The sequence below is a fragment of the Salmo salar genome, chromosome 14 (genome assembly GCF_965601325.2).
Source record: "Salmo salar chromosome 14, fSalSal1, whole genome shotgun sequence".
In the NCBI taxonomy this organism is placed as follows: Eukaryota; Metazoa; Chordata; class Actinopteri; order Salmoniformes; family Salmonidae; genus Salmo; species Salmo salar.
In genome coordinates this window covers 79,652,051-79,787,500 of record NC_138304.1, presented here as the reverse complement: position 1 = coordinate 79,787,500, position 135,450 = coordinate 79,652,051, and the positions used below count along the sequence as shown (strand labels likewise).

Genomic DNA, 135,450 nt, shown 5'->3' with positions numbered 1-135,450 from the left:
GGTAAATGTGTTCAGTGTTCAAATGCTGTGGCTATTAACTTTTGTGTAGAACGCACAATCTACTAACACATTCCAAGGGCTGTTTCCTGGAGATTCTCTATGAGCAACACATTAAAGCCAGTATGCTATGGATGCAACATTCCTATCTAGACTCTTAGTGTGCAGTCTTTTCCCAGGGGAGCAGAGTGAGCATCTGGAAGAAGTATACAGAGGGTTAAGTTAGGGAGGCGGCTGGAGCTTGTGATTTTCCTGGGTTTGGATGAGAGTTGGACGGCTTTTAATAGCAGCAGCTCAGAGGCTGGGTGGGGTCACAGGGTCTATGTGGCTCTGCAGAATGCTGCTGTACTGCTGTGGGAGAAGGACTCACATTCAGTACCCAGCAGAGTAAAGAGACTGGGATGGGGGAGAGGGGGAGGAAGAGAGGGAGATGGAAAGAGAGAGAGGGAGAGAGATTGAAGAGGGAGCAAAAGAGGGAGAGGGAAAAGGAACGTTAGAGGGAAAGATTCTTAGATTTACGGCTGTTTTGGGAAGGAGTTATTGAACTGTGTTTCTGTTTAAGGACCACCTATGGGTAGCTAATGGCTGATAGGTTGTGACAGAAATATGGAGAGAGAGAGCGCGAGAGAGAGCTGCGAGACCGTCAGAGACCTGTCCTCCTCTCCCTCACAGGAAATGCCACAGTCTTAGGGTGTTATAAACTTCTCCTCTTCGGTTGCGGCAGCAGAAGGAATAAAGTTGTTTGTGAATGTCGTTGTGAGACTCAGTTAATAAGCCATTGGAATTTAACAGCAGCGATATCAAACCTGTGCTGCGTCACACCGGGACAGAGAGAGAGAGAGAGAGAGAGAGAGAGAGAGAGAGAGAGAGAGAGAGAGAGAGAGAGAGAGAGAGAGAGAGAGAGAGAGAGAGAGAGAGAGAGAGAGAGAGTGGTCAGGCCAAACTTAAGTCAAAACACGATAATCTCTGCTCCATACCAAGGATTTCTCGTCTCTACGCTCCGCTCTGCTCCATGGCCGGAGAAGGAATACCAGAGCACCAGGAGGGCCCTGGGGTCCAGGGAGATAACCTGCCACTATTGCTGGTTGTTTAGGATTCAAACCTTATCAAAAAACCTAATTCATACTCTTCAGAGGGATAATGGACTTTAGTGTCTAGCTATTAAAATGATGTACACCGGTATATATCTCATTTGGCTGTATATATATTTCTAGTCATAGGCCTATGTTAAATGTGTATTATTGTTTCGTCACCATCTTTATTGCAAAAATAAATACAAGTATAAACATAACTCTAAGCTACATTATTTTGACAGAGGTAATGAACTGTCCATTGATCAGCACAGCAATTGATAAAACAGGACCATGTTTGAAACACAAGTGGTTCTGAGCTTATGTTAATATTACACAGGTAAGCTAACCGTTACAGAAATCAGGATTGCAGACAGGCTCTATCTATGTGAGGTACTGTGTTCAACACACCACCACCTGTTGTTATGTTGGGCACCTACTGACCAAAAAGGGATGTTATTATGATTTTTGTTTTAATGACATGTATTGCTAAAATAAAGGTTTAAGGAAATACAGGCATGCACCACATTACTGCAAGACAAAACAGCTCAATCAAGCCTGATGGTCTTGTAAGTATAAAAGCAAAGCTTGCTTTCATTTAATAAGATAGCATAATGGGATAATATGTTACTGTAGTGTGTGAAGAATCCAATACTTTACCTTTTCTTTTTAGGTTTCAGATCAATGCCTATTGTAACGAGTGTGCTGAGAGTCGGGAAGCAAGTTCAGGGAGTGAGTGTTTAATAAATAAACACAACATAATACAAAGTAAGAAACACGAACAACACACAGACATGACACTGGAACAGAAACAATGATGCCTGGGGAAGGAAGAAAGGGACTGACAGACATAGGGAAGGTAATCAGGGAAGTGATAGTGTCCAGGTGAGTGTAGCGGTGGTGACAGGTGTGCCATAACGAGCAGCCTGGTGACCTAGACGCCGGAGAGGGAGCACACGTGACAGTACCCCCTCCCCGACTAGCGGCTCCAGCCGCAGGACGCAGACCAAAACGACGATCCCGGGGATCAGGAGTGGACCGGTCACCTCTGCTGAGGTGCGGGAACCTGTCGCCGGCTGGGGCGCGGAAACCTAACAGACCGGCTGAGGCAGGGGAGCCTGGCGATATGGCTGAGGCATGAGAACCTGACAAGCCGGAGGAAGCAGGGGAGCCTGGCGATCTGGCTGAGGCATGAAAGCCTGATGAGCCGGTTGTAGCAGGGGAGCCTGGCGATATGGCTGAGGCATGAGAACCTGACAAGCCGGAGGAAGCAGGGGAGCCTGGCGATCTGGCTGAGGCATGAAAGCCTGATGAGCCGGTTGTAGCAGGGGAGCCTGGCGATATGGCTGAGGCATGAAAGCCTGATGAGCCGGTTGTAGCAGGGGAGCCTGGCGATATGGCTGAGGCATGAAAGCCTGATGAGCCGGTTGTAGCAGGGGAGCCTGGCGATATGGCTGAGGCATGAAAGCCTGATGAGCCGGTTGTAGCAGGGGAGCCTGGCGACCCTGACGCTTGCCTTAGGTGAGGCGTCGCATCTGAATTTGCATTTTCCTGTTTGCTTATGGCCTCATACACCTCATTGAGTGCGGACTTAGAGCCAGTATTGGTTTGTAGTGGTAAATAGACAGCTATGAAAAATATAGATTAAAACTCTCTTAATATTAGATTTCATGCACCAGCTGTTGTTTACAAATATACACAGACCGGAGGCAGCTGTTCTATCTTGCCGATGCAGCGTTAACCCCGCCAGCTGTATTTTATTCATGTCGTTGTTCAGCCATGGCTCGGTGAAACATAAGATATTTGTTTTTAATGTCCTATTGGTAGGATATTCGTGATCGTAGCTCATCTATTTTGTTATCCAATGATTGTACGTTGGCTAATAGGACTGATGGTAGAGGCAGATTACCCACTCGCCGTCGGATCCTTACAAGGCACCCCGACCTACTTCCCCGATATCTCTGTCTCTTTCTCCTACGATTGACAGGGATGTTGGCCTTGTCGGATGTCTGAAGTTAATCCTTCACGTCCAACTCATTAAAGAAATGGGAATTATTTTGCCTATAATTAATGGACAATTTTGTAGGGGTTGATATGTTTTTTGTTATTGAAAATATTTGGAAGTGGAAGTTACAATCTTTAGAAGCCTTATTGAAAATCAAATACACTACAAATTTGCATTTCCTGTACTGCAGGAAAATCCTCATCAACAAAAGACAGATCAAATTAAAATCCTACATCTGTATGTTGTTGATTCTGGATCGCTTCTATTGTTGATGGTTGACTCCCTCGAATCTAAATGAGAAAATTTGATAGAAAGGTTGCTGGTATAAACTGTCCATATATGGGATCTCTCCTGCTAGGGATGAACCTGCTCTGAACTGGGACCTGACATCATGTTGTCTGTAAACTTGGAACAGTGGACCAGCTAAAACAATCTGTAATAAATATATCTTGCTGGAATAAACATATCTTTCTTTTGGTCTCTTAACTATGGCATACTGCCTCTGTAATGGAGGTGGTTCTGAGCTAGGCTCACAGGATGAGTAACCTTTTCTGAGACCTGAAGACTTGCATTAGCTTCTTATTGTCCCTTGAATTTCTAAACAAACAGCTGGAGGCAGAGCTTTCTCCTATAGAACTCAATTTTTATGGAATGAACGGCCTATCCATGTGACAGACGCAGACTCGGTCTCGACCTTTAAGTTATTACTGAAGACTCCTCTCTTCAGTAGGTCCTATGATTGAGTGTAGTCTGGCCCAGGGGTGGGCCCCCCTTGCTGTCTCTGCCTGGACGGCTCCTCTCTCTCCACTGGGATTCTCTGCCTCTGACCCTATTATGGGGGCTGAGTCACTTGCTTATTAGTGCTCTTCCATGCTGTCCCTAAGAGTGGTGCGTCACTTGAGTGGGTTGAGTCACTGATATGATCTTCCTGTCCGGTTCTGCGGCTATGAAACCTGACCTGTTCGCCGAACATGCTACCTTGTCCCGGACCTGCTGTTTTCAACTCTCTCTCTCTCTCTACCACACCTGCTGTCTCAAACTCTGAATGCTCAGCTATGAAAAGCTGACTGACATTTACTCCTGATGTACTGACCTGTTGCACTCTCTATAACCATTGTGATTATTATTTGACCCTGCTGGTCATCTATGAACGTTTGAACATCTTGAAGAACAATCTGGCCTTAATGGCCATGTACTCTTATAATCTCTACCCGCCACAGCCAGAAGAGGACCGGTCACCCCTCAGAGCCTGGTTCTTCTATAGGTTTCTTCCTAGGTTTGTCCTAGCCACCATGCTTCTGCATCTGCATTGCTTGCGCTTCTGCATCTGCATTGCTTGCTGTTTGGGGTTTTAGGCTGGGTTTCTGTATAGCACTTTGTGACATCTGCTGATGTAAAAAGGGCTTTTTAAATACATTTGATTGATTGATTGATTGATTGATTGATTGATTGATTGATTGATTGATTGATTGATTGATTGATTGATTGATTGATTGATTGATTGATTGATTGATTGATTGATTGATTGATAGGTTTTAGCTCAGTGGGCTAACAGTCTTGTGGGTGTAAGAGACCACAAGGGTTTGAACCATGGTTGGTCACACCTTTCTCTAACCCACACACAGTCCTTCAGTTAGACTACCAACACAAAGAAAGGATGTGTGTAACTTCACTGTGACCCTTTTCACACTAAGACAGAGACAGAGACAGAGACAGAAACAGAGACAGAGGCAGAAACAGAGACAGACTAAGAGAGAGACAGAGGCAGAGACAGTGGCAGAGACAGAAACATAGGCAGAAACAGAGTCAGAGACAGAAACAGAGACAGACTAAGAGAGAGGCAGAGATAGAGGCAGAGACAGAAACAGAGGCAGAGACAGTGGCAGAGACAGAAACATAGGCAGAGACAGAGGCAGAGACAGAAACAGAAACAGAGACAGACTAAGAGAGAGGCAGAGACAGAGGCAGAGACAGAAACAGAGGCAGAGACAGTGGCAGAGACAGAAACATAGGCAGAAACAAAGACAGAGGCAGAGGCAGAAACAGAGACAGGGACAGAGACAGAGGCAGAGACAGAAACAGAGACAGAAACAGAGACAGTGGCAGAGACAGAAACATAGGCAGAGACAGAGGTAGAGAGAGAGGCAGAGGCAGAGACAGATGCAGAGACAGAGACAGTGACAGAGACAGAAACATAGGCAGAAACAGAGGCAGAAACGGAGGCAGAGGCAGAAACAGAAACAGAGACAGGGACAGAGGCAGAGGCAGAAACAGAGGCAGAGGCAGGATCAGAGGCAGAGGCAGAAACTGAGACAGAGGCAGAGACAGAAACAGAGACAGACTAAGAGAGAGGCAGAGACAGAGGCAGAGACAGAAACAGAGGCAGAGACAGTGGCAGAGACAGAAACATAGGCAGAAACAGAGACAGACGCAGAGGCAGAAACAGAGACAGAGGCAGAGACAGAGGCAGAGACAGAAACAGACGCAGAGGCAGAAAGAGAAACAGAGACAGAGGCAGAGGCAAGATCAGAGGCAGAGGCAGAAACAGAGACAGAGGCAGAAACAGAGACAGAGACAGAGGCAAGATCAGAGGCAGAAACAGAGACAGAGACAGCGGCAGAAACAGAGGCAGAGGCAGAGGCAGAGACAGAAACAGAAACAGAGACAGAGGCAGAGGCAAGATCAGAGGCAGAGACAGAGGTAGAAACAGAAACAGACAGAGGCAGGCAGAAACAGAAACAGAGGCAGAGACAGAAACAGAGACAGAAACAGAGACAGAGACAGAAACAGAGGCAGAGGCAGAGACAGAAACAGAAACAGAGACAGAGGCAGAGGCAAGATCAGAGGCAGAGACAGAGACAGAGGCAGGCAGAAACAGAAACAGAGGCAGAGACAGAAACAGAGACAGAAACAGAGACAGAGACAGAGACAGAGGCAGGCAGAAACAGAAACAGAGGCAGAGACAGAAACAGAGACAGAAACAGAGACAGAGACAGAGGCAGAGACAGAGACAGAGACAGAAACAGAGACAGAGGCAGGCAGAAACAGAAACAGAGGCAGAGACAGAAACAGAGACAGAAACAGAGACAGAGACAGAGACAGAGGCAGAGACAGAAACAGAGGAAGAAACAGAGACAGAGACAGAGGCAGAGCCTGTATGGTCCTACACCTACACCCTCAGCAGGAGAGGCCCTGATACATTATAGAGGACTATAATGACAAAAACAATCCAGTGGTTGTGTCTCAAATGGCACCCTATTCCATGGTCTATTCCATATGGCTCATAGGGCTCTGGTCAAAAGTAGAGCACTATATGGGAATAGGGTGCTATTTGGGACTCCCTGTGACTGGGGACTGGGGAGAGTATCATGGATCTAGTGTTGTACCGCTACCCACCCCGCCTACTGTGTGTCAGTTCCCAGGCTTCTCCTTTGTCCCCGTTCAGTCAGGAACAGGCTCCTTTATAACAGTCAGTCAGGGTTTCAATCAGGGTGCCACTGGAACAGGCTGCTTTACAAAGGCCACTGCTCATTGAACACCGCTAAACACAATACTATCCGTCCCCGGGATACAGTTACAAAACAAGATTTAGGCAGGGACCTGGGGTCATGATGCAAGGCAGCACTGCCAGAAGATGTGTTCCTTCTACCCTCGACCGGGGCACATTTTAAAAATTCCATTGGCGCTAAAGTGAAAAAACTGCCCACCTGGGGAACCAGGTGAGCTAAAATGAATGCACCCAATTTCTGAGAGGGAGTAATATTAGCTTAGCGTGTAGTTGCACCAGCCCTCGTCAGTCAGCTGGGGCCTTATTGGAGAAAGGGAGGCCTGTTCATCTCACATCAGACTCAGAGCAGGCTGGTTTATTTGTGAACAGGCCATTTAGCTCCAAAAGGATAGTCTCTGTTCTGAGGCGAGTGGAATTTAAGCATGTTGACGCTGGCACGGTGGTGCTCTCTTTTTGAATAGTTAAAGTTACAGATTTAGAACAAAAGGCAGAAAGCCAGGCTTGGGAGGACACTTTAGGTTTTCAGTAAAAGTTAGAGAGAGTATTATTGAATTACAAATATATATTAAGTACTTCTGTTTAATGCTGTGGTTAGAGTGGACCAGCTTTCAAAAAACCACTTACTATAAAACATTGAAAACCAAAGTAGCGTTGAAAAATAAAGCTCTATATTACAAATAATTTCGAAGTTAGTGGCTCTCAAGCCTCTCCTCGGGGACCCACAGACATTTCACAATTTTATTGTAGCCCTGAAAGGGTGAGAGGTTTGAGAACCACTGGTCTAAGTAACAAAAGGCTGAATAGAACCTGTAATATAGCCAAGCTGTTCAGAAATTAAAGCCTTTCAATAAGGGGACAATGCCGTACTGTTTGGCTGGCCCACTACAGATGGTCTAAAGATGTACAACAAACTATCAACTGCTACTCTGCTGATTTGCAACTTTTTAGGGTTAGGGTTAGGGTTAGAATTATGTTTAGCGAATAGTTTGCCGAAGAGTCTGTTGATAGTTTTTGAACATCTACTGTATACACCATCTGTAGAGGATTATAGGAATAAAGTGTTATCCTCGACATTGTCTTGATGTCTGACCCCAGTTGAAGGCCTTACTGGAACTAGACCATGTTTGTTTCTGCTCACGCCCATCACGTGTTTGTTTCTGCTCACATGGGATTCTGGTGAAATCAAATACAAAGCTGTTGAACTTGGCAGCTTCCACCAAGGGCTGTGGTGGTGGCTGGCCTATCAGAGCTCAGACCTGAGATCCAACATATAGTCTCTCACATACTTGTGATGCAAGTCAAATCAGATACAAAGCTATTTTACTTGGCACAGGTAAAGTACAGCACCAAGAGTGAAATGTGTATAAACCATACACATGGCAAAACCCCACGTCGCTATCGGAGAGGAGAGCTGGCTGAAGCATAATACAATGGACCTTGAGTAAAGGCAAAGAACGCATAAAAACACAATTGATATGTGTGATTTATGTGGTTCATTAGCAGTAATGGCCAGTTGGAGAGGGCCCAAAGCCCTGAAGAAAATACCTGCCTCTTACACACATGGTTCAGACAGGGTTGGGGAGTAACTGATTACATTACAAGTAATCAGTTACATGTAATCTGATTACTTTATAATAAATAAAAAAAACTGTGCCAGCAAAAATATGTAATTTCAAATTCTTTCAAAAAACTAGATGATTACACATTGACACCTTTCTGTTTTCTCAAATACATTCAATTTAGCAATAAAAAAAGTTTTAAAAAATTTCACCTGATCGAGTCTAACCACAGAGACCACTATGATGTGTTTGATTGATCCTTTTTGTCTTCTTCTAATGCCTCTTAAGCTGAAAGTAATCCAATAGCAGTGGTGTAAAGTACCGAAGTAAAAAAACTTAAAAAATATATATTTCAGTCATTTTTTGTGGTATCTGTAATTTACTTTACTATTTATATTTTTGACAACTTTTACTTTTACTTCACTACATTCCTAAAGAAAATTATATCATTTTTACTCCATACATTTTCCCTGACACCCAAAAGTACTTGTTACATTTTGAATGCTTAGCAGGACAGAATATTGTCTAATTCACAAACTTATCAATCCCTGGTCATCCTTACTGCCTCTGATCTGGCGGACTCACTAAACACATGCTTTGTTTGTAAATGATGTCTGAGTGTTGGAGCATGACCCTGGCTATCCGTAAATTTAAAAAACAAGAAAATGGTGCCATCTAATTTGCTTAATATAAGGAATTTGAAATTATTTATACTTTTACTTTTGACACAAGTATATTTTAGCTATTACATTTACTTTTGAACATTTTTAAAATACTTTTAGACTTTTACTCAAGTAGGATGTACTGGGTGACTTTCACTTTAATGTATCTTTACTTTTACTCAAGTATGACAATTGGATACTTTTTCCACCACTGTCCAAAAGTAACTGAAAGTAATCAGATTACCATACTGAGTTTGGGTAATCAAAAAGTTACGTTACTGATTACAATTTTGAATGGGTAACTGTAACGGATTACATTTAGAAAGTAACCTACCCAACCCTGTATTCAGATCAGTTAGCACCCTCACATAGGACAGGTTTAACAGGGTGTTAGGCTAGGGACAGAGACCTGCTCCAGCAGGTATATCTCACTGGTCATCCCCAAAGCCAACACCCCTTTGGCCGCCTTTCCTTCCAGTTCTCTGCTGCCAATGACTGGAACGAATTGCAAAAATTGTTATTGACTGTAGTTTTGTTTATCCCATGTGTAACTCTGTGTTGTTGTTTTTTGTTGCACTGCTTTGCTTTATCTTGGCCAGGTCGCAGTTGTAAATGAGAACTTGTTCTCAACTCGCCTACCTGGTTAAATAAAGGTCAAATAAATAAAAATAAAAATTGGTAACACTACGACTAATGGTCACGTATCAGCAGTATTTCAGAGATATTGTTTATTAAAGACAAAGAAAGGGAGTTGTGTCTATGTACTGTAGATTGAAGACGGAGGCCTTGTACTGTATGTGTGTGTCACGTCCTGGCCATAGAGAGGGTTTTATTCTCTATTTTGGTTAGGCCAGGGTGTGACTAGGGTGGGCATTCTATGTCCTTTTTTCTATGTTTTTGTATTTCTTTGTTTTGGCCTGGTATGGCTCTCAATCAGGGACAGCTGTACATCGTTGTCGCTGATTGGGAGCCATACTTAGGTAGCCTGTTTTCCTTTGGGTTTTGTGGGTGGTTATTTTCTGTTTCGTGAGTATTACCTGATAGAACTGTTTGGCTGTCGTTTTTTGTTATTTTGTTTAAGTGTTCACCAGAAATAAATACATGATGAGCACTATCCACGCTGCGCCTTGGTCTACTCTTTCAGACGGCCATTAGTGTGTTTATGAACATTTGTGAATTAATGCATTTATGTTGCTATCTACCAGGTCACTATGTTTTTCACACCATATTATCCAGTCGAACATGGTCACCATGTTACCAAAGAACCACTTGAGAGAACCTGTTTGTTTCCTTTTATTCCCAACAACCAGGGATAAGAGCTATTACTGGGGGCATAGCCAGCCCTATAGCCAATGAGAGGAGGTGTTACTGTTGGCATGGCTAGCCCTGCAGCCAATGGGAGTGCAGGACAGAGCTGTAATGGCTAAAGCAGGTGACCTGTAAGAGAATCACCATGATAACACATTAAAAGATGATTCAAAGGAGGGAAACAATTTAATATTTGTGGAACTGTCTGTGTCTGTCTCTCTTCCTGACCTCTTTGGGGTCTTTTTTTCCACTTAAACTCTAAAAACCCATATGAAATAACAGCGGTCAGTCAGATGGTACTAACCGATTGGGTCACACCACAGTGGTTTTAAAGTCAAATAAAATATGCAATGAGAAGGGTTGAGAGTAGAACATAGATTCACCCCGGTGTATGGCTTTTCACCACGCTATTTGACAGGGCCTTTTTTTGACCTAAGTGCACATAGGGGAAAGACTTGAATTTATGCCTATATGGCCTCTCTTGGAGTACTTTGGGGTGAATTTGAGAATGCTCTTGGGGATTCCTTACAAATATTTATTATTGATTTGATATATTTCCTCTGAGGAAGTGGAGTGGAGAGGAAAAGTAAGAGTAATGCTATACAGTGTGTGTGGAGACCCCAGGGAGAGGCTGCTGTATAGAGGGCCCCTACAGTCAGCACTATAACAGCCTTACTGTCACGGAGACCGGATACTCACACCAGCTCAGTGACAGATTAAGGAATGGACTAATGGAGTACCCAGACTGACTGGTGATTTGGGTCTGTTAGTGAAAGGGCTCAGCAACACTATCAAGTCAGCTATTAGGTGGCTATGGGAATCACTAAGAGGCCTCACTAACAAGAATGTGGAAATATAACAGAAGAACATATGTGACTTGTTTCAGGTAACTAGGCGTATGTCGCGCATCACTACTTCACAGGAACGCCATTTGAACGTAAACTTTTTTTTTAAATCAAAATGAGTTTTTTGACAGAAATTCCTTCCGGAACATGTGAACATACATGTGCCTTAATAACAAACTTGTATGCCATCTGTAAATATGAATACAATTGTTAAATTACGAGCCTAGTAGGTTTAGCCACGGAATAAAACAGCAAGCTTCCCGCCAGCCATGATTGGCTGAGATAATGAGTGGGCTAGTAATACCGAGAGATGAGCTTGGATTGGTCTGCCATGTAGCCTGCTTCTGTCTATAATATGAGCTGGTCAGTATGTGTATGTAATCCTTTCTAATGCGGCTTTTTTTTTTTTTATGTCACGTAGTACAACTGCATAAGTGTTGCTCTCCACTTTCTGGAGGACCGAGTATTGAAATCGGTGGAATTAGAGTATGATTGTAACGCTCGTCATTAGGGGGAGAAGTGGACCAATGCGCAGCGTGGTAAGTGTTCATGATAAGATCATTTATTTAAAGAAACACTCAAACAAGAATAACCCCCCCAAAAAAAACAATAGCGCACAGTTCTGTCAGGCTCAGATGCTAAACAGAAAACAACCTCCCACAAACACAGGTGGAAAACAGGCTGCCTAAGTATGATTCCCAATCAGAGACAACGATAGACAGCTGCCTCTGATTGGGAACCACACTCGGCCCAAAAACAAAGAAACAAAAAACATAGACTTCCCCACCAGAGTCACACCCTGACCTAACCAAACATAGAGAATAATAAGGATCTCTACGGTCAGGGCATGACAATGATAGCTAAGGAGATGGAGAAAATTCTGGCGTTTGATTGCAAATATGCAGACGGAGTCCAAAAGACAACACACAGAAGGCTGTTGTATAAAACACCTGTCTCCGGATTACATCTTCAAACTAAGAGCAACCATGGCATCCATGACAGAGAGGGAGAAGCGTCCATCCATGTATACGGGTAAGTATGGCTAGCTACATTTTCAGATATTACACATTTCTAATTTTGTCAGAAAGTCGTTTTGATTTCAAGTTAAAGTGTACTGTTAGCTAGCTAACGTTAGCTGGCTGGCTAATTAGCTAATGATCTGTGTAGTAATATTATTCGTATCTCAGAGCCATTTGCATTGCTAGTTATAGCCTACTGTTAGGTAGCTAACAATGAACGTGGTTGGTTAGCTACCTGCAGATTCACGCAGGGTAGTAATGTTATGAGTCGGGATGATGGTTCATTGTTTAGCTAGCTAGCTACATGTCTAAACAAAAGACTCTACTATGCAAGTAACTATATCAATACATTGTTTATGATGACACTGCAACAACTGTCGATAGACATAGCTGGTAAATTCGCTCCGGCTATCTACTCTGATTTCAGAGCACTCTCGTCTGAGTGTGCCAGAGAGCAGAACAATTGACAAATTTAGGAACACTCAACACCCTCTGAATATGGCCGGTGTCAGTAAACGTTAGCAAAAAAGCATAATTAAATTGTTGCCAGCAGCACAGTTGCAGTCACCAACGCTCTGGATAACATGAAAACTGCCTAACCAGCTCTGCTAGGGCGAGTAAAATGGTCAGAGTGAGCTGTTCTCTCATTTGTGTCTGGGAGTAGCTAGGAAACTAGCCAACGTTAGCCAGTTAGCTTGGGTGCTTGACTGCTGTTGTTAGGTCAGAACGCTCGCATCAACCCTACTCCTTGGCCAGAGTGTTGTGTGCACTCTGAACGCTCCGAGAGCGAAACGCTCTGAGTTCACGAACGCCCAGAGAACACTCTGGCATTAAAAAAGTAAATTTACGAACATAACTGTTGTATAAGCCAGCCTTAAGTCTTGAAATCTTTGGTTGTTTAGTGCATAACCTCACATGTGAATCCTTAACCTGTTAGGGCTAGGGGGCAGCATTTGCACGTCTGGATAAAAAAAATGTACCCGATTTAATCTGGTTACTAATCCTACCCAGTAACTAGAATATGCATATACTTATTATATATGGATAGAAAACACTCTAAAGTTTCTAAAACTGTTTGAATGGTGTCTGTGAGTATAACAGAACTCATTTGGCAGGCAAAACCCTGAGACATTTTCTGACAGGAAGTGGATACCTGATGTGTTGTATTACCTTTAAACCTATCCCATTGAAAAACACAGGGGCTGAGGAATATTTTGGCACTTCCTATTGCTTCCACTAGATGTCACCAGCCTTTACAAAGTGTTTTGAGTCTTCTGGAGGGAGATCTGACCGAACAAGAGCCATGGAACGATGATGTCCCATTAGACACCTGGCGCGCGAGTTCATGTTGGGTACCCTCGTTCCAATACGTTATAAAAGAGTATGCATTCGTCCACCTTGAATATTATTCATGTTCTGGTTAAAAAAGGCCCTAATGATTTATGCTATACAACGTTTGACATGTTTGAACGAACGTAAATATATTTTTTCCCCTCGTTCATGACGAGAAGTCCGGCTGGCTTAGATCATGTGCTAACAAGACGGAGATTTTTGGACATAAATGATGAGCTTTTTTGAACAAAACTACATTCGTTATGGACCTGTGATACCTGGAAGTGATATCTGATGAAGAGAATCAAAGGTAATGGATTATTTACATAGTATTTTCGATTTTAGATCTCCCCAACATGACGTCTAGTCTGTATCGCAACGCGTATTTTTCTGGGCGCAGTGCTCAGATTATTGCAAAGTGTGATTTCCCAGTAAGGTTATTTTTAAATCTGGCAAGTTGATTGCGTTCAAGAGATGTAAATCTATAATTCTTTAAATGACAATATAATATTTTACCAATGTTTTCTAATTTTAATTATTTAATTTGTGACGCTGACTTGACTGCCGGTTATTGGAGGGAAACGATTTCCTCAACATCAATGCCATAGTAAAACGCTGTTTTTGGATATAAATATGAACTTGATAGAACTAAAAATGCATGCATTGTCTAACATAATGTCCTAGGAGTGTCATCTGATGGAGATTGTAAAAGGTTAGTGCATCATTTTAGCTGGTTTTATGGTTTTGGTGACCCTGTCTTTGACTTGACAAATGTACTGTCCTAACATACTCTAAATTTATGCTTTCGCCGTAAAACCTTTTTGAAATCGTAAAACGTGGTTAGATTAAGGAGATGTTTATCTTTCAAATGGTGTAAAATAGTTGTATTTTTAAAAAATTGGAATTTTGACATTTATTTGGATTCAAATTTGCCGCTCTTGAAATGCACCTGCTGTTGATGGAGTGCACCACGGGTGGCACGCTAGCGTCCCACCTAGCCCATAGAGGTTAAAGAGATGGGTGGGGTTAAAGCTTAAGAGGGTGTGAACGATGCTGAATGGGTGTAGACAAAGAGCTCTCCAGTACGTACAAAAATATTCAAGGACCATTTTCTCAAAAGTGAGATTACAAGTTTATCAACTTTCAAAGCAGAATTACTTTTCCATTGTTCCTCAACTGTAGTGTATGATATACCATTTTCTAGCTCTGAGTCTCTACTTTTATCCAATTTAAAAAACACAATTTCAAATTTTGCTACATAAGACCTTATCGAGCTGGTCGGTCACATATTGAGTGCTATCTCAGTAGGAACATCTGGTTGAAATGACAACCAGCTTGGCCTGCTGAGATGTCTCTTTTTGAATGCTATAGTCTACTGTGGTGTGACTATCATGCATATCTAGAGTGGGTGTTTCAATGGGGCACTATGCATTTTGTATGTATTATGATCCCCAAGCCTGCAGCTACTATTCCTGGGGTCCAAACAGGTTTAAAACAGTTGCATTACAACAAAACACAACAACAGCCTATTAATAAAAATATACATCATACAGGACATTACATTATTACTCTAATATTACAGATTTACAATATAAAATACACAATACCACAACATTGCAGTGTGTGTGTGTGTGTTAGTGTTAGTGTTAGTGTTTGTGTGTGTGTGTGTGTGTGTGTGTGTGATTGTGTTTGTCTCTTCACAGTCCGTGTTGTGCCGCTAGGTGTTGTTTTATCTGTTTTTTAAATCAGATTTTACTGCTTGCTTCATTTACTTGATGTGGAAGAACGTTCCATGTAGTCATGGCTCTGTGTAGTACTGTGCATTTCACAGAGTCTGTTCTGGACTTACGGACTGTGAGGAGACCTCTGGTGGCATGTCTTGTGGGGTATGTTTGGGTGTCTGAGCTGTGTGTTAGCTGTTTGAACAGACAGTTTGATGCCTTCAACATGTCAATACCTCTCACAAAGACAAGTAGTGATGCAGTCAATCTCTCCTCTACTTTGAGCCAGGAGAGATTGACATACATGTGATTGGTATTAGCCCTCCGTGTACATGTAGCTCTCGTATCAGTATGGCAGATTTGAGCACTAACAAGTGGTTCAATTGGTAGATAGTGGCTGTACAGTAACATGCTATACATGACATCGGAGCTCTGGCTCTGCGCTTCACAGAGCTGTATGGGTTTTGACTGACAGCTTTTCTGAACTTGAGCACTGCGCGCAACACGACATTGCCACCATCCCTCCCGGTTATTGGGTAAATATTTGGTTGTCTGAGTGAGGGAAATGCTGTATATTTAAATGACTCAATGTATTTTAAAAGATGAGACATTGAGGATTATAATAAATTACGCTTTGACATCATACAAGCAAGCCAAACACCCGTTAGTTCAAATGTGCACTTCACATTTCCAAATCATAAAACTCATGCCATGTACAGTGTCAACATTTATGATCATCATGTTTGGTGTACAGTTATGACATGGTGTCATACCCTGGGTTGTTCTGAACAGTATGAGCCCATGTTTGTTTACGTGAAGAACAATTTGCCACGGCACACGCACCAGAATGCACTCATGAGTCCTTTCTTTGCACACTTTTTGGTGAAAGCATAAGATAGTATTTTATAACTTAGCTAGACATGTTGGCAATATAACAAGCTTTCAAATCATGCCCACCTGACCCAGATTGTGATTTATAATGGACCGTTTTTGGATTGAGTAAACAACAACAGTAATTGTGTGATGGTGGGGATGCAGTGTTGTGTTCCAAACAAAACAACTGCAAGTGTGCTTGCTCTAGTTCCTCAACAGCACAGCTAGGAGAGCTCAAAAAAGTACCTTATAGTTGAAGACTCTTCCTTGAGTCATAAAAGTGCATTGAAATTGCTTAGGAACTGTGCAGACTTTGGAGACACCAGTTAGTCCTCTCACAAACCCTTGTAATTTTGTTGGTTGGTTTTATGTTGCACCTACCCCGCATCTTCCAGGAATAGTCTTATCATGTTACTGAATGTATCCAGAGCATTTTCAGATTTCGTAATCAACAAATGCGGTGAAAGGTACAGAAAATGTAATATGCACATAAAATAAACAGTGTCATGTTTGGATTCAGTCTTGTATCATGTGAACTGGTGTGTACTCAGCTTTGGTCTAATAATTTCCAGTTATCTCCAAACTGTTCCCTTTCAATTGCAACCATGGTTATGCATATGCTTTTCATGCTTCCCTCCAAGCATGAAAGTTCAGAGTTTGTTGTTGGCATGTCATGCATAAGTTTGCTAATCTTACCAATGAAAAAGTAATTCAAGTATTTGGCAATGTCAGATGGTTTTGTGATGAATAAGCCATCTGATTGAATGAAGGAGGGTGCTGAGTTCACCTTTTTACCCCAAATTTCATTTAAGGTGTTACAAAGCTTTTTACTATGATCTTTTATGTCATTTATCTTCGTTTCATAGTACAGTTTCTCAAAATGTGTGGTTAGATGGTAGTTTTTACCTACTATTGAAGCCACTTTCAGCTACCCTCAGCACATAAAGCAGGTATGGTCTATATGACTGACTGACTACGTGGTGGAGGAAGTGTTTCTGAGATGTCTATGTAATACTTCCTCACATCGTTAGTAAGCCCCCTTCCCACATAGCGTATTACATCGTTTCACATGCCATACTTTATCCACACATTGGGACTCATTGTAGAGAGATCTGTCAACGTGCACACTTTTTTTGGTCCCCCCCTGTCACGACTTCCGCCGAAGTCGGCTCCTCTCCTTGTTCGGGCGGCATTCGGCGGTTGACGTCACCGGCTTTCTAGCCATCGCCGCTCCATGTTTCATTGATCCATTTGTTTTGTCTTGTTCCCTGCACACCTGGTTTACATTCCCCAATCACATTGCATGTATTTATTCCTCTGTTCCCCCTTATGTCTTTGTGTGATATTGTTTGTGTTACGTGTTATTTTGTGACGCGCCAGACTGGTGTTCTTATACTCAGTGTTGTTCACAAGGTATGTTTATTTGTTAAACATACATTTTGTGACTGTTTACACGTTTTTGCACTTTTGCCAATTGGCTGGAGGTTTTGACGCAGTTGCGTCCATCTGTTGGTTTCTCCTGCCTTAATAAAGTGTGTGCCTGTTCACAACCCTCTGCTCTCCTGCACCTGACTTCGCTACCAGTACGCACACCCTTGACACCCCCTCGTGCTCCCCTCATGCAAGGCTGACAGAACAGCCCCCTCAAGGTGCCAGGTGGGATGAATTACAGTAGCCCTGTGGGACAACTTTATATGAAACACCTCTGTGCCCTTTACTTGTTAAACTAAAAACCCCTATCCTCGTCAACCCAAACCCCTAAACCCCTCCACCTTGGCTTCTAGCTTCCCGCTAAGGTCAGGTATGGGGGGATGGGGGAAGGAGGGAAGAAGGGGGCTTGTGGGGGATACAGCAGGGGGACTGGTGGAATGGGGATGGAGATATGGGGGTATTTTTATTTAATTTAACCTTTATTTACTGATGAATGATCTTGAGACTGATTCCCTGACATGTCAATGTTTTTAATTTGCTGTTTTTGATTTTGTTATATTCTTTGTTAATTCTATGGTTTTTACTAGATTAATTGTAGTTTTTCATGTTGTTTGTCTGTAATTTTTGTAATGACTTGGCGCTGCCTATCTTGGCCAGGACGCTCTTGAAAAAGAGATTTTAAATCTCAATGAGCCCTTCCTGGTTAAATAAAGGTTAAATAAATAAAATAAATAAAACATTTAACTAGGCAAGTCAGTTAAGAACAAATTCTTATTTACAATGACGGCCTACCCCGGCTAAACCCTAACCTAGATGACACTGGGCCAATTGTGCGGCATTTGTGATACAGCCTGGATTCGAACCAGTGTCTGTAGTGACAGCTCTAGCACTGAAATACAGTGTCTTAGACCGCTGCGCCACTCGGGAGCCTGAGCCCACTCGGGCAACTGGGATGTAATTACAGAGGGAAAGCCCTGCGATGGAACATTAGGCAGGACAGGCAGTCAAGGATACAGCTACTGTATATGTTCCCTTTTATTTCATCAAAGAACTGTGTGTTTGCTGAGGAAGGGGCCAGGGGCTGAGGAAGGGGCCAGGAGCAAGGAGCTGAGGAAGGGGTAATTGGCTGAGGAAGGGGCTGGGAGCTGAGGAAGGGGCCATGGTCTGGGGCTGGAGGGGACTAGGGGGGCCGAGGAGGAGAGGGATAGGCAGGTAAAGTGGTTGTTACTCGGTAGGTATTACTGCCGTATTACCCTGATTCATCTGGAGCTCTGTTTGAAACATGTTGAGCAAGCTGGCCATCTGACGCGTGCTATCGCTCTAGTGACAAATGATTGGGAAGATTTTAACGCTAATTGGTGTCTATAAAGTATCATTAGCCAAATCAATAGCCTTGTGTTTGAAACTACTGCCAGTTTATTTTCCTTTCATTCATATCAAACACAAATCTGCTTTCAAATTCGCTAGACTGTATCCATGGGCTCCCGAGTGGCGCAGTGGTCTAAGGCACTGCATCTCAGTGCAAGAGGCGTCACTACAGTCCCTGGTTTGAATCCAGGCTGTATCATATCCGGCTGTGATTGGGCGCACAATTGGCCCAGCTTCGCCGGGGTAGGCTGTCATTTTAAATATGAATTTGTTCTAAACTGACTTGCCTGGTTAAATAAATCAAATCCATCTCTCAGTGTTGATGTGATAACAACTAATTAAAAGCAGAATCTATGATTTCACAGCCAAGTTCGGTGGACAATTTAAAAAATGCCTGTCTCCCTATTAAGACCCAAATATCAGACTGTGACCTGTCTGCGGAAAGGACTTAGGGATATTTTGTCATGACTACCACTTATCATCCTGCCATACTCTGAAGCTCTGGAGAGGTAATGTGTACATTGGAAAATTGTTTCTGCTTTGAGCGCTTAACCTTAAGGCAGGGTTAAGTGGGTCTTACTAATGTAATAAGAAAAGTAAAGTGAGTGAACAGTGAAGTCATTCAGCCATTCACCTTGCTCAAATTAGCTGTGAGATTGCCTTGACGTTTTTTCTGTCTTTCATAATGCATTTTTGTAACAAAATAGGGTTGAGTTTTGTATATCATCAAGCTAATATATTTTGTCCTTCAACAGTTGAACTGACAGGCTACAATCTCATGCAGTTAAACATCTTATTTTGACTTGAAAGCTGAAAACAGTATGATACTCCTTCACTTCACAGTTGAGTCTTAATCTGTTAATGGTTTGCAGACGTTCGTATCCCATCTCAGACAGGGGGACCAGGCATAGGATTGTGTTTTTGGAGCAAGAGGGGTGCATGTTGACTTTGGGCTGAAATGGGGTTTGTCTGTCAGGAAACTTTCCACAGATTTACACTGATTGGATTTTCCAAAATCTGAGCCAAATTCTGTTGGATTAATCCTGGTCCACTGAGGATCCTCCTCCCAGGTCTGTCGCCATCTCTGTTTCAATGCTTTGAAATGCATTCTTCCTTCCTTGTTTACTTGAGGTAAGCACAGATTTGAAGTCTACCACCCCATTAATTTCACTAATCCAGAAGGATAGCTCAGAAGGAATGATACCTATCTGAAGTATTAGAACTCTGCCTTTGTCTGGCTGCTCAGGGCCTCATGGTTGGGTTCTGGTGCAGAATGATCTGGCACAGCATGGCCTACCCTGTCATGCCTGGTGTTGAGCCTGCAGGAGCCTCTGGAACTCATCTTCCTTGATCCTCCTCAGCAACACTTTCCAAATCAAATCCAAGTTTATTGGCTGTGTACACAATTTAGAAGATGTTATTGCGGGTTCAGTGAAATGCTTATTTTACTAGCTTCTAACAATGCATTAAAATGTCAAACAAGAACACAAATAATCAGCAAATAATTTTTAAACATAACAAGAAATCAAGAAATGTCGGAATGAATCCAATTAACAACCCAAATAGCACTGCAACAGTAATCCAAATGCAATCTATACGTATATACACCGGATTAATTTACATATATGTACAGCAGTAGATATATTAGAGTGACCTACAGTTGACGTTGGAAGTTTACATACACTTAGGTTGGAGTCATTAAAACAAATTTTTCAACCACTCCACAAATTTCTTGTTAACAAACTATAGTTTTGGCAAGTCGGTTAGGACATCTACCTTATGCATGACACAGGTCATTTTTCCAACAATTGTTTTCAGACAGATTATTTCACTTATAATTCACTGTATCCAATTCCAGTGGGTCAGAAGTTTACATACACTCAGTTGACTGTGCCTTTAAACAGCTTGGAAAATTACAGAAAATTATGTCATGGCTTTAGAAGCTTCTGGTAGGCTAATTGACATAATTTGAGTCAATAGGAGGTGTACCTGTCGATGTATTTCAAGGCCTACCTTCAAACTCAGTGCCTCTTTGCTTGACATCATGAGAAAATCCCCCAACATTTGCCAAGACCTCAGAAAACAAAATTGTAGAACTCCACAAGTCTGGTTCATCCTTGGGAGAAATTTCCAAACGCCTGAAGGTACCACGTTCATCTGTACAAACAATAATACGCAAGTATAAACACCATGGGACCACGCAGCCGTCATACCGCTCAGGAAGGAGACGCGTTCTGTCTTGGGTGAAAAAAATACTACATTGTCTTACGTTGATGACTTTTTGCAAATCCAATCAGTGTTCCACCTTTATTCAATGTCATCACATTGAAATTATGTGGAAACAACGTTGACTCAACCAGTTTTTGCCCAGTGGGTTATGTCTCTGGAAGGAGATCCTCACCCTGAGCTTGTCTACTTTATTGTCCAGGGACTGAAAGTTAGAGAGAAATATACTCGGAAGCGGTGGATGGTTTGTTCACCACCTGAGTCTGACCAAAACCCCACTTCTCCTCCCTCTTCTCCGGGAAGTTCAAACAAAGGATCCAAGTCAGGGAAGTTTAATTTCTGGTTGGATTTCTGGTGAGTGAACACCGATCTAATATCCCAAAAAGTTATTTTCGGGTGTAGGTAATAATATTAGAAACATTCTGTCCAAATAATGTAATGTAACTCCCTGTCCAAGAAACCCCAGAACCCCCAGACTAACAGCTCACACATGACACTCATTAAACAACTCCAAGCATCAAGAAACACCCTGATCCTCTCAGTCTCCCAGGCTGCTTTGTTTCTCTCCTCTCTCCCTCTATCTCTCTCTTTCTCTCTCTCAATCCTTCACAGTGTATTTTATGGTTTCTACAAAGCCAGACATCTTACTTGTGTGACATCCAAGCCAGTATTTACTGAGGATACAGTAGGATCGAAGGACGGAAAGTCCTCAGTTGAGCTCCCCACCAGCAACCCAGCCTGCCCTTGACTCTGTGTCATTGGGTTGCAACCCTTTTCACAGTAGCTCTACAGTCAATAGTAGTAATCCTTAATAATATGGAGCCCCCTATAGACTCAGACAGACAGTGAGGGGACTTGGCACAGCGGACTAGGCAGTGGCCGAATCGTAAACATGGTGTCTTCAGTTGGCCAACTCTCAGTCCTGTCTATCAGTGCCTGCTCCTGGTGGTTTGACACGGCTACTGGTACCACCTCATCTCAGCTGAGTGTGAGGGGACTAGAGGCACCACACAACTGACCAGCTAACCCCTGGCACCAACACCGCTGGGCAGGAGACACAAAGCTAACCCCTGTCTCTGAGCAGTCTCTCTGCTGCTTCACAGGCACTGGGGGAGAACTGTCACCCCCAGTCAGAATACCAACAGTACCGCCGTCCTACTGCCGGGACTCAGCTCGGATTCTGAAGAAGCTCATCCATCAAATCTTCCATATAGTGTCATTGTGTTTCTTCATGCTTTTCTTCCACCTGACCATTCTCTCACTGCTGATGCTGATTGATCAACATACTGGAGTTCCTCCACTAATATACTGTAGTTAGAAAAATATTTATTGAGCACTATTGATAATTGTTAGCTTGTGGTGACAGTTTGAAATGTGTGAAAACACCCCCAGAACATTTGCTAAATAAGCCCCACTGTGTCTCAACTGTGTTCAAAGGTCATTTCCATCTGCTGTAAAATCTTCAGCATGGACCTTTCCAACCATAGGGAATGGAAGTGGAGGAGGTGGGGGTGGGGGACATCCCTCAGTTAAATCTCATGTCCAATTAGCCTAAGTGTTATGATAAACAGATGATCATGACTACGCACTAAATCTCAGGCTGTAGGCTATAATGTCCATATACGCACACTACTTACAACTAAGAAATGTATTGGGCAAGTATTCTGAGGAGTATAGCCTGCTAGTGGGGATATTGGAATAGGTTAGTGTAGTGTATAAGGGTCACAGAAGATCTGTGTAGTATGTCAGTGTTTGACGCACACTGTTCTGGTCTGCACGTCACATAGTTCGGTGTGACCCTGTCAAACCAAGACCATCGCTCAGCAGCCCAACCCTGACCACAGACCAACTCTGACCCTGCTACATACAAGAAAAAACATTCCATCGTCTAGGAAGCCAGACAGTATGAAAAAACCCACCGGACACTAATTTCAATATTTTATACATAGCCTCTACTTTACTTTAAAATGGATGATACATTGATGTGAGAGAGAAAGAAAAAGGAAAAAGGACAGACTTAATAAGTAGAGTTGACAGTTGGCTGGGAAAAGCCCCAGACAAGGCCTACATCACCACAGTGGCAAATTCCACCAGCTCCTGTCCCAGCCCCAGTCTGCTGTCTGCAGGGTAACACTGAACCTGGTGCGAGAGGGAACAGTCCTCTCCCTGTCCTCCTTCTATGTACTATTATCCTATCCCTGCAGTGATCTGCTACTGTGGCTCTTTTCGGACTGTTTACCGTTCATATCCATTCATCATTTGGGCCCAAGGGGCCATGGGATCTCAACACACACACATAGGCAGGTAAACATGCACTCACGCACGAACAAGAGACGGATGGATAGATGAAGAGAGAGAAAAAGAGAGAAATTGATGGAGAAACACAGGACACACTCTTACGTTTCCTCCCCTGATGGAAGCTGTGGACAGTCTGGGCACACAGGTTCACTTTATGGCCACTTACAGCTGTTTGTTCCGCTACTCCCCTCTCCTTCTCTCCACCCCTCCATCTCCACCTCTCCACTCAAGCTGTTAATACCCGTCTTCAATAGGGTCACGGTTACCCAGCAACATCCTCTGCCTGGCTGTATTCCTCCCAGCCAGCCTGTGTTCGTTCCATAACCAAGGATTCTAATAATGAGCGTGGATGGCTGGGTGAGCAACATTTGGGGCCAGAAAGTTTCCATTGACACTCACTGCCTGGGCCTTTGGACAGGAGGTATCGACATGGATAATATACTCACTGTTGGAGCCATTCTAACCCTATCAATGGCACTTAGAGCCTGTTGTTCTGTCTGTATCAGTGTTACAAAGAAAGAGAGAGACAGAGAGAGCGGGCGAGAAAGAGAGAAAGTGTTCGATAGCATATATGAACCCTTTACTGTATTGAACACTGCCCTAAAGGACCTTAAGGGCTGTATAAATGGCCTCTCGTTGGGCACAGACAACCACAGTGGCAGTCATGTTTGACTAGTCTAGCCATTTCTTAATCTGAGGTTTATCTCCTAAAATTCCTCTCATATTGAACACACACATTTACACACACACACACACAGATCGAGAGAGAACCATCCACACCCCAATAAACTAGTCTAGTTTATACAGGCGTGATACGGTCATTGGTTCCCAGGAAATCCTCAGATATTTTCCCCTCCTGTGGTTGAAGTCGGAACAGAATGTGTACTAACTCGCAGTTTTCCCAGTTTCCTAGAAACTTTCCCCGATCACACCCCTAATTAAGAAGGAACTTTCTGTGCTCCTAAATGCCGAAACGTGACCATAAAACAACCTCTGCTCAGAAAGAGAGAGGGAAATCTCCAGGAATCACAATCTCCGTCTGCATCCCAAATGGAACCCTATTTCCTATAAAGTGCACTACTTTTTTGCAATTCTTATGACCAGGACTACTTTTATTTACAGTGTCACAGACAGAGCTGGGAAAAGCAGAAAAAGGCTGAAAAGTGGAAAATGAAATTTAAAAAAAGAAATTTTATTTGTCAGAATGTTTGGCTTGATCATTGACCACAGCTGGATGGTAACATATGGGAGCTAAAGCTTCTAGATAACATATCATAACTCTACAGTCATATAGCAACAACCAGATATACAGCTATAACTCCTTACATTAGAGGCCCTGGGTATTTTGTTGACATACCGTGTATTCGGAAAGTATTCACTTTTTCCACATTTTGCTACGTTTTTTTCTTCATCAATCTACACATAATACCACATAATGACAAAGCGAAAACAGGTTTTTAGAAATGTAAATGTAAAAATAAAAAAAACTGAAATACCTTATTTACATAAGTATTCAGGCCCTTTGCTATGAAACTCGAAATTGAGTTCAGGTGCATCCTGTTTCCATTGATCATCCTTGAGATGTTTCTACAACTTGATTGGAATCCACCAGGGGTAAATTCAATTGATTAGACATGATTTACAAAGGCACACACCTGTCTATATATGGTCCCACAAAACCAAGCCAAGAGGTTGAAGGAATTGTCCGTAGAGCTCCGAGACAGGATTGTGTCGAGGCACAGATCTGGGGAAGGGTACCAACACATTTCTGCAGCATTGAAGGTCCCCAAGAACACAGTGGCCTCCATAATTCTTAAATGGAAGAAGTTTGGAACCACAAAGACTCTTCCTAGAGCTGGCCACCTGGCCAAACTGAGCAGTCGGGGGGAGAAGGGTCTTGGTCAGGGAGGTGGTCAAGAAACCGATGGCCACTCTGACAGAGCTCCAGAGTTCCTCTGTGGAGATGGGAGAACCTTCCAGAAGGACAACCATCTCTGCAGCACTCCACCAATCAGGCCTTTATGGTAGAGTGGCCAGACGGATGCAACTACTCAGTAAAAGGCACATGACAGTCCGCTTGGAGTTTTCTAAAAGACACCTAAAGGACTCTCAGACCATGAGAAACAAGATTCTCTGGTCTGATGAAACCAAGATTGAACTCTTTGGCCTGAATGCCAAGTATCATGTATGGAGGAAACCTGGCACTGTTATTCAGCGGTAGGGACTGGGAGACTAGTCAGGATAGAAGGAAAGATGAACAGATTAAAGTACAGAGAGATCCTTGATGAAAACCTGCTCCAGAGCGCTCAGGACCACAGACTGGGACAAAGGTTCACCTTCCAATAGGACAATGACCCTAAGCACACAGCCAAGACAAAGCAGAAGTGACTTCGGGACAAGTCTCTGAATGTCCTTGAGTGGCCCAGCCAGAGCCCAGACTTAATCCCAACATCTCTGGAGAGACCTGTAAATAGCTGTGCAGCGACGCTCCCCATCCAACCTGACAGAGCTTGAGAGGATCTGCAGAGAAGAACGGGAAAAACTCCCCAAATACAGGTGTAGCGTCATACCCAAGAAGACTCGAGGCTGTAATCGCTGCCAAAGGTGCTTCAACAAAGTACTGAGTTAAGGAGCTGAATACTTATGTTAATGTGATATTTCAATTTTTTTATTTTCAATACATTTGTTAAAATTTCTAAACACCGGTTTTTGTGTGTAGATTAATAAGGGGAAAACATATTTAATAAATGTTTGAATAAGGCTGTAAAATAACATAATGTGGAAAAAGTCAACGGGTCTGAATGCTTTCCAAATGCACTGTATATGAAAGAGAGAGCAAATATATGATGCATGTGGAGAAGAGAGGGCCCGGCCAATGTGTTGCAGACATAGACAAACATGTTGTGGTCTGTCTGTTACAGAACGATTATAGAGTCTATCAGACATGTTTTTCTGTCTGTACAATCTTAGAAAAAGGGCTCCAAAAGGGTTATTCGGCTGTCCCCATAGGATAACTCATTTTGGTTCCAGGTATAGCCCTTTGGGGTTCCATGTAGAACCCTCTGTAGAAAGGTCTATACCTGTAACCGAAAAGGATTCTAACTGGAATCAAAACGGTTCTACTTGCAACCAAAAAGGGTTCTCCTATTGGGACAACTGAAGAACCCTTTAAGGTTATAGATAGCACCTTTTTTCCTAAGAGTGTAGGGGAAGTGTCTGACTGACTGACTGACTGACTGACTGACTGACTGACTGACTGACTGACTGACTGACTGACTGACTGACTGACTGACTGACTGACTGACACACACACACACACACTCAGGTTGTTGGCCTTGCCTTCCCATGGCTAGCAGGTTGTGTTTTCCCTATGTGTCGTCTGTTGGGGGAATCAGATCAGTGTGAGTGTGATAACCAGACAGCTTGTCATTACCTAAGAGGCTGATCGCTGTGATGTAACAATACTGTATGCCATCGCTACGGCAACCTGGATCTAGCTGCTTACTGTGACCCTGGAAACCAGGCCTGACATAAGTGAGCTAATCACCTGCAAGCTGGTTCAGACGTCGGTCTCTCTATCTCTCTTCCATCTTTCTCTCCCTCTTACTCTCCATCTCTTTCTCTGTATCTCTCTCCCTCCATGTCCCAAACAGTTTACCAAGTGAAGTCTTACTCAAACATCTTTTACATTCCACCTATTCGATACATACTCTGCTCTTCAACCCCCCCCCCCACCCTTTCTCTTCACTGTCCATCCTACTACATAAACTTAATCTGTTGCCTGCAGACAGACAGAACATACACCATACATATCAGTTCCATAACCTCAGCAGCATTGATAACACTGTATATATAATGTTCATTGCTATTATGAGTTAACTATACTGAACAAAAATATAAACGTAACATGCAACAATTTAAACATTTTACTGAGTTACAGTTCATATGAGGAAATCAGTCAACTGAAATAAATTCATTAGGCCCTAATGTATGGATTTCACATGACTGGAATACAGATATGCATTTGTTGGTCACATACCTACCTAAAAAGGTAGGGGCATGGATTAGAAAACCAGTCAGTATCTGGTGTGACCACCATTTGCCTCATGCAGCATGACACATCTCCTTGATCAGGGTGTTGATTGTGGCTTGTGGTATGTTGTCCCACTAATTTTCAATTTCTGTGCAAAGTTGCTGAATATTGGCGGAAACTGGAACACGCTGTCATACACATCGATCCAGAGCATCCCAAACATGCTCAACGGGTGACATGTCTGGTGACTATGCAGGCCATGGAAGAACTGGGAAATCTTCAGCTTCCAGGAGATGTGGGGCCGAATTGTGTACAGATCCTTGTGGCAAGGGGGCGTGCATTAGCATGCTTAAACATGAGGTGATGGCAGCGGGTGAATGGCAAGACAATGGGCCTCAGGATCTCATCACGGTATCTCTGTGCATTCAAATTGCCATCAATAAAATGCAATTGTGTTCGTTGTCCGTAGCTTATGCCTTCCAAAATCATAACCCCACCACCACCATGGGACACTCTGTTCACAACATTGACATCAGCAAATCGCTCGCCCACACAACGCCATACTGCCGTCTGCTGGTACAGTTGAAACCGCGATTCGCCCGTGAAGAGTACACTTCTCCAGCGTGCCAGTGGCCACTGAAGGTGAGCATTTGCCCACTAAAGTCGGTTACGACGCGGAACTGCAGTCAGGTCAAAACCCTGGTGAGGACGATGAGCATGCCGATGAGCTTCCCTGAGACTGTTTCTGACAGTTTGTGCAGAAATTCTTTGGTTGTGCAAACCCACAATTTTATCAGCTGTCCAGGTGGCTGGTCTCAGACGATCTTGCAGGTGAAGAAGACGGATATGGAGGTCCTTTGGCACTGCCAAATTCTGCCAAAACGACATTGGAGGCAGCTTATGGTAGAGAAATTGACATTAAATGAACTGGCAAAAGCTCTGGTGGACATTCCTGCAGTCAGCATGCCAATTGCAAGCTCCCTCAAAATGTAAGACATCTGTGGCATTGTGTTGTGTGACAAAACTGCACATTTTATAGTGACCTTTTATTGTCCCCAGCACAAGGTACACCTGTGTAATGATCATGCTGTTTAATCAGCTTCTTGATATGCCACATCTGTCAGCTGGATGGATTATCTTGGCAAAGGAGAAATGCTATTTTATTTCAGCTCCTGAAACCAACACTTTATGTTGCATTTATATTTTTGTTCAGTATAGTACACTACTTTTTGACCAGGGTACATAGGAACCAGTGGGGGCTGCTGAGGTGAGGACGGCTCATAATAATAGCTGGAACGGAGTAAATGGAATGACATCAAACAAATGGAAACCATGTGTTTGATGTATTTGATACCATTCCCCAATGAAGGTGCCACCAACCTCCTGTGATAGGAACTCTGGTCAGAAGTAATGCACAGAACAGGGAACATAGTGTCATTGTGGACGCAACCCAGGTTATGAAAGTGATCCTAGATGATATTGATCTTGTCTTTAACTTCTACAGTTTCATCTACTAACTTCGTACTCCACAAGCAGAAAAAGGTATAAGAAACGGAACAGAGGTGAAAATGTGAGACGCACATGAACGCATGGACGCACACAGATGTGTCGGCATTCACACACGCAAACATGAACATACAGAGCGACTGCGGGCGAGAGACACACGCACAAAGAAGATAAGATAGCACAGAAGCAACACCTTTACCACTTACATGGTAAAACAGGAGAGTCAAATGTTATTTCATCTTTCTCTTACTGTACCTTGTGACCTGTCTTTCATAGGAGAGCAGACGTTGGAAGCCTCTCTTAACAGACAAACATGAAATCAGTCAACTACCCCCCACAGATAACATGCTCGCAGTCAAACCCCTTTCTTTACTGCCCTCCCTGGTACCAGACCACACAACCAACGTATGATAAATATTATCGAGAAAAAGTCCTGCTCTTGGTTTCCTGCTTTAATATAGACTGGATATAAAATCTCAGCTTCCATTTCGGTATTTACTGTAAACAAAAAGGGAAACTCTGTCAGAAAAGAGTAATGATTTTTGGAGCTGAATCAAGACATGGCAGGCATTACACGGTATTGAGATTTTCTGAAATACTATTGCTTTCACTGGCTTTCTTAGCTGTTATGAGTGTTAGGAGAGCTGCCAAGCTGAGACTACTGTTGGGCTAACCAGTAGGACAGGCAGCAAGGCATCGCAAACAGCTGAAATGACAACTGGACACTTTGGTATCGAACGCAGTTTGGGTTGTTCTGTGTCCTCTAATTGGGTAGTGTTATCTGACACGTCAAATAGTGGACACGGTACAACCCAAATGTCGTTTGATACTTTGGTCCTCATGGACGGGAGCTGACCCTCCTAGTCTACATGTGTATGACCACGACTAACTCTAACCTCCAGGTCTACATGTATAAGATTACTGTACAATTAAGATAGGCTAGTATAGACCCCTGCGGATCTGCACTATTTCCCCTCCATCAGATAGCAGGGACTGACTGGCTTGTCTCTTCATCTCCTTACTCCTCCATGCACCCTCTGGGACTTCCAGGAAGATTTTAACCCACTTCACCACAATTTGTTTCCAAGTTTTCACCGTAAAGCTCTAATTATTTTCATTTCTGAAGATTCTAATTTATTTCATGTGATGAGTGATTCATTTATGACCCTCATTTTAAGGTCAACTCTGTTACGTGAACTGAACTATCATTTTAATCAAAAGAAACATTGAACATCTGATAGTCAAATCATAGTGTAAAAGCAGGTGGGCTGGTTCTACTCTTTTTGGCCATTTTCTGGTGTTTAGCGGTGGAAAATTGAGCGGGTCGGCAGAAGGCGTCACCAATAGATAGAATGGATAGAAATTTTGAAAATTCTCCCTGTCACAAGGGGATTTATGTCTGATTTAAGATGAAATTGTCAACCCTGTTACGGTCAACCCTGTTACTTTATTTGGCACTTGATAGCCATTTACTAGTCTTTTTTTCCACTTTTTATAAATAAAAAAAATGCTTTAAGTTGAACATGTGCTCTTTATGACAGAATGTTAAAATGAGGTGAAATAAAAATCCCCAAGTTACACATCTCAAAAGGCACCGAAGTGGTGGAAGGACCCTAATGTGTGACACTGTGATTCTGTAGCAGCTGAGGCTGTGACTTCCTGCAAACCTCTCAAGCTGGTGTTCATGAAACATTCGCTGCTGTGTGATTAACATTGTCTCTACTTTTGTTCTGGAGGTGTCTCCGTTGCAACTTATAATAAACCAGATAGATCCCCTTTACAATGCTCCATGCATGTTTAGTACACAAACACAGGCCTTGTCTAGACTTGACAGTTCATGCAGCTTTTGTATTCTGATCATGGAGATGTGATCATGGAATTCCTAAAACATAGTGCTTCTACACCTACATTTAAATGTGTCTACCATGTCCATATTGTGTTCCGATTCCCTTTTCAGTGCTATATTCAAATGCCAGTATGCATTCTGCAAACAGTGGAACACGCCAAATCTGATAACACAAAAACAACTTGGTGGCAGTTGCCTAACTAACCAGCTTACCTCTGTAAGTAGCCAGCATTTTTCTAAATAAGCTATCTAGCTGGCTAGCATTTATGAAGCCAGAAAACACATTCCTCACACGCTAGGAACATATTTCCTCCAAGTTTAATGAAAAGGTGTGCCTCGCTCACAAAACAAGTTTTCTGGAGACTTGTAGGCAGAGTGCTGATGACATCGCCCATTGTATGCGCATTCGGTGTCACTTCATATGTTTGCATATTCATTTTGCACGCCATTCTGTTGGCTGGCTTCCTGAAAACTACCCTACAGGGCACACTACCTAAGTGTAGTGATGATGAATTGTCCCATTGTCATTCTTACAGGAGACACATTTCCAGTCATTCCGCCGGTATCATCTTGTCGCCAACTATACAATAGTCATTATCATTTGGCCTCTGTATGGTGAACTTCTGTTTATACCACCACACGTTAATGCAGCGCGAATTTAAAATATTGAACATATGCGGTACACAGAACACACCAGAGCCTAGTGCGGCATCCTAACCATAGCGTTACGGAATGCTCTCCATTGACAATGAATGACTTCCGCCAGAACGCTAAGAGTTTGATGCATCTGGTGGACATAAAGCTTCAAGAGGAGAAATCTGCACACAATGTGTCCCTGGCTAAGTCTACAATTGACACTTACATGCGACATGCAATCAGAATAAGAAGATCACATTGAAAAGACAAAAGTCGCATTGAAATCCACACACAATACATCCCTGACCACCTCCTGAAGTGGTCAGCCAGATCTCAATACAATGCGGCCTGTCTTTTCAATGCAATCTTCGTATTCTGATAGCAGAAGTCGCATGTAAGTGTCAAGTGTAGACACAGCCAGGGACACATGCAGGTTTCTCCTCAGTCTGGATGGGTTTCTCCTCAGTCTGAATGGGTTTCTCCTCAGTCTGGATGGGTTTCTCCTCAGTCTGAATGGGTTTCTCCTCAGTCTGAATGGGTTTCTCCTCAGTCTGAATGGGTTTCTCCTCAGTCTGAATGGGTTTCTCCTCAGTCTGAATGGGTTTCTCCTCAGTCTGGATGGGTTTCTCCTCAGTCTGGATGGGTTTCTCCTCAGTCTGGATGGGTTTCTCCTCAGTCTGGATGGGTTTCTCCTCAGTCTGAATGGGTTTCTCCTCAGTCTGAATGGGTTTCTCCTCAGTCTGGATGGGTTTCTCCTCAGTCTGGATGGGTTTCTCCTCAGTCTGGACACAATCAGGCTACTGAAAGCGCATACAATGGGCGATGTCATCAGCCCACAAGTCTCCAGAATATCTGTGTTTTGGGAGCAAGAGGAACCTTTTTTATTAAACGTTCTAGGAAATATGTTCCTAGTGTGTGAGGAACGTGTTTGCTGCCTTTATAAATGCTAGCCAGTTAGCTGGCTTATTTAGATTAGTTATGCTAACCTGTTTGCGATCCCTTTAGCTTTGCTAGCTAGCTTGCTGACTAGTTACAGAGGTTAGCTGGCTAGTTAGGCTACTGCCATTAAGTTGTTTTTATCAGATTAAGCGTGTTCCACAGTTAGCAGAATGAATACTAGCATAAATAAAAATAATAATACATTTGAATATAGCTCGGGAAAAGGGAATCCGGAAACAATGTGGACACGATAGATTTAGGTGTAGAAGCATTACATGTTCGGAATTCAATGATCAGAAAAAAGAGCTATATGAACTGTCAAGTCTAGGCCCCTGATGACCTCCTGAAGTAATCAGACAGATAATCTTAACAGATCTGAACACAATCCGACCACAATGCGATCTTCGTATTCTAATAACAGAAGTTGTATGCAAGTGTAGACACAGGCACAGAAGTTGCTGGTCACTATCCCATCAATATTCCCCATTGTGCTTGTGGAGATGGTAACCAGCCTCACTTTTAAAACAAACAAAAGAAAAGAAAAAATAAGATGTGGCAAGTAGTTTGAAAAAAATGTCAAACTGAAATCATACTCAAAGACGCCTGTTTCCAATGAGCTTTTATCTTTCTCAGCAAAATCAAATGGTTTACAGTTTTCAATGAGCTACAATTAATAAAGGACTGGGTGTACTCAAAGAAAATGGCCATGTAATCAATGATCCAACTCCTTGTGACTTGGCAACCATACAGGAAGTACTATTTGAGGAACAAGAAATAGGGTAAGTAGAATCAGCGTTAAGCTCTTGACCTGCAGTGAAGGAAAGTGACGACAGGACAAGAGCAGGTTCCTCAGGGGACTAAGTGGATCACAGACACTTTCTTCTTTGGTGGATTAGCTACTCATCCTGCTGGGCCGCCCTGGCGGAACTAGACCAAGTAGGTATTAACACAGTGACACAGTTCCTCTCAGCTCTTCTCCACTCAGCCTGTCTCCACTGGCTTACCAGTAGATAAACTATACACACTCCTCCTGCTCACAGAAACAGCACTTGGTCTCCACGATTCCATGAGTGAGTTTTAATAAACATTGTGAACAAGTCAACAGCCTACAGCTGTTATTTTGCTCTGTGTTTACTTTACATATCTGCATGTGTATTAGTTTGTCAGTGTGTGAAAGGATCTGTGCCTCCTTGTCCGTGTGTGTGTGTGTGTGTGTGTGTGTGTGTGTGTGTGTGTGTGTGTGTGTGTGTGTGTGTGTCCCTCTGTTCCAACACAATGGAACTGTAAACATTAGGCAGTATTTTAAGACTGGCAGCGCTTCATGCAATGCAGAAATGCAGAATAGTGTGCAGAAGTACAAGAATGGCCATGCATGGTTCTTCCAGCAGTACTACTCTTCTCTTGGCTGTGGGCTAGAAGTGAATATGGCCAAGCAGGCTTTTGTGTCCCTGCACTGGAAAGGCCTTGTCCCTGTCCCCTCTCTACTCTGCTCTGTATATCCTTGGCACTGGGTTCCCAGCACTTATCAATGTGCTACGAGTGCTAGGGAAAGGAGCGGAGAAGGTCAAATAGGGAGCTTGCAAAGAACCGCAGAGTTTGTTCACAGACAGGCCTAGAGACAGAGACAGAGAGTGAGAGAGGAAGAGCGATAAAGAGAGCGACAGAGAGAGAGAACATTGTGGCCATGCAGGGACTGGTGAAGGGAGAGACGGAGGGATGTGGGACAGAGAGAGGACCAGGAGACGGAGTAGAAGGAATGGTGGACAGTGAGGTAAAGAGTTCATGCCAACAACAAATAAGGACGATGGAGAGGTGTATAATTTTACAGCACAGAGCACAAAAAACAAAGATGAAAAGACAAAACAAAGAACAACTCCTCCTAGTTTCCACACTAACCGTTTGTGTATACATGGACAGTATATGTTTATACTGTATGCGTTTGTATATACAGGGTGTGCATATGTGTGTGTTTGTCTGACAAGCACTTGCTTTATAGGGGTTAATCCATTGAGTAGACAGAACATGGGTATGGTACATAACTTTTATCCCTAACATGGCCGCTACAGCCACTACATCTCTGAGAGACAAATACATTCATTCATATTTCTGAATGATGTCATCTCTGCCATCCAAAAAGCTTTGCCCTGTAATTAACAATTTTCTGGCTATAGCACAGTAGTTGGCTGCAGTAAATGCTGAGGGAAAGGATGGCAGCGTGGAGAGGTAACATAAGGTCTATATGGCCACAGGAGCTGACTGGTTTATGGTTCATCTCAGCCCAAACCAGTTCAAAAAGGACAGCTGGATGAACCGATTATACGGCCATTAAAAAGGCTTGTTGCTCCAAGTCATATTCAGTTGCCAATTAATTGGCATGGCATAACATGGCAAACACTGTTAGGCTGACAGCTACAGTGTCAGAATCAATTGGATACAAGCAGGTTTGTTCCATTCATGTGGAAATGGTTTGGTGAACCACACTTGCGTGATGAGTAACATTGCTTGAGAGCAAAGTCCCCAAGCTCATACTTAGGCTTCAGCTCAACAGGCTAGCACAGTCTTGTGTAATGCAGTAGACCTTGGTTCAGGTCCTTTAATGATAATGATACTATAGCAAACCCAGGTCGCTGGAGTGAAAGGCAAACACCATACACATCGTGCCAATAGGCTTAACCCACTTGGTGGGAATTATAACGTGGTTCATATAGCGAGGATCAGTACATTTCCCCCTCCGAATGGCAAGGCACGTCCCCGTGCTTCAACTAACCTCAACCCCCTCACACGTCCCGGACTGTATGTTCCGATGGCCCAACGGCCGCCATCCCACTTCTGACACCAATGTGGCGTTAGAGGGTCCACTCCTCAGCCAGTTAGCTAACTAGAAGAATGATGAGATGGTTGCTCAAGATTAATAGGCGAACCAGGTTTAAATGGCTTCAAAATACAGGCTAACAGAGGGTTAGAAGGGTTGCCCATAACAATAAACTTATCTGGCTCACTGTAGAACTCGGTGGAACTCAGATGTTATTGCGATCCATTCAGTCTCGGTCTGTCTCACTCTGACCCCCTTCAACCACCAAAACTAGTGGCCTATCAGCTATCTGAGCTATGGGTAACTCCTCCCCCAGACTCTTGTGTTATCAGGTGTGTGTGAGTGAGTGAGAGAGAGATCAGGAGTGGATAATTAGTGTGTTTTTCCCAATAATCACCCATCAGGATCCTCCAGTGAAGAGGCACTTATTTACTGCTATGCTTGAAATAGGGCAGCAGCACTGAATGGCACTCTGTATTTGTAGCATGGTCCATCATGGACCAGTGAATGGGAATCACTGTGATTGTCTGCAATAATTCTCTCCAGAACCAATTGACGTGGCCACATCATCACTGAATTAGGAGAGAGGTTATCATCATCATCATTACAGACACTAACCTGTTATGAGGGTTGGTCTGCAATAACCCGTCATCAAAAGTTGTCCCTTTATGCATATCCTGATTGAAAATCAGACCTATTAGATCAAATAATTGATCGTGTCATATCAAACAGAGGCATGACCCCATGCCAGAGAGATGTTATAATAAATAGTGATGATAAGTTGTGACCTGCAGCCTAACACTAAAATAAAGGCCCTCTCATCATCAGCTGGAGTGGGGATCTCCCTGCCTACATCCCTGACAACTCTCTCTTTTTGTCATGGTACTGTAATACATGGACTGGGGAAGAAAATTAGCCATCCTGGTGCTAGGGTTTGGGTTCAATTCCCTCAGAAATCACATACAAATGTATACACTCTCTGTGCTGTAGGACGCCTAGGAAGAAAGTGTCTACTAAGCAGTATATATTGTATCTGATCCTAGCTGCCGACTCTTTTTAAACATACATTTGTTCTTCTTCTTAAACAAGACAGACTTCTATGGCTTTAGACTACTAACTCAACACTACCTGATATTCCAAGGCATACACACCATGCATACACAGGGAGAGGGTAAAGGTAGCCTCCAGTCATACGCACAGCACATGCCCTGTGTAACCATCAACATCATTCAGACAGCACAGGCAAGCTACAATTAAGGGACATGCAGGGGCCTGTTGCTGAAGGAAGACGAAATATCATTGAGTTCATCTTTTATTGTGCAACATTCCCCACGATTCAGTTGGCCTACATTAGATGTATTTCTTTTTTACAGACAATATAAGCACTGGCCATCTGTTTGAATTGCTTAATAATGACAAAACCCTGTTATACTATCAACATCTAAAGGGAGACACGTCCACATGTTTGGGCCATTTTGCCAGTAAATAAAAACAAACACAAAAGATAAACATAGTATTGTCTGAGAGCCTTTTATGTAACTACTTGACTGAACAAACATTGGATTATTTTCTGGGAAGAGAGCTCTTTTGAAAGTGTGTAAACACGGTGTGAAAATCTCCATTTAGTTGTAACCATCGCCATCTGGTGGCCTTGGTGTGTAACACGTGAACAGAAAGCATCAATTCCAGTTACTGTATGGAGACAAGAGTATCACTCAGGTTATAAACACACAAATGTTTTTATGGTTTTCTATAAAGAATCAATAATGTTGAACATAAATAAGCACAGAGCTCAACAGACCAATCATTCTAGATCCATGATTGACATGAAATAAACCATTGTAAAGTCAGTGCTTTTCATTTTGAGGAATATTGGCTGAAATAACAGGAAATGCCCTTTAGAATCAAATTTGAAATGCATTGTGGATGACCACTGATCTACAGTATGTCTAAGTTGTTGTGATGAAGGGAAACACTTTTTGAAATACAAAATGTGCAGTGAATTCTCTTCTCTGCTCTAGTGAATGTGAATACCGTAGGTCCAAGTGGACAATAGGAATATCATTTTACTTGTATGAACTGGACTGTCAGTGTTAAGTGATCATTGTGTGTCCCTACTACTCAGTGTGCTCACGTTTCATGCTCAGTGGCAGTTCATTGCGTTTTCTGTGCAAATTATTGCAGGGGTAGGCGTAACGAAGTGGATCAACATGAACTTTCACATTTAACTTGCATATCAAATAACTAAACCTATAAAACACAAAGACAGGTCTCAATCTGAAACCACACTCTGAATTCTTCCTATTCAGATGCCCTGGTTCAGTGTGCCTTCTCACATCACACAGTACCCTATTAGATTTGTCAAACCGCACAAAAAACAAAATGGTTCAAATGAACAAGAGGCTAATTTGGTCTAGTATCACTGCTCAAAATCAAGGAAGGGATCAGATTCACACATCTAATATGTGGATTATGGAATAGTAATTAGTGCTGGTGATCCTGTCTGGACTAATAGTGCAAGCAACTCAAGGAGGAAGGACTCTTTGGACATGGCATGAGGCAACCACATGCAACGCAAGATACTGCTAACATGTCTCAGGTACAGAGCAGTATTATAGAGGTGTATATGAATCATGAGAAACACTGCTTTAGTAAGAAAGGAAAACATTCCTGTGTGAAGCATTTCTGAGGTATGCTGTAGGGGTGTCTTGAGTTTTTACTGTAGAATGAATGGTTGGTTTTGAACCATAAAACAGCAGTTAGGATTTTCAAGACGTCCTCAACTGCCAGTGCATTTCAGTCATGTCCGTGTTGTGAATACTAGTCAGTCTTACTATTGTCCGTGGGTCTAGGGCTAAGTACGAGAGCTACTCTTATCGATGTGGGGGGATCTCTTCAAGGTCAGAGACATTGATATATAGAAAGCTCTATGTACTAATGCTAACCTATCACATACCAACTCAAGCTCATCCGTCCAGTTCTGCTTTTAGATAAAAGGATTTGGGTTGTTTGGCACTCACACAGCCAGGTTTTTGGGTCTCAAGCCAGCTACTCTAATAATCTGAGCCATCCCAAATCAGTAGGTAGGTAATCCCCAAAGTTTGTCAAGCCTTAAACCAGACTAAACGCTGCACTCACCATTGTGAAACATAGCGACATCAGTTTGGATGCTAGGCTAGTTTTTGGCCACCCAGAATAATAACGGTCTGAATGAGGCCCTGTAGTGCTGGCTAGGTCTCTTCTGCTTGAGTGTGTCAAAAGAAGAATGTTGGGTTCACTGAGTAGCTATACAAGTTTGCACCACAAAACACCAGCTCTTTCGTTGTGCTTTTCACTGTAAACAAAGGGGCTATTCAGTTCAATTACATTTGGAGGTCTGTCTGTGTGTCCTATATAAGTGTTCACATTACATGTACCACTCTCCCTGCAACTCACATAGCAGGTAGTGCCCTCTTCTGATAGGAAGCTGTAATGTATCTCTAGAAGGGCTCTCCATTCATTTGCACTCTAGTAAAGGCCCAAGCAGGCTATACAAATCGGTAGTAGATGTGAGGTAGGCCTAGCTAGTGAAAGCTGGCCACCGTACAGTGACTTCCCCAGACGGTCACACACCCATAGCTATCCTCAGTAATACATCCTTAAGCTCCAAATTAATAGTCACATAATCCTTGTCCCCATCCACCACATAGGCCCAGGACGTAAAGAGGGTGTTGGTGATGCTTCCGTCATGTCCCACCTCTCTGAGGACTTGTGGACTTACACAGATTATAAAAGATGGACCAGCTTCCACCTGACTGCATCCAGTGAGACTGACTGTAGTCTCTTCCTATAGCCGTGCTCCATGAGTCTGGCAAGTGGGACTAAACTGTTGTACAGCATGCAGAGCGTAGAGCTGTGGAAGGCAGCAAGGCGCAGGTTCATTCACTCAGAGGGAGTTAGAGTTTGCTTGACTCAGTGCAATGCGGCAAAGCTGTCCCTTACGTGGTCCTCTGCCCCTATACCATGACTAGGCCCAAGGCCTGGAGAGGTGGGGGGGCTGAGGCTGAAGTTGTAAGCCGGGTTGGAGATGTGGAGAGCGGCCCGCTTGCTGCTGCTCCGTGCCGACCGCGTCTTGTGGTGCCGGTTATGGTGGTGGTGCTGCTGACGGGGTTCGTCCGGAGGACTGGTGGTGTGGCTGTGGTGGCGGCCTCCGCATTTCAGAGAGGGCACCGCAACAGGGTCAGGGTCAGAGGTCACAGCAGGGTTAAAGGTCACCGCCTGGTCAGCTGGGTCAATGCTGTCTGGACAGGAAGTGGAGACGGTCTGGGGTTTCCCTGTCTGGGGACACGGAGAGCGAGATGCCGACTCCAACAGATCTTTAGTTCCTTGTGTGCACTGGGTGGGAGAAGTAGAGAGGGAGGCGGAGAGAAAGAGATGAGACAAGGGGAGCAGAAAAGACAAGAACCAAGAACTGTTAGCTCAGCTGAAAATAAAAAAGAACAGAAATCCCCCAGGGGAGAAGAGAGATCACTCAGACAGCTATGCAGAGCAAAACTATGGGTCAAAGGTCAAGCTATAGGTAATTGAGGTGGTGCAAGAAGGACATGCAGGTATTCTGATGCTTGGTAACAGAGTCATTTTGGTGAGGGGTAACCATGCAGATGATAAAAAAAATGTAACTTGGAAGCACAAAGTAACACAGTGCTGTTGTATCAATCTTGGCACGTATTTCCACAGCACCAGAGATCACGTCAAATTCTTGTTGGAGTAAGGTAAGACCCCTACACGGTAAGGGGACAAGGCTACTGCCTTGAAGAATGGTCCTTTGAGGGTTTTATTCTCACTTGCAAAAGTGACAGATAAATGAAAGTTACTTGAAAGATGAAGTAGCAAAGGTCAACAAAAACCCACCAGAGCATAAACATTGTAATGTCTGATTGCTTGAGAAGAGAGAGAGATGCTCTTATGATGTTATGTAAAGGACTGGCGTAGCTGTCAGCGCACATTTAACACATGCAGAACCTGACCACCGAGGGGAATTTAGAAGTGTTTGCATTTTCGCCTATGTGGAACAATTCTCATTTATGCTTCCAAATTTAAGAAGCAGTTGGAAAGGCTGAATCGCTATAAACTATTAACGAGTCTACTGCTTGAAAAAGTTATTTTGATCATTGTCTGGTGTGTACATATACAGTGAGCTCAAAGTATTGGGACAGTAACATTTGTTGTTATGGCTCTGTACTCCAGCACTAGATTTGAAATTAAACAATGACTATGAAGTAGGTTAAAGTGCAGACTAAACTTTCATCCAGAAATCATTTAGAAAATACTGCACTTTTTGTACATAGTCCCCCCCCCCCATTTTAGGGGACCAAAAGTATTGGGACAAATTCACTTGCGTGTATTAAAATAGTCAAACGTTTAGTGAAAAAGTTAAAACGCACAAATAAATCATACCCCCTAGACATGTTTTGGGGGGTATGATATTTGTGCATCTGTAACTTTCTCAAATCATCATTCAGTACTATCCATAATCATGGTAGCATCCATATTCATGTTGAAGTCTATAGAAACATTATATTCTTATTTACAATAAAAGCAACTCCAAGATGACAATACTTATCATAGATTTCTATTGGGCACAAAATAATCTGGAACACAATCAAAACAAACAGCAAATGCTTCCAACAAGTTTGTAGAGTCACAGGCTTGATGTAATCACTGTGTGCTAGGAATATGGGTTTAAATACTCAAATTTTGACTACTTTAATACACAAGTAAATTTGTCCCAATACTTTTACCTCCATCATTGTCATTTCATCCAAAGTGCTGGAGTACAGAGCCAAAACAACAAAACACTCACAGTCCCAATACTTTTGGGGCTCACTATCTGTGCATTTAAGCATGCATGAGTGTATCGGAGGAATAGCTGACAAGAAAACAACACAAATATATTAAAGTACAACGAATGTGACATTATCCTTTCCTCAGTTTGACGGTCTGATATTCCAAACCTCACAGGTCTGGACCTTGAGTTTAGAGAGGCTGATTCTGTGTGTGATGGTATACATCCTGACGTGGTTGAAATCAGCCGTGTTAAAGGAAGAAGCATAGTAGCACTGTGAGAGAAGCCAGCCAGGCAGGCAGAAAAACAAAGCAAACAGCAACCAGGCACAGAGAGAGGGCCCCCTAGAAAACCTCCCTTCTGCACCAGGGTTGGGCTCTATTCACTTTAACTCAGTACTTCCAAATAAGTGAATTGGCATTCAATTGAAGCAGATGTAGACACAGTAGCCACAGAGACGGGTAAGGCCAGCCAAACACTCTTACTGCACTCTACCTGGGGTCATCTCACCAACCTGTCTGTCTCCACTAACCTTGCTCATCAGCCAGCACAGGACAGAGCAAAGTCCAGACAGTTGTCCTCCTAGTGGGGGGTGGTGATGGGCCATACACACAAATACGGAGACACACAATACCAGTTGACACTACGGAATAGGCACACAGGGGTAAGGCTTAGTGACAATGATGACATAGGGACTGTTCACACGTATGATTATGCTACATCTTAACTGTAACACACAGGTGAGAATTAAAAAAGGAATGCATGTCTATTAAACTCATTTGGAAATAAAATGTATTTATTTCATTGTTAAAATGCAATATTTATTACTGTACATTTCAGATGGACATAATTTATTCCAAAATGACGTATAAATATTTAGATGACCAAAATAAACAAAAAGACAAATAATATAAGATTGTAATATAAAAAATATTTTTAAAAGCATAAGAAAACAGTAAGAGGGAGATGATTTTGACTGGCTTGAGGGAGGCAGGTAGCCTAGTGTTAGGCCAGCGTCAGAGTCGCTGGTTCGAATCGCCGAGCCGACTAGGTGAAAAATCTGCCAATGTGATATTGAGCAAGGCACTGAACCCTAATCGTTCCTGTAAGTCGCTCTTTATAAGAGCGTCTGCTAAATTACTAAAAACATTTAAAATGTAAATGCAGGTAGCTTTTATGTCACTTTTAACATGACCATTACATTATGGTATGACACACAGAACACAACACACACACTCCAATACAGAGTCACGTCAGAGACAAATACAAACAACAACAACATTGAGGGAAGACAAATAAGTGTGTTTTCACACTCTGTAAACAAAGATAATTCCATGAGCATAAATAAAATACCTCTTCCATGCCTTCTCAGCTGACCAACTGAATATCAGTGAGGGAGGGTGTCCAGATTGAGACAAATGAAAACAGCACTTGGGTACAGACGTATTTGTGACCGGTAAATTCCCAGCAGTAACCACTTCCATTACCAGCATGTGGTTGCTAAAAGTATAAATACTGTGCTTCTTCTCTCTCTCTGGTCTAACTCCTTATGTGCAAATAAATTCTAATCCGCAAACTTCCAGCAGACATGACAGTGACCTTGTACCTAAACCAAGGTTAGGTGAGCTTATCGCTATTGCTTGAATGTAAACAGAATGTAAACAGAATGTAAACAGAAGGAAGGCCTAGTCTGAAGGATTGGAGAGTGCCACTGCTGTCAGACTCAACTAAAAACCCAGTGGCAGTCGCACTTTGTAAACAAACATTTTAATAAAAACTCCTAGCGCCTACGTTTCTCCTCAACTACAAAACAAGGGCAAAACCTTTAACCCAGCTGGGAAGTGGATGAATCATATGTAGGCTGTTCCCCTTTTCACTGAAATGAAATACATAAATAACACTGAGTTGCCTGATTATAACATCAGGGCATGGAATGGCGTGAGTAACTAACGGTTGAGCTACACCCAGGTCAAACATGGCCTAGCAGCCAGCTTCACTTCCTCTTTCAAGCCAGAGACAGTCTTTTACTGTCAACTGTAAACAGTCTGGTGTAGACTGGACTACCAGGATCAGGCAACAACATATGTAATGACCACAACAGGATCCTGGACTCTTAGCAATAGTACTACAGTACACTGGTATGAGGGACTAAGTCATGAGGGGGTGACCCCATACACAACAGCCAGTCAGGCAACAGTCAAAGGGGGTTGGGTTCGGTTGGAAAAGGCAACTAAACTGGGGTCTGCAAATCAGGCTGAAGGTGGTTTGGGGTTGCAGGTAGCGGTATAGGGGAGGGGGGAACCTGCAATGCACAAGGGGGCAGCTGGGACGGCGTGGGCCCTCCTACCACGTTTATCTCGTTCTTAGTGGCCAGCTCTATCTCCGTGGCAACTGTCTGGGACGACTCCTCCACTGGCATGAAGCCTCGCCTGTCAATCAAACTGAACAACATGGAGGAAACAGGTTAGTCAAATAATTCAGGCTTCATGTCAATTCAGTTTCCTTCTTAGTCAAATCAAGGAGCGATTAGAAATTAAATTCATGCATTGGAGAAAATCGTCGGAAAACAATGGGGCATTTTTAAACACTTCCTAAATAGACTGATTTGAAGAAAGAACTGACTCAAACCCTATGAAATATACATTATAAACCAGGCTGAGTCTCACCTGGGAGGCATGGGTCCACAGAGTACAGAGCAGCAGTTAGTAATGATGTTGTTATAGCTGTAGGGGTTACCGGTGTCCTCCGCCCCACTCTTCCCCGACCACGAGCCTTTGATCTGGGAACAAGAGACACACAAGATTGACCATTAGTCCTCTTCCTAGACTAGTTTATTTGTCAGGGACCAGGCATAACAAACATGACACCAGGTTAAGCTACATGGCTACTTTCCATCTGCAGTCTAAACATACCGGAAGGGTCACTTAACTGTTTAAAGCGCAAAATCTGCAGTCAGTAAAACATTTGATTTTCCTGGGTTTTATATGCATTTCCACACTATAAGGTTGGAGTAATACTATGACATTTTGAAAATGCCCTCAGTGTAAGAGCTGTTTGAAAAGCCCATCTGAAATGTTTCCATTTTGGTGGGATGGAGTTTTGGCCTTCCATGGTGGCATCACTATGTGGTAAATGAGTTTATAGGCCAATAAGAAAGAGTTCCAAACCTCTCTGCTAATAACAGCTAATTTTCCGTTTCCCCCTTACCACTCAGACCTCTCCCAGACAGTCCTAGCTAAATTCTTACTTGAGAAATTGCACTTTGCTAAGATGCATTTGTTTCTTTTTGACCATTTTAATTGAAAACAACCACAGTAAGATACTTAATGATTTGATATTGAGATAAAAACAGCTGCACTGAACCTTTTAAGTGTATAATACATATCCCAGAAGAGACAGAGATATCACACTCATTGGCATTTACTCACATCTTCATTTGTTGTCAGGTTAGAAGCAACCAGGTAGGTATGGAAGCCTGAGAGGCCCAAGATAGACCAAACTGAAAAGAAGCAAATCACCAGCTCCACAGCAGTGCAGGAAGAAAAGTCAAGGACAACATTTATGGTTTGAGTATCTAAATATCACCAGAGATGTCAGCTGGACAGACAGATTGAGAGACCCATTCGTATTCTGCAGTACGGCCAAGAAGCTGAAGTGAATGACAGTTTAGGTGCCCTAACACCAGACTACGAGGCAGGGAGTGGTATTATGAGGGGATCAGATAGGTTACACTAGACACACAGTCTTGGTAAAAGGATATCTGGCTGGACTTTCCTGAAGAGCAAACATCAGACCTCTCCCTCCTTGTGCCCCTGAGGACAGAACCATTGAAAATTGATACAGAAAACCATGACAGGACAATAAATCAGGATCCACGCAACAGTTCCATACAAAATCACAAGCCTGGGCAGTGTCTTCTGTGTAGACTACGTACTCAGTGCTAGATGTGTGGCGACGCAGCCAAAGATGAAGACTGTCAGGAAGGACAGAGAGACGATGAAGGTGTAGAAGAAACGATAGTTCCTCTTCCCAACACAGTTCCCCACCCAGGGACAATGGTGGTCGAATCGCTCTGGAGGACAGGAAGAAAGATTGAGGAAGAAGAACATTTACAAATATCTACAAAGGACAACTCATTGACATGGAGGCCAAGCTCTCAAGCCCCTTTCAATAGTAAAATAAATGTGAATTAAATGTAGAAAAGTCGAAAAAGAAAATGAAGAAGGCCTGCTTTCAGAGTTGATCAGCATCTTAATGGAGGAGACCAACACTAATAAATCCTCTTTATAAGACTGATAAATAAAGACTTTTGTTGAACAATCTCAGTAACAGGCTGTGTATAGCCTAAATAATTCAGTCTAATAAAATGTCAGTATGTCCCTCTGTCTGTGTCCCGTGTTGAACGTCCACCTCTGTCACCAGTCCTTACCCACACAGTTGTCACAGAGGGAGCAGTGGGAGGTGCGCGGTGGCCGGAACATCTTGCAGGTGAAACAGTACTTGAGCTTCACTACCTGCTGGTTGATCATCACCTCCTTGGTGCGGGGAGGGGGTCGGTAGGTGGAAGAGCCAGAGTTATCTGAGGAGGAGAGAAAGACAGGGAGGACATATCAGGAGATATAGCACACAAGGTGTGTGTGTATTACTATTCTCTTGGGTATCCGAAATCCCCCAAATTCCTCACAAGGATAGTAAAACAATGAAAATTCTCTTATTTTAGGCTTAGGTGTTTAGAGGTCAGGGAAAATAGGATTTTGAATGGAAATCTATTTTTGGCCCCCACTAGTATAGTAAAACCTATGCTTTGTGTGTATGTGTCCTTGTTGTGATCCAGGCAGTAGTAGCTTTAGGCCTAATTGCTGGCGGAGTGGTGTCCATTAAAGCGGCTTCATGGGGGAGGCAATCAATCAACACAGGCTCTATGTAAAGTATGAAAGTGCGCTGCCTGCCTGGCAGTCCCATATTCTGCATTTAGACAGGCAGTCCAATTCTGATCTTTTTGTTTCAGTTGAGTGATGGTTCAGTTGAGTGATGATTTGATGTATTAGACTGAGCTCATTAATAGTAAAGTGTAAGGTAGGTTCAAGATAACAACGGAGTCACAATGTTTGATAGACAGCTGAATATTAGGCAGCTAGTCAGAACTAAGTATTCATCTGGTTTAGGAAAAAAGGCCTAACCAGCAGATATGACAACTTAGGCCTAAACCATGTTGCAGAAAGCTGAGTGGACATCACACTCTGTCATCCTAACAGACACACATTAAAAGAGCATGAGAATATCATCACAATAACTTTTTTTTAAACTTTTGGTGCCACAATGAAATTACTCTTTAAAACCACAACCCCCTCTACATGAAGTGAGTTTCCACTCTACAAAAAACAAAGACAGAGAAAGAGATGAAGAGAAAATGAGGGAGGGGGAGCGAGAGAGCGATGTTAGTGGCAACCCACTGCAATGGGCCCAGTGTCCTTTAATTTTTCACAAAATTAAACGGCAGAGTTAACTACCCACACAGCAGACTGACCACCCACACAGAAACAAGCAGTGCCACTAACAGTTCAAAGATCTCTATCCCTCCCTCCCTCCCTCCATGCCCGGTCAGAAGAGACTGTGTGTGGTTCAACCATTTGTTGGCTGAATAATGCATTGCTTCAAACAAAAAAAAGCAGGAAACTACCATATATGTTGCTACTACAGTGTCAAAAACTGGAGCAAACAAACTGGTGATAAAAGGTCAAAAAGATACCAGGAAATGGAGCAGGAAAACAAATGGTGAATGTGTACACAAAGCTGTGAAAGTGAGTGGGAAAGGAAGAATGTTCTTTCAGGTGTGTATGTGTTGCCCTTACCGATCTGCTTCTCAATGTCTGCGGCCTCGTCCGGTGTGGCCCGGGGCAGGATGCCAGGGTCAGTGAAGCTGGTCTGCAGGAGGGAGATGACTACAAACACAAACAGCACTCCTCCAATTGCTGGGATGAACACGGTCAGGTGCTTCAACAGGAAGGGACAGCTGTGGTGGCAGGACAAAGAAAAAAAGAGGACTATATAAAGCAACAATTAAAGTGGACTGGCTTATATGTTAAAACTAAGGGTGTGTTTACACTGGAAACCCAACTCTGATATTTTGCCCAATTAATAGGCAGAAGAGCTGACCTGATTAATCAAAAGACCAATAGGCCCCTTTCTGCGTTTGCAAACTGCCACAAGAGGGCGATGTGCGTGCAATTGGCAGAAACTCCTCCCTGCTAATATGTAAACTGCTAGTTACAAATGCAGTAAATCCGTGTGGAGCTCAAATGGTGAGCTTAAGTATTCGTTTTTCACAATGTATTCAGAATATTACTGTGCATTATCTGCGTACGATCGGGAGCGCTTCTTCAGGAAAATCTAAAGCCTTATTTACATGTTGCTTATGAGTGTATTTCACACTACTTTTGGATTATAAATTGGATTGTGGGTCTTGTATAAATGTTCCGCTTAATATAAAGTTCGTGTCATCCTCGCCAATCAATTTCATTATACTTCAAAAACACGTCAACCAGTAAAATGGCTCTTTGGCTAGCTTTGCTACAAGGCTGTCAATCAGCGTTAGCATTCTAACAACTGCTGAATTCAAAATAGGTATTTTGCAACTATCACAACCAAATATAATCCTAGTGACTGTTCAAGCAATAATCAAAACAACATTGTAAGCCTAGGAGAACCCCCCCTCCAAAAAATGTAATAGCTTATTTCAGTGGGTGATAATACATGCGCGCTGACTGACAATGTGTGAATTCCTGGTTCATTCCCGCAACCTGAAATCGTGCGCATCCGTGTGTCGGGTACTGAAAATAAAAATCACAATTGGCCTGACTGTTAATGCAGCCTGGCTTCATTAAGGTCATTTCTTTTTATCACCAGGACAACTAAAGAGGACAAGATTGATTGCAGAGCACTGCAGCGACAATCAGGACTAGTTCTCATTTTCAACATGAGAAACTGAAAACGCTGTCAAACACAATAGTACAATATTGCAATAGTTTCTCAACCACCGAGAGGATCTGGATTTAATCAACTTCCACTTTTTAATTACTACTGTAGCATAGTCTCAGGAGATGTATCACACATTTCAGCAAGACACTTGTAAGAATATGTAATACCAGAACATGTCATTAAAACTATTTCTCTATTGTTGTGACCAGAATCTACTGTATTGGTTAAACTGCTAGACACACAACCCAACTTACCATGGTTTGTTGAAACCTGTGTGGCATCATTTTAATGGCAAACATTTTTGTGTCAAAGCAATGCAAAATAAAACGAGAACGTGTACTTACTCGAAAACAAAGAACAGTACAGTGGTGACCAAAATGAGGCCGAGGGTGAGTGGTAGGACACCGCTTTGCTGAGCCACTATGATCCGTCCATCACAGTAGAAGCGATTCTTGCCGGGGAAAACTTCCCATTTTCTCCGTGCGGTTTCCCCCTTCTTCTCTTCCTCAACAACAGCGTGTTGTGGCGGCAGGGTCGGGGTTGGTGCTGGCGTTGAAAGTGCCCGCGGGTCGATTTGCTGGTATTCGCAATGTTTCATGATTTTAAGAAATGTTCGGGCTTCCCGAATAGAGGAGCTATCTTGTGCTTGCCTCCGCTATCTACATAGGCAGCAACTTGCTAATGATCTAGCTAATGTTTGCTAACTAACGTTACCTAACAATAACATCGACTAGCGTGTTGCCAGTAACGTTAACTACAAACATGTTCCAATACCGGTAAGTTAGTGGTGCATGTCGTCATTGAATCAACAACGTCACCAAGCGCATCCAGTGTATGCAAACAATGTCCCCAAAATATACACTCCATGAGGAGAACAATTCGACTGTGATATTATCCATCATATCGGTCTATCAACCTAAAGAACAGCTGTGTGTGTGTGACCCATTGCATTCGTATGACCGCTTAGCTGGCTAGGCTAACGCGCTAGCTAGGCTAACGCTACCTAGTTAGCCCAAAAATCAGTGATGAACAGACTAACGTTAGAGAATAGTAGCTAAGTAGAAAGCATATCCCATGAACAGCATAAAAATAGGTATCAGTACCATACCAGGGTTCTGTTTGATACGGACGGTTCAATATGATCCTATTTGAGACCACCAATTCCTACACTTTCAGCCAGGCAGATGAAACAAAGTGATGTTGGAATTTCCCGGTGGTGATGTAGATGAGGGTTTTCATAGCTACGAATCGACGATAACCAACAGCAGACCGTCTGTTACACTAATAAACATCATAATCGAAATGCTCATTTATGTTGGTCTCGTGTAGTCTATTACATTCAGGAAAGCGTAGAGGTCAGGCGCACTTCTTTATAATATCCAGCGTTATGACCGAGAGGAAGAGGCGAAGCGAGAGGATTTACTCCACCCCAAATCTTTCCGCGTGAGAATAAGCCCTTTTTCCCCAGCTGACATCACATATATTTCCATTTCTATTGTAAAAGCGGTCCCTGGGCTATCTTGTCAATATAATATATAATATTTGGTTATGATCACTATGGAATGTTTACGACACATTCAATTGTTGTACGGCGTTCATGATTTGCTGGCAAGGAATTACGACAAACGTGGAAACCTTTAGTGGGTTATTCAACTATTTTTCTCCTTCCCCCTTCTGACACCCAGGTGGTGACACGCATCTCTGCTTCCTCAAGCTCAACCCCGATAAGACGGAACTGCTCTCCTTCCCCAGGAAAGCCTGCCTGCTCAAATACCTCTCCGTCAGGGTTGACAACTCCACAGTGTCACCCTCCTAGAATGCAAAGACCCTTGGCATAACCCTGGACAACACCCTGTCATTCTCTGCAAATATTGAAGCGGTGACCCGCTCCTGCAGGTTTATGCTCTACAACATCTGTAGAGTACAACCCTACCTCACACAGGAAGCGGCGCAGGTCCTAATCCAGGCACTTGTCCTCTCCTGTCTGGACTACTGCAACTAGCTGTTGGCTGGGCTCCCCGCTTTTGCCAAACCCCTGCAACTTATTCAGAATGCAGCAGCCCGTCTGGTTTTCAACCTTCCCAAGTTCTCTCACGTCACCCCACTCCTCTGCACACTCCACTTGCTTCCAGTTGTAGCTTGCATCCACTACAAGACCATGGTGCTTACCTACGGAACAGCAAGAGGAACTGCCCCTTCCTACCTTCATGCTATGCTCAAACCCTACACCCCAACCCGAACACTCCGTTCCGCCACCTCAGGTCTCTTGGCCCTCCCACCGCTACGCTCAGCCCAGTCCAAACTCTTCTCTGCCCTGACACCCCAATGGTGGAACCAGGTTCAGAGTCCCTGCCCATCTTCCAAAAACATCTAAAACCCTACCTCTTCAAACATTATCTTAAATAATCCTCCTCACCTTGACACATCCCCTTTCTAGCTCTGACTCTACTGACAGCTACGTTATTGAGGATTTTTTTAACCTTTTTATGCCTGTGATACGTGGTTGTCCCACCTAGCTATCTTAAGATGAATGCACTAACTGTAAGTCGCTCTGGATAAGAGCATCTGCTAAATGACTAAAATGTAAATGAAGTTACCAGTATCTTTGCTTACACCTCAAAAGGCAAAATCCAGGTAGTCTACTTTGTATTATTATCATATTAACCATATTAAATCATGAACAAGTGACCCAATAATGTCAATGCAAAATTACTTTTATTAAGCCTAGATATTTAGAAAACGCAGTTTCTGCAGTTCCATTAGTTGACTGTTGTCACTACTGTTCCTTTGGGGGGCTTGGGCTGGTGTTGCTACTGGATGACATGAAGTCTGGAGAATCCAGATTCGCAATGATCTCAGAGGCGCCCAGGGATGTGTTTGAGGTGGCTGCAGAGGGGCTTGGAAGCTCGCTGAACAGACTGTTGTTGCTCTTGACTGGACAACCCAGCTGAGCCACCATCCCACTGCTTCTACTAGTGGTCCTGGAAATGTCCAAGACCATGGAGTTGACCACCCTTTCTTTTGTTGAGAATAAGGGAAGAAAGAATATAACTTTATTAGTCCATTTTGCAAAGGATATTCAAAATGTTCTCTGAAACCACCAGCCCTTGAATTGCAATTTCAGTACCCACATTTTCATTGCCCTGCCTGGGATTTCAACCAGTGACCTTCTGGCTACAGGTCTGCCTCTAACCCTTGGGATACTTTCCTCTTGGCAGTCTGGAGAGGTCGGATTTTCCTCCTGCTGTCGTCTTGGACAGGCTTAGTGAGGGTGGGGCGAGGAGGGGATTGGCACCAGTGTTCTGGTATTCGTACTAAACTTCACAGCAGAAGCTTTCCTTTCCTTTGTATCTGTGGGAAAAAAAATACATCAGGATTTTATGAAATAATATACAGTAGCCTATCGCATATTTTGCACCAAATTCAATCTAATATGAGGTGTTATGAATATCATATATGATCGATAAAGGTATTCAGGACTCCTACCTGAGACTGCATCAACTGGAACCTGAAAAGCTCTATCCAGAGACAGGGAGCTAATGGATTTGGTCATCAATATACACAGCATACTAATCAGCTCCACCCATTTCAGTTTGCTTCATGGCAAGAGCTTGGAATGAGACTCAGCAGTGAATCTCCTCTGAACACTGTGGCCTATGCAGGTTCTCTGTGATAGAAGAGTGATTTTATTTACAATTAGGACACATTGCATAGTATCAATAGCGACAAAGGCTGAATTATTTGTTTTTATTATACATTTAATAATACAAATAACATGGACTAGATGGAAATTGTACTTCTAGTACAATTGATGGGAATGGATTAAACTCTTTAAAAGTATTATTGTGGTAGAAGTTTAAAAAGTTTTACTTTAAATCATTTTTAAAGTATGTATGGTTTGGGAAAATGTTATAGTATAATGGTGGTGACTGGTTATAGTTGAAAAATGTAGAATAGCCTGAACATATGAAAGTTGGTATGGTGTATCTATCTTGAACAGTTCAAGAGTTACTGTTGATGAGTTATTTTATGCTAATTTAGATCGTTATACTTGATAAAAAAAGTTTTAAAGAATTTGAAGTTGGGATAGCCTGAACATGTGAAAGTTGGTTTGGTGTATGTAGCTGGAACGGTTTAAGAGCTACTGTTGGTGGGTTATGTTATGCAAATGTGTGCACATTTATATAGTTATTAGTTAATACAAGTTTAAAGAATTTGAAGTTTGGATAGCCCGAACCTGTGAAAGTTGGTTTGGTGTCTCTAGATTGAACGGTTCAAGAGTTACAATTATTGTCGGTAGGTTATATGTGCAAATGTATGCACATTTAAGTAGTTATAATTTATAGCGCAGACCAGAGCTAGTGCAAGCCAGAGCTAGTGCAAGCCCAGGACCAGAACTGGACCAGAGCTAGTGCAGACCAGAGCAGTCGTTGTGGTCAGTAGTTGTGATCAGCAGTTGTGTGGTTTTGGTCAATAGTTGTGTGGTTGTGGTCAGTAGTTATGGTCAGCAGTTGTGTTGTTGTGGTCATTAGTTGTATGGTTCAGTAGTTTTGTGGTCAGTAGTTGTATGGTTGTGGTCAGTAGTTGTGGTCAGTAGTATATTGGTTGTGGTCAGTAGTTTTGTGGTCAGTAGTTGTGTGGTTGTGGTCAGTAGTTTTGTGATTGTGGTCAGTAGTTTTGTGGTTCAGTAGTTGTATAGTTATGGTCAGTAGTTGTAGTTGTGGTCAGTAGTTGTGTGGCCAGTTGTTGTGGTCAGTAATTGTGTGGTCAGTGGTTGTGGTCAGTAGTTGTGTGGTTCAGTAGTTGTGGTCAGTAGTTGTGTGGTTATGGTCAGGAGTTGTTGTCAGTAGCTATGGTCTGTATTTGTATTGTTGTGGTCAGTAGTTGTGTTGTCAATAGTTGGGTGGTTGTGGTCAGTAGTTTTGTGATTGTGGTCAGTAGTTTTGTGGTTCAGTAGTTGTGTGGCCAGTTGTTGTGGTCAGTAATTGTGTGGTTGTGGTCAGTGGTTATGGTCAGTAGTTGTGTGGTTCAGTAGTTGTGGTCAGTAGTTGTGTGGTTATGGTCAGGAGTTGTGTTGTCAATAATTGGGTGGTTGTGGTCAGTAGTTGCGTGGTTGTGGTCAGTAGTTGCATGGTTGTGGTCAGTGTCTAAATTACAGTTGTTACGTATGAAAACTGAAAGAAGTGCAATGAGAAGTGATCGGGTGAAATATGAAGGGAGTGAAAGGTGGCAGTTGTTGTCCGAGCCAGTTGTTGCTAGTTAACAGTTGCCTTGGCTTGCCTGCTCACTCCATTGCTAAAGCCAGTGTTAGAAACATGCTGACATACAGTATGTTTTTAGTGTGAAACTAAATAAATACTGCACTCTGACCCACAAAACATCTCTGCTAGATTCACGATAGTGTTCTGAGACAAAGCAAGAAAAGTGAACTTCAAAACAGAATGTAGTTATATTAGAATCTGCTAGCTTTTGACATGACTTAACTGCATCTAGAAAGAGAGCAGTTGATGGGTTACTAAAACAGCCCATTCTATTGATTGGTAGAAGCTAGCTCTAATTTTTTTTCAGTTTTGAAAATCGGAGAAGTAGAGGAAGATTTCATGCACTTTATGTTTTTGTCTGACTTGTTGGGGGATTGGTCAAAACGGCAGTTGTTTGGAAAAAGTTTGGGGAAAATGTGGTAATGCAGTTACTAAAACAGCTATATCGTTAGATCTGTAATGGATATTTTGGTTCCGCGAACAGATTTCAACAGCAGAGAAGTAGACGAAGATGTCATACCCTCTAACTGTTTTGGCAAGTTGTCAATATGGCAGTTGTTTGCAAATGTAACAGTATAGCTTCCGTCCCTCTCCTCACCCCAACCTGGGCTTGAACCAGGGACCCTCTGCACACATCAACAACTGACACCCACGAAGCATCGTTACCCATCACGCCACAAAAGCCGTGGCCCTTGCAGAGCAAGGGGAACAACTACTTCATGGTCTCTGAGCAAGTGACATCACCGATTGAAACGCTATTAGCGCGCACCACCACTAACCATTTCACATCGGTTACACTCACCCCCCGTTTGACCTCCTCCTTTTCCGCAGCAACCAGTGATCCTGGTCACGGCACCAATGTAACAGTATAGCTTCCGTCCCTCTCCTCGCCCCAACCTAGGCTTGAACCAGGGACCCTCTGCACACATCAACAACTGACACCCACGAAGCATCGTTACCCATCGCGCCACAAAAGCCATGGCCCTTGCAGAGCAAGGGAAACAACTACTTCACGGTCTCTGAGTGAGTAAAGTAACCGATTGAAACGCTATTAGCGCGCACCAACACTAACTAGCTAGCCATTTCACCTCGGTTCCACAAATAAGTTACAGAAAATGTTGTTGATGCTGTTACTAAAATAAACTTTTTATCAGAATAAGATTTTTTGTTAAAACGCCAGATTTGAATAGCAGAGAAGTAGGGAAGATACAAATGGTAAAAATGTTTGTCGAAGATGCTGCAAAGTCATCAAAGTAGCTGATTTGTGACAAAAGTTGAATTATTGAGATGTGTTGTTGTTTCTCTGTCTTGACATTCTTTGGTGGTTCATGGGGATGTAAAGCACAGAGATCTCGGAGTTGTCCTGAGGACAGTATTGTGACAGAAGAGCTGGGCGTGATCGCCTTCTTGGGGACAATGGTCTCTGGCCACTCACAGACTCGTAAAGGTAATCGTTATGGTGCATCTTTTGCATGATAATGTTAACAATGCTATTGGCGTAGGGCATTATCTCCCAGTCTGACAGATCCTTTTCGTTGAGCTGGGCCTGGACCCTGGGGTGGCAGAATAACTGCTTTGTCTAACTGGTATGGAGGAACTGCTTGTTCTTTCCACTGGACTAGAGGTAAGACCTGGTCCGAATTCTGGGCTTGAGGCAATACACACTGTGGAGTCTGGGCTTGAGGTCATACTTGGCTGGTACTCTGGGCTGGAGGTGACACTTGGCCTGTCCTCGGAAAAGATGACCTCGTGGCCCTCCCCAGTCAGGACGTCGATCACCTTGAATTGAATTGAATTCATTTTATTTATACACATGCATACATCAGAACACATAGGCTGAGCACTGATGGCTGGTGGAACATGTACAATTCATGACGTCCATAGAATCAATAGAATAAACTATGCTTAAAACAAGGGACAGTACAATGGCCTCCCGAGTTACACAGCTGTCTAAGGCACTGCATTGCAGTGCTAGAGGCATCACTACAGACCCGGGTTCGATCCCAGGCTGTACCAAAACCGGCCGTGATCGGGAGTCCCATAGGGCGGAGCACAATTGGCCCAGCGTCGGAGGGTTTGGCCGGGGAGGTTTTACAAGTAGGCCGTCATTGTAAATAAGAATTTGTTCTTAACTGACTTGCCTAGTTAAATAATATACAAAAAACAATACCTTGTCTATGATCTCATTAACCTGGTCTGAGGACAGGGCAGCGCTCTTCAACATGCTGATTATGGGGAACATCGAAGGACCACCTTCATCATTGTCTGATGATGACTGAGATAGCTCAGGGCTTCCATGACTGCCATGGCTGTGTTCACTCTTCTCAGCATATGCATTCTCAACAGAATCCTTTGCATCCATAGTTTCATTATTTGCATCAATATTCTTATCCCTAAATTCTATCTTGGATTCTATTTTTTAATCTCTGACTTCTATTTTGGACTCTCCAGCTGTTAGAATAAGCTCATAGCTCCTGGTGTTATTCTCAGACATAGTATTGTCTTGTTTATCTGCATTGATCTCAGCATTGGCTTCTTCTTCCATTTTAGTGTCAATGTTCAACCCCTCAGTCAGCTTGATCTCTGTCTCAAAACTAGCCTCTACCTTTGCCTCTTGGGTGTCGCTCTTGGTAATCTCAACTACTTCCTTGACTTCAGTCTTGACCATCACATCTGCAGTTGTCTCCACTTCTTGAACTTCAATCTTGGCTGTTGTACCTGCAACAGTGGCCAACTCCTTACTTTCAGTCTTGGGTATCACATCAGCAATAATCTCTTCTTTCTCTATGTCCAGTTTAGCCATTGTATCTTCAATAGTCAGAAGTTCAGTCTTGGCTGTTGTGTCTGCAATAGTTGACACTTCCAGAAGTTTGTTCTTGGCTGTTGTGTCTGCCATAGACACAACAGCCATTTATAGTGAACAAAATATTAATGGAAACACGGACAGAACCACAGCTTTTACAGATAAAACTCATGGACTCAGTGGACCATACATGTCAATCCATCAATCAATATTTGTACAGCACATTTTATACATAGTAAAGTGCAGACTTACATTTCAGACAGTTGCTGGGTGATGGACTGAAGGGAGCCAGCTTGTCCAATCAGACTGCCACAGGTTGCCAAGGTGAAGGAGACAGAGTCAACCAGCCCTGAGCCCTCAGTTTCTACCAGACATGAACAAAACACTCTTTATACCATACACATAAAGTATAGAATAAATAAATAAGTTAAAGTCACCTAAGGCAAAAAATGATGATCATTTTTTTCACTCTAAATTGAAGCTACAGTTATAAGATTGTTATAAACAAACCATCATGTTATAAACAAAATGGCCATTGTGATTAACCTCTACAGGATCGGTGTGATTAGCATGAGGTTGTAAGTATCAAGAACATTTCCCAGGACATAGACATATCTGATATTGGCAGGAAGCTTAAATTCTTGTTAATCTAACTGCACTGTCCAATTTACAGTAGCTATTACAGTGAAAGAATACCATGCTATTGTTTGAGGAGAGTGCACAGTTATGAACTTGAAAAGTTATTAATAAACCAATTAGGCACATTTGGGCAGTCTTGATACAACATTTTGAACAGAAATGCAATAGTTCATTGGATCAGTATAATTTTGCACATACATTGCTGCCATCTAGTGACCAAAATCTTAAGTGCGCCTGTGCTGGAATAATACATTAAAGGGGCGGATCCTTAAGAGATTTTAAGCTAAGTGTGGTGTTTCATTATAATGCTAATTTACTAAATTAAAAAATATTTACACCAAAACATGAAAGAGGAAGCCCAGCCTCCTACTACAGAGGTTGTAGGCAGAGATTATGGATTTATGATTCACTGCTTCGACCATGTTTTGACACAAAGCCGAGAGTTTCTATAACACAAATACAACTTTTCATGACTAATATATGTTAACCACATACAAACACACAGGTTTTGCCTGAAATTACAGCCTATTCCCTATGTAGTGCCCTAGTTTTGACCAGATAGGGTGTTATTTCCGACATTAGCCAGAAATAATCGGCTCCACTAATTAAGATTCTTTACTCTCGTTATGTCATAATTCTGTTCCAGAGGAGAAGGTGAGGGTTGATGATCAGAGGGGTTAATTCTAATGGAGCCAACCAGGTCGACTGATGAGGGATCAAAACATCAACAAAACATCAACGCGTCTCTTACTGGCTAAATTCCTTTACAAAGAGCTTATGTACTGCACCATACTTCAGGACGTGGCTGTCTGTTCAGAGCAAACATCAGTAGGAAAGTCTCACCTTGGGTGTTGTCAGGATCTGATACTGATATCAGGATGTTTTCCATGCTCTCCGGATTGTCTTGTGAATCTGTCTTGGTTGGGGAATGCCTCTCTTTCTTCTGGCCTTTTGAGACACAGTCTGTTCTGTTGTCTCTCTCGTTTCTGTGAGCAAGGGATCAAAACAAAATCATTTTAGGCTGGGATCCATGTATTTTGTTTCTGTTGGCGAAGGCATTGATGCTTTTTGCAACAAAACACAATGTATTTTCCAACTGCATACTCTTAGCCCAGGGCTATTCTTAACCGTCAGTTTAAACTAGTAAGTGTAGGGTGAAGACAACTAAAGAGACTTGAAACGTAAAATGAAAACCCAAAGCCATACCATTTTCTCTTTCTCCTGCTAGTTTGTGACCCAGCCTCGTTCCAGCCTCATCTCTCTCTTCACCTCCTTGGTGACCTCCTGCAGCAACGCACAACCTTTAGTATTCCACAACTAAGACCAGGGAGAGAGGGTTCTCAAGTCCGTGACTGAATATAAATGTACCAAAAGTTATTTTGACTTTTATGTTACAAAATGCTACAGTCTATGAGAACTTTATTTCACCTATTCAGTGGAATATAGAGATGTGTATGAACTTTTATGTATTAATTTTATTACTGATGTTGTGGCTATATTTTAATGCCATTTCTTTTTTCAATTCAACCAATGAATCAATTGACCAATCAATCAATCAATCCAGCCATTCTCGTCGGCATAATAACAGTAGCCCTCATGTCTTACCAGTTCAGACCTGCAGGTGGAGCCTGCAGAGACGTGGATGCGTCTAAGGACAACAACTTCTATTTAGAATAACTTTATTTTTCCTGAGGGATGTTATGTTGTGGTGTCAGTACTATCCAAGTGCACTAAAACTCTTACAATCACACCAAACATTATGATATAGTTCATAAAAGGAATCAGCAGGGCACATTGTAAAAGACTGAAAGATCAGTAACTTTCTCATCCTTAGTAATGAAGCCCAGGGAACGAGGTGTTGGTGGATGTCTTTGCGGTGGAGGTATTTCCTGAGGTTTGGGTCATGGAGACTGCTGTACCCAGAGCTCAACAGGTAGACATTAGGGTCCATCAGGTCAAAGTCACTCTTCAGCTGGACCAACTGACATGATGACATGATGAGTGCTAAGTTTCTCTGACCTCCCTACCAGTCAAATGGAATTGGATCTATCTCATCAATAATAATAGGCTATTTCATGAGCGTGTAAGCATTGGTTGTAAAACATGCAGATGCACAGGAAATTAAAGCTTGAACCCTTTACAATTTTCAAAGTTCTTGAAACAATAGATATAGTGCTGCTTAACCTGGTGCTTAGTGCTGCTTACCCTCTCACAGAGCTTGGTTGTGTGGTAGACATTGGAGACCCCAGAGATAAAAAGGGATCTTTCCTTGGATGGGCAGGTCCAGAGGGTGGGGGGTGGTCTGTGTACCACCATCCTGAAGTAGCTATGCAAACCTCTCAATCAGCAATGTAGTATATAGGATAAGAAGGCCAGTGACCATAAAGACCCTTTTTATTCTTACTCAAGTTTCATTTGGAATGTAGGCCTACTACAATCAAACTCAAAATAATGTTATAGATGAAACTAAACACACTGTGCAAATGTCATTGTCTTCTCTGGCCTAATCAGAAATCAGACAATAACAAAAAAAAGCAGTTGAATATTCAAGAAATAGCTGTAGCAGCTGAAATATAACTGTATGTATAGAAAATAGCCTACATACCATATGTTCCATTCTGATAAAATTCTCATTCTAATGTTGAAAGTTGGATCATTTCCAGTGGCATTTATTCTATGAAAAAAAAATGTTAGGGTATAAAATGAACAGACAGTACAAGAATTTGAGTTACACTTTGCAATTCTAGAACCCGCATCATCACCTGGTATGTCATAAACCCTAAATATGACGTCATAGTCAAAATGGTTGGGCTTGTTGGACATGGCAGCCGACAGTGTAGGCTATCATGTAAAAAATCTTCCCACAGGGGACTGCCGACTGACTGATGTACAAAGGACCTTGCATCATAAATAACTACTCATTGCTATTTGTAGATCAGCCCCCTGTGTGGCTCAGTTGGTAGAGCATGGTGTTTGCAACGCCAGGGTTGTGGGTTCCATTCCCACGGGGGGCCAGTACGGAGAATGAAATGTATGCATTCGCTACTGTAAGTCGCTTTGGATAAGAGCGTCTGTTAAATGACTCAAATGTAAATCAGTCCGTCACAATTTACCCATGATACAGGTTTTGATCCCTTGAACACGGCCGTTCTGTTGTTGTTGTGCGCTCTGAGCAGCACTGCCACCAACTGATTGCTAGAGGGGGCTACATGCTAAACAGCTAGCTAATTACCCAATGTATAATAATGCACAGGTTTTCACGTTGACAGCAGCATGTACAATTACTACCCTCTTTAGGCACATTCACACTGCACCTTAGCCCAGAGCTAAGAGCCTCCTGGGCTAAGGGAGATTGTAGTACGGGGCCAAGCGAATGTTCACACTTGCACATTCTAAAGTGAGCTAGCTGGCCCTGCTCCCAGAAACAAGGTGCCAAAATAGCCAGTGTGAAACAGGGTCAAGAACAACGCCTAGGATGCTCACTGTCCAATCACAAAAGCTGCACTGTCATGAATTTACATATGCTTGTGATGCCTGTAATGCGTTCTGCACGTTATTTTGATAAGTAAATACATACTATTTCATCCTTCCATTTGAGAACAAAAAACAATTACTTTCATCCTTGCAAAATCATTGGCCTACCATTTGTTTTGCTATGCATTAGGCTAGCTAATGTCTTCTCTCACCTAGCCAACATAAGCTACACACTCTACACCTGGAAGGACAGCAAACACTGTTTTCATAGCTTTTCTATTGACATTTAATTGGATATAGCCATGCTAATAATCAGAGGCGACCCGTCATTCTATTTTGAGCCCCATATTTTTTTAATGTTATTTTGGCATTAATACATGTCTCATATCAGTTTGCAAACAATGTCAAAATAATATATATATATAATTGAGTTAATAAAGCCGCATACAAACATGGTCTCTCTTTTTGTTTTATTGAGTAAGGCAGCTCCAAAATGCAGGTGTTTCAGCCTAACTCAGTGCTTTCTGTGGTGGTGGGGCAAGCCAGCAGAAAATACATAGTGTTGCGCCGTGATTGGCTCAGTGTTCAGTTACTCATGGGGAAACTACGTTAGACCTAAAAAATTCTAGTCCCTTGGGTGCTGCCATAGAGTTACATTAGAAGTGTCCATCCTAGAAGGTTCAAGGTCATTGGCCACAGATAAAATGACGTCAAATCAGAACCCTGACTTTCAAAGATAATTCGTAAAAATCCAAATAACTTCACAGATCTTCATTGTAAAAGGTTTAAACACTGATTCCCATGTTTGTTCAATGGACCATAAACAATTAATGAACATGCACCTGTGGAACGGTCGTTACACTAACAGCTTACAGACGGTAGGCAATTAAGGTTACAGTTATGAAAAGGACACTAAAGAGGCCTTTCTACTGACTTTGAAAAACACCAAAAGAAAGATAAACAGGGTCCCTGCTCATCTGTGTGAACATGCCTTAGGCATGCTGCAAGGAGGCATGAGGACTGCAGATGTGGCCAGGGAAATAAATTGCAATGTCCGTACTGTGAGATGCCTAAGACAGCGCGACAGGTAGACAGGACGGACAGCTGATCATCCTGGCAGTGGCAGACCATGTGTAACAACACATGCACAGGATCGGTACATCCGAACATCACACCTGCGGGACAGGTACAGGATGGCAATAACAACTGTCTGAGTTACACCAGGAATGCACAATCCCTCCATCAGTGCTCAGACTGTCCGCAATAGGCTGAGAGAGGCTGGACTGAGGGCTTGTAAGCCCGTTGTAAGGCAGGTCCTCACCAGACATCACCGGCAACAACTTCGCCCATGGGCACAAACCCACCGTCGCTGGACCAGACAGGACTGGCAAAAAGTGCTCTTCACTGACGAGTCGTGGTTTTGTCTCACCAGGAGGGATGTTTGGATTTGCATTTATCGTCGAAGGAATGAGCGTTACACTGAGGCCTGTACTCTGGAGCGGGATCGATTTGGAGGTGGAGGGTCCGTCATGGTCTGGGGCAGTGTGTCACAGCATCATCGGACTGAGCTTGTTGTCATTGCATGCAATCTCAACGCTGTGCGTTACAGGGAAGACATCCTCCTCCCTCATGTGGTACTCTTCCTGCAGGCTCATCCTGACATGACCCTCCAGCATGACAATGCCACCAGCCATACTGCTCGTTCTGTGCGTGATTTCCTACAAGACAGGAATGTCAGTGTTCTGCTATGGCCAGCGAAGAGCCCGGATTGCAATCCCATTGAGCACGTCTGGGACCTGTTGGATCAGAGGGTGAGGGCTAGGGCCATTCCCCCCAGAAATGTCTGGGAACTTGCAGGTGCCTTGGTGGAAGAGTGGGGTAACATCTCACAGCAAGAACTGGCAAATCTGGTGCAGTCCATGAGGTGGAGATGCACTGCAGTACTTAATACAGCTGGTGGCCACACCGGATACTGACTGTTACTTTTGATTTTGACCCCCCCTTTGATCAGGGATACATTATTCCATTTCTGTTAGTCACATGTCTGTGGAACTTGTTCAGTTTATGTCTCAGTTGTTGAATCTTGTTAAGTTCATACAAATATTTACACATGTTAAGTTTGCTGAAAATAAACGCAGTTGACAGTGAGAGGACGTTTCTTTTTTTGCTGAGTTCATGTACAGTAGCTTTGATTGGACTGATCATGTCAATATCATACTTTCAAAATAGACCCTAATAATTTGGTCTATTTCCCCCTCTTAATTTTGCCTACTGTTCTGACTAGGTGGTGCACATGTAGCTTATAACCTGTTTTAGAGAAATGTAATCATCGAATATTGTAAGAGCTTTCATTGTCTGCTTACAGTGGCGTGCGAAAGTACTCACCCCCCTTGAAATTTTTCCTATTTTGTTGCCTTACAACCTGGAATTAAAATAGATTTTTTGGGGGGTTTGTATCATTTGATTTACACAACATGCCTACCACTTTGAAGATGCACAAATATTTTTGATTGTGAAACAAACAAGAAATAAGACAAAAAAACGGAAAACTTGAGCGTGCATAACTATTCACCCCCCCCCCCCTCCAAAAATCAATACTTTGTAGAGCCACCTTTTGCAGCAATTACAGCTGCAAGTCTCTTGGGGTATGTTTCTATAAGCTTGGCACATCTAACCACTGGGATTTTTGCCCATTCTTCAAGGCAAAACTGCTCCAGCTCCTTCAAGTTGGATGGGTTTTGCTGGTGTACAGCAATATTTAAGTCATACACAGAATCTCCATTGGATTGAGGTCTGGGCTTTGACTAGGCCATTCCAAGACATTTAAATGTTTCCCCTTAAACCACTCGAGTGTTGCTTTAGCAGTATGCTGAGATCATGTGACAGATCATGTAACACTTTATTTAACTAATTATGTGACTTCTGAAGGTAATTGGTTGCACAAGATCTTATTTAGGGGCTTCATAGCAAAGGGGGTGAATAAATATGCACGTACCACATTTCCATTTTATTTTGTGTATGTCCATTACATGAAATCCAAATAAAAATCATTTTAAATTACAGGTTGTAATGGAACAAAAAAGGAAAAACGCCAAGGGGGATGAATAGTTTTGCAAGGCACTGTATCTGCCCCCTTTATTTATCCTAAGGCTCTGACTTGGTGTACATGGCCCATGTTCTGAATTCTGTCACTGTACATTTCAAAAGTGCTAAATAAATAGTTATTCACTGCGTCCATCCTAGCTCGCTCATTAATGTCTTAATCAAAATTACGGATTGCCTCATATCCGCTTGTCGTCCCCTTATGCCATAGTTTGTACATCTCAATTGTCATTAGAAACCACATTTGTTTAAGCAAGTCAGCCATATCAGCTATGCTTTTTTTAAAAGGCAGTAAATGAGGCTGAATGAACTGTTTCGCTGCTAGACAAGGCTCCGCTGATAGCCAGGTGTAGCAGTGGTAAGATGTTGGGAATGCTGTTGGGACAGCTTTATGTAGGCCCTTACAGATTGTGGGCACCGTTGTCACAGTTATAGTGCAATGTATTGTTTAGTGTTCTGTAGTGGCTTTGCTGGCATGCATCCCACTTTTTGTTTTTGCCCCACCAAGATTTACATGCTAAAATCGCCACTGATTATTTCTCATGGATCAGAAAAGTTTATGTCTCGTTCGTGCACAGCATAGAGGGGCGAGGTCGAATTTCAAAAGTGAAACATTGTTTGCGAGGTCAGACAGGCTGACAGCAAGGGTTATACAAACCATCACTGTTGGAAATCAATTGCTAGTTTAGAAGCAAGATGAAATAATGTGTTAATAAATGTCTTATTGCTTATAAAATGGGTTGTGTGTCAGAGATAGAATGTTGGTTGCATGTTGTGTTTGTCCATTAGGCTTTATGATGTACAATCACATCATGCATCTATTAGCCTCACTGTGGCTGAGCTCGCTTCCATCCAGGAACTCTATATCAGGTGGTGTCAGTATGAGATATGAAAACTACTAGCAGCATGAAAGAGAACCAACCATTAGATTTGTCTTCTTATCTTGAGTGGTTTTCAGAGTCATGAATGAATATATGTCATCTTTACAATGTTATATAAAAGTAGCTGATAGTGGCAACTGCTAGCACTGTAGTTTCACCTTGCTTAAAGACAGACTATTTTTTTTTATTTATTATTTCACCTTTATTTAACCAGGTAGGCTAGTTGAGAACAAGTTCTCATTTATAACTTAGACCTGGCCAAGATAAAGCAAAGCAGTTCGACATATACAACAACACAGTTACACATGGAATAAACAAACATACAGTCAATAATACAGTAGAAAAAGTATATATACAGTGTGTGCAAATGAGGTAAGATAAGGGAGGTAAGGCAATAAATAGGCCATGGTAGCGAAGTAATTACAATATACCAATTAAACACTGGAGTGATCGATGTGCAGAAGATGAATGTGCAAGTAGAGATACTGGGGTGCAAAGGAGCAAAAAAAAAAGATATAACAGTATGGGGATGAGGTAGTTGGATGGGCTATTTACAGGTGCAGTGATCTATGAGCTGCTCTGACAGCGGTAACGTAGATGCAGAAAGTAAACAGCATATGGTTGAAGCACGAGGCTCAACTTCTCTTCTTTTTTGGTCCCCTGGCTACCACGCTGTGAAGCAAACCTGTGCACATGCGCAGATACCGTGTGAGAGTGAAGTCAAAGACACTACAGTATGAAGAAAGGCAGAAACTGCTTCTCCAATAGAAATCCCCGATCACACTTGTAGGCGATGTCATGGCGACGTTGGCTAATCTAAACTCATGGGTAGAAACACATAATCGGTTCTAACTGTCTCTCGCACCGAACCGCGCATTTGCAGGCCGTCAAATCAAAGGCACACATTTGATATAAAGTTGTTTTTGACAAAAATGAAAACGTGTCAGTATGCCATTTTCACGAGATTGGAGTAATAACATCTTCAACTACTTAAGACGTTGCCTCAAATCTAGGTTGTGCCTTTAGATTGAGAAAATGAATAACTAAGGAAGAATTTTTCACTTCTCTCATGGACTTCTCAAACGACAAACCTCAGCCTGGTCTGTTTGGTCTATTTCACAAGCGTTCCCTGAAGTCTTGCTATGTTGCGCCTCTGAGTTTAGAAACTCTGTGGCGAAGTGTTGAATCTTGTGACTACCCCCTCTCATTGAAGACACAGAAGTTCAAGGCCGACCGCAGTACTGCAGGCATTGTTAGCAGAAAACAGGATCCCCATGATAGTGAATGGAAAAATGCCAAAAAAACTGCTTCATGGTCAGTCTTTGTGTAAATAAATAACACATTTGAAGACAATCATGGTAGCAATAATGTATTCTAATACACCAGATTTGTCCTTGAACCGATTATTTTAAATCGCATGCAGAAGAAGTTATATGGATAGTTTAGTTGCTAATGGCAGCCTGCAATACCTCAGTTGGCATTGAACTTACATTTGTCAATGAGAGGGGGCAGCACTGAGCAAGCCTGCAATGTCACTTCCTGGAGTAGCTCAAACTGCAAAAGTTGTCTCCATGAGATGCCATCTTAACCCACTTCCTTTGGCTTCAATATGCTGTTGAGTCTTCACATAGGAATGGTGTCACGTGATCGATGGCTTTTTGTCCATTCATATCCATAGTTATTGCTCTTCACCAACTTCATCCTGCATCTATGTCCTGCATTGTGGGAGGCTCTATTGTCAACCAATCATAAGGGTGTTTAGTTTGACCCACACAAATGTGACCAAAGAACTGACTGAAACTGGAACCAACTGTGGAATGCTGTGTTTGGTTTTCGCCAGGCATAATGGGTCCCATGTCATGCAAAAAGTTATTATTTTGACCAGAGGCACAACTTTGGTTTAGAAGTGGGGGGGATATATGTATTTTTGGTTTTTCTTCAGTCAGATAAACACTCCAAACAGCAGTCAAGCATGGTGGTGGTAGTGTGATGGTTTGGGAATTTTTTGCTGCCTCAGGACCTGGACGACTTGCCTTAATAGAAGGAACCATGAATTCTGCTCTGTATCAGAGAACTCTACAGGAGAATGTCAGGCCATCCGTCTGAGCTGAAGCGTAGCTGGATCATGCAGCAAGACAATGATACAAAACACACAATCAAGTATACATGAAAATGGTTAAAGTCCAGACCTAATCCCAATTGAGATGTGGCAGGCCTTGAAACGAGCAGTTCATGCTTGAAAGCCCACAGATGTCGCTGAGTTAAAGCAGTTCTGCACACAAGAGCGGGCCAAAATTCCTCCACAGCGATGTGAGACTGATCACCTCTGGCCTGCTCGCCTCCCTACCTCTGAGGAAGCACAGTTCCCGCTCAGCCCAGTCAAAACTGTTTGCTGCTCTGGCACCCCAATGGTGGAACAAGCTCCCTCACGACGCCAGGACAGCGGAGTCAATCACCACCTTCCGGAGACACCTGAAACCCCACCTCTTTAAGGAATACCTGGGATAGGATAAAGTAATCCTTCTAACCCCCCCGTAAAAGATATAGCTGTACTATTGTAAAGTGGTTGTTCCACTGGATATTATAAGGTGAATGCACCAATTTGTAAGTCGCTCTGGATAAGAGCGTCTGCTAAATGACTTAAATGTAAATGTAAACTACAGGAAGCATTTGGTTGCAGTCACTGCCGCTAAAGATGGGACAACCAGTTGAGTGTAAGGGGGAATTACTATTTTTTTTACACAGGGAAATTTGGCGTTTCATAACTTTAATTAAATTCAAATAAGTATTTTTTGTGTTATTTGTAAACTCAGGTTCACTTTATCTAATATGTTTTGGTTGAAGATCTTAACATTCAATATCAAGAATAAAATCAGAAAGGGGGCAAATAATTCTCCCCGGCACAGTATATGTATAAAATAATGTGATACTTGAGGCGCTCTCACCAATTAATTGTACAATGTACACACATATATTCAGTTTGTGTGTGATATGTGGAGACATGTTCACTTCAACAATATAAAGAACAACTTTTATAAACAATGTCAACACTGCCATGTTGCACTGAGCCTTGCTGTTGGAAAATCACATCAGTGTCCGATTTTCGGCTGTCGCAGATGCACTTCCCCCGACTTCAGTGCTCAACTTTTGCCTAGTCAGTTGCTTTTGATTTACCACTCAAAACGAGCTCAATGGTGCCGCTCATGGTAACGTCAGTTCACTGAGTCTACTTTTAAGAAATGTACTGGTCTCTACGGTACTAGAACCTGGCTGAACCCAATTTGAGGTAGCTAACAAAAGCCTTATGAGTTGCAGGTAGACAGAACTGTACATACAGGAAGTGTACTAAACTCAATCTCATAACACACTATCAGCAACCTTTAGGAGATGATCAACTATACATATGGTAGAGATCAGTAGCATTGTAAAAATATATGCATAAACTTGACTACAGCAGAGATCCTAACATCCAAAAGACGTGTGGCACACTGTAGCAAAACGCTTTGTAACGGAAAACGTTTTGTAGAAAATGAGTTTTTGCCCATTCGGATCCTAGTGAATACACCCGTGGTGTATGACTGCAGGTCCACCAATAACAGACACATTCAAAAGCCCATAATAAATAAATCCATCAAACGTCTTACGAAGATTTAATGTACATTTATTCGTAACACGTGGAACATATAGTATAAAGATTTCATAATGAAGAAATTATATTCATTAAGCCAAAAAAAGGAAAAAAAAAAAAGGAATTTACATCAAGTCTTTAGCTACATCGTCTGAAATACAAATATGCAGAATCCATATCACTGGAAAAACAAATGAACAAAATTCAAAACGGTTTATTTCTTCAGGGGTCTTGCTTTGCTTTGACGTAGGAGCTGAAATGAACCGTAGCAGACATGGTTTCTGTCATGTTAGACTCAGTGGTACTGGAGACAAACTTGATCGGTGTGTATCGTGGGGGTGTGTGTGGAAGTGGGATGAGGCATTGCGAGGGAGTCCCTGTAGCGAGAGACAGGCGGGTGGGTCAGGGGTGAGGGGTCAAAGGTAATCCCATGGCGAACTTGATGCAGGGAATTTCACTTGAGTGTAACCTTTAATTCATCTAAGATTAAAAATGGTGAAGAGCAACAGAAGGGTTAGAGAGAAAGAGAGAAGTGTAATGTACAACATCATATATACACAGCAGTCGAGACTGCGTCTAAAGTAGAGGAGCAGTCCTAAGAGGTGACTTCTTTTATACGGGTCAAGTCATACAATCGAGGGACAGAGAAGAGGTCGGGGTGTTGTAAGGTTCACGATACTTTGGGGGGAAAGCCTTTAGTCATCTCTCTCAGTTCAACATTTAACTAAAATCATTTTTAAAAACTACAGTTTGCTGCCAAGCCAGCGTATCTCAGTGTGAAACAGTATTATTACAGTATGTTTACAGTTGTTTTTAAGGTGTACAGTACAGGGGGGAAAAAGTCCTAGAATCTACTGCACCGGCCTCCCCGTTGAAGATGTTCGTCTGTCTGTTAACAGCTGATAACCTGGGTCGTGTAGGGCTGAATAGATAGCGTCCAAGTTACAGCAGTATACCAAACCAGAGTCCAGGAGTCTGTTTCACCGTACACTAACCAAAAACAGGTTTTCCCTGTCCATGCCCGCCCTGCTCACCATCAACTCCAAGGGAGGAGAACCTGGGCACATATATCCTCCAAACTCACTGTAAACGAGACAGCAACTTTGGTTACAGTTTTTATGTTTTCTTTTTTTGTGTCGATTTTTTAAAATCTTTTCATTAAAAAAGTTGTTTCCCGCAGGGCAGCGCTCTCCCTCCCTCCCAAGCCAGGGTCCCATTTAATCTGTCTTATCACATATCCACGTTAGCTTCTCAGTTTCCGTGTTCCAGAATGTTTAACTCCACCGCTACTTCAGTAAATCTGTCCTTTAAGTGACAACCAGGGGGGTATAAAGGACAGGCAGTGGAATCCGAGGTGATTTTGCATAAATTAAAACTAGGACAGTCAGTTTTGCTCTTAGTTCTCCCACTCGACGCACAAAAAAATAAAAATAAGGGTGGGGGGGGGGGGGGGGGGGGTGAAGAACGGGGTGGGGGAACAGAAAGAGAAAGCGAAGCTGAAACCCCCACGGCTGTCATGACTGGCCAATCAGAAAGAGTACGTCACAGATCACATGGGACACCAGAGAGTTCATGAGTGGTGAGACAGAGATGTCCAGTAGGCGGGACTCATACAGGGTGAACTCTGAGTGGTTCTCCTCCACCTTAGCCATGGCGTGCAGGGCGCGGGCCGCCCGCCGCATCATGTCCACACTGGTGGGTTCAAAGTGAGCCCCCTGTAGGTGCATCAGGGAACTCTGGCTCTGCTGGTACTGCGTGGCTGCTAGACTGTCCTCCAGGAAGCCCAGGAGGTTACCTACGCTGGCCTTCTGCACGGCGATGGCCCTGGCCGCCATGCTGTCTCCCTGGGCCAGGTTGGCTAGTAAGACCACAGACATCTCTCTGCAGACAGCCACCTTCCTCTCCCCGACCAGACGCACCAGCGTCCCGTACAGCTTCTCCAGCCTGCTGAACGGCGGTGTGGCCAGGATAAGGTCCACATTGTTGTCCTGGATGCTCAGCTTGCTGAGGGTCTCCAGCACCAGTCTCTGGGGGGATAGGGCCCCATGGGGCCCCAGCATGGGGAAGGGGTCCAAGGCCTCGGCTGAGGGACAAACTGCCCAGTGGAGCAGGCCGTCCAGCAGGGGCAGACAGATGCTCTCTGGGTAGATGGACAGGTCCAGCTGGCCGGAGATGTTAGCCAGAGTGACCAGGCAGTTCTCCCTGAGGACCTCCAGACAGTCCCACCACCATTCGTCCCTCTCACAGGTCACCCCCTCGTCCTCCTCCTTCTCATAGGTGACGGGGGCCTGTTTCCTCTCTGGGTGACGGTGGTGGAGCAGGACCAGACGGCCCAGCAGCAGCAGCAGCCCTGGGTGTTTGGACATCTCCAGGTCGTTGCCGGGGATGAAAGAGAGCGATCGAACAATGTTGGAGACGCAGATGCAGCGGCGGGCCAGGGCATCCTGCCAGTCCGACAGCGTGCTCAGTGGGGTCTCGTCCTTGCTGTGAGGCTCGTCCTCCAGGATGGTGATGTTGCGGCGGCTCTGCTGCGCCTGGCGGATGGAGAACAGGAACTTCCCCCCGTTCTCCTTCTGCTCGTCGGCTGCTCCTCGCACCGCCTCCTCCGTCACCGAGCCCGGCCGGGCCGACAGGACGTCGTCGATGGTGGCGGTGACCGGGGCAGGCGTGGTTGGGGCGGAGGTCTTGTTGGTCTTCTCTGCAGGGGAGGTGGTCTGCTCCTTGCCAGGCTTGGTCTTCTCAGGGTGTTCTGACACAGTCACGGCAACCTTCTTCCTGCTCTCGGTGACTGACGGCGGCACCCGTTTCCGCTGCTTGAGGAGGTTGGACCGGCTCTCGAAGTGGGTCTGGATGTGTCCCGTGGTGTCCCCCCCGCCGATACTCCAATGGATTAGTCCGCTGTCAAAGCTCTGCCGCCGGCCTAGTTTACTGGAACGGCAACCGGGGAAGGGGTCTTTCTTACGCACCATCTTGATGGGCAGCTTGTCGAACTTACTGGCCTGTTTGGGTTTCTCCTGGGGGAGGCTAGAGTCCTGAGGGGCTGGGGAGGAGGAAGAAGACTCTCCACCTTCCCGTTCCTCCTCTGCTGTCAACTTCTCCGTTGTGGATTTCTCCTCTTTCCCCACCCCCTCCTGTTTCACCTGGACCTGCTGCGACAATGTGGTGGTGTCTGCGTTGCTTTTCCTCTCCTCCTCCTCCTCCTCTTCGTCGTCCTCTTCTTCTTCCTCGTCCTCCTCCATGTCCTCCGGCTCAGGTAGCTCTTCATCAGAACAGTCTTCGTCGGCAGCATGCGGGTCGATGAGCGTCCGCTGGCCAGGGTCTCCCACCTCATACTCCTTCAGGATGCCAAAGATCTGGATGAGGCAGCGTCTGAAATACTCCACTACCAGCTCCAGGAACCCAGGCAGCTGAGAGGAGACAGGATATGACAGGACAGGCTGTAATCATGCATGAATTCTTTATTCAGAGATGTGATAACCTAGAAAATCTGAATGGAGGATAATGTCAGACAATACATAGACATTTGAAAGTTTTATTAGAATGCTTCTTAGAGAAAAACACTATCATCTGGTAAAAATGTTATATTTTTAAAGTATAATATTAATATAATAAAAGTATTACGGGTGTTTCATTCTAAGGCCTGTTGTAACTCACCTGGCAGAGGTTGAAAGTAGAAATGCTGTTGTCATCATACAGTAGAATATTAATGGTGTCCAAGGCCCAAGTGCTCTCAGCTAGTAAGCCTGACTTCAGTGACATCATCACTCTCCAGGCCTCTGGGGTGCCTGAGAGAACACAGCAGAAAATACATCAGTGACTGATACAGGAGGATGGCACCACTTTACCAGCATTACAGCCCTTTTTTTGTCCATTAAAATAATATCAAATTGATCAGAAATACAGTGTAGACATTGTTAATGTTGTAAATGACTATTGTAGCTGGAAACGGCTGATTTCTAATGGAATATCTACATAGGCCCATTATCAGCAACCATCACTCCTGTGTTCCAATGGCACGTTGTGTTAGCTAATCCAAGTTTATCATTTTAAAAAGCTAATTGATCATTAGAAAACCCTTTTGCAATGATGTTAGCACAGCTGAAAACTGTTGTTCTGATTAAAGAAGCAAAAAAAACTGGCCTTCTTTCGACTAATTGAGTATCTGGAGCTTCAGCATTTGTGGGTTCAATTACAGGCTCAAAATGGCCAGAAACAAAGAACTTTCTTCTGAAACTTGTCAGTCTATCCTTGTTCTGAGAAATGAAGGCTATTCCATGCGAGAAACTGCCAAGAAACTGAAGATCTCGTACAACGCTGTCTACTACTCCCTTCACAGAAAAGCGCAAACTGTCTCTAACTAGAATAGAAAGAGGAATGGGAGGCCCCTGTGCACATCTGAGCAAGAGGACAAGTACATTAGTGTCTAGTTTGAGCAACAGATGCCTCACAAGTCCTCAACTGGCAGCTTCATTAAATAGTACCCACAAAACACCATTCTCAACGTCAACAGTGAAGAGGCAAGTTTGCGCTGTTCTGTGAAGTACACAGCGTTGTACGAGATCTTCAGTTTCTTGGCAATTTCTCACATGGTAGCCTTCATTTCTCAGAACAAGAATAGACTGACGAGTTTCAGAAGAAAGTTATTTGTTTCTGGCCATTTTGAGCCTGTAATCAAACCCACAAATGCTGTTGCTCCAGATACTCAACTAGTCTAAAGAAGGCCAGTTTTATTGCTTCTTTAATCAGAACAACAGCTTTCAGCTGTGCTAACATAAGTGCAAAATGGTTTTCTAATGATCAATTAGCCTTTTAAAATGATCAACTTTAATTAGCTAACAACATGCCATTGGAACACAGGAGTGATGGTTGCAGATAATGGGCCTCTGTACGCCTATGTAGATATTCATAATTATTATTATTTATTTTTAAAAATCAGCCGTTTCCTGCTCCAATAGTCATTTACAACATTAGCAATGTCTACACTGTATTTCTGATCAATTTGATGTTATTTTAATGGACCAAAAATATGCTTTTCTTTCAAAAACAAGGACATTTCTAAGTGACCCCAAACATTTGAATGGTAGTGTATCATTTTTTTGAACAATGTAAGTGACTTTGTGCCAAGGGTCTGTTAACATTTAATCTCCTGAAAATGGCAAGTTTGCGTACCGATGTCTTTCATGGTGAGTCTTCCTCTGGGTTTGAGGATGGGTTGGGAGGCCTCCACTGACCCTGGGGGGAAGGATATGTCCCGCCTGATGAGAGGGGGCTGCACAGGGGCCTGGCCTATGTGGGACGCAGGCACAGGGGGCCCCGCCTTCTGCATCTTGATGCCTGAGTGCATGTAGGGCGACTTGGAGGGGGATGTCCGGCTCTCCATGGGGCGGGGCATGGGGGCGGGGCTGGACACCTGGGATATGTGGTTCTGGGAGCTCTGATAGTTGGACTGCAGAGGTCTGGACATGGGGGGACCCGAGCCCCCCGGCCCGTAGGGGGGTTGTCTCTGGCTGGGGTGTCCCGGCCACTGGCCCTCGTGGTTAATCCGCTGGTCTGCCCCTGGCATCATCTCCTCAGACCGGTTCATGCCGTGGTACCCCTGGGGGGGCCCCTGGCCAGGTCCTGGAGGCCCCTGGCGGTTGGGGTAGTTGGGGTAGCCCATCTCGTTGCGTCCCTGCCACATGGGGCACTGAGGGCCGTCAGGGGCCGCCTGCATTGGGCTGCCCATCATTTGGGGAGGCATGGGAGACTGGGAGTTTGGGCCACTGCTAGAGGGCCCCCGGTCTCGGCCGAAGGGGAAGGGGAACTGGCCCTGGGGGCCAGGTGGTCGGCGGTCGGAGCCGGGGTAACCTGTGTTGTACTGATTGTACATGTCCTGTTGGCCCTGGGGGGCTCCAGAGGGCTGGGGCCCTGGCTGCTGCTGACCGCTGAAGGGGACATTGTACATCCCATCCCCCTCATGACGCTTCGCTGGGGGACCGTAGGCCCCGTCGCCTGGAGAACGCTTATAGTTCTGAAAACAGTAACATTGTTAGCATCTCAATATCAAACCGATGGTATTGATTATGAATTCAATACATTTCAAGTTAAATGTATATCTCATCCCACATTCATTACACGGTGGTTATACTGATATATGCAAGTCAATTTTAACTCCACATTTACAAGGCTTCTGAAGCAGATACGGGTATACAAAGAAAGCAGTGGACAAAATGTTCTTACCGGTTGTTGCTGTGGAAACATTCCTGGCTGCTGATTGGGGTAGGGGCCACCAGGTGGCGCTCCTTGGCCAGGATACTGATTACCATAGGAATCATGCCTGAAACAACATACAACAAGGTAAACAAACTAACACTTTGGCTATTGAAATGCAGCAGAACTTCTCAAACTACACAGAAAACAACACAAAATAAGAGAAAGTAAATGCTTGAATAGATAAAATAAGCTCACACCGAGAGCCACACAAAATACAGTAATTATTTAATTTGATTTAATGACTTATGTATAAGATCCATTATGTGACTTAGGCCAGTTTGAGGTACTGACCGTTGCACCGGTGGGGGTCGGCTGGGGGAGTACATCCCCGAATCGGCCCCTGAAGGCATCAGGTTGGGCTGGGGGGCCCCAGGACCCATACTGCCGTCAGGACCCATCCCTGGCTCCTGTCTCCTGTCATATCCAGGTACATAGGGGTACTGTTGTCTCTGACCCATCTGCATGTTGGGGCCCATGGGCCCTGGGGGGCCTCTGTTGAACTGCCCCTCCATACCACTGTTAGGGCCCAACGCTGGAGTCATGAATTGCTCTCCAGCTGCAGAGACACAAAAAGTTCTGGTTAAACACTAAACAGTGTCTCAATATTGAACGGGACAAGTCTGTCTAGGCCACTTAGCAGGTGGTTAGAACCCACCACAACCCACAAAGCCACAGTCTTAACCAACTGAGCCACGCATGATCACAAAGGATGATAGACAATATACTCCAAGTCTTCGTACAGTATTTTTCTACAATTTCCTGTGACCTCCAAATAAAATGTCTAAAAGCCAGTTAACCCACTGCTCACCCTTCCTCATGCCACCAAAGGGGTCCTTGTTGGTTTCATAAGGCCCCATGCGTCCCATCATCTCCGGACCACCCATCCCAGGCTGGTAGCTGTTAGGGGTCATAGAGTTCCGTCTGGCAAACGCCGGGTCGCCCCCGTCTGCAAACGGGTCCTGCAGCCTATAGAGAAGCAAGAGAGAGTTAATTACCCACACAAAAAAAAGCGAAATAAAGTTTTCAATTGTGTTAATGAGTTTGCTTCCCCTTGAATGGAAAAAATCTCTTCTGTTTTTGTTACCAACACTTCTTCGGTGGAAGAAGGAAGGGTAGGAGATTGTTGTCAGGTGTGGTAGAGAGTGATGTTTTGAGACAGTAGTAGAGAGTATCATAGGTACCTGACTCCTGGCATGGGGGGTATCTGGCTGTGAGGGGTGGAGGCTGGGGTGGGGGGCTTCAGGTCCCCCCCCTCCGCCATGGAACTACTGGTGGACTGGGGGGTCTGGGGGCCCTGCAGAGATCCAGACCCAGCTGCAACACAGTAGAAATACGCACATTTTAGGAACACGTCACAGGGCTAAATCCCACACAGCCTCAGTGGTAGTAGAGGCTCACAGTGAGAGATAGAGAGTCCACCTCAGCAGTGTTGAGGCTAAACCTCTCAAATCCCATGCTGCACACACAGTGCACAGAGGAGTCAGGCTGGCTTTGGGAATCCTTCATCTCAGCATGCCTAGCTGCCGGCATCACCAAGTCACCAGGAAACAATGATCTAAAGTCAGCCTCTGTCAGATTACCACATGGTCCAGTGTGTTTGTGTTGCATGGCATGGGGGGGGGGCTCTCGTCAGATTACCAGATGGTCCAGTGTGTTGTGTTGCATGGCATGGGGGGGCTCTCGTCAGATTACCACATGGTCCAGTGTGTTTGTGTTGCATGGCATGGGGGGGGCTCTCGTCAGATTACCACATGGTCCAGTGTGTTTGTGTTGCATGGCATGGGGGGGCTCTCGTCAGATTACCACATGGTCCAGTGTGTTGTGTTGCATGGCATGGGGGGGCTCTCGTCAGATTACCACATGGTCCAGTGTGTTTGTGTTGCATGGCATGGGGGGGGGGCTCTCGTCAGATTACCACATGGTCCAGTGTGTTTGTGTTGCATGGCATGGGGGGGCTCTCGTCAGATTACCACATGGTCCAGTGTGTTGTGTTGCATGGCATGGGGGGGCTCTCGTCAGATTACCACATGGTCCAGTGTGTTGTGTTGCATGGCATGGGGGGGCTCTCGTCAGATTACCACATGGTCCAGTGTGTTTGTGTTGCATGGCATGGGGGGGGCTCTCGTCAGATTACCACATGGTCCAGTGTGTTTGTGTTGCATGGCATGGGGGTGGCTCTCGTCCTTTGCCCAGCTCACGCCTGTCTGATGAGTCATGTGTTCCATTCATTAACTGACACAAACACACACACAGGAGGTCATTGGCAGGTCACAGTTATTCACATTTTCTCACTTGTCACATACAGCACCGGCTCACATCAGTCAGCTGGAGGGAAATCCCTGCCCCCCCCCCTCCCTCCCTCCCCTGGGGCAGGGATTTCCCTCCACTACAGCTGAAGAGAAGGGAAGGAGGAGGGGGGCAGAATCTCAGGGAGGAAAAAAAAAGAGCAGTCAAGGGAGGGAGCAAAAAAATAAAAGTGTGTCACTTTACACACACACCCCTCTTCCCATTCATCATTTTCTGGCTCAGCACAAAGCTCCAGGGAGGGAGGGAGGGAGAGGGTGTCTGAAGCCGTGGGCCAGGAACCAGACACCAGGCACTTTAGTAGTATTAGCAGCAGCAGCTAGTAATGGAGGTATCAACAGACAATCCCCCTTCATCCTCGTCCCTTTCCGCCCCCCCAACTCCCTGACTCCCCATCACTGACTCCCTGCCCCCAGATATGACTGACTATCCTTGGCTTGGCTAGACCAGACCAGCAGAGGAGACTGCTCAGGACCACGTGGCTGGTTCTGGCATCAAGTCATCATGGTGTGTCTGCCAGGCAGGCTGGGGGATACCAGAGACCAGCCTCTCCAAAACAAATAGCATTTAGTGTGAGAACACCGACAGAACACAACACCCCCCTGAGGAGAGAAGCAGCATAGGGCAGATGACTGAGGACAGCCCCTTTAACCTCCAGCATTAGACGATGAGGAACCACAGAACAAACACAAACGGTCTGCATCTCTCATAGACAACCACAGGACTGCCTCAGCATACCAATATGTCTAGAATCAACTGAAAGAGTGTTTGTGGCCTGAGGCGCCAGATGGACGTTGACATCCAGGACAGGACACATACCAACACATACCAGGCTAAAGGACACGTCGATCCCCCACACACACACACACACACACACACACACACACTATTCCCCCAGATATGCTCATGAAACTGTCGGAGGACGCCACAAACACGCCTGTGACTTACTACCTTGGCAACGCTATCACTTATCAGCCAAAACAGTGGTGATTTATAGAAGGCGGCGGCTCATACAGAGATGACAAACGGTGTTGGAAGATGGCGTTTTAACTTTGAAATGAATAGGATACAGTCAAATATGCTAGTTCATGGCCCAGTTATATGGGGCGAGGAGGGAAACGAGAGATCCATGTGATAAGTAGCACAGTAACCACACCAACCTCAAGAGACTGGAGAAATGAAACATTCATTCATTCCAGTTGAATCAATGTGACTATAAGTCAAACTGAACAGAGTCGGTATGGGACAGAGGGGACATAAAGGTTTAGTTTGACTGTCCGGCACTGACATGGGCTAGAGGGCTGATGCACACACACAACACTGACCTGGGCTGGGGGGCTGGATCTTGGGCTGGGTGGTCTTTTTGGCGTCGATGAAGAGATCCGGGGGCGGGTCCTCGCCACGTTCGATCTTGCACTCGAAGGCGTACAGACACTGGATGTACTGCTTCTTCAGAGAGCTGGCGGCGCTGCTGGACGTGCCCACGTTCAGGTTGGTGGACAGCTCCCTCCACTTCTTATTCTTGTTCACCTGGTGGGCAGAAGGAACGAGAAGAGCTTACAACACCACAGCTACCAAACAGTCCAGACTAGGTAACTATGTGTTCATAGAACAACTCTACATTTCTGTAGAAACATTAAGTGACGATAAGACAAGATTATCCGGCAAATGATGACACGTCGGTATACTAAAACACACTAATAAAAACACACGATAAAGACACACTAACACGCTATACACCAAGTACTGCAAAACCAGTATCCCACTGACCTGTGTGAGGCCTCCGATCTCTTTGACCGAGACGTAAAGTCTGAAGAGGTCCAGAGGTTTGCGTCCCACGGCGGGAAGGTTGGTCATGCCCGTGGCCTTCTCCTCAGTGAACGCCAGGTACCGGTCTACCCACGTCCTCCTCTCCGGCTCCGGACCCAGCTCATACAGGCGGGTTATCTTCTCATTGGTCGTCGTCGAAGAGTTTGACTTCTGAAAGAGGGAGATGGGAGGAGGAAGAGGTGAGGATTTGGCTTGATATTCACCATTGACATCAACTTACTTCCACTCACTAAGCCACAGTAGTAGAATCCCAATACTAGGTCAGCCATATTGAGTGTGCCCATGATGTTACCAGTCAAATTGCCATGGTCAGAGGGGCTTTGGCCGTTCAAGGGATTCTATTTCTATGCACAAACACAACCATGCAGCTCTCTCATTCTGACTGTATCATTCAGTACCACAAGTCAGTGACCACAAACCTTCTTTACCTTCTTGGTTTCGGGTTTGGGCGTGCCGTCCACCTTGTTGTTCATCTTCTGGGCTGGGTTCAGTTTGACATCGATGCCAAACTCAGGGCTAGGAGCCATGCCTGGCAGATGGAGAACAAATGTTACTTATTAGTTAAGTAACATTTCAATCCAGTTCATTGACAGTTCTAAACAATTTCAAATATCACGTCTGATGACATGCCAAAAGTCAAAAATGTTGTCCACGAGTTTGGTGATAATAAAATGTCGAGACGCAACCGATTGGATATGTCCTCCAGACTCACCAGGTGTGTTGTTGGCCATGTTCCCTCCCATGGGCCCTCCTCCATAGGGTCCTCCCTGGTTCAACATGCCCTGCATGCTGTTGATGGCCCCCGGCCCCGGGCCGTACGGAGGCCCTGCTCCCATCATCCCCTGGGGCATGTTGGGGGGGTAGCCCGGAGGCCTGGGGGGGCAACATAAAACCATTCAATGGTTACGATACATGACACAGTTATAAAACAACATGGCAATATCCAAAACATACACGGAAGAATATCGTTGCTGTCGTATGAAAACCTTCAAATGAAAACGTATTCAAAATAGCTTCTGACGTTTCAATGGGAAAATATGGTCGTTTATTCCATTCCATAGTTTATTCCATTTCCTGACAAGTTTCTGTTTCGGAGATAAGAGGATTTAATCTGACGATATGAATAATTTTTCACAAACAAAACCAACTAAATGTCTGAATACTGTATTTATCATCCCTCCCTTTTCTTACAGAGCCCCACATCTGCCTAAAATCCCTTGTTATCGCCGTCCCTTTTTTCCCCTTCCCTCTCTGCTCAACATCCTCAGAGGACACCTGGGTTGTGTTCAGTAGGGTACACTCTTATAAAAAAATGGAGTATTTCTCTGTTTCAAAACGTTTTACTCCCTACTGAACAGGGCCCTGTCTTACCTCCTGATATACCCGTCTGGGTCTCTGGGCTTCTCCACCTGTCTGTCTGTCTCTGGAGCTGTTTCTCTGCTCTGAGCCTCAGCTGACTTCCTGACTGAACAACTGTGTGACTCACTGCCTGGATCAATGTTTTCATAAGCCACCTCTCTTTCCTCTCTGTCCCTGTGTTCTGTGTTACCCTGCCTGACTGGTAGACTGAATAGTCTACATCTTAGCAGGTTGGCTCACACTGGACCTCTCACCCGCTGGGAGTGGGAAGAATCAAACAATGGGGTTTTCTTTCCAACAAAGAGATGAACCATGTAACAGTTTCGCGTGCCATTCAGTGTCTCCTAAAGCAGCAATACTGTGGCGTTGAGTGCAGACCGGGCGGGCCTACCTGTTATGTATAGAGTTGGCTCCGGGGCCACCGTGGTGCATGGCGGAGGCTGCATCCGGAGGGCCCCCGGGGACCTTCCTGTTCATGCCAGGAGGGGGACACATTCCAGAGGTCACCTGTGGGGGCATTCCAGGGCCCATATTGGGGCCCATCCCAGGGCCGTAGGGGCGAGCACCCATCTGACCTGGACCCATCCTGCCGGGTGGCATGCCTGCGTACGGCGCACCACCAGCCTGGCCTGGCATAGGGTTCATGCCTCCTGGACCTCCAGGGTAGTTGGCGTTGGGCATGCCACTGTAGCCAGGCTGTCTGGGGTAGCCTGGAGGGTGGGGAGAGAGAGAAACATCTGGTTCTAGAGGGCATACGTCATTTGTCCATGTAGTAACTGCCTATTTCACAGTTTCCAAATGTCTTATTTTAACTGAATACAACCCAGGTCTTACTCTAAATAAGAAAAAGGACTTAACAGCTGGGCCTACTATTTGAGTTTAAAAAGGTGGTGGTTTGTATTCAAGCAGATATATCGATACCTGTGGTCTATCTTTAGTCCTGTTGTATGCCGCCTGTGGTGAACCTAGACCTAGTCTGCGTCAGAAACCTTGTAGCCTCCGGCATATAGAAACCTGCCTGGGAGTTTCAGTGGTCCACGTCTAAATTTAACTCCACAGATATGGTCGGTCTCTGTTCTGACAGGCTAGCTGATGAAACATGGCGTAGACGCTGGGCTAGAGTCTGATTCCATGACTAATCTATCTCCATACTTCCTCAAAAACCGTGAAAAAAAGCCCTCTGAGGGAGAGAGCTAGAGAAAATGACACGTTTTACATTTTGTTCTACATTTAAAATGCAGCTTCAAAGGGTTCTCTGTATCTAAGCTACCTCAGAAACGCTGTGATTGTTGTAGGATGACAATTTCAAAAATCTGTTGAAAGATTAGAATGTTCTGATCTTTTTCAACGGTCCAGAGAGCAATACTAGGCTATAAAAGAGGACAAAAGAAGAGTACGGTGCTCCTACGATCTCGATAATCAATGGCTTTACAATCAGGACGAGCCGTGTGTATGTCACAGCGATAGCACTTTAAAGCAGGAAAGGAAGCACGTGGCTCCTACTACCGCTTCAGTAAGATCTACAACAGGAGGATCATATGTTCCCTGTTGACACTTATTTCCCCTTTTCTTCTCCCACTCCTTTCACTAAGCCGGGAGAAAAATCATTCAGCAGCTCTTAACGGACATCGTTAAAGGGATACTTTGGGATTTTGGCAATGAAGCCCTTTATCTTCTTCTTCCCCCTGTGTATCCCATTAAAACCAAGGTGCTTCAGCATGTAGCCTTCCATCAGTGGTTTTACATACACGGAGCTGCGTAGCTGCCATCTGTTTGTATGAGGTCTACATAGTTGTGACCGTATCTTCCTAACATTTATTTAACCAGGTTAGTCTCCTTTTCAAGAGAGGCCTGGAATCTTTAGGCCGGTCATCATTTTATTTGTATTTTTTTATTTAACTAGGCAAGTCAGATAAGAACAAATTCTTATTTACAACGACGGCCAACCTACAGGGTCAGCCATAGTAGTATGGCGCCCCTGGAGCAAATTAGGGTTAAGTGCCTTGCTCAAGGACACCGACATGTTTTTCACCTAGTTGGCTCGGGTATTCGAACCAGCGACCTTTCGGTTACTGGCCCAACGTTTTAACCACTAGGCTATCTGCAGCCCCATTAAGCGGGACAGAACCAACCTGATAACTACATTGTGTACGAGCTGTGTGTACGGGGCCTCACCTTGTGGTCCGTACTGTCCGCCCTGAGGGCCGTAGTTCCCCATGGAGTTGTTCTGAGGGTAGGGCCCCATCCCAGGATGCATCTGGCCTCCCGACGACTGGCGGGGGGATAAGGCGGAGCCAGGTTGCTGTGGCGACCCGTACGGAGGCATCTGGGGGTTACGCATGTACACTACAAAAGAGAGAGAGTGAGATGGAGGAGAGGAGAAGTTAGCTTCACTCTTTCATTCACACACAGCAGCCATAGAAGAGTCGTTTTTGTCTCCTAAAAGCCCATCGAGGGACGGGTGTTGAACGTCAATCTGTCCAAACAAACTATAAATAAGCAAGTTGATTTGTAGATCGTGCAGGCTGCAGTCGCCTGCGCCAGGGTAGTCGATCTCAAACACGACCTCTCTTATCTTACTCACCCCTGTCCTGGCCCATGGCTGACTGGTTCATGGATGAGTGGAGGATGCTGTCTGAATGGGCGCTGGGTGGCCGGGCAGGCATCTGGTTACCTGCGTGATTATGACCAGAGAGATTCAGACCCACTGGGCATCATAACAAACAGATCATGCCTCCATCTTACAACAAACAGGTGTTTTACGCCGGCTTCAGGAAGCTGGACGTGTACTATGTGATAGGATATTACTGCTTCTCTCTGGAAACCAGCATCAGTGGCTCTATTGACCACTCGTATATGCGATCATAAACGTGTGTGTAGCTCTATTCTCTCTCTCTCTCTACCCACCTGGCACGGCAGCAGGTGAGAGGGGTCCAGAGCGGGAGGGGGTGACGCTGGCAGGGGAGCCCACGGGGGAGGGGGAGGGCCCGCGGATGCCAGGCAAGTGGGGCGAGGTGTGAGGTGAGAAGGGTGACTGGGCGGGGTTACTCTGTTCCCCCTGGCTACTGGACACCCCCGACGTGCTGACGCCCGGACTCAGAGCCCCCTCCGTACCCGTCGGCAGGTCATCTATAGAACCAGAGAGGTCCTGGAACGAGAGAAGGAGAGAGAGGAGAGAGTAAGTTCCATAGAATGACATAGAACACTAGGAAGTATCAATCGAGAAACAGTATTTATTTATTTATTTGGAAGACATGGTTTTGGTTATGCAATAGAACGCGTGATGTTCACTTGGATATTGTGGGTTGTACGGTTCAAACATATTGGGCAGCAAAAGTCAACAGTCGTCTCATCTGTCCAAAGTCTATCGAGGGGATCCACATGAACAGATTCCAGGGACGAAGACAACAAACCCACCAGCTGTGTGATCCATTTCAGCAGAAACACTGCAATCCTGTGTCCAATTCAGAGACATAAGCATCACCATTTATCCATCTGGCTATTCACAATACATTGTGGAGCTGACACATTTTCCCCAGTTCAGGGTTCAGTCAGACCCTAATACTATGGTGTGGCAATGACATTGTCAGGAGAGGTGTGCTGATCATTGTGTTCGAGCAGGAAGTTCAGTTGTTTACACACGCTGTCTGTAGTCATGGGATCCCATGTGCGCCTCTCTAACAGCTAGCTAGTTCATCTGACAGTGGGAGGGAGGGAGGGAGGGAGGGAGGGAGGGAGGGAGGGAGGGAGGGAGGGAGGGAGGGAGGGAGGGGAAAAAAGAAGTGGAGGGAGGTGAAAAAAACTAAAAGAAAAGAAAAAAAACCCACTGGAAGGTAGCCAAGTATTCCCACAAAAATCTCACACTCTGTGGCAGGCAGGCAGAAAGGCTGGCTGCGGCCCCGAAGCCGGCGGTTTTCAAGTTGAAACGGAGCCCGGTGCTATTTTTGGGCCGTGACCTGACGGAGGCACCCGAGAGGGGCCGACAGAAGGAGGACGATGATTCAGCAACCTTCGCCTCCCTCGTTCTCGCTCTATGCCTCTCTGCCAGCACAGAACTGCGAGTGCCGTGACCCACGCAAGAACATGGCATTGTGAGCGTGTGTGGGTGTGTGTGTGTGTAACCCACAGGAGAGATGGGGAGTGTCTGTATGCAATTCCACTCTATAATGGTGGCCTTGCCTTGGACATTATGAGAATGTGTGTGTGTGTGTGTGTGTGTATGTGTCCCCTTTTCTGTAAGCAACCCAGGGGGGTGCAAGTGGATAATAAAAGACAAATGCTCAGATTAGGGGCTAGACCAAAAAGTGAGGATGCATCCCTGGTTAAAGAGCCATGTCAGGATTTGAACCGTGTTAGTTGACCTCCCCCACTCTGGGCACAGAACACACATCACAAGACCAGTCATCTGACAGCAGGGTTGACGGGAGGCAGGGCACGAGAGAGACAGCCCAGGTAAAGCAGTCATTGTAACATTCTGCCCAGGGCCCAGTCCTGCCTGCCTGCATCCCTGCCCATCTCCCTGCCTGAGGACCCCACTCCGTCTCAGAGAGAGAGCAAGAGAAACTCCATCCCCATCTCACCAAGGCCACAAGGCAGGCGTTAAAGGTCAGAGGTGAGGGGTTAACATTTGACATTTACATTTTAGTCATTTAGCAGACGCTCTTATCCAGAGCGACTTACAGTAGTGAATGCATATATTTCATACTCCCCCCCCCTCCGTACTGGTCCCCCGTGGGAATCGAACCCACAACCCTGGCGTTGCAAACACCATGCTCTACCAACTGAGCCACACGGGACCCCCTCCCGCTCTGGTTAATCATCTAAGGAGGTGTTCTGTAGTCATCTCATTGAGAGGTCACATACAGTGCGCTCCAAAAGTATTGGGACAGTGAGCATTTTTGGGGGGGGCACTGTAGCACTTTGGATGTGAAATGATACAATGACTACGAGGTTGAAGTGCAGACTGTCAGCTTTAATTTGAGGGTATTTCCATCCATATCGGGTACACCCTTTGGAAATTACAGCACTTTTTGTACATAGCTTGTGACTACAAACCTGTTGGATGCATTTTCTGTTTGTAGGGTTTGTAGGGTTTGTAGGGTCCCTGGATGGGAGACCAGATGCTGCTGGAAGTGGTGTTGGGGGGCCAGTAGGAGGCACTCTTTCCTCTGGTCAAAAAAAATATCCCAATGCCACAAGGCAGTGATTGGGGACATTGCCCTGTGTAGGGTGCGGTCTTTCAGATGGGACGTTAAATGGGTGTCCTGAATCTCTCTGTGGTCACTAAAGATCCCATGGCACTTATCTTGAGTTGGGGTGTTAACCGTGGTGTCCTGACTAAATTCCCAATCTGGCCCTCATACCATCATGGCCACCTAATCATCCCCAGTTTATAATTGTCTCATTCATCCACCCCTCTCCCCTGTAACTATTCCCAAGGTCGTTACTGTAAATGAGCATGTGTTCTCAGTCAACTTACCTTGTAATATAAGGGTTAAAAAAATTATATAAAAAACAGTAGGTTAGCATTTTTGGGTGGGTATGATATGTACGAGTCTGTAATTTTCTCACTCATCATTATACACCATTCAGTCAAGGATTATCCGTAATCATGGTCGCATCCACGGTCATGTAGAAGTGTTCAGAAACATATTCTATTCTTATTTACAATAAAATTGACTCCAAAATGAGACAATACTTTATTTACAATTCATTTCGATTTGGCACAAAATAATCTGAAACACAACCAAATCAAATGTATTTATAAAGCCCTTCTTACATCAGCTGATATCTCAAAGTGCTGTACAGAAACCCAGCCTAAACCCCCAAACAGCAAGCAATGCAGGTGTAGAAGCACGGTGGCTAAGAAAAACTCCCTAGAAAGGCCAAAACCTAGGAAGAAACCTAGAGAGGAACCAGGCTATGAGGGGTGTCCAGTCCTCTTCTGGCTGTGCCGGGTGGAAATTATAACAGTACATGGCCAAGATGTCCAAATGTTCATAGATGACCAGCAGGGTCAAATAATAATAATCACAGTGGATGTCGAGGGTGCAACAGGTCAGCACCTCAGGAGTAAATGTCACCAAAACCAAAACAAACAGCAAATGTATCCAACACATTTGTAGAATCACAAGCTTGATGTAGTCATTGCATGCTATGACTATGGGACTAAATACTAAACTTTTTAGTACTTTAATACACAAATTAATTTGTCCCAATTGTTTGGTCATCTAAGATGGGGGGGCTCACTCTACATAGACAGGCATCAGGACTACAGAGAAACTCAGCAAGACCAGGAAACAGTGGTCGCGTTAGCATTTGGAAATCAGCATTTTAAACCATTTCACCTGGGTTTTATATTGAAAGTCAACAGTGTTTATTTTCTTCAGAGTGATCAGGAGTGTGCAACTATAGTTTTCCTTCACAGAAAATACATTAGTGAAACACATTCGGCACAAATTAGCTTCATTTCCATCATGTGACAACAGAAGTGCAATGCTATTTGGCTAGCAGCCACACAAGTAAATGAGCTTACAATGAAACAGCAAGGTCTTTCTCACAAAAACAATGCATGGCCTTCATATTTCTAATGTTTAACATAGAAAGAATGCTACATTTCCTAACGTCTTGCATTTTACCAGAGAAAATTAGGCTACGCCAAGAAAAGTACCTGGGAAAATGGGGAGACACTGAATGTGACAAGAGGTATGGTCCTACCAGTGTGGAGCTTAGCGAGAGAACAACTGATTTACCAGTTATTGTGCACGACGCGCACACAACCTCTTTAAAATTCCCCAATAATCTCCCCCAACCAAAACTGTCAGCTGTGATCCCTGGATACAGCCAGCGCTGTGTACACACACACACAGAGCCTCTGCCTAGCTATTCTACTCCCACTCTGCAGCCAGTCATTGATTTTTTTCCAACTCGATATTAGCAGCAGCGAGCGAGAGCGAGAGCCAGGCTCTGCTCTGTTCAGTTGTGCTGACTGCACAGATCTGCTGGCTGCCTGGACACAGAGAGAGAGAGAGAGAGAGGGAGAGAGAGAGAGAGAGACAGAAAGACAGAGAGACAGAGACAGAGAGAGAGAGAGAGAGAGAGAGAGCTGAGAGCTTAACAGGGGGGTGGCAGCACTACCAACTGCTGCCATTCACCAGATGGCTACTCATCACAGAGAAAGATAGAGAGATAGAGAGAGGGATGGAGAATGAGGGAGGGTAGAGAGAGGATGGTGCAGTACAGAGGGGCTGGGGGAAAAGACTATTGAATAGAAATGACCCAAAAATAGAAAACAGACCCCTATCCGAGCCCTGACAACAATCCACATATGTTACGTACTAAGGCTAAGCTAGCACAACGTGGGTGAGAGAGAGAGTGGAAGCCAGTGCTGCAGCTCCTCTATAGCACCATCTCTCCCTCTGCTCGGTGGCAGCCATTTTGTGTTTCCAGCTAACATGGGAACTTCCATAGAGCTTGATTCCATCTTTTAAAACAAGAAAACAGCCAGACTAAAATAGAAAAGCACTTGTAAAAAAATTCTAGAGACAAAAATGTTTTAAAAAAAATAGAATAATTCATTCCTAAGGTCCACCCAGTTTTCACCCAGTTTTCATAGTCTTACAGTAAAATATCCATGTTGTTTCTAAAGAAGCCACTAGCATAGTCATACTGCTCCAGTCTCCTGTTCCCATCCACTCTACAGTCTAATGTATTCCATTTGCAGATTACTTCAGTGAATCAATCAGGCTAAACTCCAGCACATTAGTCTACACTACAGTCCAAAATGGCACGCTATTCCTTATTTAGTGCACTACTTTTGACCAGAGCTCTATGGGGCCCAGTTCAAAAGTAGTGTATTTTAGACACAGCCCATGAGAAGCAGAAAGTAGGGGAAAGAGAAAGTGGTTAGTGTGAGTGTGCTGTGACATCACCAGTCAGTCAGTAACCTAGCTGCTATCTGGAGGCTAGGCTGTGACCGGGTCAGAGCCAGCAGTGTAACATGATCTGGGGACTAGTGGGCTGGTGGTCCTGGAAGAGTTCAGCTCATAGTCACCCACTCTCAATGACGCCCCCCTCTCTCTATATCCCTCTGGCTTGCTTGCTCACCCTAGCTCATCCACTCGCTGCCTGCCAGGTTCTGTTCTCAGACCTCAGTACACACAGACAAACAGGCTTTGGGGATAATACACACACAGAGACAGTAGATGGGGCATAGGAACACGTACGCCTACACATATGCTCCGTCATCCTCTCCAGAGAGGTGAGGGGAGGGGATGGGTGAGGGGAAGGGTGAGGATGGGTGTGTGTGTGTGTGTGTGTGTGTGTGTGGGGGGGGGGCGTAGAAAGAAGAAGAAAAACCTTGCTGCATCTCTGGGGCTGCCATGGTAACCATACTCCACGTGTGTTGACACATTAACACATTAGTGCAGACACCGCCCCTCCCCCCTGGCCTCCCTGTGAGCCTGTAGGGGTCACGCTGCAGTCAGCTACTACAAAGAAGTGGCGGCATTGTTACTGGAAGCTCAAATAAACCAAAGCCATTCCTCTTCCTCCCAGCTTTGCATTATGTTTCCATCAGTTATAGTGCTGCTCTACTAACTGAACACCAAACCGTACTTTACCTCCGGTTACTATAGGTAATGCCTGCTTACTATGGTACTGTGCATCTCTGATATTCTCAGAAGAGGTTAAATTATTTTTCCCATGACCCCATTTCACTATCAAAACAACATCTCACCTGATTTCACTTCCAGTGTTTTCTCCCCACTGCTTCAGTGCATATCCACTACCTGGACTCAGATGCATGGTAGTCAAATGACAACTGCACTGCAGCCATTTTATAGGTTTAATATGACAACAAATACCTATTTTAATATTTGCCATACGTTCAGTAGTTGTTGGGGACCATTTTGCATTCTGTGAGTATGTGGCTGCACCATAGACCCTCGTAACATCTGAACATACAGACACCAGCGTTAGGCTGGTGTTGAACAGGAGAAGTGGAGGAAGGGACCCTCCATGGTCAGAGTAAAGGGTTAGGAATGGCCAGGGTAGGTTAGGGTGTTCTGGGTAGCCCAGTGTGGCTACAGAGATGGAGAACCACAGCCCCAGCTCTGGGTTGGCTAGGCAGAGCTCCACCATAAGGGGGCACTCCCATCCCACAGTGGAGAAAGAGAGGGAGAGAGAGGAGTAGAAGAGAAGAGAGAGGAGAAGAGGCAGGCCCCAGCCTCATACAGCACAGCAGCCATTACTGTTTCAGAAACACAAGGCTGCAGCATGAGAAACTCACTACCACCAATGGTACCTTATACGACATAAAGCCAACCATACACAGAGCTATAGAATCAACGACAACGCATTACCGCGATGTAGACCGAAACTATCGTAGAATGTAAGCAATGTAAGAGCGAGGGGGATAATTGATTACATCTAAATACATTTAAATGAAAATATTCAAGCAATGTAAGAGCGAGGGGGATAATTGATTACATCTAAATACATTTAAATGAAAATCATCCCAACCGCTAGTCTCTGACCTGACGGCAGGTAGGGCGGCAGAGCCAAATACAAGTCAGTATACCCCAAACCTAGGTGCTGTTCTCTCCCCTAACACACGTCACTCTGAACCCCTCCTAATCTAAAAGGTATGTTCCCTCTACAGACCTAGTCCCTTCCCAGTCCCATCTCCCCGGAGACCAACATTAGCCTGCTACTTAATACAGAAAACCATATGGGGATTGTAATTAATGGAAAAGGTAGAGGAGGCAACGTGGGAAGGGGACATCGTATAAAAAGGTAGACTGCTATCCAATTTTTTTAACGGCATAATAAACTAAAATCAATATTGCTCAGGTGTTCTTTTCAGAATTCTAGATGATTATGCTTAAGAGCACGGATGGGTCAAATGTTTAGTCATGAAAAAAATAGTCTACCTGACTAGATGGGTTTGTAAACATTCAACACCTGAACATTTGTCTAATTGAGGTTCTCTACTGGTAGTAACACACACTGCAGCAGCCTGTGTGTAATACAGAGCAGAGGGGGGATGGAGGTCTGACTGCTGTGAATAATGGGGCTAGGGTGTTTGTGTGTGTGGGGAGGGGAGGGGCTTTTGTACATATCACAATGGTAGAGGAGAATCCCAAAGCTCTGCACAGATGCCCCAGTGAGGCAGGTAGCTGCCCTGGCCAGGGTGAGGGGTGCTGGGATAGGAGCGGCTGGGAGGGAGGGACCAGGGTCTGCCTAGCCTGTCTGATACCAGGGGCTGATCTGGGGGCTGGGAGGGAGGAACAACAGCCTGTCTGATACCAGGGGCTGATCTGGGGGCTGGGAGGGAGGAGCCACAGCCTGTCTGATACCAGGGGCTGATCTGGGGGCTGGGAGGGAGGAGCCACAGCCTGTCTGATACCAGGGGCTGATCTGGGGGCTGGGAGGGAGGAGCCACAGCCTGTCTGATACCAGGGGCTGATCTGGGGGCTGGGAGGGAGGAGCCACAGCCTGTCTGATACCAGGGGCTGATCTGGGGGCTGGGAGGGAGGAACAACAGCCTGTCTGATACCAGGGGCTGATCTGGGGGCTGGGAGGGAGGAACAACAGCCTGTCTGATACCAGGGGCTGATCTGGGGGCTGGGAGGGAGGAACAACAGCCTGTCTGATACCAGGGGCTGATCTGGGGGCTGGGAGGGAGGAACAACAGCCTGTCTGTCTGATACCAGGGGCTGATCTGGGGGCTGGGAGGGAGGAACAACAGCCTGTCTGATACCAGGGGCTGATCTGGGGGCTGGGAGGGAGGAGCCACAGCCTGTCTGATACCAGGGGCTGATCTGGGGGCTGGGAGGGAGGAGCCACAGCCTGTCTGACTGATACCAGGGGCTGATCTGGGGGCTGGGAGGGAGGAGCCACAGCCTGTCTGACTGATACCAGGGGCTGATCTGGGGGCTGGGAGGGAGGAACAACAGCCTGTCTGTCTGATACCAGGGGCTGATCTGGGGGCTGGGAGGGAGGAGCCACAGCCTGTCTGACTGATACCAGGGGCTGATCTGGGGGCTGGGAGGGAGGAACAACAGCCTGTCTGACTGATACCAGGGGCTGATCTGGGGGCTGGGAGGGAGGAACAACAGCCTGTCTGACTGATACCAGGGGCTGATCTGGGGGCTGGGAGGGAGGAGCCACAGCCTGTCTGATACCAGGGGCTGATCTGGGGGCTGGGAGGGAGGAGCCACAGCCTGTCTGATACCAGGGGCTGATCTGGGGGCTGGGAGGGAGGAACAACAGCCTGTCTGACTGATACCAGGGGCTGATCTGGGGGCTGGGAGGGAGGAACAACAGCCTGTCTGATACCAGGGGCTGATCTGGGGGCTGGGAGGGAGGAACAACAGCCTGTCTGATACCAGGGGCTGATCTGGGGGCTGGGAGGGAGGAACAACAGTCTGTCTGATACCAGGGGCTGATCTGGGGGCTGGGAGGGAGGAACAACAGCCTGTCTGACTGATACCAGGGGCTGATCTGGGGGCTGGGAGGGAGGAACAACAGCCTGTCTGATACCAGGGGCTGATCTGGGGGCTGGGAGGGAGGAACAACAGCCTGTCTGATACCAGGGGCTGATCTGGGGGCTGGGAGGGAGGAACAACAGCCTGTCTGTCTGATACCAGGGGCTGATCTGGGGGCTGGGAGGGAGGAGCCACAGCCTGTCTGTCTGATACCAGGGGCTGATCTGGGGGCTGGGAGGGAGGAGCCACAGCCTGTCTGATACCAGGGGCTGATCTGGGGGCTGGGAGGGAGGAACAACAGCCTGTCTGACTGATACCAGGGGCTGATCTGGGGGCTGGGAGGGAGGAACAACAGCCTGTCTGATACCAGGGGCTGATCTGGGGGCTGGGAGGGAGGAACAACAGCCTGTCTGATACCAGGGGCTGATCTGGGGGCTGGGAGGGAGGAGCCACAGCCTGTCTGATACCAGGGGCTGATCTGGGGGCTGGGAGGGAGGAACAACAGCCTGTCTGATACCAGGGGCTGATCTGGGGGCTGGGAGGGAGGAACAACAGCCTGTCTGATACCAGGGGCTGATCTGGGGGCTGGGAGGGAGGAACAACAGCCTGTCTGACTGATACCAGGGGCTGATCTGGGGGCTGGGAGGGAGGAACAACAGCCTGTCTGACTGATACCAGGGGCTGATCTGGGGGCTGGGAGGGAGGAACAACAGCCTGTCTGATACCAGGGGCTGATCTGGGGGCTGGGAGGGAGGAACAACAGCCTGTCTGACTGATACCAGGGGCTGATCTGGGGGCTGGGAGGGAGGAGCCACAGCCTGTCTGTCTGATACCAGGGGCTGATCTGGGGGCTGGGAGGGAGGAACAACAGCCTGTCTGATACCAGGGGCTGATCTGGGGGCTGGGAGGGAGGAACAACAGCCTGTCTGACTGATACCAGGGGCTGATCTGGGGGCTGGGAGGGAGGAACAACAGCCTGTCTGATACCAGGGGCTGATCTGGGGGCTGGGAGGGAGGAACAACAGCCTGTCTGATACCAGGGGCTGATCTGGGGGCTGGGAGGGAGGAGCAACAGCCTGTCTGATACCAGGGGCTGATCTGGGGGCTGGGAGGGAGGAACAACAGCCTGTCTGTCTGATACCAGGGGCTGATCTGGGGGCTGGGAGGGAGGAACAACAGCCTGTCTGTCTGATACCAGGGGCTGATCTGGGGGCTGGGAGGGAGGAACAACAGCCTGTCTGTCTGATACCAGGGGCTGATCTGGGGGCTGGGAGGGAGGAACAACAGCCTGTCTGTCTGATACCAGGGGCTGATCTGGGGGCTGGGAGGGAGGAACAACAGCCTGTCTGATACCAGGGGCTGATCTGGGGGCTGGGAGGGAGGAACAACAGCCTGTCTGATACCAGGGGCTGATCTGGGGGCTGGGAGGGAGGAACAACAGCCTGTCTGATACCAGGGGCTGATCTGGGGGCTGGGAGGGAGGAACAACAGCCTGTCTGACTGATACCAGGGGCTGATCTGGGGGCTGGGAGGGAGGAACAACAGCCTGTCTGACTGATACCAGGGGCTGATCTGGGGGCTGGGAGGGAGGAACAACAGCCTGTCTGATACCAGGGGCTGATCTGGGGGCTGGGAGGGAGGAGCCACAGCCTGTCTGATACCAGGGGCTGATCTGGGGGCTGGGAGGGAGGAGCCACAGCCTGTCTGACTGATACCAGGGGCTGATCTGGGGGCTGGGAGGGAGGAGCCACAGCCTGTCTGACTGATACCAGGGGCTGATCTGGGGGCTGGGAGGGAGGAACAACAGCCTGTCTGACTGATACCAGGGGCTGATCTGGGGGCTGGGAGGGAGGAACAACAGCCTGTCTGACTGATACCAGGGGCTGATCTGGGGGCTGGGAGGGAGGAGCCACAGCCTGTCTGATACCAGGGGCTGATCTGGGGGCTGGGAGGGAGGAGCCACAGCCTGTCTGATACCAGGGGCTGATCTGGGGGCTGGGAGGGAGGAACAACAGCCTGTCTGACTGATACCAGGGGCTGATCTGGGGGCTGGGAGGGAGGAACAACAGCCTGTCTGATACCAGGGGCTGATCTGGGGGCTGGGAGGGAGGAACAACAGCCTGTCTGTCTGATACCAGGGGCTGATCTGGGGGCTGGGAGGGAGGAGCCACAGCCTGTCTGTCTGATACCAGGGGCTGATCTGGGGGCTGGGAGGGAGGAACAACAGCCTGTCTGACTGATACCAGGGGCTGATCTGGGGGCTGGGAGGGAGGAACAACAGTCTGTCTGATACCAGGGGCTGATCTGGGGGCTGGGAGGGAGGAACAACAGCCTGTCTGACTGATACCAGGGGCTGATCTGGGGGCTGGGAGGGAGGAACAACAGCCTGTCTGTCTGATACCAGGGGCTGATCTGGGGGCTGGGAGGGAGGAACAACAGCCTGTCTGATACCAGGGGCTGATCTGGGGGCTGGGAGGGAGGAACAACAGCCTGTCTGATACCAGGGGCTGATCTGGGGGCTGGGAGGGAGGAACAACAGCCTGTCTGATACCAGGGGCTGATCTGGGGGCTGGGAGGGAGGAACAACAGCCTGACTGATACCAGGGGCTGATCTGGGGGCTGGGAGGGAGGAACAACAGCCTGTCTGATACCAGGGGCTGATCTGGGGGCTGGGAGGGAGGAACAACAGCCTGTCTGTCTGATACCAGGGGCTGATCTGGGGGCTGGGAGGGAGGAGCCACAGCCTGTCTGTCTGATACCAGGGGCTGATCTGGGGGCTGGGAGGGAGGAGCCACAGCCTGTCTGATACCAGGGGCTGATCTGGGGGCTGGGAGGGAGGAACAACAGCCTGTCTGACTGATACCAGGGGCTGATCTGGGGGCTGGGAGGGAGGAACAACAGCCTGTCTGACTGATACCAGGGGCTGATCTGGGGGCTGGGAGGGAGGAACAACAGCCTGTCTGATACCAGGGGCTGATCTGGGGGCTGGGAGGGAGGAACAACAGCCTGTCTGACTGATACCAGGGGCTGATCTGGGGGCTGGGAGGGAGGAGCCACAGCCTGTCTGTCTGATACCAGGGGCTGATCTGGGGGCTGGGAGGGAGGAGCCACAGCCTGTCTGATACCAGGGGCTGATCTGGGGGCTGGGAGGGAGGAACAACAGCCTGTCTGACTGATACCAGGGGCTGATCTGGGGGCTGGGAGGGAGGAACAACAGCCTGTCTGACTGATACCAGGGGCTGATCTGGGGGCTGGGAGGGAGGAACAACAGCCTGTCTGATACCAGGGGCTGATCTGGGGGCTGGGAGGGAGGAACAACAGCCTGTCTGACTGATACCAGGGGCTGATCTGGGGGCTGGGAGGGAGGAGCCACAGCCTGTCTGTCTGATACCAGGGGCTGATCTGGGGGCTGGGAGGGAGGAACAACAGCCTGTCTGATACCAGGGGCTGATCTGGGGGCTGGGAGGGAGGAACAACAGCCTGTCTGACTGATACCAGGGGCTGATCTGGGGGCTGGGAGGGAGGAACAACAGCCTGTCTGTCTGATACCAGGGGCTGATCTGGGGGCTGGGAGGGAGGAACAACAGCCTGTCTGTCTGATACCAGGGGCTGATCTGGGGGCTGGGAGGGAGGAACAACAGCCTGTCTGATACCAGGGGCTGATCTGGGGGCTGGGAGGGAGGAACAACAGCCTGTCTGTCTGATACCAGGGGCTGATCTGGGGGCTGGGAGGGAGGAACAACAGCCTGTCTGTCTGATACCAGGGGCTGATCTGGGGGCTGGGAGGGAGGAACAACAGCCTGTCTGATACCAGGGGCTGATCTGGGGGCTGGGAGGGAGGAACAACAGCCTGTCTGATACCAGGGGCTGATCTGGGGGCTGGGAGGGAGGAACAACAGCCTGTCTGATACCAGGGGCTGATCTGGGGGCTGGGAGGGAGGAACAACAGCCTGTCTGTCTGATACCAGGGGCTGATCTGGGGGCTGGGAGGGAGGAACAACAGCCTGTCTGATACCAGGGGCTGATCTGGGGGCTGGGAGGGAGGAACAACAGCCTGTCTGACTGATACCAGGGGCTGATCTGGGGGCTGGGAGGGAGGAACAACAGCCTGTCTGTCTGATACCAGGGGCTGATCTGGGGGCTGGGAGGGAGGAACAACAGCCTGTCTGATACCAGGGGCTGGGAGGCTGAGCATCTTGACTGGCTGCATCACTGCTTGGTATGGCAATTGCACCGCCCTTGGCCGCAAAGCACTACAGAGGGTGGTGCGGACAGCCCAGTGCATCACTGGGGCCGAGCTCCCTGCCTTCCAGGACCTCTATATCAGGCGGTAAACGGTACCGGAGCATCAGCTCTCGGACCAACAGGCTCTGAGACAGCTTCTAACCCAAAACCATAAGATTGACTATTTAGCAATTAATGGTACCCAAATTATTTGCACTGATGCTACATACACTCACTAGACTATACAGTGCATTCAAAAATTATTCACACCCCTTCACTTTTACATATTTTGTTACATTACAGCCTTATTCTAAAATTGATTAAATCAATCATTTTTTCCCCATCATCAATCCACACACAATACCCCACAATAACAAAGCAAAACAGGTTAAGACATTTTAGCACATTTATAAAAAATACTGAAATATTACATTTACATAAGTATTCAGACCTCTTACTCAGCACTTTGTTGAAGCACCTTTGGCAGCGATTACAGCCTAGAGTCTTCGGTATGACGCTACAAGCTTGGCACACCTGTATTTGGGGAGTTTCTCCCATTCTTCTCGACAGATCCTCTCAAGCTCTGTCAGGTTGGATGGGGAGCGTCGCTGCACAGCTTTTTTTCAGGTCTCTCCAAAAATGTCTGGGCTCTGGCTAGCCCACTCAAGGACATGTCACGATGCCTTCGCCCCAGTCTGAGGTCCTGAGCGTTCTGAAACAGGTTTTCATCAAGGATCTCTGTACTTTGCTCCGTTCATCTTTCCCTCAATCCTGACTAGTCTCCCAGTCCCTGCCACTGAAAAACATCCCCACAGCATGATGCTGCCACCACCATGCTTCACCGAAGGAATGGTGCAAGGTTTCCTACATGCGTGATACTTGGTAATCAGGCCAAAGAGTTCAATTTTGGTTTCATCAGACCAGAGAATCTTGTTTCTCATAGTCAGAGTCTTAAGGTTTCTTTTGGCAAACTCCAAGCAGTCTGTCATGTGCCTTATACTGAGGAGTGACTTCCGTCTGGCAACTACCATAAAGGCCTGATTGGTGGAGTGCTGCAGAGATGGTTGTCCTTCTGGAAGGTTCTCCCATCTCCACAGAGGAACTCAGGAGCTCTGTCAGAGTGACCATCGGGTTCTTGGTCACCTCCAATCAATTGACTTTACCACAGGTGGACTCCAATCAAGTTGTAGAAACATCTCAAGGATGATCAATGGAAATAGGATGCAACTGAGCTCAATTTCAAGTCTCATAGCAAAGGGTCTGAATACTTAATAAGGTAATTCCGTTGTTAGCGTTTTTTTGCAGGCCAGCATCCCGGAGTCGCCTCTTCACTGTTGAAGTTGAGACTGGTGTTTTGCGAGTACTATTTAATGAAACTGCCAGTTGAGGACTTGGGAGGTGTCCGTTTCTCAAACTAGACACTAATGTACTTGTCCTCTTGCTCAGTTGTGCACCGGGGCCTCCCACTCGTTCTATTCTGGTTAGAGCCCGTTTGCGCCGTTCTGTGAAGGGAGTAGTACACAGCGTTGTACGAGATTTTCAGTTTCTTGGCAAATTCTCGCATGGAATACGCTTCATTTCTCAGAACAAGAATAGACTGACGAGTTTCAGAAGTAAGTTCTTTGTTTCTGGCCATTTTGAGCCTGTAATCAAACCCACAAATGCTGATGCTCCAGATACGCAACTAGACTAAAGAAGGCCAGTTTTATTGCTTCTTTAAAATCAGCACAACACATTTCAACTGTGCTAACATAATTGCAAAAGGGTTTCCTAATGATCAATTAGCCTTTTAAAATGATCCACTTGGATTAGCTAACACAACGTGCCATTGGAACACAGGAGTGATGGTTGCTGATAATGGGCCTATGTAGACATTCCATTTAAAAAAACGTGCCGTTTCAAGCCACAATAGTCATTTACAACATTAACAATGTCTACACTGTATTTCTGATCAAATTTATGTTATTTTAAATGGATTTTTTTTTTCTTCCAAAAACAAGGACATTTCTAAGTGACCCCAAACTTTTGAACGGTAGTGTGTGATATATATATATATATGACAGTCAATTCGGAAAATTAAGAACTTTGAACGTTTCTTCAAGTGCAGTCGCAAAAACCATCAAGCATTATGATGAAACTGGATTTCATGAGGAAAGCCAAAAGAATGGAAGACCCAGAGATAATTAAAGTTAACTTATTCTCTGCAGCAGAGGTAACTGCACCACAGACTGGAGCCCAAATAAATGCTTCAGATTGTTCAATAACAGACATGTCTCACCATCACCTGTTCAGAGACTGTGTGAACCAGGCCTTCATGGGCAAATTACTGCAAAGAAACCACTACTAAAGAAAACCAATAATAAGAAGAGACTTGCTTGGGCCAAGAAACATGAGCAACGGACATTAGACCGGTGGAAATCTGTCCTTTGGTCTGATGAGTCCAAATTTGAGATTTTTGGTTCCAGTGCCCTGTCTTTGTCAGACGCAGAGTAGGTGAACGGATGATCTCTGCATGTGTGGTTCCCACCTTGAAGCATGGAGGAGGGGGTGTGATGGTGCTTTGCTGGTGACACTGTCTGGTTTTTATTCAGAATTCAAGGCATGCTTAACCAGCATGGCTACCACAGAATTCTGCAGTGATATGCCATCCCATCTGGTTTGCGCTTAGTTGGACTATCATTTGTTTTTCAACAAGACAATGCCCCAACATAACTCCAGCCTGTATAAGGGCTATTTGACCAAGAAAGAGAGTTATGGAGTGGTGCGTCAGATGTTCTGGCCTCCACAATCCCCCAACCTCAATCCAATTGAGATGGTTTGGGATGAGTTGGAAAAGCAGCCAACAAGTGGTCAGCATATGTGGGAACTCCTTCAAGACTGATGGAAAAGCATTCCTCATGAAGCTGGTTGAGAGAATGCAAAGACTGTGGAAAGCAGTCAAGGCAAAGGGTGGCTACTGAAGAATCAAAAATATATTTGGATTTGTTTAACTGGTACACATACATACCTACCTACACACTCCCACACACATTCACTAAATACGCAAATACATACACTTTTAGACTCATAATATGCTGCTGCTACTCAGTTCTTTATTTTACTCTTATTATCTATCCTGATGCCTAGTCACTTTACCCTGCTTTCATGTACCTATCTACCTCTAAACATGAATCTGGTATTCCCTGTATATAGCTTCATTCTGGTGTATTTTATTTTATTCCATGTGTTACCATTTTATTTTTAAAACTGCATCGTTGGGAAGGGCTCGTAAGCAAGCATTTCACGGTAAAGTCTACACCAGTTGTATTCGGTGCATGTGACAAATAAAATGTGATTTTATTTGATTCAGACTGCTTGCTTCTCTGCCTTGTTCTCCAGAGCAACGCCCCTCCCACCGACGACAGACACCCAGCAACAACCCAAAGTAGACTAGAGGGCGCTGCCAAAGCCCTTCACTAACTGACCCAACCATCGTTTCTCAGAGCAGAACAACAAAAAGTGGTTTAATCTAAAAGAGCATTACTTAAAATTTAATGAGCTGTTTTGGTGCATCTAAAATCCCCTTGTCCAAGCAACCACCACAGAGAAATACAGAGCAGAGAGGATAGACAGTGCTGCAGTCAGCCACTGCCTTTGTGCTGAAAAACTAGCTCAGCCTAGCAGAAATGGAGGGGGGAGGGGCGTTCTTGTGTGAGAGAGTGTGCGCGTATGTGCGCACAAGAGCAAAAAGCAGGCTGGGTTAGCCAGCTCCAAAACAATTCACTGAGTCAAATTCAAACAATACATTATCAGCAGATTGAATTTTCTCAAGTACATTAATTAAAAATCATGTACGTACGGGAGAGAGAGACTGAGATGGAGCCGGGGGTGGGGATGGGGGGGTGGGGTGAGAGAAAAAGAGTAGAGAAGCGGAGAGGCAGTCAACCCAGGAATCTGAATAAGACACGTGGGCACAGGAAGCTCTAGGCCCCAGAATAGCAACAGGAAATACGCCCAGGACACTGAATACTGCAACGACAGGCAGAGCAGAGAGAGAGGTTCGCAAAATAAGGCTGAGCCGAAGCTTATTTACACACACAGAGACAGAGGGTGATTCCTTACAAAACCAGGACAAAAATGTGGGGGTTTAATCACAAAATTGAATCTATAGAATGGTCCTTTGGAGGAAGGATTGTTAACATTTGTATCTAAAAGCATAATTTTGAAATAATCAACGTTAGCATATTTATGACATTTTGGCATTACCAGGCCTCCTTTAAGACTCCATGTTTTATGGAGTAGGTGCTACAAAGCAAACATTCGTGTCATATGAAGCTTTATATGGACTCCTGAGTGGCGCAGCGGTCTAAGGTACTCCATCTCAGTGCTAGAGGCATCACAGACCCTGGTTCGATCCCGGGCTCTATCACAACCGGCCGTGATCGGAAGTCCCATAGGGCGGCGCACAATTGGCCCAGCGTCGTCCGGGATAGGGGAGGGTTTGGCCGTCATTGTAAAATAAGAATTTGTTCTTATGTGACTTGCCTAGTTAAAAAAAAGGTTACATTTATGGCTTGCTCTGTAATAAGAGTAGTATTTTGATTTCAATAAAAAAATGATATTAATTTATTGAAAATATGGACATTCTGAATGGGGAAATGTTTCAACATCTTGTTGGACATAATATAATCTACAGGCTAATTGAAGTTCCATAGTAGGCTCTCTGCTACCTTTAGAGTTATGATCGGATGTGTAAACATTACCAACAGAGTGAATGTGAAAATCGATTTTTCACATTCTGCTGGTGATTTGCAGGATTTGCAAAGATGTAAAAGAAGGGTTGTGTTGGTTACATTGCCTACTATTCACATTTCTAAAATTGGCTAAACCAACAAAAGGCAAAAGAAAGGTTGGGGCTGAGTAGGGTGAGAGAGAAAAAGTGGTCCGGCCTAGCTAGGCAGAATGCGCCAGAGCTGTGTCGCACAAACAAGCTGTACTGCTGCAGACGAATAGAGAGAACTTGGAACATACACCATAGGTCATGGGGGCTGTTTGGGAGATGCGGGTGGTCCGCTAACAGTGATGCAAGCCACAAGTTCCTGTGTGATGGAATCTAAGGGTGGGGCCCAATTGGGTTTTCCTCTTGCACACAAACACGCTGGACAACACAGACCCTGAATCGTATAAGTTCTGAATCAACTACTTCAGATGAAATGCTTGTTAATGAGAAAAGGGGAAAAGCGGAAGGGAGGGATGAAAAGAGAGAGGGCGGAAAAACAACAGAGAGCGAGTGTGTGACCAACATGTGACCTTCCCCTCTCTCGCTCCTCCTCTCTAGTCCAGAGCTCTTTCAGTCAGTCAGTGCCCACACACCGAGTCCTTAGGATCCTTAGCAGCGGGGGCAAAAGACCAAGACCAGTGGGAGTGTCAGTGGGATTAGCCCCACATTGGGAGAGGGGTACAAAAGAAACTCTCAGAGGGCAAGGAGGAGATTAAAAAAGAGAGAGAGGGGGAAGACTTTCCCGGTCCCACAGAGGGCTGACATGGAGAGGAAGTGTCACTTCCAAGGAAAGTGAAAGAACTGCCTGACATTGACAAGACTGAGACCGCTACCGTCCCCCTCTACACACAGTGACAGACAGACACACATACACACAGTGACAGACAGACACACACACACACAGTGACAGACAGACAGACACACACACACACAGTGACAGACAGACAGACACACACACACACAGTGACAGACAGACAGACACACATACACACAGTGACAGACAGACACACATACACACAGTGACAGACAGACACACACACAGACAGACACACACACACACAGACAGACACACACACACACAGTGACAGACAGACACACACACACACACAGTGACAGACAGACACACACACACACAGTGACAGACAGACACACACACACACAGTGACAGACAGACAGACACACATACACACAGTGACAGACAGACAGACACACATACACACAGTGACAGACAGACACACACACATACACACAGTGACAGACAGACACACACACATACACACAGTGACAGACAGACACACACACAGACAGACACACACACACACAGTGACAGACAGACACACACACACACACAGTGACAGACAGACACACACACACACAGTGACAGACAGACAGACACACACACACAGTGACAGACAGACAGACACACACACACAGTGACAGACAGACACACACACACACAGTGACAGACAGACACACACACACACAGTGACAGACAGACACACACACACACAGTGACAGACAGACACACACACACACAGTGACAGACAGACACACACACACACAGTGACAGACAGACACACACACACACAGTGACAGACAGACACACACACACACAGTGACAGACAGACACACACACACACAGTGACAGACAGACACACACACACACAGTGACAGACAGACAGACACACACACAGTGACAGACAGACAGACACACACACAGTGACAGACAGACACACACACACACACAGTGACAGACAGACACACACACACACACAGTGACAGACAGACACACACACACACAGTGACAGACAGACACACACACACACAGTGACAGACAGACACACACACACACACAGTGACAGACAGACACACACACACAGTGACAGACAGACACACACACACACAGTGACAGACAGACACACACACACACAGTGACAGACAGACACACACACACACAGTGACACAGACACACACACACACAGTGACAGACAGACACACACACACACAGTGACAGACAGACACACACACACACAGTGACAGACAGACACACACACACACAGTGACAGACAGACACACACACACAGAGACAGACAGACAGACAGACAGACACACACACACACACACACACAGTGACAGACACACACAGTGACAGACAGAGACAGACAGACACACACACACAGTGACAGACAGACACACACACACAGTGACAGACACACACACACAGTGACAGACAGAGACACACACACACACACACACACACACACACACACACACACACACACACACACACACACACAGTGAGAGACAGACACACACACAGTGAGAGAGACACACACACACACACAGTGAGAGACAGACAGACACACACACACACACACACACAGTGACAGACAGACACACACACACACACACACACAGTGACAGACAGACACACACACACACACAGTGACAGACAGACACACACACACACAGTGACAGACAGACACACACACACACAGTGACAGACACACACACACACACAGTGACAGACAGACACACAGTGACAGACAGACACAGTGTTGTGTGTAGGTCTGGGGTTTTATGTGTCATAACTACATGCCTTGTAAATTATATTACAATATCCATATAACCCAGAGGACTTCAACCTATGCTCCTACAGTAGAGACCCCCTGACCCCTGTATGTCTCTGCCTGGAGCCCTCCCGAGGCCAAGCCGAGGCCTAGACGACCCAGGGTCAGAGCCACCTAAGCAGGGTTAAATCCTCTCTCTCACGGCCTGGAAAGATTCCCCAGACGACCTCACCTCGTGGTCATCTTGGGTTTAGGTCAGGACTTTGGCTAGGCCATTACAAAACTAAAATACTGTTGCTTTTATGACATTTGGATGTAGACTTGCTTGTGTTTTGAATCATTGTCTTGATGCATGACGGGACCCATGTAGTCCAAAAAGTTGGCTGACGTTTCCCAAAAAGCACCTGGATGATCGTCGAGACTCCTGGAAGTCAAAAGTGGAACTTATTGGATGACATGGTTCCCGTTATGTCTGGTGAAAACCAAAAACTGCCTTCCACAGAACTGAACTCATACCAACAGTCAGGCATGGTGGTGGTAGTGGGATGGTTATGGGGATGCTTTGCTGCCTGTGGGCCTGGACGACTTGCCATCACTGAAAGAACCATGAATTCTGCTCTGCATCAGAGAATGTCAGGCCATCCGTCTGAGCTGAAGTGAAGACAATGATACAAAACACACAAACAAAACATACAAACAAGTCTACATAAGAATGGCTGAAATGCAAAACAAAAGTTTTGGAATGGCCTAGTCAAAATCCAGACCTGTTGCAGCAGGACCTGCAATGAGCATTACATGCTCGAAAACCCACAAATGTCGCCGAGTTAAAGCAGTTCTGCATGGAAAAGTGGGCCAAAATTCCTCCACAGTGATGTGAGAGACTGATCAACAACTACAGGGAGCGTTTGGTTGCAGTCATTGACAGATAAAGGTATCCCAACTAGTTATTGGGTGTAAGGGGGCAATTACTTTTCACACTGGGGCATTGGGTGGTGCACAACTTTGTTTATTAAATAAATAAAATAAGTATCAGCACTGTGTTATTTGTTCACAAATGTTCCCTTAATCTAATATTAGGTTTTGATTGAAGATCTGACAACACAGTGTCAAATAAAATAAAGAGTTAAAAGAAGAGTGTGGTATGTTGAACACAGAGCGAGAGAGAGCGAGAGAGAGAGAGAGAGAGAGAGAGCGAGAGAGCGAGAGAGCGAGAGAGCGAGAGAGCGAGAGAGAGTGTTTGCAGTTCCGTTAGCAACCTGGCTGAAAACAAACGAGGAACCAGCTCAACTCGTCCATCTGGTTTCACCCTCGCTGCCTGGCTGTTTTTCCATTTTCTCATGCTGGTTGTTGTTGTGCTACCAGGGCTTGACTACCGTCTGTCAGTTAGTCGTGTGAATTCCCACAGGAATATGCAGCAGACAGTAACACTGGTTGTCAGCACCTGGATCAAACAGACCAGTCTGCATGTACAACGGCTGAGGAGGTGTTGCCTTGCTAAAGTTAAATAAATTCACCATAAATGTTTTTGGTGAAACCAAATGGAAATTTCCACATTGTGTGAACAATTAAGTTTTTCAAAAGTCTCATTATAAAAGGCAGTAGACCCAAGCTATCCTAAAGCTACCTACCTGACGTCGCACAATGATAAACCACCAATGTGCTCTGTTCTGGTTGGGCTATCATTTGGCATTGGCTAAGGCAACACTGGCTTTATGATATGGCTGAGGCCATCAGTGTTGTATCTCCACTGTTCTGGCTGAGGTGTTAGCCAGCCAGCCGTGTGTGTGTGTGTGTGGTGTGTGTGTGTGTGTGTGTGTGTGTGTGTGTGTGTGTGTGTGTGTGTGTGTGTGTGTGTGTGTGTGTGTGTGTGTCTGTGTGTGTGTATGGCTGAAAGGCAGCATGGCTAAAGTTGGCGGGACTAATCTGCACACTCTGTCATGTGCACTCCACGGGGAAGGTAGGGGGAGGAGGGGGCGGCAAGCAATGTGGAATCTGCTTGTCCAGACCTCTGCCAGATGAATGGCTCTCATAGCCAATCACACAAAGCCGATGGGGGGAATCCCCAGGAAACACAACCTCCTTGGCCAATGGCTGAGTCCCGAGATAGATAAATAAATAGGATAAATAATAGAGGGAAACACATCCTAAGCACGTGTTGCTCAATCGCTCCCCCTCTCCCTCCCGCCCTCCCTCACTTTCATTATATCTCATTAACGATCTCATTTTTCACTTTCTATCCCTGCCGCCTTGAATTAGGTCATATGTGTTCTCTGTTGGAACCTATAAACAACCACAGATACTGACTTCAACGGGAGTGTTAAGCTCTTTCACACAGAGAGAGAAGTAGTGAAAGTTCTACACCCTTTCCTTTCATAATCCAGTATCTTTGAATTAGCATTTGCTAATTAATTAGGGGTGAAATAAAAAGGTCAATTTCAAAGTGAAAAATATCACATATAAATCACCTTTTATTTACCTAATGAACATGTTTTCACCTGCTTCTCGAGACAGGTTAAATCACCTTTTATTTACCTAATGAACATGTTTTCACCTGCTTCTCGAGACAGGTTAATTGTGCTTCAGTAAACGTGGCCTTTTACTCAACTCGACTCCTCTGTTCGTCCCACAGCTCCACCAACCTGCCCTTTCTCCTTACCTCTCCTCTCAGAAACCTGATCCACCGATACTCCCTGCAGTGTGAAGGGAACGCTCACGTCAGAATAACTGTCAACCCAGGAGAGAGTCTATAAAGACCGTGACGTGTGTGTGTGTGTGTGTGTGTGTGTGTGTGTTCCAGCTTATTACCATGTGAACAGTCAAGGTCAAGTCAGCCAGCAGCCAGTTCAACAGAGGGGGCTGGGCCGGAGGAGATGCTGGGAAAGAGGTCTGCTGTGTTGACAGCCAGGGAGGTAGTGTTTGTTGTAGTGGTAGGATGATAGAATGTGTGTATGTACGTGTGTATTGAGTGACGACCGTTAATGTGTTGGGAGGGCTCACCGGTAAGCTAGAAGGCCGTCCCTGCATGCTGTCCTCTGCTCCACTCTTTGTGGAAGTCATGGGCTGGTTGGAGGGGGGAGCGCTGGACTGGGAGCTGAATGAGTCCTGGGAGAGCTCCTAAAGAGAGAGGGAGGAAAAACAGATGACTGTCTGTAGACTGAGGAACCTGACGTGTAACCCTGCCGACTTACGTTAGCTCCCAAGCTAATGCCTAGGTCTTAGTTCAACGGGTGGGTGGTGTTTTACCTGCGGCGGAGGTGGAAACCGCTGGAAGGGCGACTGCTGCAGGGGTGGGGTCTGGGAGTAGGGTGAGGGCTGGCCCTGCTGAGACTGACCCTGCTGCTGTGGGGGTCCACTGTGACCTGGAGAGGGGTGGTGGCCCTGGGGGCCTGGGGAGGGCTGATGGCCTGTGGGTGGCTGCTGCCCACCATGGCTGGGGGGAGGCTGGTGGCCTGGAGAGGGCTGGTGGCCTGGGGGTTGTTGGTGGCCCGGGGGTGGCTGGGCCTGTGGAGGGGCCACCCTTTCTTGCTGCTGTAGGGGTCCTTGCTGCTGCGAGGGGAGCTGCTGCTGTGGAGGCTGCTGCCCTTGGGGTCCTTGCTGCTGGGGGTAGCTGGGCTGGGGGCCCTGACCCTGAGGCACGGCCTGGCCCTGCTGGGGACCCGGCTGCTGCTGTGGTCCCTGGTTGTAGGGCGGCTGGATCTGAGGTGGACCCCCCTGTGGAGGCCCTTGGCCCTGGGGATAGGGGCCGGGGGCCCCAGGCTGGCTGTGTTGGGCTGAGGGCTGACCCTGGGAGGGGTGGACCTGCTGGGGGTAGGGGGACTGCTGCTGACCAGTGTGTGGTGGGGGGCCATGCTGGCCGTAGTAGCCCTGGCTCTGCTGACCGTAGCCCCCTGGACCCTGCTGCCCATAGCCGGTCATCTAGAGAGGACAAACAGCAATGTAATCACAGATTTAGAGTCTTTACAATCTATATCAGGGGTCTCAAACTTATGGTCCGCGGACCCATTTAATGCAGCCCACTGCATTAAAAAAAGTGGGGGGGGGGGGGAATGGTTGAGTCCCCTGGGCTACTTAAAGACGCGGTTATTTTAGTCCTATTGAGACCAAGATAACTTTTACAAGGAAGCCCTGTATACACATACAGTTGAAGTCGGAAGTTTAAATGTATTTGGCTAAGGTGTATGTAAACTCCGTTTTTCACATTTCCTGACATTTAAACCTAGTAAAAATTCCCTGTCTTAGGTCAGTTAGGATCACCACTTTATTTTAAGAATGTGAAATGTCAGAATAATAGTAGAGCTTTTATTTATTTCATCACATTCCCAGTGGGTCAGAAGTTTACATACACTCAATTAGTATTTGGTAGCATTGCCTTTAAATTGTGTAACTTGGGTCAAACGTTTCGGTTAGCCTTCCACAAGCTTCCCACAATAAGTTGGGTGAATTTTGGCCCATTCCTCATGACAGAGCAGGTGTAACAGTCAGGTTTGTAGGCCACCTTGCTCGCACAAGCCTTTTCAGTTCTGCCCACACATTTTTTATAGGATTGAGGTCAGGGCTTTGTGATGGCCACTCCAATACCTTGACTTTGTTGTCCTTAAGCCATTTTGCCACAACTTTGGAAGTATTCTTGGGGTCATTGTCCATTTTGGAAGACCCATTTGCGACCAAGCTTTAACTTCCTGACTGATGTCTTGAGATGTTGCTTCAATATATCCACATCATTTTCCCCCCTCATGATGCCATCTATTTTGTGAAGTGCACCAGTCCCTCTTGCAGCAAAGCACCCTCACAACATGATGCTCCCACCCCCGTTCTTCACGGTTGGGATGGTGTTCTTCAGCTTGCAAGCTTCCCACTTTTTCCTCCAAACATAATGATGGTCATTATGGCCAAACAGTTCTATTTTTGTTTCATCAGACCAGAGGACATTTCTCCAAAAAGTACAATCTTTGTCCCCATGTGCAGTTGCAAACCGTAGTCTGGCTTTTTTATGGCGGTTTTGAAGCAGTGGCTTCTTCCTTGCTGAGCGGCCTTTTAGGTTATGTCGATATAGGACTTGTTTTACTGTGGATATAGATACTTTTGTACCTGTTTCCTCCAGCATCTTCACAAGGTCCTTTGCTGTTGTTCTGGGATTGATTTGCACTTTTCGCACCAAAGTACGTTCATCTTTAGCAGACAGAACTCATCTCCTTCCTGAGCGGTATGATGGCTGCGTGGTCCCATGGTGTTTATACTTGCGTACTATTGTTTGTACAGATGAACGTGGTACCTTCGGGCATTTGGAAATTGCTCACAAGAATGAGCCAGACTTGTGGAGGTCTACACATTTTTTTCTGAGGTCTTGGTTGATTTCTTTTGATTTTCCCATGATGTCAAGCAAAGAGGCACTGTGTTTGAATGTAGGCCTTGAAATACATCCACAGGTACACCTCCAATTCACTCAAATGATGTCAACTTGCCTATCAGAAGCTTCTAAAGCCATGACATCATTTTCTGGAATTTTCCAAGCTGTTTAAAAGGCACAGTCAACTTAGTGGAATTGTGATACAGTGAATTAAGTGAAATAATCTGTCTGTAAACAATTGTTGGGAAAAATGTATTGTGTCATGCACAAAGTAGATGTCCTAACCGACTTGCTAAAACTATAGTTTGTTAACAAGAAATTTGTGGAGCAGTTGAAAAACGAGTTTTAATGAGTTTCAACTTCCGACTTCAACCGTTATTAACAAAATACAATAAATTGATTTAAGAAAAACAATCAAATTCAGCGGTTAACATAAAACATGTATTTTCACACATTAGGCTATATTAAATAAGATTAAATAAAAACTCTTTAATAGCTGCCCTTTAAAACGTCACTTGGTGGTCTTGCGAGGCTTTCCTGTACGTAAAAACACTTACAACACAGCACATTGGTGTTGTATTGTTCTCTGGTAACTCGAAAGAGCAGCTGACCTTGCCCAGCAAGTACAGTGAGGGAAAAAATGAAAACAAAACCGTGTGGTGTCTAGCAGGGCACTTACCCTCTCAAGGACTCAAAGAAAACATGAGGAGTTGCAGAAAAGACCTGCATCAAACCCACCTGAAGTGGCGGTTGTGTGAGAGGTAACAATGAGACAGGACTCGTCTTCTCTACAGGGTGCTTTGAACACCAAACAGGCCTGCGTGTGACTGTCTATCAAACTAACAGACCCATTTAAGCGGTGACTGCATGGAAGTGTGATGATTGAGAGGGTATGATGATCGAGAAAGAGAGCGAGCAGGACCAACAGAAAAACTTCACCAACCTGTTGTCCGTATTGCATGCCACCCATGCCACCGGGGGTGCGTCCCTGCATGCCCATGGGGTATCTCTGAGCCCCTGGGGGTCCGTAGCCCTGGCCTGGGTAGGAGGCACCCTGTTGAGCCCCTGGAGGAGGAGGGCCCTGCCCCTGCTGCTGAGAGTAGGGGTTGACTCCACCGTACCCCTGGCCTCGCATCTTCCCTGCCTGGTCCATAGGGCTGGGGGGCTAGAGAGAGAGAGGGAGAGAGGGAGAGAGAGAGAGAGAGGGAGAGAGGGAGAGAGAGAGAGAGGGAGAGAGGGAGCTAGTAAGAAACCAAACATAAGACATTCATACGGTTATTTCCATCTTTAACAAACATTATAATAATTTGAACCAACTGAACTTATTAAAATGTGATCAATTGTACACAAGCTAAGTAAAATATATATTTTTTAAAATAAAAAACAAACTGCATGAGATCTCACGACGGTGTCCCATAACTAAGCCATGCCACCGGTGGGAAAAGTGAAACCTATGAGGGTATAGCTAAAGAATGCTAACAAAACACGATTAGTTTCCCACTAAAAAAAACTTGGCCATGAATGAATGAGCCCAGTCTATCCTCCCTCCATCCCTCCGCCAGGAGATCAGAATGCCAGCGGGAGGATAAAGTTACTTTCTGACGTTGGGGAGTGTTAAAGTTCCTAGGAAAATAATCTGGAGGAAATGGAAGTGTCCGTCTGTTTGTGGTGGCTGGAGGCCTGCCCACCTCTCAGCTGGAGGACTGGAGGGGAGAGAGACATCATGGGAGAGGAGGCCTGACCTTGGCTGCACGTGGGGTGTAGTGGCGGGGGGAGCGTCTCTCACACACACACACACACACACACACACACACACACACACACACCCAGTAACGCGTTGAACACACCGACAGCGTCATTGCACAAAATGGTTACGCAGCATCATCTGGATATGTGTGCAACTAAAGTTCAACAATCACCTTCTGCTACTATTTCTGTCAAGCCGTCTACACATACAGTTTGACGCATACCTTTCATAAATCAACGTATGCACCACACCACGAACGTACTGCAACGCAATGCTGCAAGACAAACGCAGCGTTTCATTGGAAATGAATGTCATTCTGGTGTACCAAAATGCAACGACGCTGTCGGTGTGTTCGAAGCGTCAGTCTGACTGGACTGGTGGAATACCACCAGCAGTGTTTCCCCTACTACTGAGAGCTGAGGGCGGATAGTTGGTATTGCTCCACTCTTATCTGCATTGTTGGAAAAGGACCCGTATGAAAGCATTGCACTCTTAGTCTACACCTGTTGTCTACGAAGCTTGTGACAAATAACACCTGATTTGACTTCAATACCTGTTGTTTTCTTATACATCTGAGCCAGTCTGCCTCTTTTCATGTAAATGCCACCGGCGCCGACCGCCAGCATACAATCAGAGAGAGGATGCTAGTACAGAGAGAGGATGCTAGTACAGAGAGAGGATGCTAGTACAGAGAGAGGATGCTAGTACAGAGAGAGGATGCTAGTACAGAGAGAGGATGCTAGTACAGAGAGAGGACAGAGAGAGGATGCTAGTACAGAGAGAGGATGCTAGTACAGAGAGAGGATGCTTTGAAGTACCAGGCAGCAGCACCTTGAGCCCCTTGGACCCCAAGACAGGTGGGCAACACAGACACAAGGCCTTCTCACTGCTTCCCACGGTTATTCCTCCGTCATGTTTTCCTCTGCCAAACCAAACCTCAGTCCCTGGTTATAGGAAGACAACCATAGTGTATTTATAGCCCAGACCAGAGAGGAGGGAGAGGGCAGTGTGCCTGAAACGTAACAGGTCCCAGCTGTATGACGTTTGAACCTGGGCCAGAGACTGGCTCCTCTCCTCTCTTCTTTTCCTGCTTTAATAACGCCGTTTTGGCACCGTATGAATGACACTGGCGGTATGTGGGAGAGGCTCGGGAACTGGTCCCATGGGGGGTGGGGTCAGCATACGGAGATAACACATTCATCCACTCCACATTTTACCTCCAGCCGGCCCAGCCACCCACAGGGCAGGCCTCTCTCTCCAGGGCTACCCCAGGTTCACAGACAGAGAGTATGTGTGTTACTATACTCCCCTGGGTCATTACAGGACCCCACCACAGGGAGGTATTCTCCTGTGACCGCACTTTTAACCCCGTCTGTCTCGGAGTCTGACTGGATGTGCAGAGGCAGCCAGCCACACAAATACTGTCTGCAACCACTTTCAAGTTTGACGTATTAAAATGGTTTTATTCATTCAAATGAGGTAAAAACAAAATCACAGTCATTAGTTTACCAGCCTCACAGGGGTGTCATCCAACCCCAGTCAGGTGACTGACCATCCTCTATACCATTCTTTCATTGATCGGTTTACTAGCAAGCATTTCCTTATATTGTTGAAGTTGTTCAAATGTCTGACACACACACACACACACACACACACACACACACACACACACACACGTCCGAGGCCCTCAGGGATCCCCTTGAGGCGTGTGAGAGAGAGAGAGATGCGCGTCTTTTCATTCTCCTGGATGGAGGTCAAGGATTGTTATGGCATTCTGCTCCTTAACTCACATATGGAGTACTGTACAACTGAGCAACAGTCTAGTGACGGAATGAAACGTGTTGCTTTGAATAGAATTACAGACACACGAAGGTTGGTATTTCAACGTGTCATAAATCAATTGATGTCCTCTACTTTTTCCGCCATGATTAATTTTACAATAGCCGTTAATAAATCCTACAATTTTCATATTTGTCTCAAACGATTAATTTACACACAGAAAAATTACTGGTGCTACTGTAGGTACGCCTAGCATTAGCTAGCACTAGTTGGCGCTGCCTGCACCAAAACAGCGGTATTTTTCATCCTATAGCTGGTTCTTCATCTTTTTTTAAATAGTGAGCCAACAGGTTTTCAGCATTCCCTGACTGATCAAACCTTGTTTTATCACGCTCCCTCGTCTCTCTACAGCAGACATATGGTGAGCAATATGTTTGGAACATCAAATCGCAACACATGGTGTCGGCACCGAAGTATCGTGATATGGTATTGTGAGGTCAGATGAGTTTGCAGAGGCATGTTTATTGTTGTTGTGAAGCCTTCGGTCTGAGTTCATGTGCAAGTGTGTTCACTTCTAAACTGACTGGTGAGAACCACAGTAAAAAGACAGCGGCTGGAGACGTTCAAAGGTTTATGACAGACAGAGACTCTCTCTCTCCCTCTCTCTCTCTACCCCACACGGTTCTCTCTCCCTCTCCCTACCACACACGGTTCTCTCTACCCCACACGTGTTCTCTCCCTACCCACGCGGTTCTCTCTCCCTCTCCCTACCCCACGCGGTTCTCTCTCCCTACCCCACGCGGTTCTCTCTCCCTACCCCACGCGGTTCTCTCTCCCTCTCCCTACCCCACGCGGTTCTCTCTCCCTACCCCACGCGGTTCTCTCTCCCTCTCCCTAACCCACGCGGTTCTCTCTCCCTCTCCCTAACCCACGCGGTTCTCTCTCCCTACCCCACGCGGTTCTCTCTCCCTACCCCACGCGGTTCTCTCTCCCTACCCCACGCGGTTCTCTCTCCCTACCCCACGCGGTTCTCTCTCCCTAACCCACGCGGTTCTCTCTCCCTCTCCCTAACCCACGCGGTTCTCTCTCCCTCTCCCTAACCCACGCGGTTCTCTCTCCCTCTCCCTAACCCACGCGGTTCTCTCTCCCTACCCCACGCGGTTCTCTCCCCCTACCCCACGCGGTTCTCTCCCCTCTCTCCCCCTACCCCACGCGGTTCTCCCTCTCCCTACCCCACGCGGTTCTCCCTCTCCCTACCCCACGCGGTTCTCCCTCTCCCTACCCCACGCGGTTCTCCCTCTCCCTACCCCACGCGGTTCTCCCTCTCCCACGCGGTTCTCCCTCTCCCTACCCCACGCGGTTCTCCCTCTCCCTACCCCACGCGGTTCTCCCTCTCCCTACCCCACACGGTTCTCCCTCTCCCTACCCCACACGGTTCTCCCTCTCCCTACCCCACACGGTTCTCCCTCTCCCTACCCCACGCGGTTCCCTCTCCCTACCCCACGCGGTTCTCTCTCCCTACCCCACGCGGTTCTCTCTCCCTACCCCACGCGGTTCTCTCTCCCTACCCCACGCGGTTCTCTCTCCCTACCCCACGCGGTTCTCTCTCCCTACCCCACGCGGTTCTCTCTCCCTAACCCACGCGGTTCTCTCTCCCTCTCCCTAACCCACGCGGTTCTCTCTCCCTCTCCCTAACCCACGCGGTTCTCTCTCCCTACCCCACGCGGTTCTCTCCCCCTACCCCACGCGGTTCTCTCCCCTCTCTCCCCCTACCCCACGCGGTTCTCCCTCTCCCTACCCCACGCGGTTCTCCCTCTCCCTACCCCACGCGGTTCTCCCTCTCCCTACCCCACGCGGTTCTCCCTCTCCCACGCGGTTCTCCCTCTCCCACGCGGTTCTCCCTCTCCCACGCGGTTCTCCCTCTCCCACGCGGTTCTCCCTCTCCCACGCGGTTCTCCCTCTCCCTACCCCACGCGGTTCTCCCTCTCCCACGCGGTTCTCCCTCTCCCACGCGGTTCTCCCTCTCCCACGCGGTTCTCCCTCTCCCTACCCCACACGGTTCTCCCTCTCCCTACCCCACACGGTTCTCCCTCTCCCTACCCCACACGGTTCTCCCTCTCCCTACCCCACACGGTTCTCCCTCTCCCTACCCCACACGGTTCCCTCTCCCTACCCCACACGGTTCCCTCTCCCTCTCCCACACGGTTCTCTCTCCCTCTCCCTACCCCACACGGTTCTCTCTCCCTCTCCCTACCCCACACGGTTCTCTCTCCCTCTCCCTACCCCACACGGTTCTCTCTCCCTCTCCCTACCCCACACGGTTCTCTCTCCCTCTCCCTACCCCACACGGTTCTCTCTCCCTCTCCCTACCCCACACGGTTCTCTCTCCCTCTCCCTACCCCACACGGTTCTCTCTCCCTCTCTCTACCCCACACGGTTCTCTCTCCCTCTCTCTACCCCACACGGTTCTCTCTCCCTCTCTCTACCCCACACGGTTCTCTCTCCCTCTCTCTACCCCACACGGTTCTCTCCCCCCACACGGTCCCTCTGAATATCAATTTCAATTCAAGGCCTTTATTGGCATGGGAAACACATGTTAATATTGTCACAGCAAGAAGTAGACAACAAAAATGAACAGTAAACATTACACTCACAGAAGTTACAAAAGAATAAAGACATTTCAAATTTCATATGGCTATATACAGTGTTGTAACAATGTGCAAATAGTTAAAATACAAAAAGGGAAAATAAATAACATACGGGTTGTATTTACAATGGTGTTTGTTCTTCACTGGTTGCCCTTTTCTTGTGGCAACAGGCCACAAATATTGCTGCTGTGATGGCACACTGTGGTATTTCCCCCAGTAGATATCGGAGTTTATCAAAATTGGGTTTGTTTTCAAATTCTTTGTGCTTCTGTGGGAAATATGTGTGGCATACATTTGTCAGGAGATTAAGAAGTGCAGCTCAGTTTCCACCTCATTTTGTGGGCAGTGTGCACATAGCCTGTCTTCTCTTGAGAGCCAGATCTGCCTAGAGCGGCCTTTCTCAATAGCAAGGCTACGCTCACTGAGTCTGTACATAGTCAAAGCTTTCCTTAAGTTTGGGTCAGTCACAGTGGTCAGGTATTCTTCCAATGTGTACTCTCTGTTTAGGGCCAAATAGCATTTTAGCTTGCTCAGTTTTTCTGTTAATTACTTTACACATTGGAAATAATTACCTTTTTGTTTTCTCATGATTTGATTGGGTCCCCCACACACACACGGTCCCCGATGCTCCTCACACAGTCCCCCAACGCTCCCAGCACTCTGCCCCCCTCTCCACCACCCTCTCAAACATTGTCCCTCCCTTGCTCTCTGCCCAGTCATCTAATCAATTGCTGTAAGGAAACTCCTCCCTCCTTTCTTTCCTCTTTCCCCCTAAAACTAAATAAATGCAATTAGCACATGGCTAATCTGCATAGAGGAAAGCCAGAACACTCTTGGCCTTTGAGAGTGGTGGAAGGGTTGGGGAGGGACTGATGATACTGGTGCTGTGTGTGTGTGTGTGTGTGTGTGTGTGTGTGTGTGTGTGTGTGTGTGTGTGTGTGTGTGTGTGTGTGTGTGTGTGTGTGTGTGTGTGTGTGTGTCGCGGTGGACTCAAACAGATGGGCTTGGGGCAGACGATAAACAAGTCCTGCTAATTTAATCCGCCACATGGCCTAGGATCTACACAGACTATTGTTCTGTTGTAAAGCCCTGCACACACTGACACACTCACTCAGGTGCCCCCCCGCACTCAGGGGCCCCCTTAGACGGCTGTCACTGTCACTTACACCCCATGACTTCATGGTTGGCTTTGAGTATATCAAACAAGGACGTTAAAGGTACTTAGAACGGCTACTTCGAGCCAAAGAAATAACTTGCAAACCTACTGAATAGGCCTAATCCCATGAGTGTTCACACATGCTAAGGAAAAATAATACTCTTGCTTTCACAAAAGTGTATGAAGAGAGGAGCAAGAACAACCATAAGAACACTTTCTATACCAGTATGTCGGTCTTCATCCCTGTTCCCCTGACTATCACAGGCCTAAAGCAAGAGTTGGTGAAACACTTTACAAACTAACGCAACCGCTAAGAAAAACAACGTCCATTAACAGCCTGTTGATTTTTAAAAGAAAACATTACGTCTGGTGGGCCAAATAGTCATTTGTCTGAGCGGGTCTGCAACCATCCATATCAGTTAAAGAGCTAAATGTAAACAAAAGGAAAGTTAAACCCATGCCATGTTCTCAATTAGCCACTTTCCTTCCCACCATATCGGCTGGCCTGCCACACTTACAACAACAGTGGTTAGAACTCCAAGCTGACCGCTACATGACTCTGGAATAAAACAAGAAACACACCTCTCCTGCTTGCTCTCCTAGGGTCTGAGCACACACGGACAGAGTCTGAGGCACCACACTACTATCACAGCAGTACACACACCCAGATATTCCTCCAGCTGTTCGCAAGAATTCTAAAGATCTACAGAACAAAACTACAGGTCGTCACACATCCCACAGATTAAAAACGCTTCATTTCAACCCCGTTGGAAGCTAACGGGGTGAAACAAGGTTACCAGGCCTTAAGTTCTGAGCCTAAAACCTACATAAAATATGGGAGGCTCTTATGATCACCATTCTCTTCCCTGTGAGCTGATCTTGTCCAGAGGGGCCTAGTCATTTTCTTCATTCTGGCCGGTTGCTTTCACTTGGCACCGGCCCAGAGGGTCACAGGATAAATCACCTGAATGTTGAACTCTGCTATTAGACTAGATAGGCTACCCTTCTTCAAATGTAGTATTAACCAAATATTGTCTGCAAAGTACTGTCTGGCTTAGGTTGAGAGAAGAACAAAGCGGTCGCCTTCACACACTAAACAATATTACAAATTGTCTGACGTTCTTCTATCTATTCAGCGACAACAAATAATTCCCCCATTTGACAGAGTAAATGGGGCGGCAGGGTAGCCTAGTGGTTAGAGCGTTGGACTAGTAACCGAAAGGTTGCAAGATCAAATCCCCAAGCTGACAAGGTAAAAATATGTCGTTCTGCCCCTGAACAAGGCAGTTAACCCACTGATCCCCAGTAGGCCGTCATTGTAAATAACAAGTTGTTCTTAACTGACTTGCCAAGTTAAATAAAGGTAAAATAAATAAAATTGTATTTGTTCTGACTTTTTCCTTCTTCTATAGGCAGCATATTAGGTCAATGATAGAAGATATTGAACAAGACCCTCCACTGCAGAACATTAACCTGTCACTGTCAGACCCATCTTCTAGCCAGATCACCATTCCTGACCTGAAGAGAGGCTAGGGGTGCTGGTGTTTGGACGAAGGAAGAAATGAAACAGGCTCACGCCATAGAGTACAACCCAAGATTAAAATAATTTGGCTTTTTGATTGGCCAACCAGCGTCCCACCTCTGCTCGAATTTCACTGGCCACACCATTGTCACCAACCAAGAAGTGAAGACATATAAGCAGCTAATAAGGAATTATTTTGGCTTAGGTTTAGGGGTAATGTCATGGTTAGGGTTAAAATCAATGTGGCCGATTAGGCTAACCTTTATTTTAACCCGTAGAGTGGGCCTGTTTTATGCATCAGCCAAAGAGGTAAGACAATCCCATGACGTCCCAGCCATATGGCCACAGGTCAGATGATGTGCTCAGTGTTTATAATCAGCCTGACTATCAGCCACAATGACCACAGTGGCCAGGATGACACCTTACGATAATAAGTGTGTCACTCAGTCACTATACTACCATTTACATGCCAGAAATAACCATCTGAACAAAGCCAGCGGGGCCAAGCCAGGCAGGCAGAGAGGAACAGAAGGTGCTTAAGGAACTGACTGGGTCACAAGCCTAACCCACTAACACTCTTAGTCACACAACACCTGACTGGCGGTGATGTCATTCCCCCTAGTCTCAACTGACTCAAGTACCGGTAGTTGGTCACCGGTATAGGTAAGCACGCCTCAGAGGGGGAGCAGAACTGTTGGACTGGTGAATTTGCACATCCAGTACTTCAAATGGAACGAAGCACCAACAGTTAGCTATACACACACTTCGCTAAGCCATAGTTAGGCCTGAGGCATGCAAATTCTGGGGTCGTGGAGAGGTTGATGCATGGCGGGAGATAAACGCTGCAGCCTGCCACACCTACACCTGGACTACATGCTGGTGGAGGCTGAGACCCAAGGAGAAACGGTACTAACCGGTTTCAGAAGAAGAAAATGGCAGTTGCCTTGCCCTACCAGTAACTGTACCATTTAACTTTAACCTGGTCAATGATGTTATTCCCCAAAATGCATTGCAAGAAAACCTTCAAACGTCTGCTTTCCCACCCTTCATGAAGCCAATGGCATTTTACCACAGAGAGCTAGCCTGAGTCCTGAGCAGAGCTGTGTATGAAACGCTGTGAGGTACAGTAAGAATCTACCTACCCCCCCAGAATCAACAACAGACGACATTCCCCCCTCAGCAGCCACACATTTAAAGGTTAACCTGTTTCTCCATAAAACACACAATACTTTATGAAAATAAAATGTGCAGCACCAGGCTAGCTTGGAGAGAAGCATATTCGTACTCTAATCTAGCGCACTTTAAAACATTTTTTTTTTTTTTACAATTCGATGCTTTAATTAGCTGTACATTCCAACCTGGACCAGAGTAACAGCCCAAGTTTGACATTTTGTCCAAACATGGGGAGACGAGGAATTTGACGACATTTTCAATGGGTTTGCCCTTGTTTTTGTGTGTGTGTAGTCTTAAATAAATACTAGCATTTAAGTTTTAAGCTGCACACCTTGTATGCGTCACCTAGTGGTAGACCACTAACATGGTCCCAATCCCATACCACTGCTCTAAGGGCAGTGCTCTAAGGGCAGTGGCTGGTACAAGTACAAGAAGAAGAGTGAATGATTTGAGGATGGGAAAAACAGGTAAAAAGTGAACTGATGAAGGCAGGTAACAACGGTGGACACAACGTGTGGAATGAGAGAATAACGTAGGGTCACAGTAAAAAAATGAAGACGAGAGACTATCCTTCGTTTGCACCACCTGCTAGACTGTTGTTTCAGGGATGGAGAATGACTTCAGTACTGTGTTACTGAAGAGAAGAGACGGATGGCTGGTGGCACGTGGAGCAGGTCACTGAGAGAGGATCCTCCTGAGGCTTCTGCCACACAGGAACACAGACACACACTGCCAAGGACACACACACACACACACACACAGGCAGCCAAAGATCATTCACAAAAACACCCTCCCCCCAGGGTATCACTGACACTCTTTCTCCCACACACACACACACACACACAAACAGAGTGTTGTGAGGCAGCGTGCTGTCCTGGCCGTGTGGCTAATCACTACTCAGCACTGCAGACAGAGAGGGAGAGAAATTAGCGGAGAGAATCTTTGAGTGCACAGCCAGAATACAGTAGAACACACCTCCTGTCCAGTCCACTGGCTACACAGCACACCACAGTCCTCACCACAGTCCCCACCACCTCACCGGCTACAGCAGTGTTTCTCAACTCTGGTCCTCTCCAGTACATCTTGGTTGCAGAGATTGACAACATTCACCTTAAAAATCAGTAATCATGCTCCTATCAATATTTACCTATAAGATTCCACAAACTGGAGAAGTCATCACCCGTCAGTATGGGCAGGCAAGTTCATAGTGCAGGGAAACAGACCAAAGCCGGCCGAACGGAGACTTCACTTGGACTTTGGTCCACTATCACATCAAGGCCCTCAGTCAAACGTCAATACCACAGACAGACACAACCTTTCTGTAGCTGAATGTGCTGTGTGGATGACTACCATATGTCCACGTTTGTAGATACTATTATTTCAAGGTTTTTATTGTCACAAAGTAAATGGACACTAACCAGATTTGATTTCAGCCTGACGCGCGGTTCTCTCCCAGAAAAGGACTGGGTCTGTTTGTCGGCAGAAAGAGTCAACCGTTAGGCTAGGTTTTACAACAAAAAGGACCAATTAGCTCACTGATATTAGGTTAGACATCTATCACAGCTTCATCTTTGCCTCAACCGATCTTAATCAAGCAATTGGTTTCTCCATCAATCAATACATTTATTAATTAAAAGCAACATTTGTCACAAAGTGATTTGCCGTAATTGGGACTAGACCTCAAAAGAGCGAGCACAGCAGAAAGGAAAAACTATTTTGCCATCTACTCCAAGTCCCACAGTCTCAGCACCACCCCCCTAACCTGGCCATAGAGCAGGGAAATACAGTGGTGAACTCTGTCCACAGATCTATAGAAATACATGAACTCCAAATACAGAAACAACTGAAATGCATTAAAAGTCAGTAACATAGTGATACTGTAGCCTAGGCAGGCACAGCAAATGAATGAAAAGGCATCTAGGAAGCTGAGGAGAGGCAAAGGCATTTCTATTCTGGTGTAACAACCGTTGGAGCATGCGTTTATGTGAGCAGCACAATTCAAGAATAACATCTGTCAATCACAGATCGGATTTTAACAACATAACTTGTTTTAACACAAGGCTCTCAGAGGAGATTGCCACTTGAAACTGCATAATTCTAATTTCTTCGAATCTCCAGCATCTCCACATGCAGAACCGTGGCTGAATGAATCACAGATTGCAGTCCTGGGTATTAAATTGTCCACTACACAGCCTGCATACAGGAGAATTAGCAGGAGTCCGCAAACACCTGAGAGAAAGAACAAACTTTAATGAAGGCAAACTTAAATCCGTTTTACCTCATTTCTACCAGCATGTCACGTGCAACCTGAGGGAGAAAATAAACTCTACACCACCTTTACTCGACACAGAGACACGTACAAAGCTCTCCCTCGCCCTCCATTTGACAAATCTGACCAGAATTCTATCCCCCTGATTCCTGCTTACAAGCAAAAACTAAAGCGGGAAGTACCTGTGACTCGCTCAATACGGCAGTGGTCAGATGACGTGGATGCTAAGCTACAGGACTGTTTTGCTAGCACAGACTGGACTATGTTCCAGGATTCATGCAATGGCATTGAGTATATGACCGCAGTCAACGGCTTCATCAATAAGTGCATTGACAATGTCATCCCCACAGTGCCCGTACGTACATTTCCCAACCAGAAGCCATCGATTACAGGCAACATCAGCACCGAGCTAAAGGCTAGAGCTGTTGCTTTCATCGAGCGGGACACTAATCTGGATGCTTATAAGAAATATCGCTACACCCTTAGACGAACCATCAAACAGGCAAAGCGTCAATACAGGACTAAGGCTCGGAGATCGTCAGATGTGGCAGGGCTTGAAAAATATTACGGATTACAAAGGGAAACCCTGCAGTGATCTTCCCAGTGACGCGAACCTACCAGACGAGCTAAATGCCTTTTATGCTTGCTTCGAGGCAAACAACACTGAAACATGCATGAGAGCACCAGCTATCGCAGATGACTGTTTGATCACGCTCTCCATAGCCAATGTGATCAAGACCTTTAAACAGGTAAACATTCATAAAGGCACGGGGCCAGACGGATTCCCAGGGCGCGTACTCAAAGCATGCACGGACCAACTGGCAGGTGTCTTCACTGACATTTTCAACCTCTACCTGACCGAGTCTGTAATACCTACATGTTTCAAGCAGACCAACATAGTCCCTGTGCCCAAGAACACCAAGGTAACCTGCCTAAATGATTACTGCCCGTAGCACTCACGTCAGTAGCCTGAAGTGCTTTGAAAGGCTGGTCATGGCTCACATCAACGCCATCATGCCGGAAACCCTAGACCCACTCCAATTCGCATACCGCCCCAACAGATCCACAGATGACGCAAACCATCTCAATCGCATTCCACACTACCCTTTCCCACCTGGACAAAAGGAACACCTATGTGAAAATGATGTTCATTGACTACAGCTCAGCGTTCAACACCATAGTGCCCACAAAGCTCATCACTAAGCTAAGGACCCTGGGACTAAACACCTCCCTCTGGATCCTGGACATCAGACGGGCCGCCCCCAGGTGGTAAGGGTAGGCAACAACACATCTGCAACGCTGATCCTCAACACTGGGGCCCCTCTGGGGTGCGTGCTTAGTCCCCTCCTGTACTCCCTGTTCACCCACGACTGCGTGGCCAAGCACGACACCAACACCATCATTAGGTTTGCTGACGACACAACAGCCTGATCACCAACAACAAGACAGCCTATAGGGAGGAGGTCAGAGACCTGGCAGTGTGGTGCCAGGACAACAACCACTTCCTCAATGTGAGCAAGACAAAAAGGAGCTGATCGTTGACTATAGGACAAGGAGGGCCGAACAGTCCTCCATTAACATCGACAGGGCTGAAGTGGAGCAGGTCGAGAGTTAAGTTCCTTGGTGTCCACATCACCAATGAACTATCATGGTCCAAACACACCAAGACAGTTGTGAAGAGGGCACTACAACACCTTTACCCCTCACGAGACTGAAAAGATTTGGCATGGGTCCCCAGATCCTCAAAAAGTTCTACAGCTGCACCATGGACAGCATCCTGACCGGTTGCATCACTGCCTGGTATGGCAACTGCTCGGCATCTGACCGGGAGCTGCTACAGGGGGTAGTGCGTACGGCCCAGTACATCCCTGGGGCCAAGCTTCCTGACATCCAGGACCTATACACTAGGCGGTGTCAGAGGAAGGCCCAGACAATTGTTAAAGACTCCAGTCGCCAAAGTCATAGACTGCTACCGCACGGCAAGCGGTACCAGAGTGCCAAGTCTAGGACCAAAAGGCTCCTTAACAGCTTCTACCCCCAAGCCATAAGACTGCTGAACAATTAATCAAATGGCTACCCAGACTATTTACATTGACCCCCTCCCCGTTTTTACACTGCTGCTACTCGCTGTTTATTATCTATGCAGTCACTTTACAAATTACCTCGACTAAGCTATACCCACGCACATTGACTCGGTACCAGTACCCCTTGTATATAGCCTCGTTATTGTTATGTAATTTTCTTGTGTTACGTGATTTGATGATTAAAAAAAATATTTCAGTTTATTTAGTAAATATTTTCTTAACTCTATTTCTTGAACTGCTTTGTTGGTTAAGGGCTTGAAAGTAAGCATTTTATGCTAAGGTCTACACACACCTGTTGTATTCGGCACATGTGACAAATTAAATTTGATTTGATAGTGTCTTTAAGACAGGTATTCCACGAGGCATCATGCGAGTCTCTGGGGGGAGAATAATAAAACGGAATAATTAAAATGGTGGTACAGTAATCGAAGAGGGTAATGAACCACCGAGCTAACCAATAACTTGTTTAAAATGTTGATTTAATGTTCTATAATGTTGAATATTATATTTAGGGCTAACAACTGCAAATGACAATTGCCAAGAAACAGAAATCAACAAATTCCATCTAAACTTCAATGGATAGAAATTACAAATAGGCCTTGCTATTCAATATTCAGGAGGTCAACGCTATAGCTAGCCTACACGTGGTTGATGATATTCTAAAACTGGAATACACCATTCGTCTGTTGACATGGTTACACACTATGCAGCATCACATGTGAAAGTAATCATAGTAACCCAGTGAACAAAGCAGTGACACTTGGCTGACACCTTGGCTGCTTGTAAACACTACAACTACTGCAGCCATTAGATTCTCCTCACAGAACACAAGTCAGATTCTCCTCACAGAACACAAGTCAGATTCTCCTCACAGAACACAAGTCAGATTCTCCTCACAGAACACATGTCAGATTCTGAAACCCACTGTAGAACCACAGAGCACCAGTCAGATTCTCTCAAAGAATACAACACATTCTGAAACACACTGCAGAACCACAGAACACCAGTCAGATTCTCAAACAGAACCACATAACTCCTGTCTCTCCTCTACAAGATTATCCTAGATCAGCTAGGAACACTATTCTAGCATGGGGGAAACAGCCACACCTACTCCCTCTGCTGTTCCAGAGTCAGCACTAGAGTTCTGCCACATCTCCAATCTGCCTGTGGAGCAGTACATGCATGTAGAAGTATGAACACAGTATTTTTGCATGAAGGCTACGGCTGAGATTTTACCTAAATGTACACTAAACAAATTTAGCTGTACTGTATTATTTGAGTGGCAGGCAATACAGTCATCATGCAAATCACTGCAGAGGGACTTACACAACATAGTGTTCAATGAAACCACCCATAAAGTATATTTTGCACACTGTTATTTTATTTAGCATGCTTGGACACACGCATTACAGCTGAAATGTAGGCCGCTGCATGCTGACCACAATACAAATACATATTTTGCTTGCATATCAAGTAGGCTGTATGTCATGCATAGACGGTTAAACAGGCTAAAGCGCGTGAATAATATGCGTAATGTCATCTTGACACTGCCAGGGTACATGAGCTGATGTGGGTGATTTCTACAGCGTTACATTGGACGCAATTACAAATGGCCAGGAGCAGGGGATGGGGAGCCAATCAGATCTCAGCTAGCATGTCAACCTAAGACCAACTGTCTCCTGGCTTTGACAGAAGGATTTTACCTCCATAATTCAAATCCCAAAGCAAAGCAATCTGCTCGTTCTCAAATCACTGGCCGTGTTTACTACCGGTACAGAGACAACTCCGGAATACAGGGGCAAAATATAACGTCTCTCTATCGTTAACTACAACGTAACAATCATCAGAAGATACAATATAACAAGCTGGCGGGGAAAATGTTGCAACTGAAGGATAGTTATTTGCTACATTTACAAAACGTCGACCACAGTCAGGTGTACTTTTAGATATACCATCCGTTCTGCTTGCTTCAAACAAACTATTCCAATATAATCTTACGTCATGTGTCATTTACATCTTGCCGTTTAAAATAGGTGTGAAAGCTTGCAACAAACTTCAGGGCTACATGGAGTGGATATAACATACAAATACAATTTGCAGTGATTCGTTAGCTACATAGCTAACGTTAGCTGGAGAAATAACTGTCATTGCGCTTTATACAGTACACGCTTTGCTAAGAAAGAAAAATACACATTTAGCCTTCCAATTTCTCCTCTCAAACTTGTCCCCTTTGCCCCTGACCAGGCAGAAGCTTCACATCTTTACCAGCTCGGTGAGTTTGGTATTTTAGCACAGACGTGGCTTGTTTCTCAGTTTAAATACTCTTATAGGAGGTGGTGTAAGGAGAAAACAGAGGCAGCCATTTTAGAGAGCTACCTAGCTAAGCTACATAGGCAATGGCTGTTCCATTGCAACCCTTCACTGCTACACAGAGCTGTCTGCAACTTGCTCAAAGTGCACCAGTACTGAGAGAAAAGTTTACCTGGTTTCTGTTCAGAGGTCCCGTGTTCCCAGGTCCCGTGTTTCCTGGACTCATTGGAGGCGGATGGTGGGTCCTTTGTTGCCAACCCGGATGGCCCCCACCATACTGACTGCTGGCCATATCTGCTGCTCCCTTGCTAGCCCCTTCCTGGTTACTATAGTCTCCTTGTGGGTAATTCTGGTAGGTCCTAGTTGAGCTGGGAGACGTTAGGAGCTGATTTAAAGTCGGGGTAGACGTGGGTTGTAGGTTTCCTATGTTATACCTCTGATTATTGTACGAGGCAGCCATAGCTGTAGTTCCGCCTGCTGGCTGTTGCTTGCCTGGCTGCCCCCCAGCCGCTGGGGGCTGGTTATTACGCGGGGAATTCATGGCGTATCCTTGGCCCTGATAAGAAGTCCGGTTCGGGAAGGGGCTGTAGTTGTTAAAATGGTTGGGGAAGCCGTGCTCGTGTGAGTTGGGCGGGTATGGGTCCATCATGTTACCTGGCTGCACTGCCGGCCCCGCTGCAGCTGCCATGCCAGGGCTTTGTTGTCCGCCATGTTGATGAAAAGGGCCCCGGCTGTAGTGCTGGTTGTAACCGTAAGGAGGTGGAGGGAATGAGCCCTGGTGGTGATGGCCCATCCCGGGGTGGTTATTCCCCTCCGGTCCCCCAGTATCATTCTGGTTGTTATTATTATTCACCCTGGACGAATTCCCGTTCCCGTTCTTCATGTCAGGCTCCCCTCCTCCCCCTACATTTCCAGCATCGGCCCCGTCCTGCAGATCCTTCTGTCCCGGAGATCCGTTGTCAGATCCCGGTTCCTTATTTACATGTTGTTTCTCTCCCGGTACCGACTCCTCCAGTGGGTCCCGATCCGGCTTTTTAAGTTCGGATGGCGGGCTAGTGTTGAGAGTGGCGACGCTAGCGACCTGCGCGGCCATGATATCCCTCTGCCTCTCACAGCGAGTCACTCACAATCGAGCTCTCTGAATAGCATTGAACATAAATACAATTGTTTATAACAATGTACCCGTGTCCCGGATCATTCCCCCTACCTCCGGACCGAATCCGGCATCCACTCCCGTCTCCGATTCGACTGGAAAGTTACTGGAAGAATATAAATAAGGATCCAGGGAATTAAATTAACCAACAGAGAATGTGGGAAGGCTTCTCTTACAGAACGAGAGTGTGAGCAAGAAACCGACCAAACCAGCACGAGGCTCGGCGAGACACAGCCATTTTACTGAAGCGTTCAGATGAACGCAAAACACGGAGCGGATTCAACCAGTAGGTAGGAGGCGACTAGGCTACAACAAGCAGGGATAAAGGATGTATTTTGTTTATTTTGAAGGGGTTATAGAGCTAGTCCTAGAGAGACTATAGCAGAACATGATAAATAATGTGACATATAAATGGAACATAATTCATAACATTCAGCATTTCGGCTATTTTGTGGACAACCACATAATCTGTACATCATAAATTATTTCCATTACAGGCTATATAGATTTGTCTTAAAGCTTCAATCTGCATAGTTATAATGCATTTAGTTTTCATTTTATACAGAGTAGACACACATATGAATATGTTACTGGGAGACTATATAATTCTACACACAATATAAGTCTATGTTTATAATTGCATCGTATCAACAATATATTCACACAGTTACAGAGTATTAAGATTGGGATTGACTCCTGCCATGTGCTGAGAGAGAACGAAAGAACTAGCATAAGCAGAGGGCTTGATATGTGGAGAGGAAAGCAATAAATTACAGTGTGTGTGTCTGTGTGTGTGTGTGTGAGAGAGAGAGTGTGTAATGTTTACTGTACATTTTTTATTGTTTATTTCACTTTTGTTTATTATCTATTTCACTTGCTTTCGCAATGTAAACATATGTTTCCCATGCCAATAAAGCCTTTTGAATGGAATTGAATTGAGAGACAGAGAGAGAGAAAGAAGGATAGAAAAGGAAGAAGGATGGGGGATGGACTGAGCCAGTCACAGAGCAGGAAGTGAAGATAAAAAAAAAAGAGAAAAGCAGAGTGAGAGAGAGAAAACAAAATTGAAATAGAAATTGAGAGAAAACAAACAGTGTAAGCCACTGAGAAATCCTACATATAATGCTATATCTAAAGCAAAATTAACCGTTGAAAATCTGTGTGTGGTTTCGTAGAATAGCCTATAGGATAAATCAAGAGGAGATTTTGAGAAAGAATAAAGTAAATAATCAAATGACAACAGCCACGCTCTCCTCTTCCCCACTCTGCTGCTCTCCCTCTCTCTCTCTCTCTCTCTCTCTCTCTCTCCCTCCCCACCCCCTCTCCTCATTCTCTCCGCCTGCCTGCCTGCCTCGTGTTCTCTCCTAGCAGCAGCAGCCTCTCTCTGCTTGCAAAAGCAGCAGAACTTTGCTATCAGCGCGTGGGGGATGGGCAGCGCAGGCACAGCTCAGCACAGCCCTTTTCTCCTCTACAATGCAGGGCTTTCTGGCGACGAGTTACAGCGGCCAGGCTCATACTACTGACTAGCATTGGAAAGGGGGATCCCCTTAGTTTAAGTTTTGTTTCGTTTTTTTTTCTCTGAAATGTGCATTAAGGGAGGAAGGACAGACAGGCTGTAAAAGGAGGGAGGGAGATGTGGGGGTGGGGGCCAGAAGCCTGACTGACTATATTGGCTAGGGAGGGAGGAGTGTTGCTGTGTGCTGCTAGAATATAGAGAGAGGCAGACAGAGGAGAGGGGGGGTTGGGATCTTTCTTTTTTTTCTTTTCAGCATAAACTTGGTGCTTATCATAAGGGGGCCCTGTCTATTTTTTACCCCTCCTGTCCTATTTTCCACCCTCCCCCCATTCACTGATATTATAGTCTGTTACACCTGGTTTTAAATATATTTTGTCTGCACACTTCTTTTTGGAATTAGTCCTAATGGAGAGAATCATCTCTGTAGTTGTAGGGACTCATCATTGTCCTCACACTGAGAACTGCTCCTTAGTGGGTCATAGAGCTCACCGTACTCGTTCCTCTGGTTGCACACACACACACACACACACACAAACACACACACACACCGTATAATATATCTGTATTTATTCTGCTACAGTATTAGTAGCTCACGTTAAAACTAAATTAAACGTAAATATACTTCTAAATGACAAATCATTGATAATGCAACAAATTCATATAGTGATTTGTGTAAGACAAAGGCACTTTAGACATTATTAGTCTTCATAAAGTATTCTTTAGACATTATCAGTCTTCATTAAGTATTCTTTAGACATTATCAGTCTTCATAAAGTATTCTTTAGACATTATCAGTCTTCATAAAGTATTCTTTAGACATTATCAGTCTTCATAAAGTATTCTTTAGACATTATCAGTCTTCATAAAGTATTCTTTAGACATTATCAGTCTTCATAAAGTATTCTTTAGACATTATCAGTCTTCATAAAGTATTCTTTAGACATTATTAGTCTTCATAAAGTATTCTTCAGACATTATTAGTCTTCATAAAGTATTATTTGGACCATTTGAATATAGAAAGATTCACTCCAGATACCCACTCAACTGTCATGACCCAGAGGCAAACACTCTGCTTTGGATGGAACTTCTACAACCATCCTCTAGGCATTATAATCTCAGGTCATCAGCCACCTGAAATAAAACTGGTTGAATCAGTTGTTAAAATGACATTATGAAATGTTATGAAGACTACTTAGATTGGACTCCTTACACAGTCACATCTGTCCTAGGATGGGGATGTAGGAGTATTTACTCTGTACCCCACCGTGTAGCTGACCATGATGCATCACCCCAAGCCTGGTGGCCTGAGTTCCTCCACCATCACCACGGATACAGACCTGGACACATGCCAGGGGAATACAGCCAGGAACTACTTTTTCTTTTGATATCAAGTATTGATTGGAGGCCTCTACGAAAAAACAACAACAAACCAACAATGCATCAAGGAAAAGCATTATTTCAAAATGTTGAGTAAATGGTAGGGCGATGGGAGAAACATAATGCTATGATAACAAATATGTATAATGTGAAGACATTGGTTGGAATGAATGATAAGAGATTATTCAAATGTATTTATGCAATTGTCAGCAAGAGGGCCTCCACTCAGTATTTCCTCAGCATCACAGGCCTTTACTAGGAGAGTATACAAAAGAAGAAGCACATTGCTGGAGAATGCTCTGTTCTGGCGTCCACCATCCACAGTTACAACCCCTAACCGTGATCCAAAACTTAACAATGCATCCTTCCAACCACATACACTAGACTGAACTGTAAATAATACGTACTCAATATTCATCATCATGAAATCAAATCCAAATTCTTCAGTCTTTTTTATGAGCTGAAAACCCACACCAATCTGAGTGCAACATCGTTGGCCAATAACATTCTGCAGTTCCTTCCAAAGAGTAAGTGATTTAACAAAGTTCACCCAGAGGCCTTGTTGAGGCATTCATTGTTAATTATTTTTCAGTCTGTGTCATAAAGCTATAGAGACGTTTTTGTATAGTACATTTATTTTTCTCTTTTTTGACCCAGACGTGCGATGGTAAAAGTGTCAGTCTTGAGGAAGTTAATTGATGACAGATCATTGAGAAGTTTTTTTAATCCCCAGAGATCTAGTCTGGGAATGGAGCCATTTGATCGCCAAGACAACCCAATTATGTGGAGTGGAATTTCTTAACAAGACTGGAGTTGAGTTTGGAGTGACTGGGAGACACACACACACACACACACACACACACTTGCATTCATTACTGAAAAAGCAGCCCCGCATGTTCAGCCCGCCAAATATACATACTCCCACAAGCACAAAGAGAGAGAGAGAGAGAAACTTACATTCCCTCAACAACATGCTGTCATAGACGCACATGCTCACAGTAAATGTCAGGGACACTCCCACACAAGGCCTGCCACACAGGCTTGCTCACACGTGCACAAACACACAGACCCAAACACACACACAGACATAAAATAAGATGCACACAAAGTGCAGTTGGGCTGTGTCCAGTTGGTTGCCAGGCAGCAATAGAACACATAGTCTGGAGTGTGCATAGGAAGGAGGGAAGTACCACTTTGAGAACTGTCCAATGGCTGTCTGGTTTACTCCCTGTAGGATAATGTACATAAGAGCTCAGACCTGCATACGTGTATACCCAATTCAAATACTTAATCTGTTTTAAAAAAGGAATACAATGCATCATGATGATATTAGAAACAGGTTATTATCAATGATATCATCTCTTGGTTAGTATTCTCAATCTCAGCACTAAATAACTCACACCAAAAAGAGTTTGATTTGATACAACGAAATCAAACCATGTGTGTTTTTACCCTCCAACACACCAGCAGCTTTTATCACCAGATACTAAGCAAACATCAAATCCCTATCATAGAAAACAGTGTGAGGCTGCTAGTATTCTGTTTTCAGTCAGAGATGGAATCCTCTCAGCTCCTAATGTGAAAATAGGCTAGGACACACACACACACACACACCTCCGCGCATCCTGACAGGCTTTCACAACAAAGCTAATAGGACATATTCAGTTTAGACCAGTGTACTTTTATCTGAGAATGACTTTTTCTCTGAAGTTATCATTTGCTTTGGAGCATTTCTGATGTATTTTCATTCTTGAAAATCCCTGAGTATTGTGTATGAAAACTGCAGTCACACACACAGGTTGGAACACAGACAAGCATGCATGCACACACACCTCTCTAAACATTACATTTCTCTCACTGTGTGTGTGTGAGAGAGAGAGGTCTGGGGTCCACTCACCAACCAAGAATTCACAAAATGGGACAAACACCAAATTGAGACTGTGCATGCAGAATTCTGCTAAAATATCCTCAGTGTAGAACGTAAAACACAAAATAATGCATGCAGAGCAGAATTAGGCCAATACCCGCTAATTATCCAAATCAAGAAAAGATCCGTTAAATTCTACAACCACCTAAAAAAAAATGATTCCCAAACCTTCCATAACAAAGCCATTACCTACAGAGAAATAAACCTGCAGAAGAGCCAATCCCCTTATTGCGACACAATCCCCTTAGTGACTGGTCTGCTGGTGCCATCATGGGTTGGAGCCTGTTCTGCCACTCTCAGTGCCTGAAGTCAGCGCAGCCTGCTCCGGGACGTCTTCCTTGGGGCTCGGAAGTTGCCGCCATTGCCGGTACTCCGTCATTCCCGCGGAGTACCAGGACCTCCGGGAGGTGTTCGGTAAGGCCCGGGCCACTTTGCTTCCACCGCACTGACCCTATGACTGCGGGATTGACCTTCTCCCAGGCATCACTCCGCCCCGGGGACGACTGTACTCTCTGTCGGGTCCGGAGACCTACATTGAGGACTCCCTAGCTGCAGGGTTCATCCGTCCTTCTGCCTCCCCCGCCGGCGCAGGGTTCTTCCTTGTGGAGAAGAAGGCCAAAATCCTGCTCCCGTGCATCGACTACCAGGGTCTCAACAACATCACGGTGAAGAACCGCTACCACTCAACTCCTCGGCCTTCGAGCCACTTCAGGGGGCCACCGTGTTCTCCAAGCTGGACCTACAGAACGCCTACCACCTGGTGCGGATACGGGAAGGGGACGAGTGGAAGACTGCCTTCAACATGGCCAGCGGTCACTACGAGTACCTGATCATGCCATTTGGCCTTACCAACACCCCTGCTGTGTTCCAGGCTCTGGTTAATGATGTTCTCCGCAACATGTTGTACTGGTTCGTCTTCGTCTACCTCGACGACATCTTTGTGTTCTCCCGCTCCGCCCAAAACCACGTGCTACACATCGGACAGGCTCTCCAACGCCTCCTGGAGAACCAGCTTTTTGTGAAAGCGGAGAAGTGTGAATTCCATTGCTCCACCTTCCCCTTCCTGGGTTACATCATCACTGCAGGTAGTGTACAGATGATCCCAGGAAGGTGAGAGTAGTGGTGGATTGGCCCCAACCTACGTCCAGGGTGCAGCTGCAACGTTTCCTGGGATTCAACTTTTATTGGCGCTTTATCCGAGGTTACAGCACCCTGGCTTCCCCCCTGACTGCACGCACCTCTCCCAAGGTTCCGTTCACGTGGTCCCCAGCTGCTGACCGGGCGTTCCAGGATCTCAAACACCGTTTCACCACAGCTCCCATCTTGGTTCATCCTGACCCGTCCCGCCAGTTCGTGGTGGAGGCCGATGCTTTGGATGTCGGATTGGGGGCTGTCCTGTCCCAGCGTTCTGCCCTGGACCTCAAGTTACATCCCAGTGCCTTCTTCCTCCATCGCCTCAATGCCACAGAGAGGAACTATGATGTGGGGAATCGTGAGCTTCTCGCGGTGAAGATGGCATTGGAGGAGTGGAGGCACTGGCTGGAGGGGGCGGAACATCCGTTCATTGTGTGGACCAACCACAAGAACCTGGCACTCAGCTGGGGGATAGGGAAGCAGGTTCATGAGGCGCAGCATTCCCAGCCAAATCCCGGGGAGGGCCCAGATAACCGGATGTTTGTTCCTGACACGGTCTGCTCCTCGGTCCTGGAGTGGGCACACTCCTCCAGGCTTGCCTGCCACCCGGGCTCCTGTCGGACCCTGGCCTTTGTGCGAGAACGCTTTTGGTGGCCTACCATGATTCCTAACGTCTCCGTGTTCGTCGCTGCATGCATGGTCTGTGCGCAGAACAAGACTCCTCGGCAAGCTCTGGCTGGTCTGCTTCAACCTCTGCCTGTCCCTCACCGTCCCTGGTCTCACATAGCCCTGGACTTTGTCACGGGTCTCCCCCCATCTGATGGCAACACCGCCATCCTGACAGTAGTGGATCGGTTTTCCAAAGCTGCTCACTTCATTCCTCTCCCCAAGCTACCATCTGCAAAAAAGAGACTGTCCAGCTCATGGTGCAGCACATCTTCCCGATCCATGTACTCCCAGTAGACATGGTCTCCGACCGGGGTCCTCAGTTCTCTTCCCGGTTCTGGAAGGCGTTCTGCACATTCACTGGGTCGTCGGCCAGCCTGTTCTCTTGGTTCCACTCCCATTCCAACGACCAGTCTGAGCGAGCTAACCAAGACTTGGAAACGACACTTCACTGCCTGGTCTCCGCCAACCCCACCACCTGGAGCCAGCAACTAGTGTGGGCCGAATACGCCCGCAACACCCTTCCTTGCTCTGCCACGGGTCTCTCGCCCTTTGACTGTTCCCTGGGCTATCAACCCCCACTCTTCCCTGAGAAAGAGGAAGAGGTCGGCATACCTTCGGCCCAGACATTTATCCGCCTCTGTCATCGTACCTGGAAGAGAGCCCGGTCAGCCCTTCTCAAGACCACCTCCAGGTATCGACAACAAGCGGACCACCACCGGACCCCGGCCCCCCTGTATCGTCTCGGGCAGAAGGTATTGCTGTCCACCCGGGATTGTGAGTGTAATGTTTACTGTTCATTTTTTATTGTTTATTTCACTTTTGTTTATTTCACGTGCTTTGGCAATGTAAACATATGTTTCCCATGCCAATAAAGCACCTTAAATTGAAATTGAGAGAGAGAGAGAGAGAGAGAGAGAGAGAGAGAGAAGGAAGGGTACCCCCAGTCTAAACAAAGCACAGAGCAGGGTTAAGAGCACTCACAAAACATGGTGTCCTCCTCACAAGGACAGAGAAGTGCTCCAGACAGTCTTTCAACAGGGATTAAAAGAGAGAGAGCAGAGAGAATGGAGAGAATCATCTCTGTAGTTGTAGGGACTCATCATTGTCCTCACACTGAGAACTGCTCCTTAGTGGGTCATAGAGCTCACCGTACTCGTTCCTCTGGTTGCACACACACACACACACACACACACACACACACACACACACACACACACACACACACACACACACACACACACACACACACACCCACACACACACACATACACAGTGCAGCTTGTTCCACTGGTGACAGAACACTCAGTCGGTCCCTGACAATCCCACTGAGCACGCTGTCATGAGAAGGGGACTCCGCAGTACCAAAATAAAGATGAGAGAAGGACTGATGGGCAGCACAGAGGAGTGTCAGGTAAAGAAAGAAAAAACATCAACATAAAATGGACCATTTTGTTTGGCTCATGTAAAACAGACACGGCAGTCATTAGACTGCTTGGTTTCTATATGGTACACAGAGAGGAAAACTGATTGAGGAGCCAGGACAGTAATCAATGGTAGGGGACAAAGGAGTTGGAGTTTGTTGTGTCGAAGAAAGACCTGTCCATTGAGGGGACGGCCGGCCAGTTGGACTGGTCAGGCCGGGCTGGGCAGTATGAGTGATGTGATGCCAAGCTGGACATATTGACACAGTGCAGATTGAATAATTGAGCTGCCAGTTTTAGAACAGCCCTTGAAGCTGTGCAAATCAATCTGAACCATGACAGACTGAGAAGATGGATCAGACCGCTCGTTGCCCACCAGAGAAAATACAAAGAATCTATTTAGTTTAGGCTTTGATATTGGTTAAAATTCATCTTAAGATTTTAGTACTTTAGTGTACAAATCATCATCCGAACAGCTCCGTCCTGCTGTACTAGTCATACATTTCTACTGCATTGCATTACTATTATTTTTCCCTGAACTGCCTGAGTGACAGCTACTGTGTGACAGTGAGGAGAAACTCAATGAAAATGAGTAGTAGCAGTAGTATTGCAGACACTGCCAATAGCATCATTCCCTCTTCATCTCTATGTTATAGACTATTGTTTACGGAGTCTCTAACGGAGTCTCTCTCCCACGGAGTCTCTAACGGAGTCTCTAATGGAGTCTCCCACGGAGTCTCTAATGGAGTCTCAAACGGAGCCTCTAACGGAGTCTCTCTCCCACGGAGTCTCTAACGGAGTCTCTAATGGAGTCTCCCACGGAGTCTCTAATGGGGTCTCCCACGGAGTCTCTAATGGAGTCTCTAACGGAGTCTCTAATGGAGTCTCCCACGGAGTCTCTAATGGGGTCTCCCACGGAGTCTCTAATGGAGTCTCTAACGGAGTCTCTAACGGAGTCTCTCACGGAGTCTCCCACGGAGTCTCCAACGGAGTCTCCCATGGAGTCTCTAACGTGCTTTACAGTGTTTGTGTTGTTTGGAGTGTGAGCCGGAGCACCAAAACTCAGAGGCCACAGATGAAGGGAAATTCTAAACACTGTGAATATATTAGCAGCAGTAGCTACAGTTTGATCAGAGATATGTGCAGGGGTACATGTTGAAACAGAGAGACAGAGAAGGATGAGAGAGAGAGAGAAAGCGCGAGAGAGAGAGAGATTGACGTATAAGGAAATACATGCATGCATACATACTGATACAGAGACCGAAGAGGAGCGATTGGGAATAAACTGAGGCGGTGACATTGTCAACATACAGAATGCATGCAATGCTTTCAATGCTGTAAGAATGCTGGAGAGGGAGTTACAAACCAGGTGTGGAGGTGTCAGACCAGAGGCAGGCTGGTCAGGCCTGTAACAACATCAACCACAAGATCCTCTCTGGATCTAATCAGGTCCTCCTCCACAGGCTCTGTTCCTCATTTTCCTTTGAGACACACACCCTTCCACTCCCTCCTCTGTAGGCCTGGGGACCATAGCCGTGGCCCCTCCACCATGGGAGAGGTGCAGCTGTGACAGTGTGACAGGACATGCCGCCGTGTGGGGTCGACGGCACACTTCAGGAATGACCCCTCGCACCCATGCTGGGGGTTCCATGTTCCCGTACCACCACACACACAAACACACACACCGTCCGCCACCACCCACCAGTCAACTGTGAAAACAAAACTTAGTCCTGGCTTTGTGACGTCCCTGTGGGGGGGTGGACAGCAGATAAAGGAGCACAGAGGCTTTGGAAGGACAACTATTATCTAGACCTGATGATTGGCCCAAAGACCTGGACAATGTGAAG

The 135,450-nt window shown here is 45.8% G+C and overlaps 2 protein-coding genes across 4 annotated transcripts; both read right to left on the bottom strand.

Annotated features, from left to right (window-relative positions):
- Positions 1-36,714: 36,714 nt before the first annotated feature.
- Positions 36,715-49,678, bottom strand: LOC106570247 (palmitoyltransferase ZDHHC18-B-like). Of its 2 annotated transcripts, XM_014142357.3 has the most exons (10): positions 48,141-49,678; positions 46,671-46,831; positions 45,248-45,397; positions 44,753-44,890; positions 44,579-44,630; positions 44,247-44,349; positions 43,485-43,597; positions 43,166-43,259; positions 41,351-41,461; positions 36,715-39,368 (listed from the first exon to the last, which is right to left on the bottom strand). In XM_014142357.3, the coding sequence occupies exons 1-10, from the start codon at positions 48,392-48,394 to the stop codon at positions 38,946-38,948; spliced, it is 1,599 nt and encodes a 532-aa protein (XP_013997832.1). In that variant the 5' UTR covers positions 48,395-49,678; the 3' UTR covers positions 36,715-38,945. The 2 variants fall into 2 exon arrangements, with proteins under 2 accessions (XP_013997832.1, XP_013997833.1); XM_014142358.3 differs by lacking the exon at positions 41,351-41,461 and having other exon boundaries at positions 48,141-49,672.
- A 17,923-nt stretch (positions 49,679-67,601) lies between these two features.
- Positions 67,602-125,807, bottom strand: LOC106570245 (AT-rich interactive domain-containing protein 1A). Of its 2 annotated transcripts, none has more exons than XM_014142352.3 (19): positions 124,579-125,807; positions 108,662-108,883; positions 105,615-106,286; positions 105,369-105,485; positions 82,237-82,477; positions 81,914-82,003; positions 81,505-81,675; positions 79,721-80,039; positions 78,683-78,843; positions 78,390-78,499; positions 77,911-78,120; positions 77,466-77,670; positions 75,018-75,150; positions 74,645-74,802; positions 74,128-74,392; positions 73,804-73,900; positions 72,754-73,594; positions 71,239-71,369; positions 67,602-70,991 (listed from the first exon to the last, which is right to left on the bottom strand). In XM_014142352.3, exons 1-19 carry the CDS (start codon positions 125,497-125,499, stop codon positions 69,099-69,101), a joined length of 6,957 nt encoding a protein of 2,318 aa, XP_013997827.3. In that variant the 5' UTR covers positions 125,500-125,807; the 3' UTR covers positions 67,602-69,098. The 2 variants fall into 2 exon arrangements, with proteins under 2 accessions (XP_013997827.3, XP_013997828.3); XM_014142353.3 differs by having other exon boundaries at positions 78,399-78,499.
- Between the last annotated feature and the right edge of the window lie 9,643 nt (positions 125,808-135,450).

Coding starts and splice junctions, on each gene's coding strand:
- LOC106570245 (XM_014142352.3), bottom strand. CDS start 125,499: ATGGCCGCGCAGGTCGCTAGCGTCGCCACTCTCAACACTAGCCCGCCA. Junction 108,884..124,578: donor GACCTCTGAACAGAAACCAG/GTAAACTTTTCT, acceptor CTCTCTCTCTAG/CCCCCCAGCCCTATGGACCA. Junction 81,676..81,913: donor AGCCATGGGCCAGGACAGGG/GTGAGTAAGATA, acceptor TCTCTTTTGTAG/TGTACATGCGTAACCCCCAG.
- LOC106570247 (XM_014142357.3), bottom strand. CDS start 48,394: ATGAAACATTGCGAATACCAGCAAATCGACCCGCGGGCACTTTCAACG. Junction 44,631..44,752: donor CGCCACACATCTAGCACTGA/GTACGTAGTCTA, acceptor TTCTGTCCTCAG/GGGCACAAGGAGGGAGAGGT. Junction 39,369..41,350: donor TGTGCTGGCTGATGAGCAAG/GTTAGTGGAGAC, acceptor TCTCCCACCCAG/TGCACACAAGGAACTAAAGA.